Below are 144,179 nucleotides of genomic sequence, written 5' to 3'. Positions count from 1 at the left end.
GTAACAAAGAAATTGTGTTTCCTTTCTCTAAGCAACAAGACAGAAGCCTGGGGTGTGGTGTTCACCATGCCCATGGCCAAGCTACTTTGAACCTCAATTTCTTTACCTGTGAAGTAAAGGGAATATTTCCCCTGCCTTCCTTATGCCCCGCAAACTGTGCAGTTCGAGGAAAGCAAAAATATAAAAAAAGGATTGTGTGCATCGAAGGCACCATGAACACAAAGGCTTAGTGTTTCCATAACATCTCACCAATCCATCACTGGTTTTCTAAAATGGTCCTATTTCTGGGGTCAGACACTGGGAAGTGAAGTTCAAATTTGTGAGCGCTTTTTTTTCTCTGACTTCAAGTCCTTATCAGTAGGAATCAGAGGGACTATAAATATTGTTTCCTCAGCTTTAGATGGAGAGAAAAGATGTCCCTGTGTGGCCAGAACAGCCCTGGTTTGTATCTGTGGTCCTGGCCCAATGATGAATAAACTGCCCTCTCCCCTTCACTCTCTAAAGTGTTCCAGTTTGATTAATTTATGTTCACGCCCTGGCTGCTTTAGGTAAAGAGGATTAAGTAAAATACCTGTGCTGTAAAACAGGATGTCACATAATTACCAAGCCCATGGACACTAGTCTAAAGGAGCACACCCCTAACGGGAACAGAAAACACTCACCGAATGCTTGAAATCTGTCGCCATCTTGTGGTCAAAAGCCATTCCACCCACAAGATCTTTTGACCTTTTCAGAAGGGACTGTGGAGCAAACCCACACAGAATCCGGGAAAGAATTAGGGGCTTGCGAAATAAGCATCTCATTAACATACACTTTGGTGCTCTCCCTGAAAGAAAACAGTTACCAATTTCAGGAGATGTAGATAAGGCAGGAATTAGGCCTCTGATTTTAGACTCAGATTATAACTGAAAGATGGGATATGCAGCCTGTGGGTTAGAATGGTATTTTGATGGAGGTTCTGCCTTATATTGAAATACTGACTAATTCAACTCAGTGAGGATGATGCTGCTTACTCAAATCAATCCACCAGTGAATGTTTAATTCTCTGTGGGGCCACCGAAGGAGAGGAAGATTGTCTATGTATCAAATGACCTGCCTGGAAAGGGGAAGGGTGGTGTTCAGAGAAGCTTCCCTGTGAAAGTGACCAGTGAGCTGAAATCTGGTGAATGACCAGGGGACAAGGGGAAGTGAGGCAAGGGTTCAAGTCAAGGCAAAGAGCCCTGACAAGGGTCCAGTGATGGTGGGGGTGGAGGTGGGTATTTGTGCAACTGGGGGTTGGCCTACATTGCCACAGGAATAGAGAGTGAGGGGGCTGTGGTATGAGAAGAGGCTGGTAAATGAGATCTTGCAACATATCACTGGGAGTGTTAAGGATTCTTAACCCATTTTCTAGAAGGAGCCATGGGAAACCATTTACATGTTATAAGCAAGGAGACTGCAGAGTCATATTTGAGTTTCAGAAAGATCATTCTGGTGACAAGGGGGAAAGACTTGTGAAGAGTTATAATGGATTTAAGACAACCACTGTGCAGTGATCCATGTGACCATTACAAGGGTAGGAGACACGCAGTATACGCTGGGCACTTTTCTAAATGCTTTGTGTGGATTCACTCATTCCTATCAAAGACCCTATGAGATAGTTACTATTACTACACCCATTTTACAGATTAAAAAAAAAAGGGGCACAGAGAAGTCTAATTCCAGAAGCCATCCTGATGATCAATACACTATGATGCCTACAGATGGTAAAAAGAAAATGGAGAAAAACAGATGGTTTCAGGACTATTTCAGAAGTAAAACCAACAGGACATGATGTGCTACATAGGAGGCCGGAAGGGGAGCTCCAGCGTACCTAGGCTGTAGACTTGGGCAACTGTAGAGGGACACTGGAAAAACACAGGCTCGGAAGGGACTACAGATTTGACCTTGCAGGTGTTGAGTTTGACCAGTGTTTAAGACCATCAAGAGGAGATAATGAGAAGGCAGTTGGCTCAAGAGACAGGAATGTGGTCCCACTGGTGGAAGAGATAATAACTGAAGTGACAAGTAAAGAAATAGCACAGGTAAGGAAAGAGGGCTACAACCTAGCCCTGGGGAACTCGGACATTTAATTGCAGAATAACTGCAAACGAGGTAAAGGGGTGGGGGCAGACAGACAGTATTAAAACCTGTAAAGCCAGGAGAATTTAGTATCATGGAAGCCAGAAGAATGTTTCAAGGAAGCCACAACAAATGTTGCTGGGAGGTCAGGCAAAGTTGAGGATTGGAAAATGCCCTTCAGATTTTGTGTCAGGGGTCCTAGAGGTAACTGCCCAGAGAAGTCTGCTGCTGAGAGGGAAGGGTGGCTGGCAGCTGAGGGAAGAAAGAATAGGCTTTTTCTTCTCCCGAGACATAATATGCTTAATGAGTAAGTTTAAATGTTGAAGGGAACGATCCAGTTGACAAAGTGACTGAATATACAGAAGAAACAGTTTTCCCTTGAACAACATGAATTTGAACTACGTGGGTCAACTTACACATGGATTTTTTTTTTTAATTTATTTTTGACAGAGAGAGAGACAGACAGACAGAGCATGAGTGGGGGAGGGGCAGAGAGGGACAGAGACATAGAATCTGAAGCAGGCTCCAGGCTCTGAGCTGTCAGCACAGAACCTGATGCGGGGCTCGAACCCACGGCCTGCGAGATCATGACCTGAGCCGAAGTCGGGTGCTCAACCAACTGAGCCACCCAGGCGCCCCTACACATGGATTTTTTAATACATACAGTACCATACTGTAAATGTATTTCCTCTTCCTTATGATTTTAATTTTTTTAATGTTTTATTTTTTTGACAGAGAGAGTGCAAGTGGGGGAAGGGGAGGGAGGGAGAGGGGACAGAGGATCCTAAGTGGGCTCTGTCCTAACGGCAGAGAGCCCCATGTGGGGCTCAAACTCAGGAACCGTGAGATCATGGCCTGAGCTGAAGTCAGGTGCTTAAGAGACTGAGCCACCGAGGGTGGCCCTTCCTTATGATTTTAACAACCTTTTCTTTTCCTTAGCTTACTTTATCACAAGAATATGGCATACATATAACATATTAACAAAATATATGTTAATCAACTATTTCTGTTATTGGTAAGGCTCCCTGTCAACAGTTGGCTATTAAGTTTTGGGGGAGTCAAAAGTTATAAGCAGATTTCTGACTGCATGGTGGGGGGGGGGGATATTCCCACATTGCTCCAGAGTCAACTGTAATTTACAGTGTCAGTTTGCTGAAAAGGGGAGAATAGGATCCAAAGCACAGGAGGAGGGATTATTCCAGGTAGGTAGAGGGGTCTACCTGCTTATTTCAGTTGTCTCTGATATTGTAATTCTATAATTAAATGCTCCAACGAAGTAGAAGTGTAAAAGAAGGATTGCTATTTCTGTGTAAGCTTGGTTGAATGTTTTATGAAAATTTGATAAAGCCAAGATGCTAAAAATCCTGTCCATCTAGAACAAGAGAGGCAATTATAAAAGATGGGAAAATAAAGTAAAAATCTTTGTTCTGCAAGGTTCTGTTCTTGTTCCAATTTTAAGAGAACAAAACGAGAAATCATAGAATTATTAAGGCTAAGATTTTACAAAGAAAATGAGGTTGTGGGGCCTGGGTGGCACAGTCAGTTGAGCATCCCACTTCAGCTCAGGTTACGATCTCACAGTTCGTGGGTTCAAGCCCACATCGGGCTCTGTGCTGACAGCTCAGAGCCTGGAGCCTGCTTCAGATTCTTGTCTCCCTCTCTCTGCCCCTCCCTCACTTGTGCGCTCTCTCTCTCTCTCTCAAAAATAAACATTAAAAAAAGAAAGAAAATGAGATTGAAACTCTAATGGATCAATAATCACTAAAAAACAAAAACAAAAACAAAACAAAAAGCGCCTTAGTCTTACCCTATATACTGTAGGATGAATGTATATGTTTTCATGATTTCCCGTTTCAACTCACTTTTTCAATGGACTGACCAACTCTTAGACCAAGCTGACATTCAGAAGGTTTCTATGGTTACAAAATGAATAAGAAGGAAGAAGAGAGGGAGGTTAAGTTATGGGTTGCTTACTATACATTAACGAATATGCTTCGCTTGGATTTTTTATTTTTTTTTTTTAATTTTTTAGCATTTATTTATTTTTGAGAGACAGAGAAGAAGTGGGAGAGGGGCAGAGAGAGAGGGAGACACAGAATCCGAAGCAGGCTTCAGGCTCTGAGCTGTCAACACAGAGCCCGACGCGGGGCTAGAACCCACGAACCATGGGACCATGACCTGAGCTGAAGTCGGACACTTAACCGATGAACCACCCAGGTGCCCCAAATATTGTTTTTTTTTTTAAATGTTTATTTACTTTTGAGAGAGAGAGAGAGTCAGATTTTTTAAAAATGTACTCCTTACAATAATCCTAGATGTTATCATTCCTATTCAGCAGATCAGGAAATAGGTTAAATAAACTACCAACTATGAAGATAAAGCATTAAGGTAGAAAATCAGTTCTCTTGACTGTATCCTAAGTTCCAGATGGGCCATTTCCACTGGTCTTACATGTACCTGGACTCTTCCCCAAACGTGCCCCATCCACATCCCCCATCAGCCACCCACCACTGGCTCATCCTTATCCTTCACCTCCCGTATCTGCTCACATACCAACCCCAGGCAAATCAATTCCCATGGGTATTTGTTCAAGTTGTCTCCACTACCAGCAGCCTTGCACAGATTCACATCATCCTTTGCGTGGATTACTGCAAGTTTCCTGTTGCCACAATTTCTTAATAGGCAGATCTGAGCAATATCATTCTACATATATGTATCAGTTGAACGCTTGCACTGCTTTCCAGTTCTTTCTTTGGTTTGATTCCAGCACATTACTTTCCTCCAGCTAGCTTCCTGGTTTTCTCCCCAGTCCTTCTCAATGTCCTAATGGTCTCTTTTTCTTCTGCCAGACTCTTAAATATCGGTGCTCTTCAAGGGCCGCTTCTTTGTCTCTGCTTACGCTAGCCTCCTCCCCCAGTAGATACAATTTTTGCCTACAGCTTTCACTGCATTCACACTGATGATCACAGCCTATGTTTTCAACCCAGCCCCTCAGGCCATTTTTACAACTGCTCAGTATTGCTGTCCAGCTAATGGCCCATAAGCACATCAAACTCAAATGCGGACACCCAAAACAGGACTCTCGTCTTCAATCTCCCCGTGGCCGACCACAGACCTACTCCTTCCATGTGCATCCCTCAATGTCACCAGGCTCAAACTAACTCAAACGTTGAAACCATCCTTTACTTACCTTTCTTCTTCATCTGTCTTCACAGTCCAATCTCAAGGCCTGTTGACTCCCATGGTTGTCACTTCTTTCCACTAGCTTCCTATTTTCGTACTTGGACTACAGTAAGATATGCCGTTTCCACTGCGCCTCCAAAGTAGCCCTCCTTGACAGCTAGCATGAGCTTCCTGAGTCATCTGTACTTAGTCCAGGTGCCTGGAAAAATAGCCACTCAATGGCTAAAATGAACAAATCGGGAGACTATAGATGCTGGCGAGGATGTGGAGAAACGGGAACCCTCTTGCACTGTTAGTGGGAATGCAAACTGGTGCAGCCGCTCTGGAAAAGTGTGGAGGTTCCTCAAAAAATTACAAATAGACCTACCCTATGACCCAGCAATAGCACTGGTAGGAATTTACTCCAGGGATACAGGAGTACTGATGCATAGGGGCACTTGTACCCCAATGTTTATAGCAGCACTCTCAACAATAGCCAAATTATGGAAAGAGCCTAAATGTCCATCAACTGATGAATGGATAAAGAAATTGTGGTTTATATACACAATGGAGTACTACGTGGCAATGAGAAAGAATGAAATATGGCCTTTTGTAGCAACGTGGATGGAACAGGAGAGTGTTATGCTAAGTGAAATAAGTCATACAGAGAAAGACAGATACCCCATGTTTTCACTCTTATGTGGATCCTGAGAAACTTAACAGAAGACCATGGGGGAGGGGAAGGAAAAAAGAGAGAGAGAGGGAGGGAGCCAAACCATAAGAGACTTAAAAACTGAGAATAAACTGAGGGTTGATGGGGGGTGGGAGGGAGGGAGGGTGGGTGAGGGGTATGGAGGAGGGCATCTTTCAGGATGAGCACTGGGTGTTGTATGGAAACCAATTTGACAATAAATTTCATATTAAAAAAAAAAAAAAGCGGGGGCTCAGCCGGTTGAGCGTCCGACTTCATCCCAGGTCACGATCTTGTGGTTTGTGAGTTCGAGCCCCACATCAGGCTCTGTGCTTGGGAGCCTGCTTCTGATTCTGTGTCTCCCTGTCTCTCTGCTCCTCCCCTGTTCACACTCTGTCTCTCTCTCAAAAATAAACATTAAAAAAAATTTTTTTTAATTAAAAAAAAAGAATAGCCACTCAATACACGTTAAACAAGTGAATCAATGCTCTCGCTCAATTCCAAGTACTTCAATGTTGTCCATCACAAATGCATGCACTTCAAAGCCCCTGCCCTTGCATACAAGGTCCTTTGTGTCTTAGACCTTTCCACTTCTGTGGGAAAAACCACTGTGCCCTATTAACCACTCTCTACTCCAGGAATAACCAACCATCTCCAGTTCTCCAAACAAAGCAGCTTTCCCTAACTCTGACTTTGCACATGCTTTCTTCTGTCTAGAATTCCTTGTCTCCTCCTCTACCCAGAAAATTCCCACTCCTCCAAGATCTTTAGAGAAGCCTTTGCTGTCCTTTCCTCCATGCTCCTCCCCCCACCCTCTAACATTCTCCATAAACAGCATCATTTTTTATAACTGAAGTACTCACTTGAACTTGCAGGCAACAATCATATACTGGCCTGTGGAGCTGCCAGGGGGGCCAGAGTGAAGAGAAATCATTCTGAGAGCTCTCCAAAAACATTTTGAGAGCCATCTAACATCCTAGACCTTGAGATCAGTCCCCCAAGTCTCTGAACTAATCCCCAATTCATGGCCCTCTTCTCGATCCCAACTCCAGCCAGCACGTAACAGTGACCGTGGTGACAGTCCACAGAACCCCTAGAATGAGTCCCAGTTCTGATTCCCTTTCGATGGCTGTATTGACACTGCTCAGAACTGCTTCACCTCTAAAATTCTGATCTCCACCCCTAACTTCCTTCTATCCATTATACACAAATGTCACACTCATTTTATCTTCAATCTCTACCCCTTCCCATTCACCCAATTTATCAGTGTCTTACTGATCAGACTTCTCTTACAACCCAGCCCAAATCCACAGCCAATCTACAGTAATCTCTAATGGCCCTGCCCTTCGGACACTCCTACCTTATGAAGCCTGACCCTGGCAAAATCCACTTTTTCCCCACTCTACCTTCTTGGCAGCTAAGCATCACTGAGGAAAAATAAAAAAACCTGACTCCCAGCCTCTACAATTAATGATTTCCCATCTCAAACTGGTTTTCAAAGGCATTCCTCAATCTTTTTACTGGGCTTTGGTCCGTGTCCCCACTCAGTCCTCTGGGTGGTTAATATTAACAAAAATGTGAGACATGACCTACGGTAAACAGAATATCAAAACAATCTTGAGGGTGTTGGATAAAATATGAGAAGAGAGCCAAAGGCTATACATGGGCAAAGCAATTTAGCTCAAATCCCTATGTCCTTTGGGTTCTACGTCAATTACTTTCATGGCACTAGGACCGTGGTTACTTTAATTCTTACAGACTCTTAGAGTGTGAAAAATGTGGTGAAGCGTGGACCACTGGGAAAAATGACTGCTTTCAACTCCCTTCATGCCCCAGGTACCCTTCATACTTACTATACTTTATCAATGACACATACCAAACTTTTGTTTTCAGTTTAATTTATTCTTTGCAGTTTAAAGTGAAAGTTAAAACATCAAACAAACCACAGAAGCTTTAGGTATATAGTACTGACCAGTTTTGAAACAAAAACAGTGAATGATCATTTACATACATTCCTTAACTCTAATTTTACATCTCGTTATATAATGGTACTATTGATGCACACATTTCTAATTCCTTATACATAGACCTATTTGTCAAGCAGCAGGATGGCAATGCATCATAGCACAGCACACAATGTTTCCTTTAAGAAACCAGAGAAGCCATATTTCGTGGATGGTTATGCACAGAACTGACTTGGAAGGGTACTTACTGTTAAACACTGGTCATAAGGCAGGCAGCCCATGTACATTAAGAAATGGAAAATGGAAGTTTTAATAATATACGATAAAATGCTATTCTTTATGCTTTAAGTTAAAAGCTATAGGATACTTTAAAAGCAGACGATACTAGGTGCTCGAATTCTAGACTCCATTAGTTGCTCCAAAGTCTACAACCTTTGAGTACTGCTCATTAGCTTTTAAAAGTCAACTTCAAATATAAAAGCACCTGAAGTTTACCAGTCAAAAATCTAATGTTACATTGGTTACATGTTACACTAAAACACAACTTTTAAGAAAAACGGACTTTAAAAAATACTGCATTGTTGACTTAAAGTAATTTCAAACTACGTTGCTCCTAAAAATAAAAGAGCACTACTTTCAAATCTTTCAACACGTTTTGGTTTAAAGTAACATTTTGTGAAGCCATTAATATGGTTCACCCATCTTCCAGCAAAATATATTCCCACCTTTCAGCAAAATAACAGTTGAACTTGTTTTTAAGCCTAGCATCATCTAAAGAAATGGGTCAGCCCATAGGTGAATTAGCTATTCACCCAAAAACTAGGTATTTAATGTTTCCACCATGAAAACAATATACAAAATCCATTGGATGAATTCTATTTTTAGCTTGATGTAAATATTAAAAACCTCACTGAACAGTGCCACACAAATATCTAGTGTTTTTTGGCATTGGAATCAGAGCAATGCAAACCAGTACGCTTGATACAGGCAATTTTCACAGAAGTGTCAGAGGCAAAAGAGATGTGGGAATGGTTGATTGGAAAGGAAATGAAACAACCTATCAGAGTCCTCAATTTTAGAATTAATCCTCAAAAGATGGCATAGTTGGTCACCATCTCTGTGAGTATTCAGACCAGATGGATACTTGAATGCACTCTTGATGCTCGGAACCTTCTAAGCTTCAAAATTAACCACAGGCTAGTCAGTCTCCCACTGAGAAAATGAAAATGCACTTATGAAGTTATGGTTAAGCACAGCTACAAAAGCACTAACAGAGAAATGGGAACAGAAACATTATCCCACACAAATAATTGTGTGTTAACACTCCTCTCGCCTATCTTAGCGGCGGGCTTAGAAATACGTACTACGGTGAGTGTATCGAGGGCAAAAGGAATGCAAGAAAAGATAAAAGCTTTAAACAAAGGAATTCGTTTGCAAAACATTCATATTGGCATCAGTGATTTCTTTTTGCACTCCGAAGAGTTAAAAGGTGGTAGGGTGTAAGCTACTTAATATGCTTTTGGATGTATTTCCTAAGTAAGTTCAACAGACCGTTTCCCTAAATCCTACTAAAAAAGATATCCCTGAAGCATAAATGTAAATAATACCAACATGTACACCTTCACATGGATTCATTTGTAGTCACCTGTGGATGACCCCTGCAGATTTTATGAAGTTACACCAGCCATCGTTCTTTAATACTGAAACAGTACAGAAGCTCACTGGCTACTTAATGTTTGTCAGCAACTATGATTAGTATCTAAACCTAAGGTACACATCAGAAAGCAGAATCCACAGCTCAAAATACCTATTTAAAATATCCTCCCAGTAACCAAGAAGCTTTTAGGCATTAATTCTTTTCTAGCTGATGACCGTTTTAACGTGATAATGCAGCTAGAATGAAGCACAAAAATTAATGCTTGCAACTTGTGTCACGGTTCTGTTCATCGCCACAGTCACAAACAGAAAACTGCATCCGATAAGGAAATGACAGAAAGAGTATGTGCCTCTTCTCAGTTGCTGGGGATCTTCCCCTAGCAAATACTGAAAACTAAACTTATGGTCTGTAGATTCCCTTTCAGTTTATCCAAAGGGCTACAATGACGGCAGAGGCAAACCTCAGGAACACAAGCTGGGGCGCAGCAAGTGCGCCTGTTAACAAACCAACTATGGGCGTGAAAGACGAGGTATCAGACGTGGTTCCACACGGTTGTAAAACAGAGGGGAGCGTCTATGATGACTAGTTCTTGAGGAAAAAAAAGGGGAAAAACCTAACAGGAACTTGGATTAATACAAGACACCGGCTTTGCAGTTCATTCTTGTACAGAGCAGGTAACACTGAACGGGAAGGGTCTTTGAATTCCTAGCTCTCTTCCCTGGTGAACACCCAGTCCAAAGTCCAGTGAAGACAAACACGGGCACCCGGCAGATTATTTTCCAGTGAGGCGGGCATGGTCACCACTCTATTTTATCCTCGATACCCAGGACCTCTGAGGTCTTGTCACTGAATCGTTTGTGAAGAAGTACTTTCTCCACAACGCATGCCTTGAGCACGAAGTCCTCCCACACAAAAGGGAGAAACTAATCCTCTTCCTGAAGTAGAAGACAGTTCTTAGATGCCTAAATTACTACTCTAAAACCTTGAATAGGTTGCAAAAAAACACTGTATCTCCTAGAGGACCACTGTAACAGCCTAAGAGTCAGGACGAAGTTCCCCAATAAATAACCGCTATCCAACAAAGAAAAATAAATTTACAAACTATTTTTAACCTAAGATACCATCAACTGTAGGAGGCACCATGTGTACCACTAAGAAAAACCAGGCAATTAAACCGACACAATGCCTTCCTAGCACGTAGAATGTTGGTATTTAGTGAAACGTTGTTCTAGAGTTAAACGGGTTTTTATCACACCAATCTTGCACATACCTGAAGAAAGTGTATGGATTAACTGGTTAAGTTATAACTACAACTTCATATTCTGAGTCCAACTCTTCTGAATCACTTCTCCAACCACAGCCGCGGAGGTCTGCTCGCTTCCACAGAACAGCACCCTTGGTGTCACCCAGAGCACTGCGGAGGCAGCGTTTCTTGAAAGGGTGTTCCACCGCGGCCTTCTGTTTCACGTCAGCAGACAGCTTGGAGCAAAACGATGTTTGACGCCTTAAAGACAGTCCTGCTCGGCGCATGAATCGATCACACCAGCCTCTCGTTGCTTTGAATTTTGTTTCGTCTATTCCCAGGGTTTTGGCAATTTCTCCCGCCTTCGACCGCATTGCCTGGCGCGTGACAGGCAATCCTTTTGCACGCATCTCCCCAACAAAACATAGTACAGCTTCGTCCACTTGTGGGTATCTTCCTTTCTTAGGCCCCGTGAAGCATTTTGTTGTCGCTTTACAAGTAAATATGGAAGCACGGTCGTTCCTCCAGCGACGGATGTTGGCTTCGCTAATACCGAACGTGCGCCCGGCTGCCCTGTTTCCATGCTTTTCTGCGTACACGATAACTTTTCGTTTCAATGCTGAATCATAGTGCAATCTTTTTGAAGACATTTTTAAATGCCTCTTAAACCTGACGCGTTTGACACCAATAATACAGTGATGACGCTGTCTAGGACAAGCTATTAGTACGTGCACACATGCACGGGTTGGGTAACTCCATCATAACCATCTCCTGGCTGACGGTAATCATGAGCTGCATCCCAATTTCAGACAAGGTTAACATGTGGTAACAAAAACAAAAATACAACATACATTATAGAACTAATAAAATATGGTTTTTCAAGCCTGTAATGGTTACCAGATTCACACCAGTGCAAGAAAATAAGCCCAGGAGGCAAAGAGTAGTAAGTATGTAAGTGGAAAGCTAGTGAAGCAAAAGATTATTCTTTAAGATGGAATTTGCAATGGTCTGATTTGGTTTTAATTCCCTTTATTTTCATATGGCTTACATATAAATCTTTTTTTTTTTCCAACTGGACTTAAAATCCAAGTAAAAAAAAATGCAAAGCCAAGTCATTAAAGACAGAGGCTCCTCACTGCCTTTCATCATTCACTAGTACAAGACGAGGGCTGGGGGTCAGTGGCCTTCATCAGCAGGTGCCCTCCTTTGGCGAGCAGATCTGATCCTGTGTGAGGATGACGAAGTGTCTTCTTCTGTTTCAGAGCCTGATGGCTCATGATCTCCCTCCTGAGATCCTGTGTCTCCCACCAGTTCCCGCAGAAACTTGAATTTCGATAGAAAAAGATGCCATACAAAATACCAACCTAAAAAGAGACAGAAACATTAAGAAAAATTATTACAGGCAATTTTATCAATTGAGAACATTCTAGTTAATTGTATAGGCATGGGGGTATTTCACCAAACAGTATGTAAAATACCAATATATATGTGATTACAAATATATTTTTATATAACAAACATTTATTAAGCATTTACTATAGACAAGGAGTAAGAATAAACTCTTACATTATACAAGGGTGGTAAAAAGTTTCTGCCTTCGTGGAATTTAGAATCCAAGCTTGGTCCATCTACATTAAAATTATCATGAGATTATGATATCTACGTCCAAGTGTTTGTTTTATTAGAGTCAAATTTCTGAGAGCACTTTTCTGGGGAAAAAAGAATACACTCTGCGCTTCCTTGGACATTCACATCTCAGTGCTAATATTTACTAAAACCAAGTCTCCTTCAACTGCAAGGTGAAGGCCATGCCATGGCAGGGGCACCCGCACTTCAGTAGGAACTTTGGTCAGGGGTGCTGGGGGCTTCAGCAGTAGGTTAAGCGTCCGACTCTGGGTTCTGGCTCAGGTCACGATCTCACAGTTCATGAGTTCCAGCCCCGCATCGGGCTCTGCACAAACAGCGGGGAGTGTGCTTGGGATTCTCTCTCTCTGCCCCTCCCTGCTCATTCTCTTGCTCTCTCTCTCTCAAAATCAATAAATAAAACAAAAATGAACTTCCATCAGACTCAAGCTATTCATAAGTTTCTAGAAATAATAAACTTTCAAAGAAAATTAATACATTTTCTTTCATTACACGACAAAAGAATAAAGCCAGAGCACCACTATCGAGGCTCAAGGTTTTTAAAAACATGGCATTTTCATGTCAGAGTCATTAAAAAGTCTGAACAACTCTACTTACAAATAAAAAAAAAAAATCACTAACCAAGTTTTGTTTGTTTTACGAGAAGTTTGAAGTTCACTATGTTTTAGGTGCCCACGAATAAGGATCAATCAATAAATGAGTGCACAGGATAAAACCTGTGAACCCATGATAGTTGGTCTGAAATGTTAAGAGTATATGAAAACAAACAAAAGTAACCACTGTAACAAAGCTTTCCATGCGAGTGCCTTTCACTGTGCCTTCCACTTTATACACTCTAGCAGAAAAGCAATTGATCACAGCATATCCTGATGAGGAGCATTATATGAAAACAAAATCCAAGCACCTCTTCTACCCCCAGCCATTACACCAGACCAGGATGAATGGCCAGTGAAGGAAATTTCTAATTCTACTTGTTACTTTCTTGCAATCTCTGAAGGAAAAAAAGAAAGAAAGAAAGAAAGAAAGAAAGAGAGAGAGAGAGAGAGAGAGAGAGAGAGAAAGAAAGAAAGAAAGAAAGAAAGAAAGAAAGAAAGAAAGAAAGAAAGAAAGAAAGAAAGAAAGAAAAGATCAACCTAAGCTCCTTGGTATTAAAAGACTAATAACTTCAGGGATTTAACCCTATTTCCCAAGTATTTGCTTTCCTAAACTGCTGAATACTAACCAACCAAACCACACCACAAATATATTTTGGCCAACTGTGAGTTAAGCATTGAACTCTGTAAAACAGTATTTTAATAAAATTCCAAAGTAGCATGCTCTTGTCTTTACCTAAAATTCTTTGTAAACACAGGCACAGAGAATTAGCAGAAAAAACTCTGGAGTCAGGAGTCCCAGTTCTGACAGAAGACTCACAAAGCTGCTGTAAGAACTAAATGAGAAGGTACATACAGGGCTCAGGAGTCCAGCACTGAGTAAGCATTTTGTAAAATGCTTCGTGCACCTAAGCTGTGGTAGCACCTAAGTCCTGGGCAGTGGGATCTGAGGTGCCTTCTATTTTGTCAATTATCTTTTTTTTTTAATTGAGATATGTTTCACATAGCATAAAATTGCCTCTTCTAAAGTATACAATTCAGTGGTTTATAGTTTATTCACAAGGTTGTGCGACCATCACCGTGGCCAGTGTCCGCCCAGAACATTTTCGTCGACCCCAAAAGAAACCCCGTATCCACCAGCAGTCACTCCCCATGTCCTTCTCCCTCCAGCCCCTAGCAACCACTCGTCTCCTTTTTCCTGTCTCTACGGATTTGTCTATTCTGAACATTTCATATAAATGGAATCACAATATGTAGTCTTCTGTCTGGCTTCCTCCAGTCCGCGTATACTTTCAAGGTTCAACATCCACGTTGTTACAGGCATCATCATTCCATTCCTTTTTATTGTTGAATAGTATTCCAGTGCATGGACACATCACACTAGGTTTAACCATTCAACAGTGAACGGACATCTGGGTAGCTTCTACTTTGGGGCTGGTACAAAAAAGCGTTTCTGCTTTTGGGTGCAAGGACCATTTGTGTACAAGTTTTTGAAGAGACGTGTTTTCATTTTTCTTGGACACCCAACAGTCCTACTAGGAGTACAACTACTGGGTCATATGGTAACTTTGTGCTTAACCGTTTGTGAAATTGCTAAGCTGTCTTCCAAAAAGTGGCTGTGCCACCTTATATCCCCACCAGCAACGCATGAGGTGCCACTTTCTCTACATCCTCACCAAGACTTTTTATTGTCCACCTTTTCCATTACAGTCATCCTAGTGGGTGTAGCACTGTGGCTTTTACTTGCATTTCCCTCGTGACTAAGACGTTGAGCATCTTTTCGTGTTTACTGGCCATCTGCATATCTTCTTTGGAGAAATATCTACTCAATTCCTTTGCCTACTTTTTAAAACAGGTTGTTTGTCTTTTTAGCTTGTAAGAGTTCTTTATATATTCTTGATACTAGACCTTTATTAGATACGATTTCCAAACATTTCCTCCCACTCTGTGGGTTGTCTTTTCACTGTCTTGACAATGTCATTTGAAGTACAAATGTTTTCAATTATGATGAAGCCTAATTTATCATTTTTTTCTTTGATGAAATCCAACTTATTTATTTTTTCTTTGCTTGCTTCTATTTTTGGTGTCCTATCTAAGGAACCAATGGCTAACCCAAGGTCATAAAGATTTACACCTGTGTTCTTCTAAAAGTTTTAGTTTTAGGTCCGATCCATTTTATTAGTTAATTTTGGTATGGGAGATTCAAATTCATTCATTCTTCATATGGATACCAAGTTGTTCCAGAACCATTTGTTGAAAAGGCTGTTCTTTTCCCCATTAAATTGTTTGGCACCTTTGTTAAAAATCAAATGACCATAAGGAGGTGGGGTGGTAAAAAAAAAAAAGTCAAATGACCGCAGATTGACATACGATATCTTTATGCTATTACTACACCATCTTGATTACAGTAGCTTTGTATTAAGTTTTGAAATTGAGAGTGAAAGTCTACCATCTTTGTTCTTTTCAAGGTTGTTTCGGCTGTTCTGAGTTCTCTGCATTTCCATGTGAATTTAGAATTGCACTGTTGATTTCTGCAAAAAAGGCCGTGAGAATTTTAATAGGGGTTACAGTGAATCTGTAGACTGACATGGGGGCCCTACACAGTTTTTTAATACTTCCCTGTACTGAACGTAATTTTTCTACAACAGACACACGTGGGTTTTGATAAACAGGAAAATCAGGGGAAAAACAAGTCAGAAACTATAAGTAAATCATGAACACTCTATAGATGTGTAGGTTTAAACACGCCAATGCCATTAATTGGCCTAAATTATTAAAGCCAGTTGATTTCTTTTATTTTCAATATTTTTTAAACTGTTTTTTTAATTTAATTTATTGTCAAGTTGGCTAACATACAGTGTATACGGTGTTCTCTTGGTTTGGGGAGTAGACTGCCATGATTCATCGCTTACATACAACACCCAGTGCTCATCCCAACAAGTGCCCTCCTCAATGCCCATCACAGAGCCAGTTCATTTCAATAAATACTAAGGAAAACCCCTAACTCTTGGATTAGTTGTGACTATCAAAGATGACAGTCTTGACCTCATAAAACACAAAGATTCCAACAGTGGCTGCAAGGTGTAAAACGACCATAAAGAAACGTAAGGGAGGTTTAAGTTTTTTTATTAAAAAGAGACTACAGTGAAGGGCTGGCATGACTGGAGCTCCACCATGAAACACTACAGTGCCCTTGCGATGGTTAAGACAAAGCGAAGTCTCCTAGCACGGAAATCTACAAAATAAGGAATTGAAGACAGCCGTCACAGTCAGTTCGGGAAGCTACAAAAGCATTCAGCGAGATCACAAATTCAACTTTAAGAAAACAAAAAAATGTTTTCAATCTCTGCCAACAACCTATGTAAGGGATCCAATCTCGAGTCAAAATTCAGAATGTGGCTGCCAGCGAGACGCTTGAGTTCAGAGCATTAAGTTACGGCTCAGCACCCCCTCCTCACCTGCACCAGCTAAGCCATCCAACTTCACACCTCTGATGTTTATCCCCCAACCTGGAGAAAAGAAAACTCCCCACTCTGGTCTGGGTAGAAGATATGCAAGGGCTGGCAGTGGAGGGGGGAGCATGTGGGTAGTGACACTGCTTCCCACAAAAAATCGTGAGGTAGAGAATTCCAGATACGGAGTTCCTCTGCTGGCCGGCCACAAAGAACAAATACTCACCGTGCCTGTTTTCCAGGGGTACTATAATGACAGGGTAGGAATGCAAAGCTAAGAGAGAAATTGCAGTGTTGATAAGAACTGCAGTGGTATTCACTAAAGTGAGGGAAGTTCAACAAGCTGTCCTCCAAGTAAAATGAGTACGTTCTTACAGAGATAGAATTTGTTGAAGACAGATGTGGGGGAAGGGAGTTTCCATATCACAGTACTTACGAATAGTAACATCTCATGCTTCTACAAAGAGTATTAGTAGTCTGAACAAAGGATGACACCAAAAATTCCAGGCAATTTGATCAAAAACAAAAAAACAATCACACAGGCTGTAATTTGTTTTAGAAAAAGAACCATTATTAAAACCCCAGTGGGTATATACCAGGAAAAGCATGACTTAGCAAACAAAAAACTAAGAGAGGTACTATCACAGTGCCAGATAAAACTAATAAGATAGTCACTGACTGTGTTAATTAGACATGGAAATCATATTAGCTAACTTTTTTTTGTCCGACTTGGGGACAGGTACTATAAGGAAACGCTTTGCACATATTTAATGGCCAAACTGTCACTCAGTTTAACTAAACTGTTTCTTCACGTATTCCTGGTGGCTGATTAACGGGGCCCTGACCTATTCATCTATAGCACCTTACTTGTACTGATCTTACGACAAATACAAAGTAGAAAGGCATATACACATTCCTCTTTTCTTAGGTTAATAAAGCGGCTTTTCCTTCAAGTAACAGAAACCTTGGCTTATGTTAACCAAAAAGAGGGAATTTATTGTTAGCTTACAGGAGAGCCTCAGAATGCATGGGAAGAAGCACCCTTACTGGGGACAGAACAAGAAGACTCTTGTGAACTGAGGTAGTTCTCACAGCATTATCTGTTTCCCTCTATACACTTGCTTCACTTTCTTCTCGGCTTATCTTGCACATAGCTGCTTCTTCCCAGTTCTATGAAAGACTTCTCAGTTCATACACTCAAAAATAAATAAATAAATAAATAAGAAAATAAAACCCTGGAATCTCTATCCCAACTTGGGTCACATGTCAGCCCCAGGGCCAGTGTGCATTTCTTCTGTTGGGTATTGTGAATGTGGCTGTCGGGCCTACCACGTAGAATTTGTGTGATCTTAGCGACAGCAGGGGGGTGATGGGATAGCCTGGAGAAAGAAGCCAGTAAAGCTGTCTCTTCTACTTCCATTAGCAACAGAGTCCTGGAGGACAGTCTCCACTAATGAGTCACTCCAAAAGAAAACACCCCAGAGCTAGGCAGACAATTCTTCTGATGGATAAAGTCTAGCCAAAACCTTCAATAGTCTTGCCTTGATTCCTTCAAAACCTTCAATCTCCTCACCCTGATTCCTTCAAAACTGCAACACAGTGCAACCTTTAATGAACGTCCACACTGCAAGAAGTCCTCAACCTCTTGAAATGAGAAACTACTTACCTAAGGAGGGGTGAGTGAGATCAGAGAAGGCTGGGAGTCACATTCTCCCTTTTACAGAAAAGAACACATGTAAATGCAAGGCAAGTTCAAAAGCATTCATTATACAATGGAATGACCCTCGTTAACGATAGGTGACTACCACATTACAGCCATTCACAACAAAATCACTCAAACTGGCCACTCATCACACTCTGCTAGGAAGCTTTGAGAAATTACAGCTTCCCAAAGACTCATCCCAGATAAATCATACTCCAAGGACTGCGTTTACTCATTTTTTTTAAAGCTCCCTAAATGATTCTGATGCACATGCAGGTTTGGAAAAAAGAAATGAAGAAGACACACGAGTGCTGTTGCAGCTCAAATATGGAGATGAGCCAAGGAAAAGGAAAAAAAAGATGAGCAGTGGATCAGCAGTGGGGAGGAGGCAAGAAACCAGCTGACCAGGCCATCTAACAGAGAAGATCCCACTTGAGAAAAGGCCACAAGAGCCACATTAGCCATTAATAGGACAAAGTAAGTGTATGAGGGGGAGCTGGTAAGGGGGGCGATGCTGCAGAAGGATGATGGATGTGTAATGAAGGATGTAACAGATGGTCAGAAGTTGGACATAAAGAACAATCATACCTTTGCTCCAAGTAGAATTCGGTTACGACCCGGTTAACAGAATGACTTAATGAAACACTTACGAATCTGAAGTTCATTCTGTTGTATACTATGAACGTAAGAGAAAACAAATGGGAAGTTGCGTAACATAAAATGAAGCATCACACTCTATCTACGTGTTACTGACGTAAGACAGTATCGAATAGGAGAGGGGAGTGTGTGCCGGGAGGTGGAAAGGCATCACAGACACAAAGGACAGAATCAACAGTTCAGATTTATGACTGTGACTTTCCATATTAATAGACCAGCTCAATTTGGACTCTGGGCCCTAGTGACTAACTTCTACCAGATACGTGTATGTATCTTTGTGGAGGAGTGGGATAAAAGGAAGAATAATCACTACGAAGGCTATCTTTTACTGAAAAGGACTTACCCTTGTACCCTGCACACCTACAGCCGACAGGAACTCTCAGGAACTCTCCCGGGAGTACAGCTCATATAATCCCTCCCACTGAGACCTGATATGCAGGTACCACAAACTCCCTACCTAACCTTACTCTATGGGATGTGTGTCTTGTGCCTTGTCCTGGGATTTAGTAAGAGAGAAATGGGAAGGAGGAAGGGAGAAAAGAAGTGGCGGAGGAGAATTGTCCACAATTAGATGTGCACATGTTAAAACGAGTGGGGCAGTTTTTCACAGTTTCAAAGGCAAGTCTGCACCTCGCTGGTCTCACACTGGTAAGCACTGTATGTCAGAAACACTGGCTGGCAACACAGGGTGTATATTCTGGGACAAGCAAATGAGCACTCTCTTGCGTGTGCCAACAATTAAGCGTTATTAGCTCAAAGGATGAATTTCATGAAACACATCGTACGTTGTTTTCCTGTGCAAGATAAACGTGCTGGCAGCAGAAGGGTGGTGATAGCAGATGAACCTGAGTGATGAACCAACACCATCAACACACCACAAACCCAAGGGACGGTTGTAATTATAGAGTTCTCCCTTTACAAAGTGCTTTTCTATTCAACGTCTCCTCTAATCCTCCCAATGACACTCTGAATTAATGAGACTAGGAATCATTATCCCTATTATCTAGATAAGAAAATAAGAGAAAGTGACTCAACCACTGAAGAAAGCCAGCTAGGCAAAAGAGAGCAATGAATTTTAAAAGTGTATCAAATATCACAGATTTTTGTGGTGAAAGTATGGCTGAAGGACAGAATCACCAGTTCAGATTTAAACACAAAACCTCAATTAGAGAATGAGAATTTGATATCACCACCCAAGATCTTTTCAGGTCAAAAGCCCAGCTACAGTATAATCACAAATTCTTGTCTTGGTGGAATCAGTCCAATGGAGTTACATAATCTCACCTTCGTGATGGTATCGAAGTGGTTAACTCCCTGGCTCAATACCAGTCTCCATTTGTACAAAGCTTTTTTCCACTTTCAACCTTATGACTGATTTTTAGTTTAATCTGAAGGTAGCTAAGGCTCACTTCTAAGATAATATATTCAAGACCATGGACACAGGCTAAGTAAAAATAGAGCCATGCTCTTCCACCTCTTACCACAATACTCCCTCTACCGCCCGCCCCTTTGGTAATGACCCACTGGGCAACACTAAGTTACAAGCCCCTGTAATACCTGGGCTTGTATTTCCAGGAAATAGCCCCTGGAAATACCACTACTGAATCAACACAAGCTTGAACCACCAATACCTCCACATTCAAAACTCTTTTACTCAATAAACACAACATTTTTAAAGTTGCCTTTTAAAACCTCTCCTCTTTCCTATTTTCTTCGTTGGTGACCACAATATTCTCACAGATCCAAATATTACCTCTATTACAAATGATAACCAAATTTTCCCTCCATGCCTTCCACCTTTCTTGAACCCGAGGGAGGAATGGTTGGCTTGAACAACAGCTCCTTCTGATTTTCTTCTTTCCATAATGGGTATTATATCCTCTCCCCATCTCTCTGGTGAGCAGTAGTTCCTTTTCAGCACATTGTCCCTCCTCTACTTTACCTCAGTGCTATATAATATTCTACCTCAATAAACCCTCTTCCATCTGTTTCCTTCTCTACATTCCCAATGCCATTTTCTATCCCAGATCAAAACCTTATTATCTGCCAACTGGATTATCAGCATAATCTCCTATAGCTCATATGCATGTTGGAGCCGCACTGCTTGGCCATGAATCCTAACTCAACAACTTACTTGCAACTTGGGCCAGTTCACCTCTACGTGCCTCAGTTTCCTCTTCTGTGAAGTGGAGATAACAGTACCTACTCTCAGAGAGTGACACTGATAATAAAAAGAATATATATAATAGGCTAAAAAGATGCCTGGCACATAACAAACGTATATGAATTGTTACTACCATTGTTACTATTGCCTAGGCTCCAGTCTCTTCCTCCCTAGGGCAAACTCTATAGATGCAGGGCTATTATTAAGGGTTTTAAGCATCATTGATACATAACTTTTAAACCTTCCTACTGCACTGTCTCTTCAGTGTGGTGCTATCTTGGGTGATGGCTTTAACACTGGGTGCTCACTTCCGTCCTCATTGCATTAATAACTGACTGTCTCTCATTCCCCCCAAGACACAAGTTTCTTAAGACAAGGAAATGGTATGGTTTATCAGTGTCTTTCACTCTATTCCCTATGTCTTGAGCACGTCTGGCAAAGAGTAGATACACAAATCAAATCAACCAGCCTCCATCCTCTCAGCACCCAACACACAGACAAAACCACCCATGAGTTTAAGGGTTTAATGACTTTCACCAATTAACCCATTTCACGGCTCTGGAGATGCCTACTACATAATGTAGTCACAAGTGGACAGAACTGCTTGAAGATACTGACCAACCTTATCAAACAAGTTGACCTAACACGTACAGAACATTCTATTCCATAACTGTAGAATAATCATTCTTTTCAAGTGTATATAGAACATTCACCGAAATACACCATTAATCAGTCTCAATAAATTTAAGAGTAAACGCTCTTAAAAAAATTTTTGTGTAACATTTATTTATTTTTGAGAGACAGAGACAGACAGAGTGCAAGCAGGGAGTAGAGACAGAGGGAGATACAGAATCTGAAGCAGGCTCCAGGCTCTGAGCTGTCAGCACAGAGTCCGACGTGGGGCTTGAACCCACGAACCGCAAGACCATGACCTGAGCAGAAGTCAGACCCTGAACCGGCTGAGCCACCCAGGCACCCAAGAGGAAACTCTCTTAAATTTTATTATACAAAATGTATTTTCTGACCATAACAAAAATTAAAGTAGAAATGGATGACTAAATGATATATGGAAAAAAATCAAATATTCAAAATTTAAGCAACATACTCCTAAATATTATCCATTCAAACCAGAATTCACAGGCGAAACTAAAATTAGTTTGAACTGAATAATTTTTTTTAATCAAAAGCAATACCCAAAAAGAAATTTATTTCATGATTTAAAAAAAAAAAAAAAAAAGGAAGGCCTAAAATCAATCATCTAAGCTTCCACCATGAGAAACTAGGAAAAGGAGTACACATTAAACTCAAAGTAAGTAGAAGAGAGGCGCCTGGGTAGCTCAGTTTTGAGCACCCACCTCGATTTCAGCTCAGGTCAAGATCTCATTGTTTGTGGGATCAAGCCCCACGTAGAGCTCTGCACTGACAGAGCAGAGCCCGGTTGGGATTCTCTCTCTGCTCCTCCCCCACTCATGCCACACACACTCTCTCACTCTCTCTCAAAGTTAATATATAAAAAACTTTTTTAAGAAAGGCTGATTGACTTTTTAAAAAAGATAAGTAGAAGAAAATAAAGATATCGGCATAAAGCAATGAAATAGAATATGGACAACTAATAGCGGGGAGAAAAAATGAAACCAAAGTTGATTCACTGCAAAGATCAATAACATTTATAAACTTCTAGCCAAACTAATCATGTGAAAAAAGAGAGAAAGGACACAAATAACCAATATCAGGAATGAGAGAGAAGACATCATCACAGATGCTACAGATATTAAAAGAATGAGAGAATACTCATTCTATGAATGTCCACTTTGTGGACATAAAGGCTCACTTGAGAAGAAACAGACAATGAGAGTAGCCCAATGTCTATTTAAAAAATTGAATTTGTAGTTAAAACCTTCCCCAAAAGAAAAGTTCTGGCCCAGATTAATTCTACGGAACATTTAAGAAAGTATGAACTGTGGCAGACACAGCTTAGTAACCCTCAAAGAAGTCAAGCCACCATGTAACTCTTGTGTGACCTGTCCCCATGAGTGTGGCCACAATGTGTGTCCTACTTCCAATGGAATACAGCAAAGGTGAGGGATAGTTACTCCTTTTATGAGGTTTTAAGACACATGTAAAAGGATTCTGCAGGTACAATTAAGGTCCCCATCAACTGATTCTGAGTTACGGAAAAGGGAAATTATCTTAGGAGGACCCAACTGAATTAAGTGTTAAGTCTTTAAAAGAGACACTGAGCCTTTCCTTGGTATCAGAGAGATTCGCCCACTGGCTTAAAGAAGCAAGCCACCACAAGTCCTACAGTCACAAGGAACTGAACTCTGCCAACAGCCGTAAGAGGCAAGCTAACACCCTGACTGCATTTGTGAGATGGACAGAAGACCCAGCTAAGCCATCCCCACACTCCTGACCTGCAGACACTGTGAACAAATAATTATGTTTTTGTGAGCCGTTAAGTTTGTGGTAATGTGTTATGCAGCAAGAGAGAACTAATACCCTAATTCTAAGTAAATTCTTCCTTCCAAGAAATAAAAGAGAAACACTTCCCCACTCACTTTTGATGAGGTCTCCCAGGACCCTCAGGACAAAATCAGATAAAAGCATTTAAGAAAGCTACAAATATTCCTCATGAAACAAATTCTGCAATATACAAAAAAGATACACATGAAAAGGATAACCATCAACATATAAAAAGAGTCTATCTGAAGAACGTTGGGTTGCTTTAACATTCAAAACTCAGTGTAAGACACCATGTAAACACTTAAAGACTTAAACACTTAAAGACTTAAGACTTAAACACTTAAACACTAAAGAACGTGATCATCTCAACACAGAAAAAGCATCTGAAAAAAAAATCCACCATCCATTTCTGATTTCTAAAACATTTCATCAGGTTAGGAAAAGAAGGAAAGTTTTCTTCTTCGACCTGATAAAGAATATCTACAAACAGGGCGCCTGGGTGGCTCAGTTGGTTAAGTGGCTGACTTCATCTCAGGTCACGATCTCACGGTCTGGGAAGTTTGAGCCCCGTGTCAGGCTCCGTGCTGACAGCTCGGAGCCTGGCGCCTGCTTCGGATTCTGTGTCTCCCTCTCTCTGCCCCTTCCCCACTCACACCCTGTCTCTGTCTCTCAAAACTGAATAAATGTTAAAAAAAAATGTTAGGAATATCTACAAACAACCTACAGCTAACATTACACTGTACAGTGAAAGACGACATGTTTATCTCTGAAAGATTAGGGAGAAAGATCTGCTCTCAGCTCTTTCAATGCTATACTAGAGAGGTACGATGAAGCAAAAACTAAAAAAGACACAGATACTGGAAAAAATAGGTAAAATAATCTTCATGTGCACTTAATACGAATCTCTGGGTAGAAAATCCTATGGAATTTACAAAAACTAAATGAATTTAGCAGTATTGCAGAATACACTGTCAATAAATAAATGAAAATCATTTATATTTCTACATATCAGCAGCAAATATTAAATGAGTACCACACACAATAGTACCAAAAATATGAAACCTTCACAGTTAAATTTGACAAAAGTAATGCAAGAATTGTATTATATATTGAAATACGTAAAATGTTGCAAAGAGAAATTAAAGTCGAAGAAGGAGAAGGAGGAGGGGGGAGAAGGAGGAGGGGAGGGAGGAGGTGGAGGGGGGAGGAGGACGGGGGGAGGAGGGGGGAGGAGGAGGGAGAGATACAATATGGTCATGGATCTCAACCTTAAGATGTCAAATCTCTCTACCTTCACCTACAGATTCAATAGGTCTATTCTGGCAAGCTGATTCTGAAGCTTAAGGAAATGCAAAAGATCTAAAATAGCAAACATTTTGAAAAGAGTAACACTGCATAACCTACACAATTGGTATAAGGATACATATATGTCACTGAAACAGAATAGTCCAGAAATAAACTCATATATAGGGTCAACTGATTGTCAACAACTGCCTTTTCAATAAATGACGCTAAAACATCATTTTCAACAAATGATGCTAAAACACCCTTATGTAAAAAAGAGCTCTGATCCTTAACTCAAAAACCATACACAAAAAAATCACCCCAAAGATCACAGTCCTACAGGTAAAACCTAAACTATAAAACTCATAGGAAAAAGTATTTGTGACCCCGGGGTAAGCAATGACTTCTTAGGATTCAAAAAGCATGAAATATAAAAGAAACTGATCAATGGAACTTAAAATACAAAACATTTGCTCTTCTAATGATACTTAAAAATGAAAAGGCGGGGTGCCTGGGTGGCTAAGTCGGTTGAGCATCCCACTTCGGCTCAGGTCATGATCTCGCGCTCCGTGAGTTCGAGCCCCACGTCCGGCTCTGTGCTGACAGCTCAGAACCTGGAGCCTGCTTCAGATTCTGTGTCTCCCTCTCTCTCTGGCCCTCCCCCCGTTCATGCTCTGTCTCTCTCTGTCTCAAAAATAAATAAATGTTAAAAAAAAAAAATTAAAAGGCAAGACACATCAAAATATTTATAAAACATGTATCTGATAAAAGACTGTCCCCCCAAATTGTTACAACTTGATAATAAAAAGACAATGCAACTTCTTAAATGGGCATAAAATGTAAACAGACACTTGACAAGATAGCTGTTGGCAATGGAAAATGTTTGGCAGTTTCTCACAGAGAAATGAAAACATATACCCCACCAAAACTTGTAAATGAATGTTAATAATAATAGCAATACTTGTATCAACCAAAACTGGAAATCCTAACATCCATCAATCAGCAAAAGGATAAACAAATCGTGGTATACCCATACAATGGAATATTATCCACCAATTGAAAACCTGAATCACTGATATATACAAAACCACAGATGGATTCAAAAGCATTGTGCTAAGGGAAAAGAAGTCAAACACAAAAGACATGCTGTATGATTCCATTTACATTAAATTCTAGAAAAGGCAAAATTATGGTTATGGAAAGCAGTGCAAGTGTTCCCAGGGGCTTGAGGAACTGACTACAAAAGGACATGAGGGAACCTTCTGGAGTGATCAAAAAGTTCTGTATCTTGGTTGCGGTGGTGGTGACACTACTGTATACATGTTGTTGTTGTAAACTCAACAAATTTTGTCCTTCCTTTTCTGTGACCAACAGACATGTTTTACCTTATTCTCTCACTATCTTTGAAATGTGTATTATCATCCATCTCAATCTAAGGACAGTTTATGTGTCTAAGACCAGACTTAACCTTTGAAAATCTATTTTCCACACATCAGTTAATTCAAACTTCTTCACGAATACGATCCTCCGTATTCCCAGATTCTATTACTTGCACTCGGCTAAAAGTAGAGGTTGTGTGCACTGCTCAAGTCACAGCTAGTAAGTAAGTGGCAGTGTTGGTTGCCTTTAAAGCTGAATCAGCCAGAGTCCAACTCTGCTCACTAGCTCCCTGACGAGGGAGAACAGCACAGCAGGAACCCAGGACTGGGCACTAGACAGGCCTGCAGATTTGTCCGTCTGGGGTCTGCTGAGCCAGGTTCAACCACGAAGCACAAGGAAGCCAACCCCTAGGGAAGGGAGAATGTGCCCACGGAGACAGACAGCTGCTTCTCTCTGCTCCTGCAGGCCCCCACTGAGGCTCTCCTGTGACCTAACGGCTTCAAATCTCAAACGCTCTTCAGACACGGGCAGACAGAGCAGACGAAGTGGCATCACTGTTGTTAGGCCGTGCCACAGTCAGGCCACGACCACTCCCAGCCCCTACACCGTGGCCTCCTGATTTCAAACTCTCATCAACCCTAAATACTGACCTACCTGCTTTCCTTGCTTCTAGCCTCCCCGGTCCACACACTGTAGCTAGAACAGCCTATAAAATTCTGAGTTCCTGCTAAAAAACTCTCAGCTCCCCAGTGTCTATCAGAAAGCATAAATTCTGCAGGCGATGCATATAAAATGCCACAATCTGGGTGCTTCCTGCCTCCATCTACAACCTCATCTTAGCCAGTGCTTCAACTTCATTCGTTTACTCATTTATTCGAATATTCGTGAAACACCTGCCATGTTCCAAATACCATCTTTACTGAAACATATTGGCCCAATAAGGAAATCTAGGCAAAAATAAAGTATTGTGAGGGAAAGGGGCAGGTGTGTGAAAGGCGGGTATCTTACAGAGAGAGGTTAGGGAGGCCTCGCAGACAAACTAGAAGGACAGTGACAAAGTTGCCATTTACTGAGATGGAGAAGGCTCCCAGATCAAGAATGCGCTTTTAGATATGCTTGTTATACTCGTTGTTCGAGAGTTTTTATGACCCCATTTCCAGGCCCCCTCCCTCCTCGAGGTGGGGAGGTCAGGGGGTGGAGCTGAAACATGCCACCCTCTAATCCCATTTGTTCTTCTTAATGACCAGCCCCTCAAACCACCTAGAGGCCCCACCCCGAGCCACCTCCCTGCAATGGTCCAAAGATGCTATGAATAAGGAAAGATGCTCCTATCCCCCAAAAATTCTAAGGGTTTGGGGAACTTTTTGCCAGAGACCAAGGACAAAGACCAAATATATTATTATCCCACGGAGTTGAACTCCTTAGTTGATGACTACTCTTCAAGCCATAGGACAAAGAAAACATTTGTTTCTCTTTGAAAATCAGGTAACAACAGGGAATAAGTACACACACCCAACTTGATGAATTTCATGTAAAATACAGTGTGCCTACCTTAGACCTTTTCTTAGATTCTTACAAATTTGTCGCTGAAAGTAACAACTAATTTGTCGCTGAAAGTAACAACTAATTTGTCGCTGAAAGTAACAACTAATTTGTATCCTCTTCCAGAATTTGTGGTTTAGTGGTAGAACCAGGTTTTCGGTAGTTATCTTTGTATCTCAGAACCATGCTTATAAGAGAGGTTCAAATATCTGAGGGAAGAAAGGGCATATGACATCTGACCATAAATGGGAATAAATGAGAAAGGTAAAAACAATGCCTAACGTTTTGTGCATAAACTGAAAATAAGGAGTTGTTTTGGGTAAAGATTCTGGGCTCTATTAAATAACAAGAAAAAGGAGCAGAGTCATGTATGTGAACTTGGAGCTCAGAAGCCTAGATCTTACTCAAGTTACATTGCAGGATTTTTTTGTAACTTCAATACCTGGGATTCACTGTCTTGCCACTTTGAAGAATAAAGAGGTGGACACAAAATGAACAGCAGGGAAAAGTTTATTAGGGTGCAAGAAAGTAAGAATAGTATGAAAGCTCTCTAAGAGAAGGAGCATTTGAAAGTGAATGCCTGTGATGATAGCAGGGGACTTTGTTTTACAGGGTTTTGTTCAGGCCTCTCTACTTCCCCGAGTTTCTTCTCAGGTGCCACCTTTATTGCCTGGGTAACTCTAAAAGCCTACTCACTCCTTTTTGATTGGCTATTTTCTATTGTATGAGGGGCGGTCTGTGGCCATCCTGTTCCCTGTGGGTCATAAGGTTTTAAGGTCTACTACTTATTTTTAGTTAGGTCTTTTGTCAAATTCCTGGTAGGGGGAGTATGTGGTCTGTTACATTCTTCAGAGGAACCTTATGCCCGAAGGAGTTTGCTGTGGTCAGACCCTCCCATAACTGTTCCAAAATTTGTGTTTTTCCCCAGCCAGAGACCTCACGTCCTACCTGACCTTTCCCTCTCTGCCTATTTTATCCTATCTTTCCCTAATATGGTTACCTTCTTTGAGTGTCTTCCCCGTTGGGAGTAAAAGGCCCTCAAGAGCATGGATTATGCTTCATTAATTTGTGGATACCCATAAGCACTGCCACAGCACCTGAACATGAATGAGTTCCTTCAGTGCATCTTGAGCAATAGGAGGGCTGTCCATCTTGAGACCACCTTGGTTTGTACTACGCTGAAGACTTGTTGCTAACAGTTTTAATAATTTATACTGGGGAATCTTTCTTTGTTCTTTCTTCAAATATAGGAGGGTCTACTACAGGCCAAGCACTACTCTCAAATCCAAGGACAGAGCCGTGAACCAGCCAAACAAGGTCCCTGTCTTCATGGAGCTTACACCCTAACTGGGGAAAACAAACTCATAAAACAGCTCACCTCAGAAAGGGCTAAGAGCTCAGAAAACCAAGGATCACCGAGATAAAAAGTAACTGGGTGAGTTACCCTAAGCGGACGGGGCAGGTCTCTTCTGAGACAGCAGCGGATGTGAAACGTGGATGCAGAACCAGCCACATGAAGAGACAGAGGAAGATTGAGGGCAAAGGCCCTGGGGAGAGTACAAGGCTGGCCTGTTGGTGGAAAGGTGAGAGCGGCGGGGAGGAGAACAGAGGTGAGTGGAGAAGCAGGAGGGGCCACATCAGGCAGATCCTTGTAGCCACAGTAAGGGATCTGGATTGTATTCCAAGGGAAACGGGAAGCCACAGGAGGATAGGTTTTAAGCAAGGAGTGACATTTTCTAAAGGGTGGTAAAATGATCTGGCAGAGCAAAGGAAACAAAAGTCTGGACGGCTGGAAAGACGAATATCAAATGGAGCCAAAATTTACTCAAGAACTATGGAAAAGATCAGGACTTGGGATGGGAAGACGGGAGGGTTGAGGAGGAAAGAAAAAAGGACCGGCGGAAAGTCTATTTGCAAAGCTGACACGCAGGCAGCCAAGTGTAAAGCACCCAACAGAAAATGAGAGGATGCTCCTCGGAAAACACGAAATACCCATGGAGAAGAGACCTCCAGCCACCAACAATTGGGGACTCTCCTAGAGAAGAAGAACTTGCTGCCAGAACTGACACTAAGACTTGATTACCAACTTTTACTTCCTCACCCTTAAACATGAATACAGAACAGAGCAGTAGACATTTGTAAAAATCTCCAATCGCAGAAAGAATCCAAAGCAAACAAACCAAAAGAAAAGATATGGAAGAAACAAAGACAATGCAGGGAGAAGAAAAACACTTCATTAAAAACTACAGTTGACCCTTGAGCAATACAGGCTTGAGCTGTGCGGGTCCATTTACACACAGAATTTTTTCAATAAATACAGTACTATAAATGTATTTTCCTTATGATTTTCTTAATGACATTTTCTTTTCTGCTTTACTGAAAGAATACAGTTGTAATACATACCCAAAATATGTGTTAATTGACTCTTTATGTTCTCAATAAGGCTTCTGGTCGACAGGGAACTATTAGTTAAGTTTTTGAGGAGTCAAGAGTTACCTGTGGATTTTCAACTGTGTGGGGGTTCGTGTTCAAGAGTCAACTGTATTACTAACATGCTTATAAAGAGAAAATATAAAAGCATAAAGCAAAAAGAGGTTCTGGAGAAGCAATCAGAGAACAAGTTCAGAAATTAAAAACTGGGTAACTGAAATAAAAACATAAGAGATAGAAGATAAAACCCAAAACATATCCCAGAAGGGAAAGGAGAAATGATAAAAAATAGGATATAAACAGGTAACACTACAGAACCAGCCCATGAGGTCCAACATCCAACTAACAGAAGTGTTTTTAACTGAAAGGACCCAGAAAAATGGAAGGAAGAGAATATACCAAGGTATATAATTATGACATTTCAGAATAACAATGATAGAAAAAACTACCAGAAAGTATCTAGAGACAGAAACCAAGTTACTTATAAGGACAAAGACACAGAGGGCATCCGATTTCTTAAATCAGACCTAAGAAGCTAGAAATCAATAAAGTAATCATTTTTAAAATGTGGATGAAAATTATCTACCACCTGACAATTATTCAAATTATCAATCACGTATAAAGGTGGAAAGTTTTCCTAGACATTTTGACATCAATGAAAGACATTTTGACATCAATGAAAGATATGTTCAGGCAGGCATTATTAGCTCAAAAAGGTTATTTTCCATGCATTTTTTTTCTCAGAAAGCGACCAGAAAATGTGCTCCTGCAAAACAAGATTATAAATTGAGAATGATGATGACATGAGATCCAGAAAACAAAGGTGCCAGCAGAGAAAGTCAAGGGGAGGCGAGATGGAAGGAGAGCTCTGGGGTTGGATGGCAGAGAGAGACCAAGGGGCAAAAACAGTGTGCACCCAGGAAAAAAGTAAGACTAGGAGGTAAACTGAAAAGGCAACTGTTAACTTCAGGAAAAATGAAGAACCATACAAGAAAGGAAGTGAAGTCATATTACATCATTTGACCAGCAGGGACTATTTACACAGTTAAAATATAAATCTTGACTCTCAAATGAGCCAAAGGCTGTCGTTACCAATGGCATGCAAGGAAAGAAGTGGGGACTCTACCATGGTTAATAAATAATGCCTACGTTGCAAAATCAAGAACTAGCTATGAATAAATTATTTACGAATATGAAAGTAAATAAGCAAAACAGTGAAACAGAGGACTGAAGGGAACTACTTTATGCCTTTAGTGCTATTTTTGAAACTGCTTCTTTTGTTAAAAACACTTGAGAAGGGGTGCCTGGGTGGCTCAATCAGTTAAGCAGCTGACTCTCGATTTCGGCTCAGGTCATGATCTCATGGTTTGTGGATTCCAGCCCCACATCAGGCTCTGTGCTGACAGCGCAGAGCCTGCTTTGGATCCTTTCTCCTTCTCTCCCTGGCATGCTCTTCCTCCCTCTCTCTCAAAAGTAAACTTAAAAAAAAGGGGGGGGATTCTGTTTTAGATGTATTAAGTTTGAGATTCTTTTTAGACATCCAAGTGTGCTATTAAGAAAAGACATTTGGGCGGGGGGAGGACGCCTGGGTGGCTCAGTTGGTTACACGTAGTCTGACTTGGGCTCAGGTCATGACTGACTTTGGATCCTGTCTCCCTCTCTCTCTCTCTCTCTGCCCCTACCCAGCTCACGCTTGTTCTCTCTCTTTCAAAAATAAAAAGAAAGAAAGAAAGAAAGAAAGAAAGAAAGAAAGAAAGAAAGAAAGAAAGAAAGAAAGGAGAGAGAAAAGAAAAAGAAAAAGAAAAGAAAAAATACTTGAGGTGCCTGAGTGGCTCTGTTGGTTGAGCATCTGATTCTTGATTTCATCTCAGGTCATGACGGGTCATGGGATGGGGCCCCGCATCAGGCTCAGCGCTAAGCATAGAGCCTGCTTGCGATTCTCAGTCTCTCTCTCTCTTTCCTTTTCCCCAGCTCACTCTCTCTCTCTCTAAAATTAAAAAAAAAAAAATTTTTTTAAGAAAAACTATTTGATGCATGAGCCTTGGGTGCAGGAAAAAAAGTGAGAGCTGGAGATAATCAATTTTCGTCATTAGCTACAGTTAATATTTAAATCTCCAGGACTAGATAAGGTTATCATAGGAAAGACCAGAAGGAAAAAGGAATAGAAATACATACTTGTATTATAATACAGAAATATAATAGAAAATAGCATGCATTATTTCACAGAGTAAGGGCAAATACTAGTCCATAAAATTTTTATTTCAGAGACAAAGATTATAGTGAGATAGATAAATGTACATAAACAGATTGGTATATGTAATTTGTATACTTATAAATGTACTGGGAATAATGTAAAATGTATTTCCTATCAGAGACTGTGATCCAAAATATTTAAGAAATTCTAGGGGATGAGAAGCCAGGAAAAAGGTAAACAATTAGGCGCTGTGGTCGGAAGAATACTATGAAAGTATAGTGCACAAAAGCCAAGAGAAATACTTCGTAGAAGAAATGCTCACCTATATGGAATGAGTATGAGAGGTTAAATACAATTAAGACTAAGTGACCAGTGACCATGGGCTTGGTAATATGGAGACCATTTGTTGCTGACCTTGACAAGGGCCACTTCAGTGAACAGTGGTAGTGGAAAACACTTTAGCGTGGATGAGAGGCAAAAAAGTACATACAACCAATACAGACAAGAGAAAGAAAACCTCCCCAGGAACCTGGAATTTGAACATCAGAATTCACTATGTGAAAGAGCCAGTCAGAGTTTTAAAATAAAGTAGGCTACCAGTTTCTTGGGACAGTCACAGGTTTCTAATCTCCAATGTTGACTGTATTTGGAGATGGGGCCTCTAGAGACTTAATTAAGGTTAAAAGAATTCATAAGGGTGAGGCCCTAATCCAATACGACTGGCTTTCTTACTAGAAAAGATTAGGGCACAGACACACACAGAGAAAAGACCACGCGAGAACACAGGGAAAAGACAGCCGTCTACAAGCCAAGGACAGAGGCCTCAGAAGAAATCAACCCTGCTGACACCTTGATCTCAGACTTCTAGCCTCTAGAACTGTAAGAACATAAATTTCTGTTGTTTAGTGTATGTGGTATTTTGCTACGGCATCCCTGCAAACTAATACAAGGCCTGAGATTCCCGAGCCTCAAGTCTGGTCAGATCCTTCCCCCCAACCTCTCATCCCTCCCCAAGCCCCCCAGGTCCATCCTAGTCAAACCATGAAGCTAGAGCATCATTAGCTCTCTCAACAACAACAACAAAAAAGTGCTTGAATTACTTCTTCATAAAGCTATTACTAGTTCTGGACCATTCCAATCAAAATAAGATGTTCTTTTTTACTTACCACACCTCACCTCTCATTCCACAATATTTTCTGAAACCAAAGGCAAGATATTTTCAGACAAATGAGTAAAATCAAAGTTAAATAGCTCTCCGGAGCTGAGAGAGCAAGTATGATGTAGTAACAATTGGGAATTTTGATGCCCCCAGTTGGGCAAACATTCTACCCAAGGTTTTGTACAGTCTATGGGTCACATCCCCACTTCCAGGCAGCTCACATCTTCAGATTGGAAAAGAAAGCATATGCTTACATGCTTTCCTCCTTCCCCACATGCAAACAAACCACACAGATCTGCTTTTCTTTACTTCCAGAATCTCACATATCTACAATTAGCCCCAAATCCTGACGTCGCAAGCAGGAAACCGAGAAAGGCTTTTCAATTGTTTTATCATCAGAAAAGAAAGGCTGTTAACTCCGGTTCCTTCCTAAAGCAAGAAAATTAAAAATATACACACACATATATAAAAACAAATACGTATATAGGCATTTGCATAAGTGCACACATATCTTCTCTGAACACAGTTGATACTGAGCATTTAGTACATCATGTAATGAATGTATTTATTTTTATTTCTGCTTAGTTATTGCATCAACCTGAACCCATTCTTCAATATATTGGAATTATGAAAAATTAAGCTCACTGACATCTGGTTCTCAATTCCCAAATTTTCACAACTGCTCAGCCACTTTGCTCAGAGACCTGTGGTTATCAGTTACTGTACATACAGAAGTCAAGAAGATCTAAAATGACGCTAATATTACCCTGAGAAGAAAGTTTTATGTCGTCTCAACCCAAGAAAGTCAAAAAATCACAGCAAACAAAACAGCACCATTATTACAAAACTGAGAGTTAGGTTACCTGACCCTGGAAGTTTAATATAGCCGGGTTTTTTTTAAGTTCTGCCTAGCCTAGACATTTCTGTCGGGAATCTAGTTTGAGCCTGAACTCGAAGTAAACAATTTCACGGAGGGTTTCATACCCAACTCTGTCCCCACCCCCTGATTCAATGAAGGAACGGAAAGTTCTCATTATCATCAGGGCCCGAACCTCTAAAAAAAAAGGACAAGGAATAACCAATCACTTCACCTTCGAATGCAGGCCAAGGTTAAAATCTGGGCAGACAGTGGTAAGAACGGCAATCAGGAGCAGACGCTGCCCTCTGAGAAGCAAGCAGTATCTGGTTTAACCCCGAGTCAGGATGCCCAGCCCTGGAACCTGTTCTTTCCCTCTCCAGGATGCCAGAGGGCCTGTCCTGGGTCAGGGGCGCATCTCCCCCGAGCGACGTGGGCAGCGGATGATTTTAAGACACTTGTCCATCCACGACATTTAAAGCCAAAAAAAGAGAGACAGAGACAGGGACAGAGAAAACAAGCGAGCACCCCGAGTCGCGCAGGCGTGTGTACCGCCATGTGGAACTGCCCCGCGGCGGATGCCCCACTCACCGCACACCATCAGCAGCAGGACGATCAGCAGCGTGACCACGAACACCAGCAGGGTCAGCCCGACGTTGTGCCACATCTTGGGGAGGAGGGCGGTCGGAGGCTGGCTGCGGGGCGGCGGGCGCGGGCGGGCCGGCGGCGCGTGCTGGGCTTCAGCGGCGGGCGCCGGGGGCGACGGAGCGCCGGGGCGGCATGGGCGGCGGACGCCCCTCGGCAGCGCCCCCAGGGGGCGGGGCGGGGCGGCGCGGGGGCGGGCACAGCGGCCGGCCCGCCCGGCGGACCCTCCTTCGCTCCCCGGCCCGCGGAGCGCGCGGAGAGGCGCCTCTAGCCTCTCATCGCTCGGGGGAGCCGAGGACGCGGCGCCCGGAGACTCCGGCGACCGCCGGATGTGCTTCCATGGCGGACGCCGCGCGCCCAGGGACAGGAGAGAGGGTGAGCACGGAGACGCGCGGCGGACACACGACCCTCGTCGTCACCCGCCCGGGGAGTGGTACGAGAGGAGTGGGGGGAGGGGGGTCCCTCAGCCGGCGCGGACGGCGGCTAACGTCTCCCGAAGGCGGCCGCTGCAGCCTCTCGACCCCAGTCCCCTCCCCCAGCAGCAGCCCAGCAGCGAGCACGCCCACCGTTCGTCTCCTCCGCGGCGCGGGGCCGGCTGGGAGATGGAGTGCAGAGCCCGGTGGAGGCTAAAGGAGGCCGCCCCGCGGACACTACAACTCCCAGAATGCACCGCCCGTTTGGCAGCTTTGCTTCACCCTCCCTGCCGCCCCCTCTGCCTTCGGTTTTTCTCGAGCCGCCGCCTCCGTCCACCGACTGCGGGTTGGTGTTCTCGGAATGCGAGTGGTTGGCTGCCTCTCCTGCGCAGCGCCACGGTGATCGCAACCATTACTCCACACGTGAAATCGTTTTTCCTTAAAGCCATGATCGACGAAGCACGAAGAAGGGAAGAAAGCGGTGGCAGCTGCCTGGAAAACTGGTTGCAGGTGGACCTAGCCCTAGTGCTGGGAGGAAACGTTGGATACTTGGGCTTTTGAGGAAATACCCGCGTCAGTGCCAGACAGGCGAGCCAGAGAACGGAATCTCCCTTTTCCTCCTGTAACAGATGTTGGTCTATGTTTTCATGAGTAATGTATTCAAAAATGGTCCGCGAGGGACTTCAGTACATCTGCTTAGCCCTTAATTCATCTGAGTTGTAAATTTAATTCAGGGGCTTCCTTGAAACCAAGCGACGTAGGACCCAGAGCTGAAGATTTTGCCGCAATGGCTTGAACAAATCACTGGGAAACAAGACAGTTTTTAATCATCTCAAGTACTCTGTCTCTACCTGCAATCAAAACTCCTCAATTCCGCCCCATTATATTCACTCGTTAAAGAGGTGCCCCCCGAAGAGGAGAGGATAAATACGTAGCCCACTTTTAGAGGGTACCGTAAATAGCCTTCCCCTTTTCCTGCCACTCTTGCTTCCTGCAGTACCTTTCCATTCCACGAATTCCTTTCCTGTTGTTCTCTGTCTCCAAAGACAAGCCGACAAAATCTGAGCAGAAATCTGGCCAAAAAAATAAAATATATATATATCCTGGCCATAACCTAGCTGTCTCACTCTGTAAACTATGCCCTAAGCAGCAGTATTATGAACAAATACTGCATATGAAAATACATTATGGGATAATGACTTTGCGGAAGATTTAATACAAGGTTCCTATGAAGAAAATGAATCCAGTGCAATTATGATGCATTTGCCAAAAAAAAAAAAAAATCATGCTTTTTTTTTTAAATGGTCTAATTCTATTGCATAAATAAAACATTTTATGTGTTAAAATCCAATTAAATAGTTGAAATAACACAAGAACTGGAAGAATTTAAAGCTTTTTATTTTCCATTCCCGTGTATTGAATATGTATGTAATAGATGCCAGACACTCTTGTAAATGCTGGCAACATAGCAGTGAACGAGACAAGGTGTTTATACTCAAGATGCTTATATTGGAAGGTACAGACAATAAGCATAAATAGGGAAATCTCAAACCGCTAATTCTTATAATGAAAACAAGCAGGACAGTGGGGTAAAGATAAGGGTGTTATTTTAGATTGGGGGGCATCAGAGAAGCCCTATCTGAGTAAGTGACATTTAATCTGAGACCTGAATGACAAGAAAGATCCAGCTATGGAAATACGTAGAGTGTACTAGGTAACAGGAGCAACTAGTACAGAAACCACAAGGAGCAAACAAACAGCCATTCCTCTAGACCTTGGTAGTATTTCTCAACCCCAGGTGCACATTCTGAATGACCTAGGGAGATTTAAAATTTACAAATGGCCAGACCAAATGACTCAGAATCTCTAGAGGTCAGTGCCAAGCATAGTACTTTCTAAAAGCTCCCCAGTGACTCTAATGTGCACCATGGTTAACCATTGCTCTAAAGCTCTCAAAGAATGAGAGCGGCATTAGCATCACCTGGGAACTTGTTGGAAATCCAAGTTCTCAGGACCTACTTCAGCCAGACCTATTAACCCAAAACTCTGGGGTAATCCCAGGAAAAAAAAAAAAAAAAAAAATATATATATATATATATATATATGACTCCATTGATTATGACCCTAATCATATATATATACATATGTATATATATATGATTAGGGTCATAATCATATACATATATCATATATATATACGTATATATATATATATGATTAGGGTCATAATCAATGGAGTCAGTGAAAAGTGGAAAGATTTAGGATATGTTTTAGAAGGAGAACCGCATCGGGATTGGCTGATACATTAATTAGATGTGAAAACAGGTGAGGAAAAGAAATCAAACATGATTTCTGGGTTTGTAGCCTGGGCTTCTAGGTGAATGTCTGTGCCCTTTCTTGAAAGGTCAGATGATGCAGCCATCTCCCCAGAATGCTTTACGGACTCTTGTCTTTACAAAAATCCTTAACTGCCTGGGCAAAGACTGTAGTTGGTGACTGGGTAAAATCACACAACCAAGAACCAGTCTCTTAACTCTCAAAAGTCCAAGGGCTTTTCCACTAAATCATGCTGCCATGGGTCCCTCATTTGCTATATTAGCATTGATTCGTATTTTCAAGGATTAATTTTGTAAGGATTTTCAGGTATAGGGTCTTGAGGTTACTCTTGAGCCACAGTCATTTCTGGAGCCCTCCTACTTCCTGTTCTCATCCCTGTATAAAATGCTCCGCCCCTTCCTTTCTGACCTATTTATCCTTAGATGTCGGTCCAATTTCCTCCTCAGTAAGAGGAGGTCTATGCAGTAAGACCTCCTGGTTTCCTATTCCAGTCACTTGTCCGTCTAGCTCCTCTAAGCCAATGGTTCTCAGCCTTACTTACATGTTGGAGTTATCCAGGAAGTTTTAAGAACAGATTCTCTGGTTTCACGTCAGGCATATGAAAGGTGGGGAGGGAGATACAGAGGGTCTGTAACTGTGTAACATCCTCTACGTTTTGATGCACAGTCAGCATTGAGAAACACTGGCATAAACTATATTCAGAAATAAATTACTTACCTTATGATATTCCTTGGATTGTTTATATTATTATATATTTAGCATTTAAAGTATACATATATAGTATATGATATTTCACATATGCATATATACATTCTGATGCTTAGAAAAGAACACTTGCTCCTCCCCTGCCATTTCCTTCCATACGGGAGGAAGCTCAATCGGTAATAATAGGTCCAGTCTCTCTGTGCTCTTTTATTCCCTGTGTCCCGGGTCCAGGGAGAAGTGACTTATCTAATTGGTACATTTAGGAGACATAAAGTGCGTTTGCTGAGCTTGGCTCCTCCCACATTCCTCTAGGGTGTGAGCCGCCTTAAGCCTCATAACTGTGTAGGTTTTCAGCATAGGGAGGGCCACACTAGTTCAGCACTGGCTCAACTTAGGGTTTAATTAGCAGGCCTGACCGGCTCTCACATTATTATGTGTTCTCTGATTTAGTCTTTATTATTAGTAAAGGTGACGTTTGGCCTCCACATGTCTTACTGTTGTTGTTTTTTTTTCTAATTTCTCAGTTGAACCACATTGTTCATTGTTCCGTTTCAGCAATCCCATGCTGTTTTTAAGATAACTAAGAAAAGGAGTCATGAATTCAGCATGTATGTATTACCACTTAGTAGGTCCTTGTCAGATATTGATTGGTCCAAATTTTTTATCTCTAAAGCATGGCAGTAAGCCTGAATTTTAGTCATTTGATTTCTAAGTATTGTGGAAAGGATTATGCTAAATGTGCAATGGATACAAACTAAGATTCCTGCCCTCAAGGAAAACCTAGTTCTAAATTCAGTGTTTACCAAAGACTTCCTTGTGCCAGGTACTGTGCTTGCCAGTAGCCGTACAAAAATAGAATGTGTGGGGCACCTGGGTGGCTCAGTTGGTTAAGCTTCTAACTCTTGATTTCATCTCAGGTCACGGTCTAACGGTTCGTAAGATTGAGCCCAACATCAGCCTATGTGCTGACAGTGTGGAGCCTGCTTGGGATTCCCTCTCCCCCCCCCCCCCACCCCTGCTCCTCCCCTGCTCCTTTTCTCTCTCTCTCAAAATAAATAAACTTTAAAAAATAGATAAAATATGCTCCCTTACATAAAAGAACTCAAATTGGCTCAGCCTTTTTCAACACTGACCCTTCCGTGCGTCATGAAATCAGTTTAATGAATCATGATAGGTTCCTTAAAAAATAGAATAAAACCAGAAGATACCACTGGGTATCACAAGTACTAAGGGCAAGCACTACTCATGAAACTTGTTTTAGTTAACTATGTATGTGGGTGTGTGTGTGTATGTGTGTGTGAACTGAATTACAATGCAAAATACATTCTTACTGTGGGTTATAGTTTTTAAAAAGTTGAAGACCTACAGTCTAGCAGAGGAAGCCAGACATATGTATTTGTGACTGTATGAAATATTATTGTATCTGTAACAGGAATTTTACAGATCAGATCAAGGCTCGGGGAATCCAAAAATGTAGGAGTAGGTAAATGGTAGAGCCGACATCCAAACTCAGGTCGGTCTGATTTAAAAGATAATTTTGTTTCCATTGGACCACAAGACTGAGATGACATCAGGCAGGTTCTCAGGAAAAGGGGAAGATGGAAAAGACATGAGCAAAGTCTTGAAGTCACTCAAATGCCTTTTGTGAGTATATACAGGGGAGGGTCAGGGTCCTTAAGATTCCACGGAAAATATACATTTCCTTTCAGTTCTAATGACCTGGGAGTAGAGGTATAATATGGTGGCTGAGAACTCCTGTTCTGTAATTAGACTCTGGGTATGAAATCTGACTTGGTTGGATTAGTTCATCTCTCTAAAAGCTTAAACCACTTCCACGTTGGTAAACATTGTAATATTTGTGAACATTTGTAAAATAGGCATATAAACAGTGCCTTCTTCATAGGGTTGTTTTGAGAATTGAATGTGTTGCTACAAAGAGCTTACTTAGCATAGTGCCCTACACTTAGGAGGTTTTCAGTCAATGTTAGCTATTAATTTTAATGAATAACCTAACGTATTCTTATATAATAGAAGGAACAGAGCAGCCCAATTGGTTTCATCCAATTCATTTTTACTTAATTTGGAAGAGGGTTTGATCAGAGAAGCAGAACCACCATGTGTGGCGATATGGAATAAGGCAACTGCTATAAGAATTAAAGGCAGTTGTATGAGTGGTAGACCGTCTATGCAGGCAGTTGCCTCCATGTCCAGTGTTGATCCTACAGTTGCTAGCCCAGCAGTTGAGAAGGCAAATTGGATGTGAATGAGGGCAAGGGCAAACTGGGACCGACATCTATTACCCAGAAGGACTAACGAGAACCCACATCCTCAGTGCACCCATGATGGTAAGAGAAGCCATCTAGGGGTTGGACGAGGCATTCTTCCCTAGGTGTCTGTCTCTCTGGGTCTTCAGGTGGCTTTCTTAAAAGACACTAGTCATCAGATTTAGGGCCTGATCTGGAAGGGCCTCATCTTGGTATAAATGATGATATTTGCAAGGACCCTCTTTCCCAATAAGGTCACATTCTGAGATTCCAGGTGGACATGAATTTGGGGAGAGGAGAGGGGACAACACCACTAAACTGTGCAAGTGGAGGAACTGCAGCTGGTTGTTTCCCCATGACAATAGGTGGGTTAGCTGCAGGTCAGAGACAGTGTGCCTGGCACCTACCACTAGCCATCAGAGCATTAAAAAAATAATGTGGCAGCTGCTTCATTTCTTCTTCCCAAACAGCATTCAAAATGTCTCTGTTGAGAAAAGGAAACAAACCATAAGAGACTCTTTTTTTTTTTTTAATGTCTATTTTTGAGAGCGACAGAGACAGAATGCGAGTGGGTCAGGGGCAGAGATAGAGGGAGACCCAGAATCCGAAGCAGGCTCCAGGCTCCAAGCTGTCAGCACAGAGCCCGACATGGGGCTCGAACCCATGAGCTGTGAGATCATGACCTGAGCTAAAGTCGGTCGCTCAACCAACTGAGCCACCCAGGCACCCCAAACCATAAGAGACTCTTAAAGATAGAGAACAAACTAAGGGTTGATGGAGGGATGTGGGTGGGGGATGGGCTAGATGGGTGATGGGCATTAAGGGGGGTACTGTGGTGATGAGCACTGGGTGTTGTATGTAAGTGATGAATCACTGAATTCTACTCTAGAAACCAATACTGCACTGTATGCTAAATGACTAGAACTTAAATACAATTTGACAAGAGGACAAAAAAATGTCTCTGTTGGCCAAGACTGATCCAGAACCGTACAGGAAAGGGAATTCTAGGAAATTCCAGCTTAGCTAAACCACAGTACAGTGAGTCATTGAGGATTTTTTTTTTCTCAAACAGGGAAATAACCTGATGGAAATGTCTTAAAAACTTTGATCTGGCAGCCGAGTGGAGGAGAGATTGGGGGTGAAGGGGATTGAAGATGTTAAGAGATCATGGGCATAGTCTAGGAGAGCGGTCTCTAAACTCTTTTTGATTGTCCTTTTGGTAATGGTAGACAGTATGTTACGGAACCAGGCTGGAACACTGGTGGAAAAACCAAGGGGCACTCAGAGATCTTGGTGGATCGGAGATTTATTTAACACTGGCGGGCTCATAGGAGACCATTTCTCCTAAGATCTGAGCACTGAATGCAAGTGGGGAGGGTAATTTATAGTTGTTAGCTTCCATATCTGTGGGGGTTTTCAGGTGCACAGCAAACAAAGGAAGAACTGGAGGAAGGGTGTCTAAGCTAGAGACCAGAGTTTGTTTTAGTCCCATCGGCCATCTTTGGTGCAGTATTTTATTCATTTCTCCAACAAGATCAATAGGGCCGACCGTCTGGCAGAACGCAACTTAAAAATCTGAACTGAGAGAAACTCTCAATGTCAATAACATAATGAAGAATAACCAGTCCAAGATCAGAGAGGAGATAGAAATGGAAATCCAGAACCAAGAGCTGGCGTTTAAGGGCTCTTCTACCCAGAGATGCAACGGGGAGGTCCTGAAGAGAATGCTGATCAGTTCTTCCCAGAGCTCTGGGGACAAGAGCAAAGCTGGAGTCCCGGGCTCAGGATGCTGGAAGACTACCAGGCCCGTGGGGCTGAGAAATCAGAAAGCCACACCACAGGAGTGAGAGGGAACCAAAAATAAACGGGCAGCCTGGGTCAGCTTTGCCTGATCTGGCTGACCCAGAAAAGTTCAAATCCTGAAATTGGATTAAGGAAATCCTGGATTACTACAGCCCCAAGGCCTGGCAGAAACAAATTAAGAAACTCACCATTCTCGGACTCAAGTTATTTTTACAAATAAATTTTCAAACACAATTCCCAGCACATACTCAAGCTTTTTTTTTAATTGTTGTTTGCCATTCTTAATTTAAAAAAAAAAAATCAGCACACCTTTAATACATATCTATTTGCTTACAATATGATGGAGACCAAAAAGATATTAAAAATTTCAAACTGTTATGCCTAATGGTAAGAAAACATTTTAACACCACTGTTTAGTAACCAAGTACCGTAACCAAGTACCACAAACTGGGTAGCTTAAAATGACAGAAATATATTCTCTCACAGTTCTGGAAGCTAGAAGTGCCCAATCAGGGAGTTGGTTGGGCCATGCCCCTTCAGACGCCTTTAGAGGAGAATCCTTCCATGTCTCTTGCAGCCCCAGGCATGCATTGGTTTAAGGCAGCGTAAACCTAATCTCTGCCTCCTCTTTACAAGGCTGTTTTCCCTCTGTGCTTCTGTCTTCTCTTGTAAGGATCCAGCCATTAATTTAACTGAAGTTTATCTTCAACAACCCAATTTCCAAATAAAATCATTTTGAGATACGGGGGGTGAGGATTTCAACTCATCTCTCTGTGGGCCACAATTCAACCCGTTAACAATCACCAGTCCTCATTACAACAAAGAAGATCTTTTGAGGGTTAATGTTTTAGATTCAGCAGCTCAATGATCTAAGTTCAGTTCACCTTATAGTTCATTCTAATGTTTTGTCATAATTGTAAAAGATGGCCTCAGAAAGATCAAGAGATCCAAATGAAAGCAGAGCATCTCTGACTGACTTTCTGAATGGGGATACACATTCGTCAACCCCATCCATTTATTATACAAAGAGTTCCATAAATATTCAGTTAGTAAATTTCCATCCTTCCCGTGTTAGTTGTTCTTGAGCACTCATTGGGAGATGGTGCATTTTTATTATTTTTATAAATAACTTAACAATCCATGAGGACTCTTTGGAAAATTGGCGACAAGTGAAAAAAGTTCTGGTTTCAAGTTTGTGAGTGATGCAACTGTGTAGTTTTTGACAAGTAAGTCATAGAACAGTGGATGTGTTTTCAAAATATTCTGTCCATCATGTGCACTTCTTTTCAAAGTAACTACTTTCTTCTTTATTAAGACATCCTCTTTATCTTGAGGAAACAGATGAGATGTGGCTGTTTTTCCAAACCGTCAGCTACCTACTATACTATAGACAGCCACTCTATCATTTTGTTGCAGAAAAGACCAGCAAACTTTGTATTGTTGGCTTCTGGGATGACACCGACCTGCCACCCGTGTGTACCCCCTTCGCGGTGCCACACTGTAGCTCCAGCTGTAAGGAGCACTTCAGGGGTTGGCTTGCCCACCCCCTCCTAGGCTGTCCACAACCAGCGACTGATCCACACACGAATACAAACATCTGGCCATCTGAGCACAACTCAAGACAACTTGAAAGAGCCGTTCTAGCTCCAGAGCTCCTGTGGGGTCAGCCCCAAGAGTCATTGGCCTGCGGTGCAACTTGACTTCTCCTTCTGATCAGTCCTGCTTCCTTCTTATTCTGCCTTCTACTCATGTTGCAAACCAAGGGCATGCCCTTCATTACCATCTTGAGGGCTGTGTCTCAGAATGTCCTTCATAGGAACCCAACCTAGACGCCAACATCTAAGAGAAAATAATGCATAATTCTTTGCTAAGAGAAAATCAGAAAACTCCTGTGTGGTACAAAATATTTGCCGGCCATTCTGATGAGGACATATTCTTTTTAATTCTTGTTTTTATGTAAAATGAAGCCCATCAGAAACAACTCGTAGCAAAGAAACCGTAGCACACAGTGATCGCCAAAAGTGGAGCCCCTACTATGCCCTCAGGTTACTGCCTGTTTGTCTAGTTGACATGTGATCATATAGCATAAGGACAAGTGAGGGCCTCAGCGTCCTTATAGTAGTAAATATTAGGAAAGGTTACTCTCTTTTTCAAATAAAAATATTTACTTTCTTATATTTTCCTTTTATGTTCTCAATGTATTATATTTCACATTCCACTCCTCTGGGCAAAAAGCCACAAGAACTGAACAGAGGATATAGCAAAGGAAGGGCAGAAGGGCCCAACACTATGGAGACAGGACCCATGAGTTGTCTGTGCTGCTCAGGGCACACAAAGAGCTGATGATAACTTCCAGATTGTGACCCCAAGTGACTTAATGAAAGTCAGCACCTTGAACAGAAATCTTTGACTTGGGGAACAAGGTGACATTTGCCATGCTGGATTTGGATCATGATGGCAGGATGTCTAGATAAAGACATTCAGAGGAGGAGCTCCAGGGCGGGCTGGGGGGGCGGGGGGCGGCGTGTGGAGTTTGCTCATGAAAGCAGTCAGGCCACTTTGGGAATGTGAAAGCGAAGGAAGGGATGAAAGTATAAGAAAAGAAGGTGACAGGATCAAAGTAGTGTTTTTAAGATTACACCTAGAGGGGCACCTAGGTGGCTTAGTTGGTTAAGCCTCTGCCTTCGGCTCAGGTCATGATCTCACTGTTTGTGAGTTTGAGTCCTGTGTTGGGCTCTGTGCTGACAGCTCAGAGCCTGAAGCCTGCTTCAGATTCTGGGTCTCCCTCTCTCTCTGTCTGCCCCTCCCCCACTTGCACTCTGTCTCTCTCAAAAATAAATAAACATTTTTAAAACAATAAAAGATTATACCTAGAAATCTTGGGGGGGGGGGAAGATTAGGCCCAGCAGGCCCACTTTGGCATATTAATATATATTTTTTTAATGTTTATTTATTTATTTTGAGAAGGAGAGAGTGTGAGCAGAGAAGGGGCAGAGAGAGAGGGAGAGAGGAAGAGAACTCTAAGCAGGCTCCGTGCTGTCAGCACCCAGCCTCATGCAAGGCTTGATTCCATGAACTGTGAGATCCTGACCTGAGCCGAAATCAAGAGTCCAACACTTAACTGAGCCACCCAGGCGCCCCAGCATATCGTATTGGTATTTTGAATTAAAGGTGCAGGAGAGACAGCATATACAGGAAAGACACACTGATCTTCCTTTTCTTCATGAAAGCAGAAGATAAAATTCCCATGGGAAAGATGCCCTCCCTGCACCAGGAGGAAGGAAGGCATTCTTACCACCAGAGCGGAGAGTTGAGGTCAAGAGAGATCTGTATAAACAAACCTGGTTAAACTAACCCTTATCTTCCTGGCCACTTCTCCACCATCAACTTCCCTGGACCAGCGCCTTTGTCTTGTCCCGTTTTCACAATTGACTGCCCTTTGTCCAAACTAGAAGCATGGACCCTGACTGCTTCTTGAGATCCTCATTTTTCTTGCGAAGGCTCCCATGTACATGTAAAATCTCTAAATACAACTTGTATGCTTTTCTCCTGTTAATCTGCCTCCTGTCAGCTTAATTCTTAGGCCGATCTGGAGACCCTAAGAGAGTGGAGGAGGAATCTTACCTCACCTGCAAGCCTCAAGGTGACATCAAGGAGGCCAAAGAGGTGCAGCTTTGGGTTAATGAAGTCCAAAGCGAGGGCATGGGGAGGAGGCAGGGAGGGAACGGAGAGGATGGGATCAAGAGCTATCACTAAGAAGGGCAAGCTCTGTGAATGTGGGGAACCAGGGAGAGGTAAGAGTTCAAATTTTCCCTGTAGACCTTCCTTGGAAAAATATCTTCATTTCGAATACACTGTCTCCTCCTCTCATTCTGACCTCATGGAAATCCACATAAGCATGCTTCCATTTTTAGAAGTGGTTTAAGTTATAGTTAGGCATGGAACACACACCAGCTTCTCTATGGCAACTTAGCTAACTATAGTAATAGATTTTTATCTATACAGATTGTAGCAGCTGGTCACTAGCAAGAGGGTACGTGTGGCTGATCCTTGCTTTCTTGGTCTCCTCATTCCCACGACAAATAGAATATTCAGTTGTACAGATGAAAAGATGATATTGTAGCTGTTTAGGTCAATTTGTTAGGTTTTCTTAAGGATAGGCTAAACAATTTAGAACTTTAAAAGATAGAGAGGGGGGCGTCTGAGTGGCTCAGTCAGTTGAGCGTCTGACTTCGGCTCAGGTCACGATGTCAGGGTTGGTGAGTTCCAGCCCCGCGGTGGGCTCAGTGCTGACAGCTCAGAACCCGGAACCTGCTTTGGAGTCTCTGTCTCCCTCTCTCTCTGCCCCTCCCTTACCTGCTCTCTGTCTCTCTCTCAAAAATAAATAAACGTTAAAAAAAATTTAAAGATAGATACTCTTACTTTCACAAGGTAATAGATTGAACATTTGTAATGGATACTGTCAATCTGTTTGGGCTGCCGTAACAAAAATACCACAGACCGGCTGGCTTAATTAACAGACATCTATTTCTCACGGTTCTGGAGGCTGGGAAGTCCAAGATCAAGGGATCAGGACATTTAGTGTCTGGTGAGGGACCACTTTCTGGTTTATAGAAGACTGTCTTTTCACTGTGTCCTCATATGGCCAAAAAAGAGAGAGAGAGATCTCTGGGGTCCCTTGCACAAGGGCACTAATATATATATATATATATATATATATATATATATATATATATATATACACACATAATCACCTTCAAAAAGCCCCAACTCCTAATACCATCATTGGGGGGGGGGGGTAGGATTTTTTTTAAGTTTATTTATTTATTTTGAGAGAGAGGGAGAGAGGGAGAAAGAGAGGGAGAGAGCAAGCAGGGAAGGCGCAGAGAGAGAGGAAGAGAGAGAGAATCCCAAGCAGGCTCCACACTGTCAGTGCAGAACCCAACACGGGGCTGGAACTCATGAACCGTGAGATCATGACCTGAGCTGAAGTCAAGAGTCAGATGCCCGACGACTGAGCTACCTGGGTGCCCTGGGGGCAGGATTGTAAGGTATGAATTTTGGGAGGACATAAGCATTCAGTTCATAACATATCACGCTTCTTTCCTGTAACAGCTCAGCCTATCTTATTTATAAATACCTCAGCTATTTCTGCCTATCAGAAAAATGGGCAACAACAGAGAGAGGCACTAATACAAAAGAAATGAATTCTAAATCACATGCTGTTTTCCTTGGTGATACACAGAATGGAGTTTGCATCCTTCAATTTGAACAATAAAGTCCCAACACTTGCATTGCCAGAGAAATGTGGCATTTTACTGGATCTCTCTTTTCTAGTACAAAAATTTTCATTTCTAGTAGAATATTTTTTCCCCAGGATAGTTTGTCAATCAGTTGGTGAAGTTTTTGAAGGTCCATTTGAATCAAGACTGGGGTGATGACTGAAGACACTTTTATTGGACTTGTTATAGCTCACGTCACAGTTTTCAAGCCATTGTTCAAAAAGCACTTGTCAGTACAGTACTTTTTTACCCTATCATGAAAATGTAAAATTAGGCTCAAACTCTTTACACTGTAACTTAATTGAAGTCTAACAGTAGCTGATAACATTCCTATTGTACTTGTTTACGATGTTTAAGATTTAATCTTCACCTCTATTCTGCTAGGCAAAAACTATTATGATTCCCATTTTATAGATGAGGAAGCTGAGGCAGGGAAGGTTAAATGTCTAGCTAGACCAGAGTTGCATAGCCAATAAATGGGAGAGCCAAGGTGCAGGCCAGACAGTGAGCTCCAAGTCCGAGCTCTTAACCACTCTACTACCCTGCCTGTGTAAGGGAGGGGTGTCTGGTTCTGGGCGGAAAGAACACTCCAGCTTGCCTCCGTAAAATTCCAAGAATCAGACATGTAGTCATGTTGTAGATGGGGAAGAAAATCAAACTGGGACCTATCATATAAAATTGCTCCTGAAAGACGGGGCAGGTCCTGTCTGCCATTCAGGCTATGCTGCGGCTCCACCTTGCAACTTTCCATCTCACACAATGAGAAAGAAAAAAAAAAAAGTACACGTGTTAGGAATCTAAAGGCAATACAGTCTTCTGACATTTTGTTGGTGAATAGTAATCAAAACCAAAAAGACAGAAAGCTGAAAGTGTCCTCCAGTTCAAACTTTCAGGTCACCAGTCATTCACAAGTTGGGAGAAGCATTTTTTTTTAATGGATTGCAATAGAATAACAATGTCCGAGTATGTTTCATAGAGTAAAGGTATCATTTTACTTATGAAACTTATTTTTGTACAGAATCACAGCCTAAATAGATATCTCTTACTGTGGGTTGCAAACAAAAAAACTTTGATATCTGCTGATCCAGTAGTCGATATATTCCCTTTCCCAAGAGACTAGAAGCAAATCTTCACTCAGCAGCGGCTGTCCATCTGAACTGAAGCACACGCTTAAAAATTCAGGCCTAGCACTTACCACTTACTTGGGCAGTTTTTATTGCCTTCAGAATAACTCTAGATTTACAAGCACCTAGGTGGCTTAATCGGTTAAGTGTCCGACTCTTGATTTCCGCTCAGGTCATGATCTCAGGGTTCATGCTGTGCTGACAGCATGGAACTTGCTTGGGATTCTCCGTCTGTCCCTCTCTCTCTCTCTGCCCACCCACTCCCCGCTTGTGTTCTCTCTCTCAAATAAATAAACTTAAAAAAAAAAGAATAACTCTATATTTATATTTAAGACTGTTGTTTAACCTTTGAATCTTGCAATTGAACCTTGCAATGTTCTATTTTGTTTTTACCTAAAACTGTATAGATTAAGCTAGAAGAGATTTATAGGTAAATGCCTCCAAAAAGTGGAGTTTTTCCAACAAAATAATTGCCCAAGAACTTCCAGTTCTTTGCTATTCAAAGCGTGGTCCATAGACCCCTGGAACTAGCATCACCTGAAGAAGAATCTCACGCCCAACCTCAGGCCTCCTCAGTCAGAAGCTGGAAGACCCCCAGCTGATGGGTATGCACTAATCTCATCCTTTGCCTCTCTATAAATCGGGACTTTTAGATACTAGCAGGGAGAATGTTCATCGATTTAGATCTAATAGAGCTTTTCCCAAAATTAGAAAACAGCAAGAGAGAATAGTAGGCACAAGTTATATCTTGCCTCTCGCCACATATTTATAATTTTATAAGTTACATCTTGCCATAAATACACACACACATACACACACACACACACACGTATATATATATAGCTTTACAGATAGGCATGGTTATTTATGTCCTCATTCATTCTCTGGTCACCTCACTTACTACTCACCATCTCCTCTGCTTGCCCACCTGCTCTAACTCACCTCCCTATTCGTTCCCACCTCCTCTCCTTTTCTCTAGCTACTTTCTACTATGTTCTCTCTCAACCCAAGCACAACACTAACGTTTTGTCCACTTTGCTCTTAGGATTGCACATCTAAATGTTTTTATGTACGTAGGTATAGCCTTATTAGTTTATATCTATGGTAGGTTTAATAAAATTTCTTAGGGGGTCTAATGAAATGCATAAAGAAATTTCAGTTTTAAATTGCTTTTACTGAGTTCATGACCTAGGAAATATGGGGAAGAGGTACAAAGATGAAGGGGATTTTGTTCCTATCATATTTTTTACAATCTTGTAGAGAGAGAAGTGTGAAATGTGTTGTATATAAATGCAGATCCTATGTTATGGAAGCAGAAGCAGAATTCATTTTGAGACACTCAGAGAAACATTCCCCAAGAGGTAGTTTTGCATTGGCCTTTTTCCTCCTTCCTTCCTTCCTTCCTTCCTCCCTCCCTCCCTCCCTCCCTCCCTCCCTTCCTTCCTTCCTTCCTTCCTTGTAAGCTTCACACGCAGCACAGAACCCAACACAAGGCTTGAACTCATGACCCTGAGATCAAGACCTGAGCTGAGATCAAGAGTCAGAGGCTTAACCAATTGAGCCGCCCAGGGGCCCTTGCATTGGTCTTTTAAGAGTGATTGACAGGGGCGCCTGGGTGGCGCAGTCGGTTAAGCCTCTGACTTCAGCCAGGTCACGATCTTGCGGTCCGTGAGTTCGAGCCCCGTGTCAGGCTCTGGGCTGATGGCGCAGAGCCTGGACCCTGTTTCCGATTCTGTGTCTCCCTCTCTCTCTGCCTCTCCCCCGTTCATGCTCTGTCTCTCTCTGTCCCAAAAATAAATAAAATAAACGTTGAAAAAAAAATTAAAAAAAAAAAAAAGAGTGATTGACATTTCAGGGCTCCTAGCTGGCTCAGTCAGCAGAGCATGTGGCTCTTGATCTTGGGGTCATAAGTTTGAGTCCAGTGTCAGGAGTAGAGATTACTTAAATAAAGTTGAAAAAAAAATAGAATGATTGGCATTTTTATAAGTGGAGAAGAACGAGCATGTCAAATGAGCATGGTGGGTGTTCTCAGGGAACGATAAGCAACCATAGCACCTACGAATGGGTGGGACTGGAAAAATAGACAGTGCCTAGTCATGGAGAACTCTAATGTCATGCTCAGGCACTAGGTTCAATTCTAGAGTCTAAGGGAAAACACTCTTGTTACATCAAATGTTATTCTTTCTACAAAACCCAACAGGAGTAATTTTGTTTTCAGACACAGAGCTGATGGTGCCCTGTCTGTAGCATCTACTCTAACCCCCACCCCTTTCACCAGCTCCCAGCATTCTTGAGTCCAAGAGCAAATCTCCCACCCATGACCCACAGGCCCTTAATCTGACCCTGCCTCCCCTCCCTCCCCTCCCTCCCCTCTCCCCCTTGATCTCTTTACAGGAACCTTGTTTGCCTTTCGCTTCTGCAATCATCCAGGCTCCAGAGTGCCACACCGTTACTTTCTGTGCCTGGAATGCTCTTCCTCCTCCTGCCCACCCTGGTCTTTAGCTGGTCGGCACCTGTCCATCGACTTCCGTTCATCTCAACTCAATCACTGCTTTCTGACTAGTGGACGTAAGTTAGGTCTCCCTGCTACATATTCACAGAGTTGTATCCTTTCAAATCACATGTTACAGTTCATAATTAAACACTTGCTGATCTCCTCATTTGGCGAAAGCACCACAATAAGATTGTCAACTCCCAGAGGACAGATTTCACATCTGTTGAGCTCAACGTGAAATTCCTGCCCTCAGCACTATGCCTATCACATAGTCTGTTGAATGAGTAGTTGCTAATATCATAATTTGTACTGGGTTTTGGCAAAAAAACTCAGAAGACAATAAGGAGAGTTTGGAGGCTCGAGAGCCCTATGTGAGCATGGGAGGCAAGGGTGTTGCTAGAGAGAGATGTATAGTATCACAAATGTCTAATTTTCACCAGGTATATATTTGCATTGTAAATGTGTAAATTATAAACACTTTAATGACATATGCATCCATATTTCTTTTTTCTACAGCATCTATAGAAGACACATACCATTGGTCGATGAATAGGTTATCAGAAGGTATTTGTTTAAAGGAGAAACTTCTTTTAGTATGGAGTATAAATATATGCTCCAGGGCCTATATTTGAAAAGCACAAGTCAAAAATCTCACACAGGCAGGAATCACCTATATTTATCAAGAGGGCCACATAATTTCTTCAGCAGAGGGTGCTAAAATGTAACTTTGGCACAGTGAAGCTTGCTTAACATAAGTTTGTTTAGTTGCATAATAGATTTGCCTATTCCATTCTAATGGTCAGATACAGCAAATATATCTAAAAAGGACTAGTCTAGTAGAATATGGGTATAAGAGCTCATAAAAGTTTTATAAGGTTTTTTTCAATATTGAATGAAATACAAAGGTAATTTCCTCTGTGCTATCTTGTCACTTTGTAAAATACTTAACGTTCAAGGGGGTAAAACTTGTTGTAGGGTGCCATACAAATACTACAATACATATTATATGTATAGTATACCTCAGGTAAGTTACCAGAAGATTGGAAGATGAGCCTCTTTGGAAAGGTTGGCAAAATTATCATCAGTCCCTCAACTTTGTAGAGGGCGTGTTATCACACTCATCAATCCAAAAGCTTTGCGGAGGTTATCTTCAAGGTTATCTGGAGGCCTATTTGTTTACTCCTCAGAAGCTTTTTAAGAAACCCTAGAATCAGTCAAGCAAGACTGGGTAACGCTGCCATAACAATCTCAGTTTCAGTGATTTCAACAACAAAGATTTCTTTCTAGCTCATGCTTCGTGTCCATCACGTCGTTTTCCAGGGGCAATGCCCAGTGTTGTCCTTACAAGGGGACTCAGGTTGACGGAGTAGCCCCCATCTTGAAAGTCGCCAGTCACCATGGCAGAGGGAAAGAACAGCACGGGCAACTAGGCATTGGCTCTCAAGGCTTGTCCGGAGGTGGCATCCGTTATCTTTGCTCACACTTTCTTCACTAAAGCAAATCACGTGGCTGTGTCACCTAACACGTAGAGTTTAGGAAATACAACACATGCATATGGGAAGAAAGCCAGAAATATCTGGCTGATAGCCTTTCTCACTACCACATGCTACAAATGCGATAATAATTAAAAGTCATCAGAAATAATACAGCAACATTGACTTTGAAGTTATTTTATCTTCCAAGTAAGGGATTGTAGGCTGTATCGCTAACTTTCTTCCTTAACGATAGGAACTGTTAGCACGGATAATTAAGCTGTTCTCCTTTTGGCTTTTAAATTCATTGCCACGTATGATTTGGAGGGGAGGGGTGGAGTGTAGATTTACTTCTTTACTTATGATTTGCTTTGATTAATGTTAAAACTTGTCTTTTCTGAGCACACAATAGCTGCTGTGGGTGTGAGAGGATGGAAGAGATACAACCAGGATGGGGAGAAAGGGTCAAGCAGCTGGAAGCTAACCTTTTGCTGCTGATGGGTGACAAAATAGAAACGAAAATTTGCTAACCGGCATTCCCTTTTCTCTTAACCTCATGAAGTCAGAGAAACAGGTTTCTTTAATAAAGATGTAAAATGGAGGTGCCTGGGTGGCTCAGTCTTTAAGCATCTGACTTTGGCTCAGGGCATAATCTCACAGTTCGTGAGTTCGAGTCCTACATCGGGTGAGCTCAAGCGCCGCATCAAGTGAGCACAAGCCCTGCTTCAGGAAAAACACCTACCCCAGATGAGCCCCACTTCCCTCTCTGTCTCTCTCTGCCCCTCACTCACTTGCACCCTCTCTCTCAAAAAAAAGAAAAAAAGTTGTAAAATGAAGTAGTCCTTCCAAGTACTGAAAAGAGGAGTTTTCATTTCCTTTTATTTATTTTTTTTAAGTTTTTACTCATTTATTTTTGAGAGAGAGAGAGAGAGCACATGTGGAGTCTGGGGATGGTGCAGAGAGAGGGGGAGAGAGACAGAATCCCAAGCAGGCTCTGAGCTGACAGCAGAGAACCCGCCGCAGGGCTCAAACCCACGAACCATGTGATCATGACCTAAGCCCAAATCAAGAGCTAGGCACTTAACCGACTGAGCCACCCAGGTGCCGCAAGTTTCATTGCTTAATGTAATAAACCTAAAGGAATCTCAGGTGGCTGTGCCAGTAAGCAGGGAGTTTGACCGCCTTCTGCAGTGACAGCTGTCACTGCTCACCAGGAACAAGCCAGGGTTGTAATCAGGTTGTAATCAGAGAGGCACAAAACTTGTTATCTGGGGAACAAGGCTCTCCCGCCAAGATGGAGCTGGCAAGTTGCCTGACCTCAACAAAGTGGAAGGAAGTTTTAGGTCAGAAGCAGGCCCCAAGGACCACGGCCACTGGCAATCCAAACACGATCCTTGGCTTTTTTAAAGGGACCAGCAAAGAGACGATTAGCAGTGGATATGGATGATCAATATGCCCTTACTCTCCCCACCCTGACCTAGATCCTGCCTGGAAAGGGGGTGGAGGCAGGTGAGGAGTTAGCTCCCACCTACCTAAGGTGCAAGTTGCTGAGTTGTGGGGAAAGCTGCAAGGAATGCTTTGTGCATTTCTGCAAAATCAACAGTGGGGGACAGACATCCCAAGTAAACTTCGCAAGAATGCAGTATTATATTTCAATATTCATCTTCTTCACTCTCCAGTCACCTGAACTTTGCTGATGTCCTACTCATCATTCAGGGGCCCTGAAGCTCCCAGGTTCTCCAAAAGCTTTTTCTAATCCCCCAAAGCAGAATTCTTTCTCTCTCTCTGTTCTGTATCACTTTTCACCCGTAGCTCTGTGATACCATGCACCACAGTCCCCTTGTCATTGCACCTGCTTGTGTCTGTCGCCTTCTACCCCAGCTTCTGGATTGTGAGCATTTGGAAGACAGTGATCAAACATCATGCCTGGGTGGCTCAGTCAGTTAAGCATCCAACTCCTGGTTTTGGCTCAGGTCATGATCTCATGGTTCATGAGTTCAAATCCCGCATCTGGCTCTGCACCCCGGAGCCTGCTTGGGATTCTCTCCCTCTCTCTCTCTGCCCCTCCCCTGCTCATGCTGTCTCTGTCTCTCTCAAAATAAATAAACTTTAAAAAAAAGTATATTGTTTATAAACTGATAAGAATCGTTACATTGCACACCTAAAACTAATAGAACAGTGTATGTTATCTACACTGGAATTAAATTTTTTAAAAAACTAAAAACAAAAAAATTTTTTTCAACCCATCAGTAGTAAATAAATAAATAAATAAATACATAATAAAAACTGATAAGAGGGAAAAAGAGAACCTATAGACCAAAGGAGAATTAAAAGATATATCAATCAGGTATAATGTAGGGGGTCTATTCTATAGATCCTAACTGAATCTGACTGAACACTGACTTCATTGGTATTAAGGAATTATTGTTAATTTTTTACGATGTGACAATGGTATCGTACTTATGATCTTTAAAAAGAAGAATCCTTACCCTTTAGAGACCTAGCGTGATACATTTACAGGTTAAAATTTACAGTATTTGGGATCTGCTTCACAAATAGCTAGGGTGGGATTAAGGGAACCAAGTAAAGGCTCAGATGGATTAAATTGGCTGTTGGTTGATACTTGTTGAAGCTGGGTGATGGTTACATGCAGTCCACTCATTGGAAATTTTGAAGTTTTCCACAAATACTCAGCTACTTGAATATATTTGTCACGGGTTGGGTTTCCCCTGGGAAGCAGTCTCAGAGACGGAGAAAATTCTCTGGGGAATGCGCTTGGGATCAGCATCTGTGAGGGAGTGAAGGCAGGAAGCCCAGGCAGTGGAAGGAGGATTCACTTGATCCTATGGGTGCTCAGGCCGGGATGGCACATCATTGGAACTAGCCCTTATATTCTCACGTGACCGGTCCCTTAGATGTATCCATGACCTGGGCAAAAGAGAGGCTACAACTTTGAGCCAAGCAGCAAGGTTCTCTGGCCTAGACTAAGTCCAGAAACACGCTCGACTATCTGAAGCCAACACTCACAGCAACCGGGAGAGTAAGCGAACGTGGACAAGGATAAATATTGGTCAGTAGCGACAAACCAACCAACCGACCCCTTTTTATTCCATTTCAAGTACATTATCTCCATCTTTCGTATCCTCAACAAAGACTGCCTCAAAGCAGGCGTTTTATTTCTGTATATATTTCAGGAAGTCATTTTTCTCTTCATCGCTGTCTACCAGTTATAGCTCGAGGAAGACCTGTTCTTCCACAGAAGAGATACTTACACACTTCTTCCCGGCTGATGAGTAGCTTCCTCCAGACACCTTCGAGAGGCAGCTAGAGAAGGTAAATAAAAATACAGAAAACTCCTAGAGAGCCACATTCGTTAACACGTTATTGCAGCCAGTTTTGTGTTCCACAAAGGCTGCGTGGCAGATGTCTGGTTTATCTCACTAGGGACTCTTCTCTCACTGAAGCCCGGGCAAGTGTGTGCGTAACCAGCCCTTCTGTGTGCATAACCAGCTAAAACTTGCAGCCAGAGAGCAGTGATTCAGTTTCAATGAAGGATAAAGCAATCCTTCCTCTCTTCTGCTGCAATATTTTTTAAAAATTTTTTAAATGTTTATTTTCTGGGGGGGAGACAGAGAGACAGAGTGCAAGCAGGGGAGGGGCAGAGGGAGAGAAGGAGACGCAGAATCTGAAGCAGGCTCCAGGCTCTGACCTATCAGCACAGAGCCCCATGTGGGGCTTGAACCCACGAATCGTGAGATCATGATCTGAGCTGAAGCCGGGCTCTCAACTGACTGAGCCACCCAGGCGCTCCTAGGTATTTCACTCTTATTCAATGGTCTGTCAGTGGAATGGGAGAGCAGTTCTATCCGGGTGCAAGCCACAAGGGGGTGTATAGTCTGACAAGAATGTAATAACATGTTTTAAACGAACTAAAACATCTGTCTGACTTTTATCATCACTATGTGAAGGGGTTGAGAGCCGGGCAGGGATAAGATGGGTGGCTCTCTGGCTGTGTGTAGAATCAGCTGAAGTCACTTTCTCAGCTCAATTTAGCAGGTAGCTGGGCTGGGATGGAAGGTCCAAGATGGTTTCAGTTCCACGTCTGGTGCCTGGTGTTCCTCCATGTGACTTTTTTCTCTTTACTTGGTGTCCCATAATACAGTGTGTGCTTGGGCTTCTTTGCATCTGGGTGGCTGGATTCCTCAAGAAATACAGAAGTTGCCAATCCTTTTATAGGCAAGGCTCAGAGCTGGCACACGATTACTTCTGCTGTATTCATTGGTCACCGTAAGTCACAAGATCAGCCCAGGTTCAAGGGGACAGAAACTAGATTTTTACCTCTTGCTGTGCTGACAGGAGAAAAAACAAGGGATTGATGGCATTCATCTTCAGGAAAAATATTTTTAAATGTCACATAAATATGGGACAAATGAAAAGAGAGAAGTAACTACCAGAAGACCTTCCCCAAAAGGAAAGGTCAAGGAAATTCCACAGGCAAAGGAACAGAAAGTTGGATCTATGAAAAGAAATGAAAATCTCCAGAAGTGATTAAACTGAAAGTAAAATATAAAAGACATTTTGTTTTGGGGCACCTGGGTGGCTCAGTTGGATGAGCGTCCAACTCTTGATCTCATAGGCGTGAGTTTAAGCCCCATGTTGGCTCTGCACTGGATGCCAAGGTCACTGAAAAAAAAAGACATTTTGGGTTGTTTTTTTTTTTGTTATTTATTCATTCATTTCTTTTAATTTTTTTATTTTATTTAAATTCAAGTTAGTTGACATACAGTGTAGTCTTGGCTTCAGGAGTAGAACCCGGTGATTCATCTCGTACATATGACACCCAGTGCTCAGCCCAAAAAGTGCCCTCTTAACACCCATCACCCATTTAACCCATCCTCCCACCCACCTCCCCACCAGCAACCCTCAATTTGTTCTCTGTACCTAAGAGTCTCTTATGGCTTGCCTCCCTCTCTGTTTTTCTCTTATTTTTCCTTCCCTTCCCCTATGTTTATCTGTTGTGTTTCTCCAACTCCATATATGAGTACAGTCATATGATGCCTGTCTTTCTCTGACTGACTTATTTCACTTAGCATAATACTCCCTAGTTCCATCCATGTTGTTGCAAATGGCAAGATTTCATTCTTTTTCATTGCTGAGTAATATTCCATTGTAGATATATACTACATCTTCTTTATCCACTCATCAGTTGATAGACATTTGGGCTCTTTCCATAACTTGGCTATTGTTGAGAACACTGCTATGAACATTGGGGGGCATGTGCCCCTTCAAATCAGCATTTTTGTATCCTTTGGGTAAATACCGAGTAGTGCAATTACTAGGTTGTAGGGTAATTCTATTTTTAATTATTTGAGAAACATCCATACTCTTTTCTGGAATGGCTACACCAGTTTGCATTCCCACCAACAGTGTGAAAGGGTTCCGCTTTCTCTACATCCTCACCAACATCTGCTGTTTCCTGAGTTGTTAATGTTTGCCATTCTGACAGGTGTGAGGTGGTATCTCATTGTGGTTTTGATTTCTATTTCCCTGATGTTGAGTGATGTTGAACATCTTTTCACGTGTCTGTTAGCCAACTGGATGTCTTCTTTGGAAAAGCGTCTATTAATGTCTCCTGCCCATTTCTTCACTGGATTATTTGTTTTTTGGGTGTTGAGTTTGGTCAATTCTTTATAGATTTTGGATACTAACTCTTATCCAATATGTCATTTGCAAATATCTTCTCCCATTCACTTGGTTGCCTTAGTTTTGTTGATTGCTTCCTTTGCAGTGCAGAAGCTTTTTATCTTGACGAGGTCCCAATAGTTCATCTTTGCTTTTATTTCCCTTGCCTTTAGAGATGTATCAAATAAGGAGTTGCTGTGGCCAAGGTCAAAGAGGTTACTTCCTGTTTTCTCCTGTAGGATTTTGATGGTTTCCTGTCTCACATCCATTTTGAACTTATTTTTACACATGGAATAAGAAAGTGGGCCATTTTCATTCTTCTGCATGTTGCTGTCCAGTTTCCCCAGCACCATTTGCTGAAGAGGCTGTCTTTTTCCCATTGGATACTCTTTCCTGCTTTGTCAAAGGTTAGTTGGCCATATATTTGTGGGGTCCATTTCTGGGTTCTCTATTCTAACCCATTGATCTATGTGTCTGTTTTTGTGCCAATACCATACTATCTTGATGACTACAGCTTTGCAATACAGCTTGAAGTCCAGAATTGTGATGCCTCCAGGTTTGGTTTTCTTTTTCAACATTACTTTGGCTATTCAGGGTCTTTTCTGGTTCCATACAAATTTTAGGATTCCTTGTTCTAGCTCTGTGAAGAATGGTGGTGTTATCTTGATAGGGATGGCATTGAATATGTAGATTGCTTTGGGCAGTATCAACATTTTTAAAAATTTTTTACTGTTTATTATTTGAGAGAGAGAGAGAGAGAGAGAGCACAAGCAGGGAAGGTGCAGACAGGGAGACACAGAATCCGAAGTAGTCTCCAGGCTCCAGCTGTGAGCACAGAGCCCAACACGGGGCTTGAACCCACAAACTGTGAGATCATGACCCAAGCCAAAGTCTGTCACTTAACCGACTGAGCCACCCATGTGCCCCAGGTAATATCAACATTTAACAACGTATGTTCTTCCAATCCATGAACATGGAATGTTTTTCCATTTCTTTGTGTCTTCTTCTATTTCTTTCATAAGCTTTCTATAGTTTTCAGCATACAGATCTTTTACCTCTTTGGTTAGGTTTATTCCTAGGTATCTTATGGTTTTTGCTGCAATTGTAAATGGGATTGAATCCTTGATTTCTCTTTATGCTGCCTCATTACTGGTGTCTAGAAGTACAATATATTTCTGTATGTTGATTTTATATCCTGTGACTTTGCTGAATTCAGGTATCAGCTGTAGCAATTTCTTGGTGGAATCTTTTGGGTTGTCCATGTGCAGTATCATGTCATCTGCAAAGAGTGAAAGTTTGACTTCTTCCTTGCTGGTTTGGATGCCTTTTATTTATTTTTGTTGTCTGATTTCTGAGGCTAGGACTCCTAGTACTATTTGGGCAACAGTGGTGAGAGTGGACATTCCTGTCGTATTCCCTTAGGTGGAAAGCTCTGTTTTTCCCCATTAAGGATGATATTAGCAGTGGGCCTTTCATATATGGCCTTTATCATGTTATGTTCCTTCTATCCCCACTTTCTTGAGGGTTTTTACCAAGAAAGGATACCATGTTTTGTTTGTATCTCTTGAAAGGATCATATGGTTCTTATCCTTCCTCTTATTAACGTGGCGTATCACGTTGATGGATTTGCAAATATCGAACCAGACTTAAAACCCAGGAATAAGTCCCAATTGATTATGGTGAATAATTCTTTCAATGTGCTGTTGAATTAAATTTGCTAGAATCTTGTTGAGAATTTTTGCATCCAGTTTCTTCAGGGATATTGGCCTGTAATTGTCCTTTTTAGTGGGAGAATTTGGAATCAAGGTAATTCTGGGTTCACAGAATGAGTTTGGAAGTCTTCCTTCCATTTCTACCTTTTGGAACACTTTGAGGAGAATAGGTATTAACTCTTCGTTAAATGTTTGGTAGAATTTCCCTGGGAAGCTCTCTGACCCAGGACTCTTATTTGTTGGGAGAATTGTGATAACTTATTTAATTTTTTTGCTGGTTATGAGCCTGTTCAAATACTCTGTTTCTTCCTATTTGAGTTTTGGTAGTGTGTGAGTGTCTAGGAATTTGTCCATTTCTTCCAGATTGTCTAGTTTGTTGGCATGTAATTTTCCATAGTGTTCTATAATAATTATTTGTATTTCTGTGGTGTTGATTACGATCTGTCCTCTTTCATTTGTGATTTTATCTATTTGGGTCCTCTTTTCTTGTTGAGAAGTCTGGCAAGAGGGTTGTCAATTTTGTTTATTCTTTCAAAAAAACAGTTCTTAGTTTCGTTGATCTATTTTTTTTTTTTTTGGATTCTATATCATTTATTTCTGCTCTAATCTTTATTATTTCCCTTCTTTTGCTGGCTTTGGGCTTTCTTAGCTGCTGCCTTTCTAGCTCCTTTAGGTGTAGGGTTTGGGTTAGGTTGCTTCTTGAGCTGGCCTGAATCGTAATGTATTTTCCTCTTAGGACTGCCTTTGCTGCCTCCCAAAGGGTTTGGACTGTCGTGTTTTCATTTTCATTTGCTTCCATGTATTTTTTTAATTTCTTCTTTAGTTTTCTGGTTAACCCATTCATTCTTGGTAGGATGTTCTTTGACCTCCATGTATTTGGGAGCTTTCCAATTTTTTTTCTTGTGGTTGATTTCAAGTTTCGTAGTGTTGTGGTCTGAAAATATTCATGGTATGATTTCAATCTTTTTGTAGATGTTGAGGGCTAATTCGTGACCCAGTATGTGATCTATTCTAGAGAATGTCCCATGTGCACGTGAGAAGAATGTATATTCTTCTGCTTTAGGATGAAATGTCCTGAATACATGTGTTAAGTCCATCCGGTCCAGTGTGTCATTCAAAGCCATTGTTTCCTTGTTTATTTTCTGTTTAGATGATCTGTCCATTGTTGTAAGTGGAGTGTTAAAGTCTCCTACGAGAATGCTATTATTATCAATGAGCTTGCTTGTGTCTGTGATTAATTGATTTATATATTTGGGGTTATCAAGTTGAGGGCATAAATATTTACAAGTGTTAGCTCTTCTTGATGGATAGACCCCTTAATTATGACACAATTCCCTTCTTCATCTCTTGTTACAGTCTTTGAAATCTAATTTGTCTGATGTAAGTATGGCTACTCCAGCTTTCTTTTGACCTCCATTAGCTTGAGAGATGGTTCTCCATCCCCTCACTTTCAATCTGAAGGTGTCCTCAAGTCTAAAATGAGTCTCTTATAGGCAGCATATAGATGGATCTTGTTATTGTTATCCATTCTGATATGCTATATCTTTTGATTGGGGCATTTAGTCCATTTACATTCAGAGTGATTATTGAAAGCTATGAATTTAGGGCCATTGTGTTATCTGTAGATTTCATGTTTGTGGTGATATTCTCTGGTCCTTTGTAGTCTTTGCTGCTTTCTACTCACAGAGTCTTCCTTAGAATCTCTTGTAGGGTTGGTTTAGTGGTCATGAACTCCTCTAGTTTTTCTTTGTCTGGGAAGGTCTTTATCTCTCCTATTCTGAATGACAGCCTTGATGGATAAAGGATGCTTGGCTGCACATTTTTCCTATTAAGCACATTGAATATTTCCTGCCACCTCCCTTCTGGCCTGCCAAGTTCCAGTGGACAGGTCTCCTACTAACCTTATGTGTCTAACCTTGTAGGTTAAGAACCTTTTGTCCCTAGCTGCTTTCAGAATTTTCTCTTTATCTTTGTGTTTTTCCAGTTTCACTATGATATGTCATGGTGTTGACCTGTTTTTGTTGATTTTGAAGGGAGTTCTCTGTGCCTCTAGGACATGGATGCCTGTTTCCTTCCTCAGATTAGGGAAGTTCTCAGCTATATGTTCGAATAAAACTTCTGCTCCTTTTTCTCGCTCTTCTTCTGTAACTCCTATGGTATGGATATTGTTTTGTTTCATGGAATCACTTAGTTCTCTAATTCTCTCCTCATGACCTAGTAATCTCCTTTCCCTATTTTTTTCAGCTTCATCATTTTCCATAATTTTATCTTCTATTTCACCTGTTCTCTCATCTGCTTCTTCCATCCTTGCTCTCACTGTACTAGTTTATTTTGCATCTCAGCTCTGGCATTTCTGACTTCATCCTGACTAGTCCTTAGGTCTTTGATCTCTGCAGCAAGGGTTTCTCAGGTGTCTTCCATGCTTTATTCAAGCACAGCTACTAGTCTTATGACTTTTGTTCTAAATTCTTGTTCAGATATACTGTTTATATCTGTTTTGAGCAAGTCTCTGCCTGTGATTTCTTCTTGACCTTTCTTTTGGGGAGAATTCCTCTGTCTGATCATTTTGGCTAGGTTTCTGTCTTTTGCACGTTTTGTAAGTGTGTTATGTGTCCCGCACCTGACAGTACTACCATATTAAAAAGGGGTCATACACTGTCAAGGGCCTGGCACCTCACGAAGTGTTTCTAGTTTACGTGGTATACACTCTGCTTTTGTGTTTTGGCTGCTCTATCCCACTGGTCAGTCCTCTGCCAGGCTCCTCCTTGCTTGTAGTGGTTGAGTGTTTGGATCTTTAACTAGGTGTTTTTTTATTTGTTTGTTGAAGTAACCTTGGGGGGGGGGGAAGAAAGAGGGCTAGCCCCTAAAAAGAGAAAATGGAAAGGGGAGAAAAAAACAAACAAACAGAATATCAAAAAACTATAAGGCTGACTCCAAGGAAGGAGAAAGGAAAAGAAAGAAAGAGAAAAGAATAGAAGCAAAGAGAAAAGAAGAAGAAGAATAGAATAAAAAAAGTCTGATCAAAAAGTTAAAACTATACAATAAGAAATGACAAAAAAAAGTCATAAACCATGAGCATGATTCCAAAAGAAAAAAAAGAAGAGGGAGGAGAAAAAGAAAAATAAAGAGTTGTCTATTGGTTTCTGGGGTGGTGGCTGTGCTGACCTGGAAGAGATGCTGGGTGTGTTGGGACAGTTAGTCTTGCTCCAGTAGATAAGCAGTTGCCGGGCACGTGGGGTTGGGGTTTGGTATAAGTGTGTCCCTCCTCCACCAGGGGCCACTTTGCTGCTCTCTGAAGTCCAATCACATTGGTGTTGAGGGAAAAATGGCGCCCCCCCCATCTCTCCTCCCCGGACTGAGGATCTCAACTCTTTCTATTCAGGCAGCCCTCACAGAATAGCAAGGGCAATCAGCTTGCCCTGCACCACAATTCCCTGCACCTTCCCTTTGGTGATTGGCTGGGATTCAAAACCTGAAGTCTTAAAGGACCTGGAAAGATGCAGATCCACTCCTCTCCTCTGGAGTAGACCCCCTCCACCCTGCTGATGAAAGGCCTTTGGCAACTTCAGGGAGTTTTGCCTTGGGGAGGTAATAAACCCTCTCCCAGAGTACTCTAGGAAGAGGACTGTTCTCTTTCACCGTACCCTGGAGATTGCTACACCATGCTATGCACTCAGGATAGCTTCTTCCTCCCCAGGAGTGTGCACCGCAGCTCCGCTTGGAAGAAAATAGTGTTTCCAAAACCTCAGCGTTTCAGCTTCAAAGGCTATTTGCAGAAAAGAATATATACACTCAGAACTTCTCCCTCTCTATTCCATGGTCCAGAGAGATTTCCTCTTGTGCTGATGCCACACTTTCACAACTCTCTCTCTTTCTCTCCCTGTTGTCTTTCCACAGAAAGGGTTCCCTTTCTTCCTTAGCCCCACTGTTTTATCTCCCCCAGCTCACATACATGCACCTCCATTCTGCCAAGCTTTCTCCCTCCAACTGTGGAGATCCTTCTGCTTCTCTGAAGATCTATTTCCTGGGTGTTCCAAGTGATCTGACCTTAGTACAGCTGTGTTTGAAGGATGAGGAAAATGTAGATCCCCTACTTCTCCACCACTTTAACTCTCTTCTTGACATTTTGTTTTTAATTGTGCTGAAAGATAATTGATTACTTAAAGAAAAATAATATCAGTGGACTGTAGAATTGTGGCATATAAAAGAAAAATACATGCCAATCACAGCAATGGGGAGTTGGAAGCATATAGTCATAACATTCTTATACTATGTGAGAAGCAGTAGAGTATTATTTGAAGGTAGCCTGTGATAAATAAAAGATTAGGGCAACCTAATTATATAGAATACATAATACTGTGAACCAGTTTGCTTACCTGACATTGGGTAAAGCCAATATTCCACCCAAAATGACAGAATGCACATTGTTTTCAAGTACATGTGGAACATTTTCACCAAGATAGGCCAGATGCCAGGCTAACTGAATAGATTCATATTCTGAAATGTTTCCACAAATTTAAAAGAATTAAAAAACCATATGTAGTATGTTTTCTAGCCATAGCAGAATTAAACTACAATCCATAACAAAGAAAAATCTGGAAAACCTCCAAATCTTTGGAAATGGAATATTACTAAACAATATATGGGTGAAAGAGGAAATCACAGGGAAAGTAGAAAATATTTTGAATCAAATAAAAATGAAAAAACAACATATCAAAATGTATGGGGTATAGCTAAAGCAATGCTTAGAGGAAAAACTATACCATATATACTGATATCAGAAAAGAAGAAAACTTAAGTCAATAATCTAAGTTTCTACCGTAAGGAATTGGGAAAGAAAAGTAAATTAACTCAAAACAAGAGAAGGAGGGAAATAATGAAAGAAGAGCTGAAATCAGTGAAATTGAAAACAGAAAAAACAGCAGTGAAAATAGTGAAACCAAAAGCTGATTCTTTGAAAAATTCAATAAAACTGATAAATTTCTAGCCAAACTAATCATGGATATAGGAGAGGACTCAGATTACCAATATTAGGAATGAATGAAAGAACATCACTACAGATCCTACAAACATTTAAGGAACAATAAGGAAATATGATCATGTATAAAATTATGCCCACAGACTTGACAATTTAGATAAAATGGACAAATGTTTTGAATGACACAAATTATCAAAGCTCACTCAAATAAAAATAAATGATCTGAATGGTCCTAGGTCTTAAAGAAATTGAATTCACATTGGAAATTTTTCTAAGAAGGAAAACTTTGGGCTCAGATGAGTTCAATGTTATATACTACAAAACATCTTAAAGAACAATAGTATCAGTTCTAAAATCACAAATTTCTCCAGAAAATAGAAAAGATGGGAGGGGGTGCCTGGGTGGCTCAGTTGGTTGAGCGTCCGACTTCATCTCAGGTCACGATCTTGCAGTTGGTGAGTTCAAGCCCTGCATTGGGCTCTGTGCTGACATCTCAGAGCCTGGAGCCTGTTTCAGATTCTCTCTCTCTCTCTCTCTCTCTCTCTCTCTCTCTTTCTGCCCCTCCTCCACTCATGCTCCGACTCTCTCTCCTTTGGAAATAAATAAATATTTTTAAAAAATTTAAAGAAAAGAAGGGAGGACATCCCAACTTATTTATTGAGCCAACTTGATTCTGATATCAAAACCAGACTAAGACATTAGAAGAAAACAATAGAATAATAACTCTCAAGAACAGAGATATAAAAAAAAAATCCTCAACAAAATATTAGCAATATAAGACCGAACAAACTTTATCCAGGAAATTGAAGTTAATTCAACATTCAAAAATTAATCAATAAAATGTACCATATCAACAGATTTAAAGAAGGAAAAATTATGTTATTATGTCAATAAACATGCCAAAACTATCAAATTTGACATCCACTTATAATAATAATAGAAAACAATTCTCAGCAAACTAAGAAAAGAGAGAATTTTCTCAGCTTAATAGGGAACATCTACAAAAACCCCAACAACCATCATTATACTTAGTAGCAAAAGACTGAAAGCTTTACCCCTGATATCAGGAACAAGGAATGGACTTCCGCTGTCATACTCCTATTCAACATTATATTGGAGGTCCTAGTCAGTATAATAAATCAAGAAAAGGAAATAAAAGGAATATGGATAAAAAGGAAGAAATATAGCTGCCTCTATTCACAGGTGACATGATCATATATGTAGAAAATCTCAAGGAATCTACAAAAAAAGCTTCTAGAACTAATAAGTTTAGTAAGGTTACAAGAGACAATGTCAATGCACAAAAATCAATGGTAATTCTATATACTAGCAACAAACAACCATAAATTGAAATTTTATTTTTTATTTTTTTTATTTAAAAATAATTTTTTAATGTTTATTCATTTTTGGGGGACAGAAAGAGACAGAGCATGAGCTGGGAAGGGGCAGAGAGAGAGGGAGACCCAGGATCTGAAGCAGGCTCCAGGCTCTGAGCTGTCAGCACAGAGCCCGACGCGGGGCTCGAACTCACAAACCGTGAGATCATGACCTGAGCCGAAGTCGGACGCTCAACCGACTGAGCCACCCAGGCATCCCCATAAATTGAAATTTTAAAAAATCATTTATGATAGAACAAAAAAAACATTAAATACTTAGTTATAAATCTAATGAAATGCATGCAAGATATGCTTGAAACTACAAAGCATTGATGAATAAAGTCAAAGAAGATATAAATAAATGAAACGAAATACTACTTCATGATAGAAAAACTTAATATTATTAAGGTGTGAATTCTCCCCAAACTGATCTACAAATTCAACAGAGTCCCAGTCAAACATTCTGCCAGAATTTTGGTGTAACATTAATAAGCTTATTCTAAAAATTTATATGGGAAAGAAAAGGAGCTGAAATAGCCGAAACAATTTTGAGAAAGAGAGTGGAAAACTTTCAAAACTTGATTTCAAAACTTACTCTAAAGATATGGTAATCAATACAGTCTGGTATTGGTGAAAAGGTAAACACATAATCAACAGAACAGAAGGGAAAGTCCAGATGTTTACCCACACATATATGGTCAATTGATTTTTGACACAGGAGCAAGGGCAACTCAAAAGAAAAAAAAGGATGATCTTTTCAACAAATGGTGCTGGAACTATTAGACATCCACATACCAAAAAAAAAAAAAGGCGGGGGGGAAGAAAAGAAGAAAGAACTTTGACTTATCTCTTGCACCAAATATAAAAACTTACTAAAAATGAACCACATCAACCTAAATGTAAACTGTAACACTATATAACACTACAAAATTCCCAGAAGAAAATAAAGGGGAAAATCTCTGTGACTCTGGGAAGGCAAATATTTCTTTTTTTTTTTTTTAATTTTGTTTTTCAACGTTTATTTTTGGGACAGAGAGAGACAGAGCATGAACGGGGGAGGGGCAGAGAGAGAGGGAGACACAGAATCGGAAACAGGCTCCAGGCTCTGAGCCATCAGCCCAGAGCCCGACGCGGGGCTCGAACTCACAGACTGCGAGATCGTGACCTGGCTGAAGTCGGACGCTTAACCGACTGCGCCACCCAGGCGCCCCAATATTTCTTATATACAATACCGAAAGCACAGTTCATAAAAGAATAACTTGGACTTCATCAAAACTGAGATTTCTTCTCTTTGAAAAGCATTGTTGAAAACAGAAAAAAGAAGCCATAGGATAGATAGAATAAAATATTGAACTGTACATATATGATAAAGGATTTATATCCAGAATATATGGAAAACTGTCAAAACTCATCAACAACAAAACAAACAATGCAGTAAAAAATGGGCAAAAGATTTGAAGAGATTCTTTACTAAAGAAGGCATGAATGTGGCAAATACACCATGAAATGGCTCAGGAAACGCGTTGAATGGATGGATGAAGGAATGAATGAGTGAATGAATGAATGAGGTTTGGCTTTCCTGAATGCATTTGCTGATTAACTCCTTAAAATTCATGTTGATGATTATTATGGTAACTAGATTAAGTGAAGATTATTCTAGTACCAACATATACACTAAAGCCAGAGAAAAGTATGTTGTAAGTATCTTTATCTCTGCACCCTTCTAGCAGAAAAAATAGTTTTTTAAAAGTCAATTACTTTGGGGGGCTCCTGGGTGACTCAGTCAGGTAAGCCTCAGACTCTTGGTTTTGGCTCAGGTCGTAATCTCACAGTTCATTAGTTCAAACTCTGCGTCAGGCTCTGTGCTGACAGTACGGAGCCTGCCTGCAATTCTCTCTCCCCCGTCCCTCTGTCCCTCCCCAACTCACTCTCTCTGTCTCTATCTCTCAAAATAAATAAACTTGAAAAGTTAGCTACTTTGGGGTGCCTGGGTAGCTCAGTCGGTTGAGTATCCGACTCTTGATTTCAGCTCAGTTCATAATCCCAAGGTCACAGGATCAAGCCCTGGGTCAGGCTCCACACTCAGGGTGGAGCCTGCTAGCAATTATCCCTCTCTCTGTCCCTCTGTCCCTCTCCCTTGCTCACAATCAATCCCCTGCTCTAAATCAATCAATCAATCAATCAATCAAAAAAAGTCAGCTACTTTAAGATAAACACAACAAAGTATTTCATAGGGCTGTTTCCTGTGGCATTTCTTGATACAAAATGATGCTATCATACCAACTTCATTTGAGTCAAACAGTTTAGCGGGGCCAATTTGATTTGGTCCCTGTCTTCAGCTTTCTAAAGATCTGGCTTAATACAGGAATGGATAGAGACTATTTGAATAAGACTACAAAAATGATGAATTTCCATTAAAAAATCTCTCAATTAGGCTTTTGATTGGTATCAGTGGGTCAAGATAATGCTACTAGACAGAATGTAGATGGACGTCCATTAATGACCCTTACAACGTGTCCCAGAAGACACATAGTAAGCATTTCTGTCTTCTTTCAAAGCTAACAGTTTATTTCCTCGGCTCTCCTCATTTAAGCTAAGAATTAAAAGTTGCTATTACCTTCTTTTCATGAAGACTTTCTTAGATGTCCTTTAGAGGTCTCTGAGACTATGTACGTCTCCCTTGGTCTCTACTATTTCATATTTTAAATATTGATTTGCAACCTATGTTCTGGCAGAATCAAGGATCTTGAGCCATCTCATTAAAACGTGTTTTTTTTTTTCTACTTGTTTTTTTCTTTTTCCTGAAGTAAAGGCTATTGACCTGTTAACTCAGCCTGTTCCAAAGGATATCAGTTTGTTTGAAACTATTTGTTTAAGGAATTCAAAAGGTGGTCAGGCCTTTGTGTTTATTCTTATGCTCTGAGTAGTCTTATGAAAGGGCATGCTTCTGTTCTGGGAGGTAGTCTGGTTACTGAATACAGCTTAGTCTGGATGATGAAATTATGTATAGTCGTTGGCAGAAGTTCATTTTACAAGTTCAGTACCTGCTAGATAGTTTGGAGGTGAGAGTGAGGGTTGGTGGGGAGCAGAATGAGTCCTCCATATGGTAAAAGAGGCCATCCTCCACATATAGGGTCCTTAATGACTACTATGTATCAAAGTTAAGAATGTAGTGACTTTGGCTTATTAGAAATGATATAAATCGATGCACCAGGAATTTTAGCTATTGGTGTATTGCCTTTTAAAGCTGTAGACCTTCACATAAAAAGCAGGTGAGCACAAGTTCTATTGGACACATAGCCATGCTTCATTCAGTTGCACTATGGGAAGGACGATCAGCACAGGTACACATGAATTGAAGTATGTGTATTTTTAAGAACAAAAAATAGAAATGCAAAAGAGCTAAATTTTATCTACTTCATTGGTAAAATTTCTGGGCCACACACTTGCTGGCTAGACTTATCTCATGCTGTCACATATGTAAGTTTTCCTAGTTCAGTGAATTGCAGCTAATGTTAGAACTCAACAGATCCCATGGGCACTGGCTCAGGCAGGGTTTCTTGCTGCTAGTACAATGTTAAGGTCCTCCATCGGAAATGGGGAGATAATGCTAGAACGCACAAAACCCTGACTCCTAACGCAGCCATCATGCTTAACATAGGATAGCTAGAAATATGTCTTCCATTGTTTTGGTAAACACTTCAGCGCTGGCCTGGTGCAGGCCTCAACAAAGTAATGTCACATTTTTTCATGATATTGCTTATATAAATGATATTGTATGCTCAGAAACTGCATTTCTATTAGCCAATAATAAAACTATATTTTTCAAAGGCCTTTGAATCTAATGAGATTCTTATTAGGATGTCACAGAAACCCTAGGCAGCATATAGTCATGAAAAAAGGGGGGAAGGGAAGTGTATATTAAATATTAATTGAATGTTTGCTATGTGACAGAAGCTAAAAAGACCATTGAAATTAGCATTTTAAGGCAAATTCTGATATAAGCTGAAGTATTTGTAGAACAAAAGTAATTGCTAATTATCTTTAACAGAACTAGTTAGAGTGGGGACCAATTAGAATCAAGATTATTGCCTTATATACTTTTCTATCCAACTAATTTAATGGTAGAACCAAATACTATTTTAAAAATTCTCCCGTGACTCATTCTCTTGCATTCTGACCTCTTCCCTTGGAAAGGATCAATCCCGTTAAAGTCTCCTGTTAATTTTTTTCCTTTTCAGAGCTTATATAAATAAAGAAATCCTTGAAAGTCACTCTAGTTAAGATAGAACATGGTATATATTTAAAAAAGCAAGTTGGGCAACAATAGTTAAGGTGGCCTTGTTGACACTGGCTAACATGAGTATTTCCAAATGCTATGCATTCTTAACTTATCTCCATGTCTAAATTTTGAACTCTCTCTGAATTTTTACATTGCTAGGGAACCAGCTCTTCACTGTAAAATTTTATTTTTTAAATTTTTTTATTTTTTGACTTTTCCTTACTTTATTATTTTATTTTATATTAAATATAATTTATTGTCAAATTGGTTTCCATACAGCACCCAGTGCTCATGCCAACAGGTGCCCTCCTCAATGCCCATCACCCATATTTCCCTCTTCCCCACCACCCCCCATCAACCCTCAGTTTGTTCTCAGTATTTAAGAGTCTCTTATAGTTTGCCTCCCTACCTCTCTGTAACTTTCTTTTTCTCCCTTCCCCTCCCCCAGTCTTCTGTTAAGTTTCTCAGGATCCACATATGAGTGAAAACATATGGTATCTATCTTTCTCTGCCTGACTTATTTCACTTAGCATAATACCCTCCAGTTCCATCGACATTGCTACAAATGGCCAGATTTCACTCTTTCTCATTGCCAAGTAGTATTCCATTGTGTACATAAACCACATCTTCTTTAGTCATTTGTCAGTTGATGGGCATTTAGGTGCTTTCCATAATTTGGCTATGGCTGAAAGTGCTGCTAGAAACATTGGGGTTTATTTCGTCTTTCCCATGCAAATGCAACCATAGGTAATCAAAGAGCATATATGGGCAAACTTCTGGAAGTATCCTAGCTAATAAACGAAGAAGGAATGACAGAACTAGATTATCACAATTTCGCAAACCCTAATGAATGACTGGATGTAAACACTTGGCATCAACCACGGGTGCCAAAGCATCACAAAAGGAGCCACGATTGGATATCATACGCCTCCTGATGGAAACACACGCTATTATCTCTGAAGCAGTCTTGCCAAAAATTTCTAACTTGAGTCTGAATAAGCCTCCAGAGCTAGCTACGGTTATCATTTTACAAAAACACAGAGGTCAGAAGCACATGCTAAACTGTACCCTGGGGATGCTGTCAAAAAAAAAAAAATCCACACTGTGGGAAATTCTACTGTACAAACAAATTGCCAGAAAATGAAAAGAGATGGGGAGAGCGGAGATTAAAGAGACTTAAAGATACATCAACCAATTGCAATGTGAAGACAAATTTGGGAAATTTGCACATTCAGTGTCTGTAATTAATGCTACTAAGAAATTATGGTTAATGTTTAACATATCATAATGGGTTTGTGATTGTGCGTGGTTTTTAAAAGATTTCTTGTCTCCAGTGATACATACTGAAATATTTACAGACAGGGGCACCTGGGGGTCCCAGTCGGTCAAGCGTCCAACTCTTGGTTTCCTCTCAGGTCTTGATTTCATGGTTTGTGAGATTCCGTCCCTGGTCAGGCTTTGCACTGCACTGCTCCAGCATGGAGCCTGCATGGGATTTTCTCTCTCTCTCTTTCTGCCCCTCCCCCCTTCTCTCTCAAAAATAAATAAACTTAAAAAAAAAGCAATATTTACAGACAAATGATTATATCTGGGATTTGCTTGAAAATAATAGAAAAAAAAACCCCAAAATTATAGAACGGAGAGAAATAGGTAGGGGCATAGATGAAATGAGACTGGCCATGCATAAATAATTTTTAAAGATGAGTGAGGGATGCATCGACATTCATTATTATTCTGTCTCCTTTTGTAGATGCTCGAAATTTTTCATAATGAAAAAAAATCAAATCGCCATAAAGTTTACACTTCATCTCCTCTTCTGAACCATAGAAAGTGAGTTTCTCTGCCAAATTTATCAGGATTCTCAAAGATAGGGTTATTCAACACAGCATGGTGTCAGAGAAAGAATCCAACAGGCTTCAGACTGCATCCTGGCTTCCCCACTTCCCGACTGCCTATGTGACCCCGGTACACTAATTCCGTTCTTTAGACCCCAGTTTCCTCATCTACTGTTGTCAGTCATTTGGCATGGTTTATATTAGATACCCGATAGTTACCTGCAAATACCACACTTGAGCTAAAAGAATGATGAGGTCATAAGCTGAGGCTGCCTGCAATAGCTTCCGGATGAATCTTAGGATCCCTTTGGTCTGTTTCCCAGATGTTGAAGAAGTTGCTTGGGTTGTAGTAATGCATGTGGTTGACATCTGGGTCAGGTAAAAGGCTCTTCAAGCATCTGCACCTCATTTAGATTCTTCATTTCTATCCTGTCTAGAAGACCCATTCACCAATACACTGGTCAAATAAAATGTTCACTATTTGGGGATTACTATCCTGTATCCTCACTGAATACCAACTAGAACAGATATAACAACGCGCTAGCTAATTTCTAATAAAACTCTACTCCTCCAGCTATTTTTTATTCCCCTGTCATCTCAAACCATTCAACTTCTGCTTTCATTTAGGTGGAATCAATATTTTTGGGTAGAGTTTTTTGTTGGCGTATATGGTTTTAGTATTGAAAATCTTTTTTTTCAGGAAGAGAAGAGAAAGAATGTGCAGGGCAAATCAGTCTAAGATAAAGCATAGTCAGGGGAGGAGTCTAACGCATTTTATCTGTTCGTGCAAATTTTACCATTATGACATTTACATTGTTAACATCTCAATCATTTACAATAATGTAAAAATGATTTCTTATAGATCAGCTATCTTTTAAGCTTATTTATTTATTTTTAGAGAGAGAGCGAGCACAAAAACAGGGGAGAGAGGCAGAGAGAGAAAGAGAGGGAATCTCAAGCAAGTTCCACACTCAGCACAGAGCCAACTTGGGGCCTGATGCCATAGTTGTAGGACCATGAGCCAAAATCAAGAGTTGGACACTCAACCGACTGAGCCACCCAGGTTGAGCCCCTGAATGGTTGGGTTTTAATCAGCAATTTCTCTCTTTCCTCAATTGATTTCTAGGCTTCATGTTAAGTATGGGGTAGGTTTGCAACAAAAAGAGGCTGGGGGACTACTGTCTGGGGTTAATCATGGAAGGTACACCTGAGGTAGAAACAGCCACTCTATGATGTGTGTTGGAAAGGCTATTGCCTTGGGACAACTCCCCTTCCTTGTGAAATAGGCACTCTCACCTTATGCCTGTGCTACTTGACATTCATAAAAGAGCTTTTTAAAAGAATATTCAAAGGAAATAAATGCAATTTAACAGAACCAGCATATTTTAAAGACAATGGTAAAGACAAAATGTGAATGAATGCCTCAAGTAAATAAGATCAATTAAAGGAGCATAACAAAAAGACAAAAGATAAAAGGTAAGTGGCTGTACGAGTACAAAGTAATGGCTCCACTATGGTTTCCTGAACTGGGATGTCTGCAGCTGACCAGAAGACATCATCTGAGAATGTCCTTCCAGGACCAGGTTCCCTAGGGCTGAGATCCTCAACGGTAGGGCCGCAGGGCAGAGGTTAATGGCCATGGTGTCAACAAATATATGGATCTCCACCTACAAGAGTGGGTGAAGGTGATGATGGGCTTGCATCCAACTCTAACACCTGAGTCACACTTCTGGACATTCTGGCCACCTTCCTGTTCCTCAGACAAGCCCAGTTTTTCTCTCAGGGTATTTTCATTTGCTGGTTTCTCCACCTAGAGGGACTTCCTCCAGATTTACTTGTGGCTCCATAGCTGGCTTGTTCTGCCATTGAGATACTATCTGCTTAGAGAGGACTTTCCTAGCCATCTTATCTCAAGCATCCCTCCCACCAAGTCAACTCTCTACCATAGTATCATTTCTTTATGACATTTTTCTCTCTAAAATTATTTTGTTTATTGTCTTCTTCCTATAAAATACAGGCTTCATAAGAGAAAATGATCTACCTATATTGTTCAAGGTCTTATTTATTGTATCTTGCTCCTACAGGGATCGCCACATGTTTTTGTAAAGAGCCAAGTAAATATGTGAGGATTTGCAGCTTTCAGGGTCGCCTGGGTGTCTCAGCTGGGTTTGAGCATCTGTCACTGGCTCAGGTCATGATCTCACCATTTGTGAGTTTGAGCCCACATCGGGCTCTGTGCTGACAGCTCAGAGCCTGGAGCCTGCTTTGGATTCTGTGTCTCCTTCGCTCTCTGCCCCTCCCCCGCTCGTATTCTGTCTCTCTCTGTCTCAAAAATAAACATTAAAAAAACAAAAACAAAAACACCCTTCCCAACTTCCTCCTTCTTCTCCATAAAAGTAATATTCCTCTCCTGTGATGGACTTACCTGTGGTTTGGCTGTAGCTTGCGTGTCTGAAATTGCAATTCTCTGCTCTTCCCGAATAAATCCTTTTTTTTGCTGGTAAAATAACTGTTTTGTTTTTAAGGTTAACACAGGCCATGCAGTTTCTGTCACGATCACTCAACTCTGCCATTTTAGTGCAAAAGTCACCATAGACAATATGTAAATGTATGGGGAAGGCTGTGTTCTAATAAAACTTTATTTACAAACAGAGGCAGTTGGTCAAATTTGGCCCGTGGCTATAGTGTGCCGATCCCCGCTCTAGAACATTGTACTGAAGCATGGTACTCAGTCAACATGTCTAACTAAATCAACATAAAACGCTTCTTACCAGGATTGATCCGACGTAACAAATACAAAAACCCTGGAGAAAGGCGTTATATTAAGTTAAAGGCACATTATAAGTGAGTATTTTTCTTAGGATAAAATACAGTGGTGCTAAGTGTCAAAGGAGGAATGCTTCAGATGAAACCACACAAAAATATTAGACTCATGGAAAACAAAGTTTTTCCCACTTCATAATTTTGATGAGAACTAGAAGGCTAGAGCTGGAGAGGCAGTAGTTACAATGAGGACATTGAACCAGGGGGCAGATCAGGCTTTGGGACTATGACCTATTACTTGTTGGTCTTCTCTAATTTCTCTGAGATAGACTTTCTTCACCTAGCAAAATACATGTATATATATAAACACATATACATATATGTATGTATACACACATACATATATATACGCATATATATGTATATATGTATACATACACACACACACACATATATATGTGGAGTCTGATCTCTATTCCTAGGTTTAAGATTCTTAGATTATGCTAATGATCATTTCCTATAGCACTGTGTTCATGTCAGTGCCTAACGCATAATTAGGTTCCAATTCTGTTATTGCTGTGCCTTAGCTGATGCACACGCTCCATGTAGGCATGCCCTACAGCTAAAGAAACATAAGTATATTCCAGTTTTTGTGTAATCTATATAAGAGAGCAAAAATAAAAGGAAGAAAATCCTATAAAAGAATGTTGATGGCATATTAAAATATTTTTATTGATAGATAAATGAGAGGACTCTCGTGTTTCCTCTGATTAGAATATTAAGGTACCCTCCCAGTTTTGTGTTTATAGAGGTAGAACCACTTCCTTTTCTATTTAATGAGATATGGGTGGGAAAAAAAATACCCTCTTGCATATGATGATGTCTCCTTTGTTTTAGTGACAAGGAAAGCCATAAAATAGTATTTTAAGAAATAGATACGATATAGGGAACTTTTAAAAAATGTTTATTTATTTATTTAGAGCGTGAGTAGGGGAGGGGCAGGGAGAGAGTGACAGAGAATCCCAAGCAGGCTCCCTGCTCAGTGCAAAACCTGTCGCAGGGCTCAAACCCATGAATGGTGAGATCATGACCTGAGCCAAAATCAAGAGTTGGATGCTTAACCAACTGAGCGACCCAGGTGCCCCAGACATAGGTAACTTTTTAGATCTCCTTCTGGTTCTAGCTACGTTTTTAGACAACAAATGTAAAATAACAGTTATCTGGCTAAATGGTAATGGGAAGCAGCAGATAAAGTGTTAGAGTTCCTTCTGTGTTAACCTGGCGTACTTTGCAAGGTATAGACGACATCCATGGCACAATTCCTGCCAGCAAATAGCAGAGCTTAGACACTGGCTATCACACGTCTTTTTCCCTTAAAGCTGTTAGAAAAACAGACTAAAGCTTTCCCGGAGCACCTGATGGACTTGTGTTCTCAAAATGTGGTCCATGGGTCACCTGCCTGCATCAGTATCATTTGTGATGCTTTTTAAAATTTGTATTCCTGGTCTTCACCGGAGACCCGCATGGGTCCCAGGTCTCTGAAATTGATTAAAGCCTCAGGTACAATTTACACACAATAATGTCTGAGAATCACTAGGTTAAGAATTCCCATTCCAGACACCTGGGTGGCTCAGATGATTAAGTGTCTGACTCTTGATTTCAGCTCAGGTCACGATCTCACAGTTTGGGAGATCGAGCCCCACATCAGGGTCTGCACTGTCGGCGAAGAGCCTGCTTAGGATTCTCTCTTTCCCTCTCTCTCTCTCTCTGCTTCTCTCTTTCAAAAATAAATAAATAAGCTTAAAAAAAAGAATTCCCATTCTACCACATCAGATTCATGATACAGTGAAATACAGATCTGGCATTTTTACAGTTCAATACCCAAAGAATGTAGAAGCTATTTTTATGGCTTTAAAAATATAAAATAATACACGTAAAAAAAAAAGCCTGAGAAATAAAAAATACCAAAAACACTATCCCATACTACTGTTATCGGGGGCGGGAGGGAACTCTGAGTATTTGGTGAATATTTCAGTGAATTTCCTTCTAGTCCCTGGATATCATAATATGGATCATCACAAGATTCTGAAAACTAATGTTGGGGCTGTGTTTGTTTGTTCATTATTGTATCCCCAGTTCATACCACAAAGCCTGGCATAAAAGGTACTCAAATATTTATTGAATGGGCTTATTTCTGGGCTTCCTATTTTGTTCCACTGATATATGTGTCTATTTTCTTTAAGTTATTTTCTTTTGAGAGAGAGAGAGAGGGAGAGAGAGAGAGAATCCCAAGCAGGCTTTGTACTATCAGTGCAAAGCCTCATGCAGGGACTTGATGCAGGGCTCGATCTCACCAGCTGAAAGATCATGACCTGAGCCTAAATCAAGAGTTGGACACTTAACCGAGTCACCCAGGGGCCCTTGTGTTCATTTTTGTGCAAGTACCATACCGTTTTGGTTACTACACCTCTGTTGTATGTCTTGGAATTTGGGATTGTAATACCTCACGCTTCGTTCTTCTTTAAGATTGCTTTGGCTATTTGGGGGCTTTTGTGGTTCCACACAAATTTTAGCATTGTTTGTTTTAGTTCTGTGAAAAATGCTCTTGATAGCTTGGTGAGGATTGCATTCAATCTGTAGATTGCTTTGGATAATACAGACATTTTCACAATATTAATTCTTCCAATCCAGGAGCACGGATATCTTTCCATTGGCTTCTGTTGTTTTCAATTTCTTTCATCAGTTTTGTAGTTTTCAGGGTACAAGTCTTTTACCTTTCCAGGGTACAATATTCCTAAGCATTTTATTCTTTTTGGTGCAATTGTAAATGCAATTGTGTTGAATGAATTAAGAGAATGAATGAATCGAACCGGCATCAAATTGTATATTTGGGTTCAGCCCTACAGGCATTTTTTTATAAAAACATTCCAGCATTAAAAGGAATATCACTTTCTGATTTTCACAGGTGTCAGATCAATAACAAAATCAATAATTAATACTTTTGCACCAGGCATTTTTCCCGTGCCTTTTCATATTAATTCAATCCCAACAACAATATATAATGTGCCATTTTTATCCTCCATTTTATAGATCAAGAAACTGAAGCACAGAGATGTTAGGCAACTAAACCAGTATCACTCAGTATGAGGCAGGGCTGACTCCTGAGCCCACCAATGGTGAGATTTTAGAAGCCTTGGTTAATAAATACCTATCTGTTCATGGTCTAAAGTTACCCACCTCTTATAAGCACATCTGTACCTGATGTTTAACACTCCAACTACAGGAAACTCTAAATACTAGGTGATTATACGACAAGAGTTAGCTCTGACATCTTTGGTTATTCACTTTGCTGCTTTACCAAATTGCAAATACATCTGCAACACTTCAGGTATGGATGCTAGGAGTATTTGCAGGTACCTCTGTGCACATGCAGATACGGTGTTCCTGACTGTCAACAAACACATTCACCTTTGCTTGCATTTCAGTTTACAGCATCGGCCACATAAAAAAAAGCAAGCACACATTCTTAACGCTAATCACAAGTCTACCTTTCTCAGCATCGTTCACTCGGGCAACAAAAACTTTAAAAAATTAGAAGCCCAGGATCTAAGATTCCATACTTTCTATTCACAATTAAGGGTTAAACTAACCATCGGTGGCATTAGCTAAGAAGACCTTGGAATAAGACCCTCTGGAGACAGCATCGTGGGGGACAAGGAGGCTCCGGCTCAGACTGATCCACTCCAGACCTCATGCCAAACAGAACCCGACCGATAGACCTGGATCCAAAACACCCACATCCCGCAAACCTGCATGGGCTCGGGCCCTTCTCCTTTAACGCGTGCCTGAAACCGCGGAGTCCAACTAAGAGGACCAGCAGCGCCCTGGCCCTCTACAGCCCCCCTGGTCCCCGCAGCCGCCGCAGCCGCCGGGGGGCGGGGCGGGGGGTGGGCAGCGGCCAGAGGCAGGCTGCGGGTCAGCGCCAAGTCTCTGCGAACGTTGGGCCATCCCACGAGGCGGGCGCCGGCTGGGCCTGCAAATCGCCGCCCGCCCGGCAGGGGGCGCCGCGGCGGCGAGGGCGGCGCCGGGCGCCCGGGAGGGGGCGCGCGAGGCCGCCCGGGTCTCCGTCTCGCTTGCCCCCGCCCCGCTCCCGCCGCCCTCCTCGCGCCTCGGCGCGCGAGGCCCCGGCGAGGGGAGGGGCGGGGAGCGGCGGGCGCCCGAAACGGCCCTGGGGCTCGGAGCGCCGCGCGGGAGCAGCGCGAGCCCGAGGGGGCGGGGAGGCGGGCGGGCGTGCGCGCGCCGGGCGTGGGTGTGGGCGTGGGTAAGTAGAGCGGGCGCGGCGGCAGCGCGGGGCAGAGGGACGCCGGCTACCCTGGACAGCGCGTCGCCGCCCGCCGGGGTCGCCGCGCCGCAGCCGCCGCGGATCATGGTGAGTGGGCGCCGCGCGCCGCCGGAGCCCTTCCCCTTTCTCTCCTCGACCAACGCACTGGGCGGGAAGGGGCCGGGCGGGCGGCGGCGCGGGAGCTGCGGGTTCGACCGCTGGAACCCGTCGCGCCCGGCGGGCCTGGGGAGGGGGCGGTGAACGTTTGGGTTGGGGGCGCGCGGGCCGGGTCGAGGCCGCGGTCTCGGGATCTTTGTCCGGGGCCGCGGTCCCGCCCCGGCACCTCGAGGCGCCCGCTCGCGTCCAGCCCCCTGTTGCAAGCACGCGGCCGGCCGGGCGCCGGGGATGCCCGACGAAACCGCCCCCCGCTCCCGCGGCGGCCATTCCCGCTCGTCCCCCGGACCCTGCTTTCCCCCGGCCTTCGACCCCTGGAGTGGGGGACGGCCTTTCCCTCGCGCGGTGCCGACCCTGCCTCGGGAAATTCTGGGGTTTTGTCTCTAACGGTTGAATCCGTGCCTCCTCTCCTCCCTGCACCGTGCCTGCAATCCCGGGGGTGTGTCTGCGTGCTTGCCCCGGCCTCCCTGGGGTTGCATCGCGGAGTCGGGGAGGTTTCCTTTTGTAAACGGGGATGGGGGGGGGTGGTGGGGTGGCGGGGTGGCGGGGGGTCCTGGTGTGTCCTTTCCGACAACTACTCTCGTTCCCGGTTTCCCAGGCCAGTACTTGACTCTGAATTCTTAACGCTTTCTGCTGGCCATTAAGCTCTGTTCCTGGACAGAGAGGGGTGCGTGTGACCGTGTGTGTCCCCGTGCCTCCGTATCCCGTGAACTGCCTGAGAGTTTTGGCAGAAGAACCTGTTTCTGGGACTACAAAAAGAGAAAGTGATGTGGTTTCCATATGGTTTCTTCTCCACTACCGGGCATGTTAAAATATGCTAATCTCCTTTCTTTTCCCCACTTCAGCTGACACTGATCAGTCCTAGATTTTTCTCTCTCTATCCTCTCAGGCGCATACCATCTACTATTTATTATACGTGAAGCCTTCTCTGGCCACCCTGTCTAAAATTTCGGTCTTTCCTACCCCAGCCATCACAGTTCATATTACCCTTTTAGCTTCATTTTTTTTTCTTTTCGTCATGTATTATTTAACACACTCTTTTGTTTACCTTGTTTACTGAACGTGTTCCCCACTAGAATGTGTCAGCGCAGAGATTTTTGTCCTTTTGTTCACTGCTGTATTTCTAGTACCTAAACGGTGCCTGGCCCATAGTGTGTGATCGGTACATGGAAGAGGAAATTAACCCAATAAAACAGTATGCTAATGATGATGTACAAAAGGGAAGCGGCAAGGCAGTTATAAGGATTATCCAGTTGACGCTTGTAATGATGAGAATCTCAAGGGAAGTTTGAGAGGAGGGATACTCTTGGAAAGGAGGGACTCAGCGTGGTGACCCTCAATGATGAAAATATAGCTGGCCTTCTCAATACCTGGGTCTATCACTTCATGCTCTTAACACCTTTGCACGGGGAAGGACAAAGAATTTTTAGTGCTAGCAGGCTCTCTCCTTGGGGGCCTGAGCCTTTGTTACAAATTATTATGAATTGTAATGAGTAAGGACACAAGTCCAAGGATATCGCCTTAATTGGATGGAAGAGTCATGGGAATTAATCTAAAAGAACCGAAATAAAGGGCTATCTGTTACAAACACTACCCTATACTACTGTGATACTACCTTTATAGGAAAGTGTTTTTCAGAAACTTTGGGTTTTCAGAGGAGATCTTTTTATATATGTGTCCACGTACAAGTCCTCACACTTCAAAAAAAAAATGATGCTGTGAGTGGGAAGGTTTCGGGGGGGGGGGTTAAATTCAAAAATAAACTAGTAGGTCCCTTCAGAAGGATACTGTTTTGGATCTAAGTCCAACATGAACAGCCTATCACGAGGTCTGCTAATTAATCTTATTCCAAAGCAAATATTTTTCCTTCAAATTCCTTTTGTTTTCCCATTTCTATAATGTAAATGGATAGCAATCCTTTGTTTTAAGCCTGGATACATGTGTTTTTATAATCTGAGCCAAACTGCGTAGTAAAATTTACATGGGCAAGTTCCTGAAAATGATGTGATTCTTATAGCCATCACTGTTCAAGTTTAGCGGTTCTATAATTGCTGTCTTGGCCAGATAGGTAGTAAAAAGTAAAGATGTAAAGGAAGGAATAAGTTTGTCTTTGAAATTAAATCCAACCACCAAACATACATGAAAGACCCCTCATTCTTTTGATCCCAATTTATATTTCTAGGAGATTTTATGCAATGATTCCAGTCAAAAAATCAAGCCATTTTTTTTTCTTTCTATTCCTCAAAGGATGGCATTTTCAAGGCGTAGAAATTATCCTGTTGGGTAAGCTAAATTTTTGTTCCTTCAACAAACGGTTGAAATTTAATCCAGCTCCCTTAAAAAAACATTTTTTTTTAAATTGTATAACTCATCCCTTCAAAACATTGTAATCACCGTTGGGGAGGGTCAGATACTCCACAGGGTGTTTAAAATATAAGTGGCTCCATATCCTGTATTTAGTTATATTCAGAAAACAGGGCCCTTCTGTTGAGGGTCGTGCCCAGTATCATCTCCCTTGGACAATGTACTATCTAACTTGACAGTTTTGGATTTTTAGGAGTAGATGTTGATAAGAGGCAAGAGTTACTTGCAGCTAATCTCTTACTGCAGCTAAACGGTGAAAATATGCCAACATGAGTAGCTCGGCAAAATTCTGAAGTTAAAAATTTTTACACATTTGTATTTTTCCTTTATCGAATTGGGACATCACTGGTATGTTGCTGACTCCTGACAATGGACCATTCTAATAAATTGTTAGTTTCAACATGACCATTTAAAATCTAACAATTTAAGAGTTGCAAAGTATAAATTGTTCTGGAATTCGTGTGGCAATTTAGACCTTGAGATCTGGGGTCAGCCAAGGATTTGAACTCCCAACACCAAGATTTCACTGTGTGACCTTAGGCAGATTCGCTTCTTTAGAACTTAGTGTTTTTTCTTTTGTTTTGTTTTTGTTTTTTTGTAAAAAAAAAAAAAAAAAGAATGATATCATTTCATAAGGTTGTTGGGAGGAACAAATGAGATAACACATTAAATGTGGCTAGTGTAGTTCTTCGAGTGTTCAGAAAATATTATCTTTTATAATGACATGCGTTCTTTCTCCCCTATCTGACTGTTTCTGGTTGAAAGACCTCAGAATAATGTCTGTGATTCACCTCAGGGTTCTTGTCCCTGTACGTGATTCTGAAACGTATCTAGTATTGCTCTATATCAGCACTGTCCAGGAGAAATATGCAAGCTGCATATGCAATTTTAAATTTTCTCGTAGTCACACTAAAAAGTAAAACTGTGAAATTAATTTTAGTAATATATTTTATTTATGGGGTGCCTGGATGTCTCAGTTGGTTAAGCGTCTTACTTCAGCTCAAGTCATAATTTCACGGTTCATGAGTTTGAGCCCTGCATCAGAGACTCTGCTGTCAGCACAGAGCCTGCTTTGGACCCTCTGTCTCTCTCTCTCTCTCTCTCTCTCTCTGCCCCTTCCCCACTGGTTCTCTCTCTCTCAGAATAAATGAGTGAACTTAAAAAATATATATTTTGTTAACCTAATTCATGCAAATATTATTTCAACATGTAATCATGTAAAAAAAATTGGATACTTTACATTCTTTTTTTTTTTTTTTCCCCACATGGAATCTTCAAAATCTAGTTGTGTGTTTTATGCCGACAGCACGTTCAGTTCAGGTTAGCCACAATTTCAAGTGCTGGTTTGCTGCATGTGGTTAGAAGCTACTGTGCAGACAAAACAGCCCCAAATGATACTCATCTTCCAAATTTCCCTCTTAACCTGCCGGACCCTCCCCGCTCCTGAGAATCGCACTGCCACCTTAAACCTCGTGTAGCTAAAAGTCAGCTACTCGCCTTTCACCCTGTCCTCTCTGTTCCCTTCGGCTGTTAGTAATTCCACCAGCTCTCAAGTCTACTGTGTCTGAAATCTGATTCTCACTCTCCTTCTTCTATTGTTTCGTGTAGAATCTCACATTTTTACTTGAAAATGTCTTTATGTCTCCTCTCTTCTCCAACCCCCTATCCACTAGTCTTGCCTTTTTTTTTTTTTTTTTTAACAGGCTTCCTCCTTTATGGTCCCTTAGTTTTTAACCTTTTTCCTTGAGGTCCATTATTTCAAGGCCAGAGGCCTCATTTTCAGTTAGTAGCTTAAAGGTAGGGGGGGCTCTAGGGACTCCCGGGTGGCTCAGTCGGTTAAGCGTCCGACTTTGGCTCAGGTCATGATCTCGCGGTCCGTGGGTTCGAGCCCTGTGTCGGGCTCTGTGCTGACAGCTCGGAGCCTGCTTCAGATTCTATGTCTCCGTCTCTCTCTGCCCCTCCCCCACTTATGCTCTGTCTCTCCCCATCTCTCAAACATGAATAAACATTAAAATAAAATAAAAGGTGGGGGGCTCTAGCCCTAATATATTTCCAAGGCTTCCCTCTTGCCTTCCTGTGCTGTGCTCCCATTCCTTGTGCCTCCTTCCTGCCTCTGGAGAGAGGTAAGTTCTCTACTGCCCAGGACCGCCCAGGCGCTGGGCTTCACATTCTTCCATTCTCTCATGGGCTGTTCTGTGCGTTAAGTTACACTTTCTATTTTATACCTTATTCCTGGGTTTTGCACCATTATCAAATATCCAAAGATGCATAATTCCTTTACCTGAAAATCTGTTATTGAAATGACCCACCTACAGAAAGATGCACAGATAAAGGAAGGAGAAAAATCAACCATGGGAAGGGACAGTGAAATTATTCTTTGAGCTTTAGCTACCTTTCAAGAAATATCAGTGGACCCGATGAATGATAATAATAGCAACAACAACCACAGCAGTGGTGACACCTTACATTTATTCGGGGCTTTGCAGGAAACAACACTTTCTTCGAGCCTGGTGAACAAAGGCACAAGACAGAAGAAGGGCACTGGACCGAGAGTCAAGAAACCTGGTTTCTTTCTAGTCCTGGCTTTGTTATTGACTAGCTCTGTTCCCTTAATCGCACCACTCTGAGACATTGTTCACTCACCTGCAAAATGGGGTATTCTTTTTTCCACGAGATCGTTTTGGCAGAATCAGTGGAGCCTCTACACTGGCTCTTCCCGCTGGCTGGCTGGCTGGATCTTTGTGCCAGAGAGCTGTGTGGCTGTCTTCTGAATACTTTCTTCTTCTTTTTTTTTTAATATAATTTTTTTTTCCTTAACTGTTGAGAGAAAACAGGTCTTAGGATCAAAATAGTCTTCGGAAACAGTAGAGAAGTTTTCTCTCTCTCTCTCGCTCTTTTTTTTTTTTTTTTTTTTTTTGAAGTATAGCTGAGACACAAGGCTATATTAATTTCAGGTGTACGATGTGGTGATTCAACAAACCTGTACGTTATGCTGTGCTCACCATAAGCATAGCTACCATCTGTCATCATGCAACAGTAGCACACTCTCATTGACCATATATATTCAGCATGCTGTACCTTTCATCCCTGTGGCTTATTTATTCCATAATTGGAGGCCTGTGTCTCCCACTCACTTTTACCCATTTTGCCCATCCCCTATGCCCCATCCCTCTGGCTATCGCCAGTTGTCTGTATTTATGGGTCAGTTTCTGCTTTTCTTTGTTCATTTGCTTTGTGGTTTTTTTTTTTTATTCCACATACACATGAAATCATGTGGTATTTGTATTTCTCTGTCACACTTATTTCACTTAGCATAACATTCTAGGTCCTACAGTGTTGTCACAAATGACAAAATCTCATTGGTTTTTTTTTTTATGACTGAGTAATATTCTGTTGTGTATTTATACACATTATCTTCTTTATCTGCATATCTACTGCTGGACACTTGAGTTGCTCCCATATTTTGACTATTATAAATAACGTAGTTAAAAAAAAAAAAGGCGCATATATCTTTTCGAATTAGTGTTTTCGTTTCCTTTGGATATGTACCCAGTAGTGAAGTTAGTGGATCATATGGTAGTTCTATTTTTTATTGTTTGAGGAACCTCCATACTGTTTTCCACAATGGCTACACCAGCTTGCATTCCCAACAGCAGTGCGAGAGGGTTCCTCTTCCTCCACTTGCTTTCCAACACTTGTTATTTCTTGTCTCTTTGATCCTAGCCATTCTGGCAGTCGTAAGATGATAGCTCATTGTGGTCTCGATTTGATTAGTGATGTTGAGCATATTTTCATGTGTCCTGGCCAGCTGTCTGTCTTCTTTGGAAAAATTTCTTTTCAGGTAGGTCCTCTGCCCATTTTCTAATTGGATTCTTTGGGGGGGGGGGGTTGGTTCTTGGTGTTGAATTTTATGTTATTTATGTATCATTTGCAAATATCTTCTATTCAGCAGGTTGCCTTTTTGTTGTGTTGATAGTTTCCTTCACTGTGCCAGAAGCTTTTTATTTATGTAGTGTTTTTTTGCCTTTGTTTCCCTTGCCTGAGGAGACAGATCTAGAAGAATATTGCTAAGGCCGATGTCAAAGAAATTACTGCCTATATTTTCTTTTAGGAATTTGATGGTTTGGGGTCTCCCATTCAGGTCTCTAATCCATTTTGAGTTTCTTTTTGTGTATGGTGTGAGAAAGTGGTCCGGCCTCATTCTTTTGCATGTAGCTGTTCAGTTTTCCTAGCACCATTAATTGAAAAGATGGTCTTTCCCCACTGTATATTCTTGCCTCTTTTGTCATAGGCTCATTAACCAACATAAGCATGAGTTCATTTCTGGGGTTTCTGTTCTGTTCCATTGGTCTGTGTCTATTTTTGTGCCAGTACCATACTCTTTTGATTCCTGTAGCTTTCTAGTATATTTTGAAATTGGATTGTGATACCTCCAGCTTTGTTCTTTCTCGAGATTGCTTTGGCTGTTGAAGGTCTTCTGTGGTTCCATAGCAACTTTAGGATTATTTGTTCTGAGATGTGTGAAAATGCTGTTGTATTTCATTTTCAAGGTTGGTTGCATTGAATCTGTAGATTACTTTGGGTAGTATGGACATTTTCACAATATTATTCCTCCAGTCCATGAGAATGGTATATCTTTTCATTTGTTTGTGGTGTCTTCAATTTCTTTTATCAGTGTTTTATACTTTACAGAGCATAGGTCTTTCACTTCCTTGGTAAAGTTTATTCCTAAGTATTCTTTTTGGTGCAGTTACAAATGGAATTGTTTTCACAGTTTCTCTTTCTGCTTTGTTATTAGGATATAGAAATGCAACAGATTTCTGCATGTTAATTTTATGTCTTGCAATCTTACAGAATTCACTTATTCTAATTGTGTTGTGGTGAAGTATTCAGGGTTATCTATAGATAGTATCCTGTCATCTACAACTGGTTTTCCTTCTTCCTTACCAATTTGGATACCATTTATTTTGGTTCGTTTTGTGGTTGCTGTGGCTGTGACTTCCAGTATTATGTTGAAGAAAAGTGGTGAGAGTGGACATTCTTGTCTTAATCCTGATCTTAGAGGAAAAGCTTTCTGTTTTTCCACCAATGAGTATGATATTAGCTCTGGTTTGTCATATATGGCCTTTATGATGTTAAGGTATATTCCCTCTAAGCACACTTTGTCGAACATTTTTATCACAACTGGATGTTAAATTTTGTCAGATGCTATTTTGCATCTATCGACATGATCATATGATTATTATCCTTAGTTTTGTTAATGTGGTATATCCTGTTGACTGATTTGCAGATGTTGACCATCCTTGCTCCCTGTAATAAATCCCACTTGATCATGGTGATCCTTTTAACGTGATGTTGGAATTGGTTTGCTAATATTTTATTGGGGATTTTTGCATCTATGTTCATTAGGTATATTGGCCTATAGTTTTCTTTCTTTCTTTTTTTCTTTTTTCTTTTTCTTTTTTTTTTTTTTTTTTGGTAGTGTGTGGTTTTGGTATCACAGTAATGCTGACCTCATAGAACGTATTTGGAAGCTTCCTTCCTCTTCTGTTTTTGGAATAGTTTGAGAACTGATGATACCTCTTCTTTAAATGTATGGTAGAATTCACTTGTGAATCCCTCTGGTCCTAGACTTTTGTTTACTGGAAGTTTTTTGATTACTGATTGAATTTTGTTACTAGTAATTGGTCTGTTCAGATTTTCCATTTCTCCCTGACTCACTTTTGGAAGACTGTACATTTCTAAGAATTTACCCATTTCTTCTAGGTTGTCCAGTTTGTTGGCGTGTAATTTTTCATAGTAATCTTTCATAATCTTCTGCATTTCTGTGGTGCTGGCTGTTACATCTCTTTCATTTCTGATGTTATTTATTTGGGTCCTCCCTTTGTTTCTTGATGAGTTTGGCTAAAGGATTATCAATTTTGTTTATCTTTTTAAAGACCCAATTTTTGGTTTCATTGATCCTTTCTTTCCCCCTCTTCTGCCACCCCTCTTGTTATATTGATCCCTTTATCATTATATAATGCCAGTCTTTGTTAACATCTCTGTTTTAAAGTCTGTTTTGTCTGATATACATATTGCTAGTTTGGCTTTTTTTTTCCTTCCTTTGCATGAAATATCTTTTCCTATCCCTTCACTTTCAATCTGTATGTGTCTTTAGATCTGAAGTGGGCAGCATATATGAATCATTTTTTTTTTCAATCATCCCACATCTTTTTTTTTTTTAATGTTTATTTTTGCTAGAGAGAGAGAGAGAGAGAGCAAGTGAGTGGGGAGAGGCAGAGAGAGAGGGAGACACAGAATCCAAAGGAGGTTCCAGACTCTGAGCTGTCAGCACAGAGCCTGATGCAGGGCTCGAACTCATGGACTGTGAGATCATGACCTGAGCCAAAATAGGACACATAACTGACTGAGCCACCCAGCCCCCCCCCCCCCCACCATCCTACATCTTTTGATTAGAGCATTTAGACCATTTACATTTAAAATAATTATTGATAGGGGCGCTTGGGTGGCTCAGTCGGTGAAGGGTCCGACTTCAGCTCAGGTCATGACCTCGAGGTCTGGGGGTTTGAGCGCTGCATTGGGCTCTGTGCTGACGGCTCAGAGCCTAGAGCCTGCTTCAGATTCTGTCTCCCTCTCTCTGCTCCTCTCCTGCTCGCACTCTGTCTCTCTCACTCTCTCTCAAAAATAAGTAAACATTAAAAAAAAATAAAAATAAAGTAATTATTGATAGATATATACTTCCTCCCATTTGTTAATTGTTATCTGGGATTTTTTTTCTTTTATAGTTCTCTGTTCTTTTCTTTCTTTTCTTTTTTTTTTTTCCTGTCTCTTTCCTTGTGCTTGAGGACTTGTGTTAGTGTTATGTTTGGCTCTTTCTCTCTTTTTTTAAACGTTTTTATTATAGGTTTTTGGTTTGTGCTTTTCATGAGGTTCATAATAACATTTTAAATATATGGCAGTCTATATTAAGTTGATGGTCACTTAAATTCACACACATTATGAGGAAACTATTTTTACTCCTGCATCACGTTTTACGTATGTGTTGTCATATTTTACATCTTTCTATTTTATGAGTTCCTTTAACTAATTTTTAATATATAATTGACTTTGCTGCTTTTGTTCTGTTATATGCATAGTAGCTCTATAAGTGATTGTTTATTTTCTTTACTGTGTGTTTGCCTTTCCTCATGAAATTTTGTCTTTTCATAATTTTCTAATTTTGAAAAGTTCCTAATTTTCTTAATTATGACTGTTTCTTCTTCACTTAATGAAGTCCCTGTAACATTTCCTGTAAGGCCAGTTTAGCGGTGATGACTCCTTTAACTTTTGTTTGTTTGGGAAACTGTCTGTCGTTCCTTCTATTCTGGATGATAATCTTGATGCCGGGTAGAGCATCAAGCATTTTCCTTTTAAGCACCTTAAATATATCATTCCACTCCCTTCTGGCCTGCAAAGCTTCTGCTGAAAAATCAGCTGACAGCCTCCTGAGATTTACCATGAACATATGTAATTAGTTTCTCCTTTCTTGCTGCTTTCAAAATTCTCTCTTTGTAATCTTTAACATTTTAGTTATTATGTACCATGGCGTGGGCCTCCTTTGTTCATCTTCTTTGAAACTTTTTGTGCTTCTTGAACCTAGAAGTCTGTTTCTTTCACTAGGTTAGTGAAGTGTTCAGCTATTACTGCTTTAAATATGATTTCTTCCACTTTCTCTCTTTTCCTTCTGGGACACATATAATGAAAATGTTCCTTTCCTTGGTGTTGTCCAAGAAATCCTTTAACCTATCCTCCTTTTATTATTCTTTTTGATTTTTGCTGTTCAGCTTGGGTGCTTTCTTTCCGTTACCCTGTCTTCCAGATTGCTGATCTGTTCTTCTGCATCCTCTAATCTATTGTTGATTCCCTTTAGTGTATTTTTCATTTCAGTTATTGCTTAATAACCTTCTTAATTAGACCTACCCTAACCACTCTATTTAAAACTAAAACCTGCCCTGCCATATTCACACCTGCCTGATCCCCTTACGCTGCTGTATTTTTTCATAGTACTTACAATCTAATGACTACTCATTTATATAGCACTTTGTACATCTTACTAGTTTACTTATGATGTGAGATGATTTTTGTCCCTTCATGTCCCCCTTTGTTTACAAGCTTCATGAAGGCAGATTTTTGTTTGCCTTGCTCAGTAAAGCATCTCAAGCATCTAGGCTAATGCCTGACCTATAGTAAATGCTAAACAGTTGTTTGCTGATAAAGTGAAGGCCGGTTGTGCTGGTTCCCAGTGCAGTGCTCTTTTCTCATCAGTCTGCTTTGCAAACATACCCACAGTACAGTTCTTTTAAAGACTAGTATCTCTTAATGCATTCACAATTTTTTATCACATTTTAGCTTAGGCATGTTTCAGTAATGTAGCTGTTTTATCCATGCACATATGTTTGTGTAACCTTTCAGTGAATAAGGCATCTGTATTCCTACAACTATATTTATACTTCACAATCATTGTATTTGTGGAAGGGGTCAGGTTATGTCCTTTTTAAGTAATGAAATGTATAATTTTATTATAAATACTTATTGAAATTAAAATGTGTATCCATTTCTATAGTTACATTTGCTTGTTATAATTTGTCGATGAGGCTAGATTATGTTGTTATCTTTACATAATGAAATCTAGAACAGTGTTAAATTCTTACCGAAATTTTAAAAAAATGAATATCCTAATAGTAGTATAAACAAACCTATGATTTGTGAATTTACTGAGTAATTATTTACATATATGTTGTCTTTTCTGGCTTTAGTCGCTTAAATACACTATAAGCATGGTAATATTATTTTATATTTATTAATCAGTTAATGTGTGTATAATTGCATTAAAAAACATTTATCTTTTTTGAAGTCTTATAAACAACTTTTGAGAGAGGCAAGTCCTGTATCAGTATACCTACTTTATAGGTGAGGAAATTGAGTTTCAAAAAAAGATAAGTGATTTATTCAAAGTCACATACTAGAGGTAGCAAAACCATGTATAAACCTTCTGATTCCAAAAGTATAACCTATTGTATTCCATATAGATTTATCCATGAGCCAGTGTAAATGTACTTTTCTCATATAAATCTGATGAAAGCAATAGTACTTTTTACCATTATCATAGGTGACAATAGGAAAATCAGAATGACTTCCCTATGTAGTTTCTTCCCCATTAATTATAAGAATAGATGGATGGATAGATAGATAGGTAAATATATGTTTGTATTTATGTACATAATATTTGTATTTACATATTACATATGTGTGTACTTACATATATACACACATATATACACAAATATGTAAAACCTAAAGATCCATTTCAAATATGTGGAAAGCGGAGCCAGCAAGGGAAAGTGTTTTTGTAAATGGAAGTGATTATGGACAACGTATGTACATATACATACTCTACAAGTGTAATCTTTTAGTATAATAAATAGGACACTCATATAGTAGACAATTAAGTAATAAATATTCAACTAAATAAAGTGGTTGCTGTTTTTAAATAGAATGACTTCAGTCTTAAGACATTGATCAGAGAGACGAGTGGTAGCTTTGCACATAAGTTTTGTTTCATAATGACAGTTTATCATTTGAGTTGACTTGCAATACTTAAAGACTTAAGTTACTGATTTTTCCATATTGCTGAGCAGAATTTGGTTAATAGAATCTTTGAGTTTAACAGCTTTTAAGGCCACTTGGGGACCCTGAGTCTTTTAGTAGGGTCCAAGGTTTATTGACTGTTAAGTTACACTGAAGTTAGATAGAGTTAGTTAGAGTCAGATTAAAAATTAACTCAACCCTTTAAAGAAGAAAACGGAAGTTGTCCATAATGCGAAAATAAAATTAGGTCATTTTCATTTTTCCGGAAAAAGTTCTGATCAGCTTATTTTCTTTGCCTATGAGAGGTCTGTGCAGTATTCCCCAAGACATGGCAGGACAAAGAAGGAGCCTATACTTTGACCTTTTCTGCTCTCATTCCAGGGGCTTTCCTTAAATTTTTACAGGGAAGATTCATTCTCTTGGAGTCAGCAGCTTCCTTGATTTGGGGAATTGCATATTTTGTGACTGTTTTAATGTCAGCGGTGCAGTTATGCTTAAGGAGGGTGCGCTGGGCTGTCAGAAAATACTCGGTTCCACTTCTAGGACATCCCAGTCAAGATTGTCCTTAGAGGCCAATTCACATCCCTTTCTCCATGGGCTAGGGAATTGTTACCTCTTTGAATGTTTCAGGGTAAGCATTCTCCCCTTCCCCTTGGTCTTTTCTGTACTCAGACTCCTAAAAAGAATGGCATGAGCTGCAACTTTTTTTGAGATTTAACTGCCTGAAGTCTGTTTCAAGCTCACCAGTGCAAAGCAGCCATACTAGTTAAAAAAGAATAAAAATAGTCTCAGCCTACATCAGGGCTAGCTTCTTTATTGAGCCAAGAATGTGATCAGGACCAGGAGGTGGTTGGTAATTGAGGACCAAAATCATCGGGATTGATAAGGCTGAAGCCAAGGTTTTGTCTGTGACACCAGAGAACTCAGATGAGTCAATTCAGTGAGAGGAGAAAAAATTAAACCAGTTGTCTGGGAAGTGACATGGGTAGATGGGGGCCAGAACTTGGGAATTTAGACAGGTGTTTAAATGCACATTCCCATACTGGATGAAGCCATACCCACTGAATCAGAATCTCTGAGCGAGGGGCTTTGGAATCTGCATTCCAGGAATCAAGTCCACGTAAATCTGGAATCTGGTATTCTAGGGGATCAGAGGAATGAACTAACAAACATATTTAGCATATGTTTCATGAAGGGATTGGGATCGACACTGGATCTTGACTAGGTTAGATTTTGATATATAAGAAAAAGGGTGAATGTAGAATCAAGCGGAACATTCCATTTAGGGGAGATGACTGGGTAAGGATCCACAGAGCAATAACAGATATATTTGAGAAATGCTCTACTGTGAGCAATTTACAGACAGGGCCTTATATCCTCGCAGAGCCTAGCTTACATTAGATGCTCAATAAATGTCTTGAATCGTGAAGGCTGTGGACCAACAGGATTATGAGATGGGTCAAGTCAGATTTTTGAGGAGTCTTGAATCTAAGAAGGTCCTTCTAGATTTTGTAAATGAAGTGTTTGGAGTGGAGAGTCAAATGATGAAAGCGTCATTTAGGAAGATTAACCTGATTTCCATAATACCTGGGCTGGGAGAGCCTGGATAAGGAGGTCATAAAGGGGTCGAACTAATATGTCAGTATTCCCTTGTTTTCACGTTGTCAGCATTTGAAAAACTTCTTTCTTGAACCATACACTCGTGGGTTCAATTCTCTACTCCAATTACCTCATCTATAAAATGTGTATAATGACACATGGTGGAGATTGGGTCACATGAGATAACCTACATACAAAGTTCCTCATAATATGCAAGCTAAGCTAGCTGATAGTGAATGCTCAAAACTGGGGCTGTTACCCACAGAAACTTAACCAGATTCATCTTTACAATCCTAACTTTTTTTTTCTCTGCGCCTGGAATAGAGATTTTGTTGTTGTTATTGTTAAACTAGATTACATTTACGTACATTTTTAAAATCTTCATATTCCTGTGGCAGTGGATTTTAGTTTAACGTTCAGGACTTTTTCTGGAGAGAATGAAAGAGTAATAAAAATTTCATTCTCTGATATTTAGTTCCTTTTCTCTTCCGGCTGCATGGGGCCTGTTAATTAGCGAAAAATGAAAAACCAAGCTCCTTGCTAGTTTCAAAACCGTTTTTCCTGCTGAATAGTTCTTACCTATAGGTGCACTCATGTTATGGAACGGAATGTAGTTTGAAAATTGTTGCATGGATTTGAATCATAACTTGAGAAAATCCTGGGAGCTGCACATAATCAGATTAAACTTTAGCTGTTTGCCCAGCTGCCTACATCAAATTGCCTATGTCTTGAGCTTCTTAATGGTGCTTAATCTAATGCCTTCATCCTTAAAAATTTACCCTATAAGAAAACATATCTTCCGCTCTCTGCCTTTCCCACTGGATTGTCATTATTTCAGTTACTAAAACCTTATGTAGAGTGGATAATAATCTAAATCCATACAAATTGGATTTGTAGACCGTATTGGAAATAATGAGGAAAGAGAATGCATGTTTGTTTCCCTACTTTTTTCTTCCCACCTTTCCCCTGTCAGTTTAGAAGTAGTGAAAATTGATTATAAACTTAAGTGTATGGGTAAAAACGAAATAAGTGGACAATATAGGACTTTCTGCCCGATCTAGGAGGAGACAGTGTTAGAAGAGACTAAGATGAGGTGGGTGGGAAGAGCCATCAGACATGCTGAGGGCCGCGAATAGGCCAGCCTGGCTGGTGTGAAGTTGTTGCATCGAGGACTGGTCCCAGCAAGGCTGGAGGACTGCTTTGGACCAAACAGAATGAAGTCTCTGGGTTTCTGGTCAAAGTCCCTGATGCCCTCCAACATAAAATTCTTTCCTATCTGGGAGACTTCTAGTGTCTTGCATGGCTTGACTCCCTATCAGTTCATTTTCAAATAAAATTGAATGATTACACTTTCAATTTTTGAGCACCTTCAGAGGAACTTCTGGCAGCATCCCAGATGGTGATCATCATAATAGCACATGCTTGGAGAGCACTTTTTCAAGGTACAGAACTCTTTCACTGTTGAGACAGGCACGAATTAAAGAAGGGATATTTCATGTGTGTGTGTGTGTGTGTGTGTGTGTGTGTGTGTGTGTGTGGTCACTCCCTTTAGGTTATCCAAGTATGATGGCAGTGGGAGATAATAAGGTATGCCCCTGAATTGGGATTTGAAAACGCAGGACACTGAATGAATGATTGTCTATTTAGCTTCTTCTTTTTTTATTTTTTTTTAACATTTATTTATTTTTGAGACAGAGGGAAACAGAGCATGAATGGGGGAGGGTCAGAGAGAGAGGGAGACACAGAATCTGAAACAGGCTCCAGGCTCTGAGCTGTCAGCAGAGCCCGACGCGGGGCTTGAACTCACAGACCGTGAGATCATGACCTGAGCCGAAGTCGGTCGCCCAACCGACTGAGCCACCCAGGCGCCCCTATTTAGCTTCTTCTTAGTGTCCAGCCTATCATAGATGTCTTTGCAATCCTCTGAAACTAGGGTTACTCTTCTCATTTTATAGAGAGCAAAGATACTGCTTGGAGACAGTGCCACTGAGTGTCAGAATCAAGACTAGAACCCTTGTGAACTCTCATTCTTTGCAACGGACCACACTGGGTGCCAGGCTACCTCTTCGAACCATAGCTTTAAGTGACACCCGCCCCCCCACCAGCCCCAGACACCCGTGTGAGTGAGTGGCAGGAAGGCAGAGCATTCCTGTAAACAGTGGTGGATCATGATTTACTACCTCTCTGAAGTTAGGCACCTTGCTTTACCTCTTTAAACCCCACTTTACTCATCTGTCAAGGGAGATAAAATGCCTATCTTGCAGAGTAGTTGAGAGAATTAAGTGAGATAGTAGGATGTAATATTAATATGCCCAGTAAATACAACAGTTGGTACCCACTAAGCACTTTCTAACAATTTTCATTTATTATTGTCACCAGTAGTTTCTGTAATGAAGAAATCAATCAGCCTGTAATGAAGAAATTGCAGGCTGTTTCTGAAATTAGGAACTCCTAGATGTATTGTTTTAAGAAAAAAATACCCTAAAAAAGCAAGCTTCATAGCAACTGTAGATAACTCATGAGGGAGAATTTAATCCTTTTTTTCATAAACCAATGAATAAGAAAAGAAAGGAAGAGAAAAAGCCTATGACCATTATTATAACTTGGAGGCAGTTTAGTCTTCTGAGGGAGATACTTTGGACTGAAGTCCTCTGACAGTCAGCCCATTTGTCTATACCTGCTTCTCACTGACGATAAAATCTCTTTACAAAAAGTGGCCAGACAAAGCATAAGAGACTCTTAAAAACTGAGAACAAACTGAGGGTGGATGGGGGGTGGGAGGGAGGGGAGGGTGGGTGATGGGTATTGAGAAGGGCACCTGTTGGGATGAGCGCTGGGTGTTGTATGGAAACCAGTTTGACAATAAATTTCATGTTAAAAAACAAAAACAAAAAAAACGAAAAACAGAAAGTGGCCAGACTGAGGAGTCAGTAAATAGTTCAGTCAAGTAGTAGCTTATCAGGGCAGCCACGACACGGACCTGTTTTAATCTATCATGGAGTTAAAATACTACATCCAAATCTAAAGCAAAACCAAATCCTCAAAGCAACCAAAGCAATTTATACATTGCTATAAAGAAACTCACAGCCCTCATTTGGTGGATGGAAGAGAAGAGAAATCCAAGTGTCTGTAGATTCTCCCCACCCCTCAAAAAAAGTCCAAATTAGGTCCATTTGGAGGAATGGTATCAGAGGGGAAGTTTTTATCTAGTTACAAGCAAAAGGAAATGGTTATTTCCATAGAAATATGGCTTTCAGAGTAAGAGGTAATAGTTCTGTCACATTCTGGAAATGTTCACTTCTGAGGGCTCACTTTTTTAAGACGTTGACCAACTAGAATAAATCCAGAAAGGAATGCCGAAGAGTGTAAGGGTCTAGAGCTCTTGTGCTATATATGGACATATGTCTACTACCTAACGCATTCAACTGATGCTTGTGGCTGGAAGGAGGAAGGGAAGGTCAGAGGACACAGTAGGGAGGAGGGAGGGGAGGGAGGGAGGGTGGGAGCAGGTGGGTTTACAGAGGCTGGTTAGCCGGGAAAGCTGAAGCATGGTGTGAAATGCCTGTCGTCAATGTCTGAAGGGCTCTCAGGTGAAAAAGAATACTAGCTGTGTGTGATGTCAGAGGAAAGAAGCAGGATTGATGGGTAACACTTGAATACAGAAAGATTTTTTAGCTCAAAATAAGAGTTTCCCCAAAACAAAAAACATTTTAAAAACTGAATGTGCTACCTTGCAAAGTAGTGAGAAGTCTTTCTCTGGAGTTTTTCCAGTACGATGGGTGAATTTCTATTGGAATTATTGTAGAAAGCAGTTATTTCCAGCTTTGGGTGGAAAGTTGAGTTAGGGGTCTGTGATTCTCTGATATTATGAGAGCCAGTACGCTGCCCCTTGATTCATCTGAGGTTTAAAACATCAATCTGTGTTTCTCCTTTCTATGTGGCTATTCATAACAAAAATTCTGGACTATGCAGGGCTAATTTTTATGACTTTGTAGTGCTTTGTGATGGGAAAGGAACCTCAATATGTTAATTTTTACTCTAATATTTTAAAAGTTATTTTTCACAAAACACAGAAATGTTAAGTTTGCGAAATGGAGATGTAATCGCATGAAAAATTCCAAATATTTTTGAATGTTGTTCTACCTAAAGATATTACATCTCCATGTAAGGAAAGACAGTTCCTCTTTAGAGGGATAGTTACTCTGTTAGATATAGTATTAATACTCCATATAGCTTTGTTAAAATTCATATGAAGAAACCAGGCTACAGTTTATAAACTGGCAGTAAATTTTGATATGTTGTCCAAAGCTAGAGGCGATTTTGTATGAGTTAGGAGTGTGGCTAAAGATAAAAATTTCATATCATTAATCCACTGATCATGTTAGAATTACACATGGATAAAGGTGTACTTATTTTACTGATTCTAAAGTACAGTAGGACATCTTAAGGCATATCAGTGTTTCACGAACACTTGTCATAAGATCTTTGTTTCTAAGCAAATGGCACTTAACAGCAGCTAATTCAGTCATCTTAAGAAGGGAGGGTGTTTTTTTCCCCTGTATTATGTAAATGAGGTTCAAGATGACAGAACTTGTTGGTGCCAGAGTTAAGACAAGAACCTGGGTTTCTTAATTCACATTCTTAATTCACATTCTGCTTCATTATGACAGTTACTGACATTATAATGAAGCAATTATGTTTTCTAAGTGGCTGAATGTATGGGCATTCTCTTTAAGAGATCCCATGGAATTGGGAAAGCTCATTTTTGATAAATAGGGTTTTTAATTAACGTATGTATATATATACATACATATACATTTGTACATATACATACATATATATATACGTGTGTATATATATATATGTATATATACACACATAACATTGAGTTTATCCTCCATTCTGACATCCTGCTAAGTGCATGCAAGCTTGTCCTTACAGGTTTGACACGAATGTGTTTTATTCTCAAAGACGCAAGCCAAAGTGACCATTGTTGTCATGGAGTTAAATAGCCCTCTTTGTGAATACATTCAAGGGACTCCTATTCAGGTGACTCCTATGTTAGAGAATTCTAGACACTGAAGGAGTAATAAGCTAGAATGAACAGTTAGGTGAAAATCCAACAACTCACTCCAGTCCTTCAGAGGAAGAGCTAGAAAAAGTGGCAAATCAGTATTATAAGGTTTTCCTTGCAGTTGTAAGGAAGCACTGTAAGGTTTTTTCCTTCTGATTGTCACCAGCTGCTACCTTCTAAGTCTCTTGGACTTAAGAGTCCTATATTAATGAGACAATGGGCATGAAGAAACTACTAATAAACAGCTCCCATTTTCCCACAATTCCTAGTTTGCCTAGTGAAACAAAGGAGGCTGTCTACTTAAGAATCAGGTTCCTGGTGGCTGTCCCAGAGATCTGCAATATAACGCTTCGTCCCTGAGTCTGGGATTCATGTGGGAGTTGGCCTGTTCCTCCTGTGACAGCCAAGGAGAATCACAAAGCGTTTCCTGCCACATGCTGCCCGGCCCTCTGTGTAGCCCAGCGCAGCATTCTCTGACCTTCAAGCCTATGTGGGAGTCACTTCCATTTTCAGTCCTAGGGCTGTTTTAAAGCTATGTAGATGAGTTGGCCAGACTTCTCTCCTTTAAAAAACAAAAACCTCGTAGCCTGACATCTTCTTTAACTTTCCTAATATGTTCAAATGCAACACACATTTATTTTCATGCAGTAAGACTAGGAAACTTTCCTTAAGTCTTTACTTCTCCAGAGGCTAATTTGGGCTACTATTTGAGACACAGGTAGAAGCATTTGTCAGGTGGCAGAAATGGAAGCCAGGCTCTTGTAACTGTTGCAGTTGCTGCTTCCGCCGTATCTTCCCAAAAACGAGTCTGCATCCAGAATCTTCTTGAAGAAAACCCAGGAATGTTTCTCCTCCACTGCTTCCTTTGCCCAGAATCATTGTTTCTTAATGTTACTGGCTTTATCCTTGCCTTTTAGAGGTTGGGAGGGAAAACACTATAGCAGTTAACATTTCTAGAATGATACAGCTCTAAAAAGCTATATTTAAAAAGAAAAATTGGGGATGCTTGAGTGGCTCAGTTGGTTAAGTGTCTGACTCTTGATTTCGGCTCAGGTCATGATCTCGCCGTTGATGAGATCTAGTCCCTCATTGGGCTCTACACTGACAGCACGGAGCATGCCTCGGATTCTGTCTCTCCTTTGTCTGCTCCTCCCCCTGCTTGCTCTCTGTCTCTGTCTCAAAATAAATTAAAAAAATAAACTTTAAAAAATAAAAATAAAATATTGTATTTTCTCTATTATAATTTTTATTATATAATCTTATTATAATAGAGACAATATTTATTTGTTTTTTTTGAGAGAGAGAGAAAGAGCATGTGTGAGTGGGGGAGAGGGGCAGAGAGAGAGAATCCCAAGCAGGCTCCATGCTCAACACAGAGCCCTATGCGGGGCTTGAACTCATGACCAAGAGACCATGACCTGAGCCAAAATCAATATATTATAGAAATATATTATAGAAAATATATAGGGAGAAAATAGAGCATACAGATATAGGTAGGTATGATTATTGCTTAAACAATTAGAAATAAAATCTGGCTCATTTTTTTCCAAGAAATCATTAAAAGCTTTCCTCTGTTCTCACATTCAAAAGGATACCACTTACACATGCAGAATAACCAACCTGCTTCCCCTCTGGTCCGTACTTGATAACCAGGGCACATACCAACAGAATCTCCTTTCATTGCTGTTGTTAATTGTGAAAGAGCTTTATTCTTCCCCATGTCCCCAAATTCAGAAACTGGTCCAGTTCCAGGGTGTCCTGGATACAACTGTCTGGCTTTGGATTAAATCTCCAAGGAGTTTTATATTCACTCACTACTTCCTGTGGAAGTAGAAGTTGTAATAATCATTACAAGTATCTTGAATCGCAACCTTAATGGCATTGTTACTGGCCTTTTCTGTTCCTTACATATTCAGTATCGAATCACTGGAAGACTCTATTTTCTAATTATGAAATTGACACTCTTTGTTTTCTTGTGCAGATTTCATTTAGTCACTCAAAACTGGCAAGTTATTCAGTGTCTTTTAATGAGCCCAGAATGTTATGAAAGCAATGGGTTTTTGGATTTTATTTCCACGCTCTTGGAGAGAAGGCCATAATTTGCAAAGTAACTGGAAATAAACTAATATTACTATATTCACCATTACGAATACATGTTTGTTGAGTAAAATGTCAGTTTCCTTAAACTTCGCGAATATCTATGGGACCAGTGAATTAATTCACAAATCATTTTTAAGGTGTTTCAAATCTATTTTTGAGACTTACCAATTTGGATATACTTGCCTCCTATCTTTGTTAACCAGGGACCATTCTGTGCTCCAGAGATCCACACGTGAACCCTCGCTCGCGGTACTTTGTACTAGTTTTCACGTCTTGCCAGTTCCTTCCCCAGCTCCTCACACATTCCCTGCGGTATCGTCTACCTTTGACATACAGCCATACCTGGGCAGTTCTTTCAAGAGTTCCAGTAGTTCACGTTCAAGGATAATTCTGGCCAGTTGTTTCAGGACGTCTGGGGGGATACTCCTCTCGAGCAGATCCCCCTTTGTTGGGGAGGGCCGGTGCCACCACAGCTACCAGACATCCGCCGCTACATCTGCAGGGTGCTGATGGCCAGCGTCACTGCTTGCCAGAGATGGCTGGTGCTTACGTCAGGTTTCCAGACTCCGCTGGGCCCCACTGCCGGTGCAGAGGAGCCTCGCAGGGCCCAGATTCCACACAGCAGTCTGTGGAAAAGTTGAGAAGGCCTGTCTGTTGCTTTCTGCTCTGTGTTGGGGAGGTTGCAGAGCACTCCTCTCCTACAACCCCGATGTCTTAGGTAGATTTAAGCACATCCTATTTTTTCATGAGTACATTCTTTCTCCCTGGGACCCACAGGGGACTGAACCATGAAGAGTCCCAAGTGACAACCCTTAACATTACCCCTCTTGTGTGCAAAGCTTCGTTACCAAGACAGCCTTGTCAGTATCTGACCAGTGACCCTCCGTAGGATGCGTTTCCTCCCAAGATGGTGCTCAGGCTCTTGTGCCAAGTGGACTGCCCCAGCAGTTTGCAGAGGATTCTGAAGCCAGGAGGTGAGCCGGAAGCACCACCCACAGTGGATAGACATAGCAGGTGACTGCATACATATTCCCCTGAAAGCATTCTGGAAAACCATTAAAATACATCATTGAAATTTGTAACTTTTAAACACTGATCTCCATTGCTTAAAAATCTAGATCAGGGATACCTGGGTTGCTCAGTCGGTTGAGCATCCGACCCTTGGTTTCTGCTCAGGTCATGATCTCACAGTGTGAGTTCGAGCCCCATGTTGGACTCTGCACTGACAGTGTGGAGCCTGCTTGCGATTCATATTCATTCATTCATTCATTCATTCTCTCTCTCTCTCTCTCTCTCTGCCCCTCCCCTGCTTGTGATCTCTCTCTCTCTCTCTCTCTCAAAATAAATTTTAAAAATCTGGAACAAAAATACTTTATTTTAGAGTCTAGCTAGCTGATTTCCGCTGGATCCTGGTTCTCTTTACAATTCTGGAATTATTTCTGCCTGAATATCCCTCTGCTCGATAATACAGTGATACTTTATCAGATCTTTCAGTGTTTCCATTCTCTCTTCCTACTCCCCAACACTCTTTCCTCGCCATTGTATATTCATATATTCATAATTCTGAGAACTCTCTAAACTTGTCAAAGAAGAGTGTTGTGAAAGAAAGAAGAGGTCAAAAGTAGACCCCTGATGTCTGCTAACCCTGTTCCTGGTATGATTTTGACAAACTCATTCATTTCTTACTACGTGCATTCCACAGACGCTTATTGAGCGCCTCGTGTGTGCCGGGCACAGAGGATCTCGACCAGTTTGGGAGGAGAGTGGTCAGGGAAAACCAAAAAACTATCAGGAGTCATCCAGGCAGAAGGCGGAACACCTTCAATGGCACAGATCGAGAATGGGGCATTGGGGGAACTTCAGGTACTTGGATGTGCCTAGAGCAAAGGGGACACCTGCACATAGACATCTGGAAGGAGAGGAGGCTTTAGCGAAGTGGGTGGAGGTGATTGGACTGTGGCCCAGTCAGCCAAAGAATTTAATAACAATTATTTTGATTTTTTGAAATTCTTCAGATTTTATACCAAACAAGTTGTAAATCCTTCGGCAACATTCAGGTCGATGCCAAGGATCAAGGTCAAAATGCATAGTACGTGCGTCTCGACTCCCTTCGTGCAGTCCTCTGATATAATGGACTTGCCTTCCTCTGAGCTCTCTATTTGCACTGTATTGAAATGTTGGTAATAACAGTAACAACACTTACAACGATGAAAATAATGAGGCTGTCACTAGATTTGCTTTGGGGCTTTGACTTGTATAATTGTATAATTACAATCTCCTGGAAGAAAAAGAGTCCTATTTTTACTGTTAACTAAATTGTAATCCGACGCAGTACTCTGAGGACAGACTGCTGCAAACCTTCAGTGAGGGACGTCCTATTGGTTTTCTTTGCTCCGATGGAAGGAAAGTCCTTCTACTGTGGGAGTAGGTCATTCTTCAGCGAGACGTCTTTTCCTGTGGTGTGTGTTAGTGGACAAGGCAGAGTAGACTGACTAAAGATTTCAAAGGCCCTCTTGTACCCTTCTTCTCCAGACATTTCTGAAAAACCTGTAGAGAAATGTTAGAGTAGACAGCTGCGGGTGTTACTGATCTTTTGAAGATAGCTGAATTCTGGTAGCTTAGTGTATTTAATAGAAGCTGAATAATATTCCATTGAATATATATAGCCGTGTCATCGGTATCCACTCATCTGTTGCCAGGACACTTAGATTGTTTCCATATGTTGGTTCTTGTGAATAATGCTGCAGTGAGCATGAAGGCAGAGAGATCTCTGTGGATACCTACCCAGAACTGAGACTGCGGGCTCATGTGGTAGTTCTATTTGTAATTTTTTGAGGGATCTCTGTACTGCTTTCTGTAGTGGCTGTGTCAGTTTACATTCCCACCAACAGCTCATGAGGGTTTCCTTTCTCCGTGTCCTCGCTAACACTTGTTAACTCTTTTTGAGGAGAGCGGCTCTAACAGGGGTACAGTGATACCTCATTATGGTTTTGCGTTTCTCTGATGATTAGTGGTGTTTTGGGGTGCATTTTGGCCATGTTTGTGTCTCTGAAAAAAATGTCCAGTTCCTCTCCCCATTTTTTAATCGGGTGTTTTGTTGTTGTTGATGATGGTGATGTTTTTCTGAGTTGTGCGAGTTCTCGATGTATTTTTGGCTCTTAACCCTTTACCAGATCCATGATTTGCAAATATTTTCTCCCTTTCTGTAGGTTCCCTTTTCGTTTTGTTATTATTTCTTTTGTTTTGCAGAAGCTTTGTAGTTTGATGTGGTCCCACTTACTTATTTTTGCTTTTGTTGCTTGTGCTTTTGGTGTCATCCAAAAAAATGTTGCCAAGGCCAAGGAGCTTTTCTGCGTGTGTTTTCTTTTAGGAGTTTTATGGCCATTTTGTTTTAGCCATAAAACATAAAACTTAAGTTTTTAGCCCATTTTGAGTTAATTTTTGTGAGTGTAAGAGAGAGGTCCCATTTCATTCTTCTGCATGTAGTTATCCAGTTTTTACAACACCATTTATTGAAGAGACTGTCCTTTCTCTATTGAGTATTCTTGGCTCCCCTGTCAAATGTTGGTTGACTGTATATGTGAGGGTTTATTTTTAGGCTTTTGATTCTGTTTCATTTGGCTGTGCGTCTGTTTTTATGCTTCTATCATACTGTTTCCGTTACTATGGCCTTGTAGTATAGCTTGTAGTATATAGTTCAAGATGTCTGATGCCTGCAGCTTTGGTGTTCTTTCTCAGGATTAATTTGGCTAATTGGGATCTTTGTGGTTCCATACAAATTTTAAGATTTTTTTTTTCCTATTTCTGTGAAAAATGCCATAGAAATTTTGACAGAGATTGCATTGAATCTATAGATGAATTCGGAGAGTATTGACATTTTAATGGTATTAATTCTTCTTCTTTTTTTTTTTTAACATTTATTTATTTTTGAGAGAACATGAGCAGGTGAGGAGCAGAAAGAGAGGGAGACATAGAATCTGATGCAGGCTCTAGGCTCTAGGCTGTCAGCACAGAGCCTGACGTGGGGCTCGAACTCATGAGCCATGAGATCGGGACCTGAGCTGAAGTCGGATGCTTAACCTACTGAGCCACCCAGGCGCCCCGGTATTAATTCCTCTGATCCATGAACTTGGAGTGTCTATTCGCCACTTCTTCAGTTCATCAAAATCTCATAGATTTCAGTGTACAGATATTTATTGGTTAAATTTATTCCTAAGTATTTTATTATAATTGATGCTATTGGGAATGGGATTATTTTCTTTTTCAGTTGTTTTGTTGTCAGTGTGTAGAAATGCAACTGTCTGTTGATTTTATATCCTGCAACTTTACTAAACTTGTTGATTAGCCTTAGCAGTTTTTTGGTGGGGTCTTTAGGATTTTCTGCATATCAAATCACATCATCTGTAGGCAAAGACCTCTTCCTTTCCAATTTGGATGCCTTTTATTTATTTTCCTTGCCTGATTGCTTTGGCTAGGATCTAGTAGTATATACAATAAGAGTGGTGAGAGTAGATGCCCTTGTCTTGCTCCTGATTTTAGAGGAAAAGCTTTCAACCTTTCACCATTGAGTTTAATGTTGGCTGTGGACTTGTCATAAATGGCCTTTATTGTGGTGAGATGTGCTTCTTCTATATCCAATACCGTGAGCATTTTTATCATAAAAGGACGTTGTATTTTGTCAGAGGCTTTCTCTGTACCTGTTGAGATACGATTTTTGTGTTAACTTCTGTCAATGTTGTGTGTCACATTTATCGATTTGTGTGTATTGAACCATCCTTGCAACCTGGAGATAAATCCCACTTGATCATGTATGATTCTTTTCCTGTGCTGTGGAATTCAGTTTGCTAATATTTTGTTTTGAGAATTTCACATCGATATTCTACAGGGATGTTGGTCTATAATCTTCTTTTGTAATTTCTTTTTTTAAAATATTTTTTTTTAATTTTTTTTCAACGTTTATTTATTTTTGGGACAGAGAGAGACAGAGCATGAACGGGGGAGGGGCAGAGAGAGAGGGAGACACAGAATCGGAAACAGGCTCCAGGCTCTGAGCCATCAGCCCAGAGCCTGACACGGGGCTCGAACTCCCGGACCGCGAGATCGTGACCTGGCTGAAGTCGGACGCTTAACCGACTTCGCCACCCAGGCGCCCCTTAAAATATTTTTAATGTTTGTTTATTTTTGAGAGACAGAGACAGAGCCTGAGTGGGGAGGGGAGAGAGAGAGAGAGACAGACAGACAGAATCCGAAGCAGGTTCCAGGCTCTGAGCTGTCAGCACAGAGCCCGACGCGAGGCTCGAACTCACAAACCATGAGATTACCTGAGCCGAAGTTGGATGCTTAACCGACTGAGCCACCCAGGCACCCCTTCTTTTGTAGTTTCTTTATCTGGCTTTGGTATCAGGATAATACTGGCCTTGTAAAAATGAGTTTGTGAGTGCCCTGTTGTCATTTTTTGGAAAATTTTGAGAGGGCTTGGCATTCATTTTTCTTTAAATGCTTGGTAGAATTTATCGGTGATACCATCTGGTCCTAGACTTTTCTGTGATGGAGGGGTTTTGATTACTGATTCAGTCTGCTTACTCATGTTAGTTTGTTAAGCTATCCATTTCTGCGTGTCTTAGTCTTGGTAGGTTGTATTTCTAGGAATGCATCCATTTCTTCTAGGTTATCCAGTTTGTTAGTGTATAATTGTTCAGAGTAGTCTCTCATGATCCTTGTATTTCTGTGGTAGGAGTTGTGATGTCTCCTCTTTCACTTATGATTTGATTTTGAGTTCTCTTTTTTTTTTTTCTGAGTCTAGCTAAAGTTTTGTTAATTTTGTTTACCTTTTGAAAACATAGGTTTGGGCTGATTACTGTAATCACTAATCTTTTTGTATCACTACAAAATATCAAAATATATATTTGATGAAAACTTAGACCTGTCATATACTTAGTCAAGAATTTCACATAAGGTTATATTTTTTAATCATTTTATAACTTTCTTGATGGCCGTTTCATTAACAGTATTTCCCTTATAGTTGTAATATTTTAATTACATAATTAATATATTGTTAGTGATTTCTAAGACATTAGCCGGATCCAGAATTAATCTCTCTCTTTCCAATCTCCCTGCCCCTGTCATTCTCCTTTCCCCCTCAGAGATAATTGCGGTTAACAATTTGATGTGTCCCTTTCCAAAATTTTTCCTATGCATATATATACTTGATCATATACCTGCATAGACCGATAGACTGACATTTGTTAAACTGTTTATTTAAATGAAACCTGATCATGTGAAGCTTCTATTGTACTTTACGTTAGATGAGTTCAAGCCATGATTTCTTACACAAAGTCATTCTGTAAGGCTTATAGAAGGACATTCTTTGGGTGCCTGGGTGGCTCAGTTGGTTAAGTGTCCAACTTCAGCTCAGGTCATGATCTCACCGCTCGTGGGTTCAAGCCCCATGTCGAGCTCTGTGCTGACAGCTCAGAGCCTGGAGCCTGCTTCAGATTCTGTGTCTCCCTCTCTCTCTGCCCCTTCCCTGCTCACTCGCTCTCTCTCTCTTTCTCTTTCAAAAATAAATAAATATGAAAACAATTTAAAAAAAAAGAAGGGCATCTCTGAGGCTATTTCTTTTTCCTTTACTCAGTGTCTTAGCCAACTCAAGCAGTCATAACAAAATAGCATAGACTGGGTGGCTAAACTATAGAAATTTATTTTCTCACAGTTCCAGAGCCTAAAGTCAGAGATCTGGTGCTAGCATGGTCGAGTTCTGGCAAAGGTGCTCTTCCTGGCTTGGAGACAGCAGCCTTCTTGCTGTGCCCTCACATGGCTGGGGGAGAGAGCAAATAAGAGCAAACTGTCCTCAATTCCCATCACCTATTCCACCCATATTTCTACCCACCTGCCATCTGGTAACCAGCAAGGTGTTAGTTAACACCTGTTGGTTAAACAGAGCTTGTTTTTTGGTTTATCTCTGTTTTTTCTTTGATTGTTTTTCTTCCTTAAACTCCACATGTGAGTGAAATATGGTGTTTATCTTTCCCTGACCACCTTACTTAGCATCACACCCTCTAGATCCATCCATGTTGTTGCAAATAGCAAGATTTCATTCTTTTTTATGGCTGAGTAATATTCCATTGTATGTATGTACCACATCTTCTTTATCCATTCATTTGTTCATGGACACTTGGGTTGCTTCCATAATTTGGCTGTTATCAATAATGCTGCAATAAACATAGGGGTGCATATATCTTTCTGAGTTAGTGCCTTTGTATTCTTTGGGTAAATACCCAGTAGCAGAATTACTGGATCTTACGATAATTCCATATTTTTTTTAATTTACATCCAAACGATAATTCCATTTTTACTTTCTTCGAGGAACCTCCATACTGTTCACAGTGACTGCACCAGTCTGTATTATCACCAACGGTGCACATGGGTTCCTTTTTCTGCGCATCCTCACCAACACATGTTGTTTCTTGTGCTTTTGATTTTAGCCATTCTGATGGGTGTGAGGTGATATCTCATCGTGGTTTTGATTTGCATTTTCCTAATGATGACTGATGTTGAGCATCTTTTTATGTGTCTGTTGGTAATCTGTATGTTGTCTTTGTAAAATGTCTGTGCATGTCTTCCACCCATTTTTCAGCTGGATTCTTTCTTTCTTTCTTTTCTTTGGCGTGGAGTTGTAGAAGTTTCTTGTATATTTTGGATACTAACCCCTTATCAAAGATATCATTTGCAAATATCTTCTCCCATTCAGTAGGCTGTCTTTTTGTTTTGTTTATTGTTTTCTTTGCAGTGCAGAAGCTTTTTATTTTGGTGTATTCCAGTAGTTTATTTTTGCCTTTGTTTTGCTTGCTTTAGAAGACATATTTAGAAAAATATTGCTGTGGCTGATGTCAGAGAAATTACTGCCTGTGCTCTCTTCTATGATTTCTATGGTTTCAGGTCTCCCGTTAGGTCTTTAATCCATTTTGAGTTTATTTTTCCTTATGGCGTAAGAAAGTGGTCTACTTTTCATTTTTTTGCATGGACCTATTCTGTTTTCCCAGCACAATTTATTAAGGAGACTGTCTTTTTCCTATTGCATATTTTTTCTTCGTCAAGATTAACTGACCATATAAGTTTATTTCTGGACTCTCTGTTCTGTTTCATTGATCTAAATTATATGTCTGTTTCCGTTCCAGGACCATATTTTTTTGATTACTGTAGCTTTGTAGTATATCTAGAAATCTGGGATTGTGATACCTCCAGCCTTGTTCTTCTTTTTTCAGGATTGCTTTGACTCTTTGGGGTCTTCCTCTGGTTCTATACTTCCTATACGAAGTTTAGAATTATTTGTTCTAGTTCTGTGAAAAATACTATTGGTATTTTGATAGAAATTCCATTAAGTCTGTAGATTACTCTGGGTAGTGTGGACATCTTAACAGTATTTGTTCTTATAATCTATGAGTGTGGGATGGTTTTCCATTTGTTGTGTCATCGTCATTTTCTTCAGTCAGTGTTCTATGGATTTCAGAGTACAGGTCCTTCATCTCCTTAGTTAAGTTTATCCCAAGGTATTTTATTATTTTTAGTGCAATTGTAAGTGAGATTGTTTTCTTTTTTTTTTTTAATTTTTTTTTTAATTTTTCTAATGTTTATTTATTCTTGAGACAGAGACAGAGCGCGAACAGGGGAAGGGCAGAGAGAAAGGGAGACACAGAATCTGAAACAGGCTCTGGCCTCTGAGCTGTCAGCACAGAGCCCAATGCGGGACTCGAACCCACGAACTGTGAGATCATGACCTGAGCCGAAGTCGGACACTCAACCGACTGAGCCACCCAGGTGCCCCGAGATTGTTTTCTTAATTTATCTCTCTGCTCATTTCGTTATCAGTGTATAGAAATGCAACAGGTTTCTGTATATTGATTTTTGTATCCCGTAACTTTATTGAATTCATTTATCGGTTCTAATAGTTTGGTGGAGTCTTTAGGGTTTTCTATCTATAGTATGGTGACATCTGCAAACAGTGAAAGTTTTACTTCTGCCTTACCAGTTTGGATGCCTTTTATTTCTTCTCCGATTGCTGTGGGTAGGGCTTCCAGTCTATGTTGAATGAAAATGGTGAGAATAGACATCTGGTCTTGCTCTTGATCTTAGGAGAAGAGCTCTCAGTTTTTCACCATTGAGTATGGTGTTAGTTGTGGGTTTGTCATATATGGCCTTTATTATGTTGAGGTATGTTCCCTTTAAACCTATTTTGTTAAAGGTTTCATCATGAATGGGTATTGTACTTTGTCAACTGCTTATTCCACATCTATTAAAATGATCAAATGGTTTTATCCTTTCTCTTGTGGATGTGATGTGTCAGATTGATTGATTTGTGAACGTTGAACCACCGTTGCAACACAAGAATAAATCCCACTTGACTGTGGTGAATTATTTTTTTAATGCATGGTTGGAATTGATTTGCTAGTATTTTGTTGAGGATTTTTGCATCCATGTTCACGAGGGATATTGGCTAGTTCTCTCTTTTTGTGGTGTCTTTATCTGGTTTGGGTACCAGGGTAATGCTTGCCTTATAGATTGAATTTGGAGGTCTTCATTTCTCTTCTATTTTGGAACAGTTTGAGAAGAATAGGTATTAACTCTTCTTTAAATGTCTGGTAGAATTCCCCTGGGAAGCCTTTTGGTCCTGGACTTTTGTTTGTTGGGAGCTTTTGGATTACTACTTAATTTTTTTTTATAACATTTATTCATTTCTGAGAGAGAGATAGAGTGTGAGTGGGAGAGGGGCAGAGAGAGAGGGAGACACAGAATCTGAAGTAGGCTCCAGGCTCTGAGCTGTCAGCACAGAGCCTGATGCGGGGCTCGAACTCATGAACTACAAGATCATGCCCTGAACTGACGTTGGACACTCAACCGACTGAGCCACCCAGGCACCCCTGGATTACTCCTTAAGTTTTATTGCTGGTAATCAGTCTGTTCAAATTTTCTGTTTCTTCCTGCTTCACTTGTGGGAGGTAATATGTTTCTAAGAATTTTTCCATTTCTTCTAGATCATCCAATTTGTTGCCATATAATTTTTCATAGTATTCTGTAATAATCTTTGTATTTCTGTGGTGTCACTTGTTATTTCTCCTATTCATTTCTGATTTTATTTGAGCATTCCACCCTCCTCCCCCTTTATTTTTTTTATTGAGTCTGGCTAAAGGTTTATCACTTTCATTGATCTCTTCAAGGAACCAACTTCTGGTTTCATTGTTCTATTGCTTTCAGTTTCATTTTATTTCTGCTCTAATCTTTATTATTGCCTTCCTTCTACTGGCTTGGGGTTTTTGCTGTTGTTGCTCTCCTTCTTTTTATAGCTTTTTTTGGTGTCAAGTTATGTTGCTTATTTAAGACTTTTCTTGCTTCTTGAGGTAGACCTGTATTGTTATAAACTTGCCTCTAAATAAGAGCTTTTGCTCTTCTCAAAGGTTTTGGAAACTTGTGGTTTCCCTTGTGTGTGACTCTGTTCTCTTGCTGCATTTAAAATTCTCTCTTTATCACACTCTTGCATTGTTGGTGGGAATGCAAACTGGTGCAGCCATGGTGGAAAACAGTACAGAGTTTCCTCAGAAAGTTCAAATAGAACTACCCTAAGATCCCACAATTGCACTACTGAGTATTTACCCAAAGGGTACAAAAATACTGATTCAAAGGGATGCATGCACCCCTATATGTATAGCAGTGTTATTTATAGCCCTGATATGGAAGTAGCCCAAGTGTCTATTGATAAATCAATGAATAAAGAACATGTGTATATGTATGTGTGTGTGTGTCTATATATATATACATATATATGTGTGTGTATATATACACATGTTCTTTATCCATTGATTTATTGATAGATCAATACGTACACACACACATACATATAATTCAACCATAAAAAGAATGAAATTTTTCCATTTGCAACAACATGGATAGAGCTAGAGGGTACAGTGCTAAATGAAATAAGTCAGAGAGAAAGACAAATACCATATGATTTCACTCATATGTGGAATTGAAAAAAACAAAACAAGCAAAAGGAAAAAAAAAGAGAAATAAGAAACAGACTCTTAACTATAGAGAACAAACTGATGGTTGCCAAAAGGGAGGTAGGCAGGTGGATGGGGTGAAATATATAGATCTTTTACAATGTTCTTTGGCCCCAAATATAAAGCTATATCATTTTACTCTTGCAGAAAATTTAACTTCCTGTTAAATAGATAATATAAATAAAATTATCTCTTGATCACTGCTTTTTGCCATTTTAATTACTAATATGTCTTGGTGTGGACCTCCTTGGATTGATTTGGCGGGGGGCGGGGGGGGGGGGTGCTCTCTCTGTCTCCTGGATCTGGATGTTTGTTTCCTTCCCCAGATTCAGGCAGTTTTCAGCTATTATTTCTTCCAGTGCATTTGCTTCCAATGCATGTCCCCTTTTCCCTCTCTTCTCCTTCTGGGATCCTCGTAATGGGAATGTTATTATGCTTGATGGTGTCGCTAAGTTCCCTTCATCTATTCTCATTCGTTATTCTTTTTTTATCTCTTGTTCGGCTTGATTGCTTTCCATTACTCTGTCCTTCTGGCCACTGATCCTCCCGCTTCCTCTAGTCTACTATTTCTTCCATCTAGTCTATTTTTAATTTAAGTTATTGAGTTCTTCATCTCTGATTGGTTCTTTTTCGTGTTTTCTATCTCTTTGTTGAGGGTCTCGCTGAGTTCCTCCACTCTTTTCTCAAGCCCAGCGAGTATCTTTATAATCATTATTTTATAATTTTTTCTTGTTTATTTATTTATTTTGAGAGAGAATGAGTGGGGGAAGGACAGAGAGAGATAGAGGGAGAGAAAGAATCTCAAGCAGGCTCCACCCTGCTAGCACAGAGCCTGATGTGGGGCTCGAACTCACAAACTGCAAGATCATGACCTGAGCCAAAATCGAGAGGCAAACGCTTAACCGACTGAGCCACCTAAGTGCCCCTTTATGATCATTACCTTAAATGTTCTCTCAGGCATACTACTGACCTCCATTTTGTTTAGCTCTTTTGCTGTGATTTTGTCCTGCTTTTACATTTGGAGCATAGTCCTCTATCTCCTCATTTTGTCTAATTCCCTGTGTCTGTTTCTATGTTAGAAAAGTCAGCTATGTCTCCTGCTCTTGAAAGTAGTGGTCTCATGAAGAAGTCCTGTAGTGCCCTGCAGTGCAGTGTCCCCTGTTCATCAGAGCCTGGAACTTCAGGGGTGTCCCCTCTGTGTGTTGCATGCCTTCTGCTCTTGTGGCTGAGCCGCATTTGCCTTCAGCTGTCGTCAGTGACTCTCCTTGCCTGCCATAGGCAGGATTTGGTCCCTGTGTTGTTAGTGGGCCAGTCTGCGACCACACTGGGCTTGAGTTGAGTCAGACCAGGCATATGTCTAGGATTCACTAGCACCAAATTGCAGGTGCTCTCCCTGTGTTGTCCCCTGAAAAGCTTTTGTATGTGTACAGGATCTGCAGTCAAACCAGATGTCTGCCCCCAGCCCATGGCTGGGGCTGAAGTAGGGCTGGTGTGTGTGGTTATCTTCCCCCCAATCCCAGTGCAGGAGTCACTCTGGAGTGCTACTGGCCCCTGTTGAGGCTGTTTGCACACTGCCAAGCTTGTGGTACCACTTTGGATGCGTTCTGACCCAGGACATATTGGAGGGGTCAAGTCCACAGGAGAATGAGGGGGTGGGGGGAGGGAATGGCATCTGCCAACTCTTTTGTTCTTGGAGAAGTCTCCCAAAGATCCCTGCCCCACCAGCACATGCTCTGAGATTAGTGCAAAGTTTCCCCCCAGGGGCGCCTGGGTGGCTCAGTCAGTTAAGCATCCGACTTCAGCTCAGGTCATGATCTCATGGTCTGTGAGTTCAAGCCCCATGTTGGGCTCTGCGCTGACAGCTCAGAGCCTGGAACCTGCTTCCGATTCTGTGTCTCCCTCTCTCTCTCTGCACCCCTTCCCCTCCCTCCTGCTGGCATTCTATCTCTCTTTCTCTTAAAAAATAAGTGAACATTAAAAAAAGTTTCCCCCCAGTATGTCCCAGGGGTTTTTTCAAACTGCTGCTTCTATACTATATCTCTGCGGGCTATTGGTTGTGCTTTTTAAGGATGCAAACTCCATTTCCTCTCACCCCCTGGCTCTCCCAGAGCCAGGCTGCTGACTTTTAAAGTTTCAGGTGTTAAGCCCCGCTGACTGTAAGAACTCATGAAGTTAAGTCCCTCTGGTTTTCAGAGCCAAATGTTTTGAGGATTTGTCTTCCCAGTGTGGGTCCCCTGTGCCTGGGGTGCCTGATGTGGGTTCTGCTCCTTTCCCTTCTCTATACCTGTGGTGTCCCTTCCTTCCAAGGACAGTCTTGTGAGTCAGTTTTGCTCCTGACTGCGTTTCTGCCCTTCCTACCCTTTTTGATGTGGCCTCTTCTGTCTGTGAAGAGTCAGTTCTGCCAGTCTTTGGGTCATTTTCCAGTTTGTTACACTGATGCGGGTGTTAGCTAGTTGTATCCCTGGGACTAGGTGGGTTTTGGGTCCTTGTGCTCCACCATTTTCCCTGGAAGTCCAGAATTTGCATAATCTTATCAGAGCGCAAAGGAAGAGCTGAAACAAAGAAGATAAAATCAAAAAGAACCACAGTTTAAAATCCCACTTAAGTAAACAACAACAACAACAAAATGAGTTGTATAAGTATAGGATGTATAAGGACAGCAGTTAACATCTAAAGCTCCTGGTGATGCTTGTTGACAAGTACTGACTGATGCACTGTGTGTGAATGCAATCTCCTGATGCCTCAGTAGAAACAGCCTCAGAAGAGGCCATGATCTGTCTACACTCTTCCTGAGTAGGCCGCTTTCAGAATACCGTATGCAGGTACAGCAAGCATAAGGAGAATACAACTGAACCAGTGGTTTTATTTCTGTTTGGAATAACGTGGATACTGTCTGAGTTTGTAGAGTTACTAAAATGCCTGTGAAGTGAATGTTGGTATAATAATACATAGCAAGTGTAAATTTCATCGAGCAGAATATGTAATAAAATACTCAGTGGGTGTGTAGCAAGTAAGCAAGAACTTGGTATTTTTATAACAAAAGCATATAAATCATTAATACCTTGATTATACTCCAAACACATTTCAAGAGACCCTAGTCTGAATCCTTGCTACTCAAAGTGTGGTCTGTAGACCACTAGCATTGACATCACCTGGGAGTTTGGTAGAAATGCAGGCCCCCTCCCTGCTCTTAATTAAAGTTTAAGAGCAGGAAAAATTGTGAACTTTCAGGTGTGTTCACTGAAATCTTTAAAAAGCTATGAAGATGTCTCTAAGTGTCTCTTAAAGAGTGGTGCCATTTCTTGAGTAGAGAACAAGGAAAATGCAGAACAGTGCAGTAGTGACGGCTTATGTGATTATTTCATTGTCCTTCTAGGCATTTCTGTCATTCTTACATTTTCATCGTTTTTTGGGTTTTTTTTGGCACAAAGTTAGATGATTGATTAATGAGCTAATTTCTGGGATGATTAAATAGCAAAATGTTTTGAAAATATAGAAAGTATAAGATTACTAAGATCCCACAAGATATTCAGGTTTATAATAGGGTCCATTGGACTCCTGTTAATTGCAAAATAGAGTAAGTTTCATTCTATTTTAAAAATATACACATTTTTTTTCCGTTGTTTTTTGGAAGAAAGAAAGAATCTTCTGAAAAACTCAAAAAATAAAATTGAGTCCAGTATACCCCGATGATACAGCAGGTGTTAAAAGAGCGTTGGGGATCTTTCCCAATGTACTGGAAACGAGATTGCACATAGGAAAATATAGGTAGGAATGCAAAGTAATATGAATGTAAGTATCAAATGAATACCGTAAAGGTTTAGAACAATGAGAGTTGCGTTCATTCACTCACTACGTATTCAGTGCTCATTATGTGCCAGGCATTGTTCTTAGAATTGGGGATAAAGCGGCCTGTTGGAGGCCCATTGGAGGACCCAGACAATAAACAAACTCGCCAGTGAAAGTTTGTAGAGGTGCTGTCAAGAAAAAAATAGAGGAAAGAGATGGAGACTGGCTCTGCATCACAGACCAGGACACCACAAGGCAGACGCTTTCCTCCTTCCGTTGCAATTAGGCCCGAGAGAGATGGCTGTGGGAAGCGCCTCAGGAGTTGCCATTTGACCAGACACTGAACGAAATGAGACAAAGAGCCGCGTGGGGGAAATGGAACGCAGCAAACAAAACTGCACTCACACATCTTGCTCTAAATAGACCTTTCATCTCCTTAATTGAGAGAAACTGTTGTGAGGCCTCAGGGGTCCCCAGGATGCAGATAAAATCGACCTTTTTTTTTTTTTTTTTTTTGGTCAGCTTATTGTCCTGGGATGTAGGGCAGCGCAGGAAACGTAAGCAGGAGCTCCACAAAGAGTCCTTCCTCTGCCACCCCAGCTCTGAAACCTCCCACTCCGAAGGGATCAAACTGCCGATTGTTACTGCACTTTGTTCACATTTCACACAACAGTGCGAGTCTTGAGCTCATGGTGTCCATTTCCACATCTGTAAACTGGGAAGACTACGCACCTTGTATGGCTACCGGGAAAGTCCTAGATAATATATATCCAGTGCCAGCGCATGAGTGTTTGATTGGCAGGTGCTACTGCTATTCTTCACCATTATGGTCAGTTCATTTATATTCCAGCCGTGGTAACCAAATATGTTCCCCCAGATGCCTCAATACCTGGCTTAGATGGTTTCAGCCTCACGAAGATTACTTCGTAAGACAAATAATAACAATTCAGAGTTCCTACCAATGAGTAAGAGTTCCCTACCTAGTTCATACCCTCAGTCTCACTTAGTTGCTTCCTCCAGAGCACGGTGCTGGGAGGTAGGTGCTGAGCCGGCAGGTGTTTCAGCATAAAATACACGTAAATCTACATGATGTGACGTCAGCTGCATGGAAGCCAAAGAATTCCATGTGTTCGCTTCTAGCCATTCTCTAAACCTTCTGGTTTTATTCACAAATGTAAACACATTCTGATTCTTCAAACACATGAGAGACTGGCTGGCAACCATCCCTCAGGGTCCGTCAAAAGAACAGGCAACATTAGACAGCCATCCTGAGCCCTGGGAACAACACAGAGACCTCGTTGCGTGACAGTAATCCGGTTTGTGCCCCTTGTCTGTGGAAGGAGATGCCAGCTCCCTGTCTCTCAGTTCTGTACAACTCAGCCTTGACCTTGAGGGTCCCAGGAATGTTTCAGATTGTGTCTGGTTAGTGTGAGAATGACACATTCCTGAGCTGGTTGGATCCCATGTCCTAGCCTGCCGTCATCAAATGCTTCCGAGTTCATCTTCTCTGAAACTTTTTTTTTTTTTTAAAGGTAAGGATTTGGGGACTGTGTCTTCTTACAAACTTAATAGTCTGTCTCATGACTTTAATGACTTTTGCTCATTTTAAAAAGAAATGAGGAAGGAGTTGGTGGTGGGAAATGACTATTCTGATCGAATTAAGGGTCTTTAAAGGTTCCATGAAGCCGTATCGACAAAACTGTATCAACACCAAGATCTTGAGTCATTGCGTTATACGATATAATACCCATGATAGATAATGCTAAAACCCACAAAATGCCGAAAACACAAATAAAGGAAGGAACACGGAGAAGGAATGAGGGAAGGGGGGGAAGGAAGACAGGAAGAGGAAGGAGAGGGAGGGAGGAGTGGAGTTCCACGGACACAGGACTGGGTGGGAGTCCCAATCAGCATTGTGGTGGCAAAAAAGTAGGTGTGCTCTTCATGGCTCTCCTGCTGCCAGGTTCTCTCAGAAAATGGCAGCCGAGGCAGGAGCGCATGGTGAGCGTGTCCACCGGCACTGGGAGTTGCACGGCACATAGCTAGGAAGACCACCTCAGCTTCGCGTAAGGAGTCAGTCCAGTGGGTCTGCCTTAGGTGGGTCGCCGCTACCTCCAAGTGCTGGTCTTCCTGCTGGGAGAAGAGCAAGGAGCAGGTGCAGGACATCACGTGGGTGTTCTGCAGCGCTGCTCCCGCTGGCAGGGATGAGCATGGTGTGAGGGGCGGTGATGGCGGGTACGGTGCTGGGAATGAGGTGGTGGAGGCTGGCTTGCTCTGAGTTCTGGCTCTTCCATGAGATAACTCCATTTCTGGTGTTCTTGATCCTCTTCTGTAAATCCTTCCCATATGGAATTCTCTCCCTTTGGCACGAGGCGCATCGCCAGCACACGTTGCAGTGCGGTTCTGCCGGCTACAGAGCCTCTCACTTACGCGTGATAGGAAAACGTCCTCATTTCACTTTCATTTTTGGAGGATATTCTGTCCTCCTAGCCTGTGGTCCCCGAGGAACCACTGATTTGCTTTCTGTCACATATGTAAGTTCATATTTCCTCACGTTTTGTGTAAATGGAAACACACGGTATGTTCTCTTTCTCTCTCTCGGTCTAGCTTTCATGCAGCATCATACTTTTGAGATCTGTCCGTGTTGTCTGTGCATCGATAGTTCTTTATTTTTGCCCAGTTATATTTCGTTGTATGGATACCCCAGAGCTTACCCGTTCACCTGTTGATGGACATTTGGGTGGTTTCCATTTTTAGCTATTAAAAATAAAGCTGCCATAAATATTTGTGTACGGGTCTTTGCAAGGATATATGCTTTAGTTTTCCTTGAGTAAATATACCTAGAAGTAGCATGCCAGATCATGTGTTTTTACCAAACTGCTAAATTTTCAATGTGATTGCACCATTTTACATTCTCAGCAGCTGTGGTAAGCACGCAGGAATACACAATTAAAGAAGGCTGTACTTCCAATCTTTCCATCCTCCAGATATTGTTATACACAGCCATAAGTTAAATTGAAAGTCATGGAACATCCCACTGGGTATTTACCCAAAGAAAACAAAAACACTAATTCGAAGAAATATATGCACCCCTATGTTTAGCACACCACTGTTAACAATGGCCAAGCTATGGAAACAACACAAGCGTCCATCAGTATAAGAATGGATAAAGAGGATGTGATCTATATCAACAGTGCAATACTAGTCATCCTTAAAAAACAAGATGTTGCCATTTGTGACAACATGGATGGACCTAGAGTGAAAGTGGAAGGAGTCCGAGAGAGAGAGACAAATACCATATAATTTCACTTATGTGTGGAATCTGAAAAACCAACCAGACAAAAGCAGAAACAGACCCACAAATACAGAGAACAAGCTGATGGTTGCCAGAGGGAGGGTGGGTGAGGGGATGCACAAAATGCTTCAAGAGGAGTGGGAGAGACAGGCTTCCAGTCGTGGAATGGGTAAGTCACGGGGATGAAAAATGCCACTTAGGGAATGCAGTCAGTGGTGGTGTAATAGCGTTGGATGGTGATGTGGGAGCTGCTTGTGGTGAGCACAACGTAGCCTATGGAGTTGTCTTGTCATATCACTGCGTTGTTCACCTGTAACTGAGGTAACAAGTGTACTTCAATAAAATAAAGTCATGGAATGTGGACTTTATTACTGTGTGGGCAAGGGGAAATCCCTGAGGTTGTTCTAGAAGTGGGATTGGAGAATGTTTGGCGGGGAATTCTGTGGCCTGGGGGACTTGGAACATAGCCTGAAGGGGAAGCTGTGACCAGGGGTGGGCATCTCCCTTGGCTCATAGGATTTCCTGTGTCGAGGGGCATGGCCTTGGGACGGCCAGCATGGGGCCCTCTGCAGTGTGAGTTCAGGACAGCATGCCCCTTGCATGGGTCTAATGACAGTGCTGTTCCCTTCTCTTCCAGTCTGTCCAAACTCTAACCACCTTAAGTCCTCACTCCTGCAGTGTCTTCCATCAGTGTGGCAGTTCTGTGTACCTTCTTCTCTGTTTGCTGTTTGCCTTTCTCTGTAGGTCTCACTTTCCCAGTTTGCCTGTAGGCTTTTGAGTTGACCACTATGCCTTTTTTGTCCTCATCTGTCTGACAAAGTGTTAGTACATAATGGCCGTTCAAAATGTTGGCTGAATGACTGACGTGCTGCATGTACTGTAGTTTGCTGATTTGTCTTAGCTCCTAGGTTATTGTGTTAGTGTTGGGACATCAGCCAGCATGCTTTTACGTTTACAGTAAAACGTGCTTTGACGTTTACAGCAGCTATTAACGCATCACCCAAGCGGTGCTCTACCCTGCTGTGCTAAGCCTTCATCCTTAGTTGACTAATGCTACCCCGACTCTGTACTTACTACACTTAGGTTTACTGATCTAGGGTAAATTTTCATTTGTTCTTATCTCCTCATTGTCTCTTAACATTGTATCCTTGCTAACTGTATTAAATAGTCCAGAAATAAAGAGGTCATTTTTATTCCAGTTTCTGATTTTCTCAGTATTGACTTTATTTCCACCTATCATGTGAGTCGGTAGAGACCCTGGCTATAAACATTTCCTGAGTGAATCCCATCTCAGTCTATTTGTATATGATGATTCTTCTTCCTGAAATGCTCTTTCTTCCCCTTCTCCATCTAGACGATGTCCTAAGAGTCTTTCAGAACTCAACAGCAGTAGCATCTCCTTCTGGAAGGCTTCTGTTTTTAAGAGACCTATATTAAATTTCCTACCTCTATGTTCTTTTGTTTGTTTCGGGAGTACAACATAATAATTCAGTATTTGTATATATTGCAAAATGATTGTCACACTAAGTCTGATTCACATACACAGTTCAAATTTTTTGTGTGTGATGAGAACTTTGAAGATCTATTTACTGCCTTAGCAATTTTCAAATATACAGTACAGTGTTAATTATAGTCATCATGCTATAGATTATGTCCCCATGATCTGTTCATTTTACACAGAAGTGTGTACCCATTTTGCCCACCCTCCCCACGCCACTGCCTCTGGCAACCACCAATCTGTTCTTTGTATCTGTGAGTTTGGGATTTTTGTTTTTGTTTTTTTTTTTTAGATTCCACAAAAACTGACCTATTTATTTTTATTTACTGAAGCATAATTTAGATACCGTGTTCTATTAGTTTCAGGTACACAACATATTGCTTCAGTTCTATACATTACTCAGTGCTCACCATGATAAATAGTCACCGTGTGTCACCAGACAATGTTATTACAGTATTATTGACTGTATTTTTCATCTCCATGACTTATCTGTTTTATAACTGGAAGTTTGTACCTCTTAATCCCATGTATTTTGCCTGTCCCCTCACCCACCTCCCCTCTGGCAACCACCAGTTTGTTCTCGGTATTTAAGTATATTTTTTTCTTTGGTTTTTTAGATTCCACATATAAGTGAAATCATGTGGTATTTGTCTTTCTTTGTCAGACTTCTTTCACTTAGCCTAATACCCTCTAGGTCCACCCATGTTGTCACAGATGACAAGATCTCACTTTTTTTTATGGCTGGCTAATATTCCAGTGTGTGTATACATCACATCTTCTTGATCCACTCATCTGTTGATGAACACTTGGGCTGCTTCCATGTCTTGGCCGTTGTAAATAGTGGTACGATAGACATAGGGGTGCATATGTCTTTTCAAATTAGTGTTTTTATTTCCTTTGGGTAAGTGCCCAATAGTGGTATTACTGGATTATATGATTGTTCAGTTTTAATCTTTTGAGGAACCTCCATGCTGTTTTTCACAGTGGTTGCACCAATATGTTTTTCCACCAACAGTGCATGAGGGATCCCTTTTCTCCACATCCTACCAACAACACTTTTTATTTCTTGTCTTTTTGATACTAGCCATTCTGACAGGTGCGAGGTGGTATCTCATTGCATTTTTCAGTTGCATTTCCCTGACAATGAGTGACATTGAGCATCTTTTCACGTGTCTTTTGGCCATCTGTGTGTCTTGTTTGGAATAATGTCTGTTCATGTCCTCTGCCCATTTTTTAATTGGAATATTTGTTTCTTGGTGTGGAGTTGTCCATGTTCTTTATCTATTTTGGATATTAATCCCTTATTAGATATATCTTTTGAAAATATCTTCTCCCATTCAGTAGGTTGTCTTTTCGTTTTGTTGATGGTTTCTTTTGCTGTACGAAAGCTTTTTATTTTGGTGCAGTCCTAGTAGTTTACTTTCACTTTGGTTTCCCTTGCCTGAGGAGACATCCATGAATATATTGCTAACGGCAGTGTCCAGGAAATTACCTCCTATGTTTTCTTTTAGAAGTTTTATGGCTTCAGGTCTCACATTTAGGTCTTTAATCCATTTTAATTTTGAGTATGGTGGTAAGAATGTGGTTCACTTTTACTCCCTTGCCTGTAGCTCTCCATTTTTCCCAGCAGCATTTATTGAAAAGACTGTCTTCCTGTTGTGTGTATTCTTGCTTTCATTGTCATAGATTAATTGACCATATAGGTTTGGGTCTATTTCTGGGTTCTTTTCTTTTCCATTGATCTGTGTGTCTGTTTTCATGCCAGTACCATACTGTTTTGATTACTACAGCTTCGTGGTGTATCTTGAAATTTGGACCTGTGATACCTCTAGCTTTGTTCGTTCTCAGGATTGCTTTGGCCATTTGAGGTCTTCTGTGGTTCCATTCAAATTTCAATACTTAATTATTCTATTTCCATGAAAAACACTATTGGTATTTTGATAATGACTGCATTGAATCTGTAGATTGTTCTGGTAGTATGGACGTTTTAACAATATTAATTCCTAATCCATGAGCATGGTATATCTTTAGATTTGTTTCTGTTACCTTTAGTTTTTTTCATCAGTGTCTTCTAGTTTTCAGAGTACAGATCTTTAACATCCTTGGTTAAATTTATTTCTAGATATTTTATTCTTTTTGATGCAGTTGTAAATGGGATTGTTTAAATTTATTCTTTTACTTCATTATTAGTGTATAGAAATGCAACAGATTCCTGTACATTAATTTGTATCTTACAAATTTATTGGATTTATTTATTTGTTTTAATGATTTTTGATGGGAGTCTTTTAGGGTTTTCTATTTCAGTTATCTGCAAATAGTGACACTTTTCCTTCTTCCTTACCAACTTGGATTCCTTTTACTTCCTTTTCTTGTCTTATTCCTGCACCTATGACCTCCCAATACCATGTTGAATAAACGTAAGAGTGCACATCCTTGTCTCGTTCCTGATCTTGGAGCAAAAACTTTCGGTTTTTCACTGTCAAGTATGATGTTAGCTCCTGGTGGGTTTTTCAAATATGGCCCTTATTATGTTGAGGTATGGGCCCTCTAAACCCATGTTGTTGAGAGTTTTTTTCATCATGAATGTATGTTGTATTTTGTCAAATGCTTTTTTGGCATCTATTGAGATGATCATATGGTTTTTACTTTTGTACTTACTAATGTGATATATCAATTGCTTTGCAAATATTGAACCACCTTTGCATCTCTGGGATAAACCCCACACGATTGTAGTGAATAATCCTTTTAATGTATTGTTGAATCTAGTTTGCTAATATTTGGTTGGATTTTTGCATCTATGTTCATCAGAGCTATTGGCCTGTAGTTTTTGTTTGTTTTGTCATGTTTTTGTAGTGCCTTTGTCTGGTTTTATTATCAGGGTATTGGTGTAAAATGCCCTTTCTTATTCATTTTTTGACTCTCTGCTCTCTCTTCATTATCTTCCCCTCTGCTTTCTTTTATTTCTGGTCTTCTACTGTGACTTAGTTTCTGCAACATTGTAGAACGAATACAAGCTTTGTGACCTTTAGAGTTTTCTTAGACCTCCAGATGTTGGAAAATGGAGTTTGGACTGTAGCAAACAGACCGAAAACTTTTAAACGTGTGTGGGTGGATGTGGCAATGAGAGGAAGATTTCACTGGTATTTGTTATGAAGGTGGATATATCAGTGAGATTAACATTCTTTGCTCAAGAATGAGAGGCCTCAGGACAGATCTTCTCTGTTCTAATGGCAACACAAATCTTAACTCTGTCACACTGAAATGTGAGGTTAGCGACCTTTTCAAGACTAGAGGTCTCCTGAGATATCCTTCATGGAAACCAAAACACTCTAAAAATTTCCAATCTTGGTTTAGCCCAGATACCTTTTATAGAGATACTATGATATAATAAAGGTCCTAATACATGACCAGCAGGTGTAGGTGCTAACAGATGTCGTCATTAAATCTTCTTCCACTCTCTCGAGCTTCCTAAAGTCTGCAAATACCTAAGTTTCCTTGAAATTTTCTCAGGATCAAAGTGACAAGTAAGAAATAGGTCTAAATGGTAGAGGCTGATCACCAAACCTGCAGATCTTCTTTTCAAATGCCAGCAAGTTAATTCTCTTCTTTAGCACTTACGCTTTCTTTGCAAATGAGATGCTTTGACTGTACTCCGGTGGCTGATTATAGAGAATGTTCTAGATGAACATCCTGAGAGATGACGCTCACCTCACCAATCCACCAGCCCCAAATCATCATCAAAGATCCCTTTCCCACGAACACTGGGCAAATTTGTCTTTTCTTCCCTTTGCTTGAGGAGGTGCACTAGACCATTGTAGGCAAGGTTAGGGAACACCGTCACAGGTATTTTGAGCAACGTAATAGCACACCAGAATGACCAGGAGCTAAATCCAGAGCCTGTAGCCAGTTTAGCAACCATAAGGTTCTTAGCAGAAATTCTCCTATCCTGAATCCAGTTAAAGTGGCAGTAATCACCTGATGTACCCTAGAGATGCTGTTTATTGTAATATTAAATATATATTCATGTATAAGAAAGGTTTTGAAAACAAACAAAATATAAAGGTTTTTAAGATTATGGAAAAAATAGCTATAGTGCTTCATTGCCTTATTTGAAAAATAAGTCCCCTTTAAAGCTTTAGATTGAACTTTGTGAAATACAGTTCAGCTGAATTTTTATTTAACAATTACATTATATCCTGCAGGTGTAGACCCTCCCTGTTGCTTGCACGTGACTCCTGTTAATTGCAACAATAGAAGTTGCTTATGGAAAAGCTTCTGCCTCTAAGCATTTTAGAGGGAAATGGAATTAAGGTCAATAATCCTTCAGTGTTTAAAAATGTACCAAGCCTGTTTTTCAGGACTGCCTCTTTCCTTTCCTTAGGCAACAGAATTTTTTCCTTCTAAATCCACACAAGCTTGTGAAGGATGGGACTGCGTTTAACTGGTCCCCTTCCCGTAAGTGTTTGCAGCCGAAAGTCCTTGAAGCTAGGACTTGGAGATTCTGGCAACTACATGTCTGTTTTGAATTTCCCAAAAAACCGAATTAAATAATGTTTTCTTTTATCTTTTCAGGAGCATCTAAAGGCTTTTGATGATGAAATCAATGCTTTTTTGGACAATATGTTTGGACCTCGAGGTGAGTAAGCTACTTGAGAATTTCATGTGGAAGGAAACTATTTAGTTGCAGAAGAGGGTTTTGTCATTTCTGGTGTTTTTTCTTTTTCTTTTTTAATGTTTATTTATTTTTGAGAGATAGACATACACACAGAATCCAAAGCGGGCTCCAGGCTCTGAGCTGTCAGCAAAAAGCCTGATGCGGGGCTCGAACTCACAGACTGGGAGATCATGACCTGAACCAAAGTCGGACACTTAACCGACTAAGCCACCCAGGCACCCCTCTGGTACCTTGAGGACAGTATGGTACTTAACATTTAGAGATCTAACTTCCCTCCCCTTTGCTATCCTTCTCCAGAACATCTAGAAAGCCTCAGTGCACCCGCTCAACCTTCCTGGGATTAAAGTTCCAGGAGCCACAAGCAGGGACAGAATGCAGCGAAGCCCTTCCCGTCGGTGTCTCTCGGGCCACCAGAGCAGGCCGGAGCCACCTGCTAACCGGGACTACTTTCTCTCCTGGCGCCACCGCCCACACACCTTCCACCTTCTTCACCCGCGCAGTCACTTCCCCTCTTTCCGCCCTCGTGTGTCTGGGGGCGTGAGCTCCCTCCGCCCGTGCTGTGGGCTGGAGCCCCTGAGCGCCCCCTTTTGTGTGTCACCCGTCACTTAGACTCACTGCAGCGTGCCGTCCCCCTGCAGCGCTTCTTACGCTTCCCTGGGCATCTTAGTCACCCTGTATAGCTCGCAAACAAGTGGATGTTTTCCAAACAACGTGTTTCGTTTCACTTAGGCCTCGCTGGTTCACAAACCGTGGCGAATCTGTGCCTCTCTCCGGGTTCTTTCCTCAGCACTGTTGGGTTAGGGAAATGGAGGGAAATGAGGTTTTCCTGTCTCTCAAAAACCTCCAAACAGCATCGTTTAGAGACTACTAAGACCACTCCAGTCTCTGCCTAGGCTTTATAAACGTCTGATGAGCGACTGTTTGCATGATTTTAATATAATGGTGCTGTGTGATTATTAGAGCTTTAAAAATATTTTCAGTCGCCTCCCCCCCGGCCCCCCCCCACCACCATTTGTCCTCGTGGTGACCCCGTGGGGTAGGCAAGGCAGGATCTGTGTATCGCATAAGCTCCCTTATTGAATATGTTCTCTGCCTCACAGTTCTTGTGGGTGCAGAGGAGGACGGTTCACGTAGAGGGCACACAGGGTTTCTTGGCAACTGTGGCTTCTATTGGACACTTGCACCAGAGCGTGGAACAACAGTGTCTCTGTTCACACCGAGCTGTGCCTTTGCTAAGATTGCTGTGATCTGGAACTATGTGGCTAGGGGTCCACGTACGGAGAGGATTGCAGTTTGTTTACTCAGCTCTGGTCATGTTTATGGAAGGTTCTTTGTGGCGAGGAGATGGGAAGATTGACAGTTGACAACCGGGTCGGGTGACCTCCACGGTGACAGGGAATCTAGCATCTGGGCCATCCAGCATCCCTTTCCCTTTCCCAAAAGTGGCACAAGCTTAAGTTGACTGGCAGGCCACCTAGCAGACTTCCCGGGTGTCCCCAAGTCTCTTCTGTAGTCACCTTTTCCACGTTGGCATCAGGGGATCTTGTCCTGGGCAGATACCCGACGCAGATGCAGTTAACCATTAACGTCCCAAAGGTAGGATAAATCTTACTACAAGTATTTGTTCCTCTCTCTGGGCTGGGACAGTTAACTCTCCTCCTTGACAAAAGCGGCAAGCATTTACAGGACCATGACAAAAGAAAACGAACCACTGGAGGTGCTGTATTTTGTACTGGGCTCATCCTGCCGGTTGGCCTAGATTGCATGACTCAGAACTCAGTGGAGGTATGGGTGAGACACGGTGGGAGCGTAAGACCTGGGGTCTGTCTCTAGGCGGGAGGTCAGACTGCCACCTCGGCGGTAGTTGCAAAGCAGTGAAGCAGACCACGTGTGTTGGTTTCCCGGGGCTGTAGTAACCACATGCCACAAACCACGTGGCTTAAAGCAACAGTGGTTGATTCTCTCACGGTCCGGAGGCTACAGGTCTGACATCAAGGAGCTGGCAGGGCAGTGCTCCCTCTGAGTTTCTAGGGAAGAGTGCTCCCTGCCTTTCTCCCAGCTTCTGGCGTTGCCGGCAATCTCTGGCATTGCTTGGCTCGGAGATGTATCTCCCTGTTCTCTGCCTCCATTTGCACGTGGCTTCTCCTCTTCGCGTCCCTGTGTCCACATCTCCGCTTGTAATATAGGACACCGGTCACAGCGAGGGCCCACCTAGTCCAGTATGACATCTTCTTAACTGGGTCAGACCTGTGAAGACCTCATGTCCAAGTAAGGTCACAGTCACGCGGGTATCAGGAGTTCGGACTTAACCATATCTTTTGGGGGACACCGTTCAATCCATAACACCGTAACAGGAGGTGGGGTAGCAGTGTAGTGCAAATATTTAACTGTTTCACTCTCTGTGGGTCAATTGTTCTCAAACATAAACTGGCAATAATTACATCACCTATATGGTGGATGCATCTGTGACCTGCACTGTGGTGATGGCATCGTGGGAGTTTGCATAAGTCCAAACCCATCAAATTATGCACATTAAGTATGTACAGGTTTATCAGTTATACCTCAAAACTATTTGAGATACCAACTATATAATTAGATTACTTTGGGAATTAAGTTAATACATGTAAAAAGCGTTATTAGGACAGTGCCTGGCACAGAATAAGTGTTCAGTAAATATAAATTGTGATAACAGTGTTCCAGCCATAATAACACATTAATTATAAAATTATAATTACATTGTTACGCAGGTGGAGAGCTGTAGTAGGAAAGGGTAAGAAGAAGCAGCTCCCTTCCGACGGCAGGACACTTATCTGGTTTTTAGAGGATGCGTAGGATGTATTTTATTTTATTATTATCTTTTTTTTTTAATTTTAGAGAGAGTACGAGTGGGGGAGAGGGGCAGAGGGGGAGAGAGAGAATCTTCAGCAGGCTCAGCACTGAGCCCAACACGGGGCTCGATCCCACAACCCTGGGATCATGACCTGAACCAAAATCAAGAGTCAACTTACTCTTGAATCAAGGTTCAACTTACTGAGCCACCCAGGCGCCCCATGGGTGCATAGGATTTGGATTCAGAGGTGAACATTAGGAAGTGGCACCTGGGACAGACTTTTCCGACCAGTGATTTCCTGCAGGTTGTGTGAAGGTAGGTCTCTGCTAGTCACACGAATGCTGAGGTGGGCCCCTCGCCTGCCGTGTTCTCTCCATCACAACTGGAGGAGTTTACAACAGAACAGGTGATGGGACAGAGCCTGAGAAGGCACTTTCCTCTGTGCTGTCCGTCAGGTGGGGTGGAGTAAGGGGGGCTGGCGTGTGAGGGGTAGAGTAGAGCAGAAAGAGGGGCGGAGGCCTGGGGAGAGCAGAGAGAGGGAGGAAAGGGCATGATCGGCTGGAGAAACCAGCTCCTTCCAACCGCATTTACAGAGATTAAAAACAACGTGCCAGTTTTTATCATTGTGGGCCAAATTATTTGCTTTATTGAAACAACAAAAAAGAGCAGAACAGAGAACTAAAATTACTTTGTGCCTACCGTTCTATTCAGATGTTAACTAATTATCTTACAGATCTATTATGTGTGTTTTATGTAGATTTTTACGTTTTCACCCTCCAGAGCAAGGAACACTTGCTGTATCTTGGTTCTTGCCTCCTAGCTATTGATACTTCTAGTCCATGGTCAGGTTTCAGTCCTCAGTTATATTTTCTGCCCTCACCTCTGAATCATCAGCCCCCAAGGCTTCGCCTTCTTCAGCTTCCCGTGGTTGTTGGGTTCAGTCCCACGGCTCTGGCTCAGCTGAGCTCTAAACTCTGCCTGGTTTACCGCACGGTGGTCCTCACCGAGCTGCAGGGTGTGGGGTGTGTGAACCAGTATACGCTGTCGATACCCCTTCTCTCCTGCCTACTCCAGACTCCACCGAGGAAGGCAGCACCGGGTGGAACGTGCTGGGCAGCAGAGGTGAATTCAGATCCTGACGCTGCTGTCCCCTGCTCTGTGGCCTCGGCAGGTTACTGTAGCTTTCTGAGCTGTTTTTCATCCACAGAATGGCATGATGGCACGTCCTGTTTACAGAGTTAGAATAAATAAACATAGTAACCGTTCCGGAGAAGACGCTAGAACTCTTACCGCCCGCCTTGATCACCTGTCCCCATCGCTCAGGGTTCAGCCTAAGCCCTGTTTGCTCCATGAGATCTTCCTTAACTCCTCCCACCCCAGGGGTTTCTTCTTCAGAACTGTAACTCCAGTCCTGCTTATCGCGGCTTATTACTCGGGTTCTTGTGGGTTCTTGTCGTATTGTTATTTGTTGTATCCAGTGTGGAACATACAATATATGTGACAGGAGGTCTTAAAAGTTCTCATGACAAGAAAAATTTTTGTAACTATGTAAGGTGATGGATATTAAGTACACTTATTGCGGTGATGATCTTGTAGGGTGTGCAAATATTGAATCATGTTGTGCTCCTGAAACTCATGTTCTACCTCAGTAAAAAACAAAAGGCCAAACAAAAAAAAAAACCCAAAACTTTTTAAATACATGTGATAATATTTTAAAACTAAACAGAAGCACCCCCCTTTAGGATTCTCACTGTATTTGTTTCCTTTCAGATTCTCGAGTCAGAGGATGGTTCATGTTGGACTCTTACCTTCCTACCTTTTTTCTTACTGTCCTGTATCTGCTTTCAATATGGCTGGGTAACAAATACATGAAGAACAGACATGCTCTCTCCCTCAGGGGTATCCTCACCTTGTATAATCTCGGAATCACACTTCTCTCCGTATATATGCTGGCAGAGGTAAGTGTCTATGTAGGAACGCTGGAGTCTGGTAAGTGAGCGTCTCTGAGAAGTAAATCTGGCCTTCCAGAACTATCCAGTGCTGCTCTCAGTACTGTTCCTCAAGATCTCAGGAGCTGTTCCAGCGTCTGATACTGTTTCGTCAGAAAATCTTGGGGAAATCTTTGTTTCTGAGAATTTTTCTCATCCCAATTTAGGCCTGTTTCTTTCTTTAAAAAAAAATTTTTTTTAATGTTTATTTATTTTTAAGAGAGAGAGAGAGCGTAAGCAGGGGGGAGGCATAGAGAGAGGGAGACACAGAATCTGAAGCAGGCTCCAGGATCCTAGCTGTCAGCACAGAGCCCATCGTGGGGCTCAAACCCACATACCGTGAGATGGTGACCTGAGCCAAAGTCACTTAACCAACTGAGCCACCGAGGCGCCCCTAGGCCTATTTCTTGAATCCTTAGTCTTTCACTATAATTCAAAGTCACAATTTAGATCTGAATGGGCCTTTAAAGCTCATATGTGCTAGTTTTCTCCTTTTACAGATGATGATACTGAGGCTTGGAAAAGTTACATGACTTGCCTGAGAATAGACAGCTCTTGAGGACAGAGCAGTTTTTAAGTTAAAAATCAAATGCAGTTAGTTGGAAATACAGATACACAGTCCCTTAAAGACTACTCCCTCCATCTTTGGTCCCCCGTGACGGGGGCATCGCGGTTTCTGAGGACTGACTTCGGAGTCCCAGGCTGAGATTCCAGCCCCACTCCTGCTGCCCTCATTACATCATGCATCGCCCGTTCCTTTGTAACATGCCAAACCCAAGTCATTTCACAAGAAAGGGAACAAGTAACAATTGCACTTTCTGTACAACCCAAAGCCTGCTTCACTCTGCCTGCCACAAAGGAAAATCAACAAGTGCCAAATAAACCTGCTCCAGCAAGCAGAGGGAAAACAAAAACAAGACAAAACCTTTCTTAGGGAACAGGATAAAATCATTCATGTCAGTTACAAATGGCTGACAATGGCACAAGTATAGTTGCCTTCCTGGTCCTTGAATTCTAAAAGAAGATAAATCCTCACGTAAAATATAGATCCTCTCGTCCACAGAGTTCAATCTGTGCATTCCTCTGCTGTGCACCATTCTGAAGATGCTTAATAACCATTACTTAACATGACTTACAACACCGATGCCCACAGTTCCGTGATCCGAGTGCAGATGGAATTCAGGGTCTAGAAAGCCCCCCCCCCCCATAGTCCTGTCACATCAGTGATCCTAATTTACCTGACTCTGGAAGGGGAATTTTTATGTAGGTTTTCAACGAGGTAAATCTTAGTTCACTAGAGGAGCTTGCGAGACAGTGATTGACAGGGTTAGTTTCTTGGGGAAGAAACAAAGGGAAAGATATTCTTCCTTAGATTGTTTTCAGAAGCAGCACCTGTGTCAGAAGGGCAGCCGAATGTCTGACCACACCGGAAGCCCGAATACCAGCTGGAGACTTAGGAGTAGTGGAGTCAGCAGATGCGAATGCAGGTGTCACTGTCTGTAATTCTGGGGCAGTTAATTAGGCTCTCTGACCCTTACATGACTTGTCTTTAAAATGGAAATATGGGGGGCGCCTCAGTGGCTCAGTCAGTTAAGTGTCCAGTCATGATCTCGCAGTTCGTGAGTTCAAGCTCCGCATCAGGTTCTGTGCTGACAGCTCAGAGCCTGGAGCCTGCTTTGGATTCTGTGTCTCCCTCTCTCTGCTCCTACCGCACTTGCACTCATGTTCTCTGTCTCAAAAATAAATAAACATTAAAAAAATAGAAGTCAAATGGAGATTTGGTCCTCGTTCTACTTAACTCATGAGTCTGCTAGAAGGATTAGTCAGTTCTGTTCAGTCAACATTCTGTGAGCATCCACTAGGTGCTGTGAATTGTATACTCAGCCAAGGAGATATTAAGATGGGTAACATGTGATTTTTGTACTTGAAAAGCTCATAGACCAGTATACAGCAGGAGTTCATGAATATGAAAAACTGTGTAAATATTAAGGTGAATATTATTCACCATTAACAGGAATAAGAACAGTAGTGTTTGGACAAGTAAATGGCTTCGACCCGTTTTTAGGGAGAACGTCGGTACTTAGTCCCTTCCCTACAAGAATGTTATCCATTGCTTGTCCACTGTGCTCTTCTCACACTCCTATAGCTCTTGGTTCAAAGTTACCACTGTTGACTGCCTCCTGCTGTCCTCTGATTGTAGCCTCTTCCAGGGCAGGCATACGGTCTTAGACACTTTTGGGGTATGTGTAACAGCCACTAGTTAATGGGTTGATTGAACCTTGCTAACTTGTTAAGCCCAGTTCAGATGTTTGCTTGGGCCAGGAAGGTACTGCTAAAATTACTTAGAGTCTTTCAGCAAATACGTATGGAGTTTCTATAGTGTGTCAGATTCTATTCTAGGCTCTACAACCCCGCCTTTCCCCTTGCAACGCTGACCAGTGGTGGGCTGGTGGGGGGGCAGGAAGACCTCTGATATTTGAGCAGAAATCAAGCATATGAAGATCTGAAGGAACTGTGTTCGTGCAGAACAAGCAGCAAACGTAAAGGCCTTGGGGCAGGAACAAGCTTGGGATGTTCAAAGACCACAAAAAAGAAACAGTGCAGCTAGACCTCCGTGGTCAGAGGAGGGGATGGTTTATGACGAGGCAGAGTGGTGGCAGAACATAGAGGGCCTTGTAAAGAGTTTGGCTTCTATTCTGAGTATCGTGGCAGGCCACTGGGGGATTTTAACGAGGGGAGTGATCAATCTTCCATCTCGGATACATGGTTGCGTCCGCTACATGGAAAATGAACTGGGACAGTGAGCTGGGGGCAAGAGCGGAAGCAGAGTCCAGGAGACGGTTGGAGCGCTCTTGTCACAGATGCCGGTGGCCTGGACTGAGGAGTTGGAAATGGGGAGAAGCAGAGGGATCCTAGACCTCTTTTGGAGCAAGCTAGGCTCCACCTCCTAAGGCTAACCCTGTCCAACAGCCTGGTTTCCTTTCCTTCAACACCCAGGATGGATGGCTCCCGTCTGCCAAGCCCCCCAGGGGATAAGCAATGGACCTGTGCAAGGCACATAGAGTCTTTCATAGAGCGGCTGCTTAATGCTATTTAGGTTTTAAATTGCCAGACAGTTTTAAACAATCTGAATGGGTTTTTTTAGTAGTTTGACGGCTTTCAGTGTTCGATTTTAACATCCTATCACTCCCCCTGTGTATTTCTCTGCAGGGTGTATCTTTACACATCTCTGATGAGCAGCCACAAATAGTAGGCCTTTGCATACCTTATGTAACACGTTAACTAGACTCCCCTCATGGTGATCATTTAACAATATACACAAATATCAAATATGCAGAAGTCCTTGGCAAACTTGTCAGGAACATAGGTTTCTTTTTATATCTAGAGATAGTTTTCATTCAGCAATTGTAAACGACTGCCTACTATTCCTGAAGTTGGAAAGGTTAAACATTGTCCTATAAATAAAATTTGATGAAGGGGAAAAATACCGTCTGTACCTGCTTTGTATTCTAGAATCTTAAGTTTTTACAGTAATAGCCAGAAAGAAGGGAGAGAGAACTTCTTTGGCAGAATTTTCCACAAAGTATAAAAAGCTTATTTTCTCATAATTTATTGGGTGTTTTCTATGTGCTGGGCATTGGGCAAGGAATGGTGAATTCAAAGATGAGCAAAAAACACACAGATCTTTATGGAGACTTTTGGTTTTTGAACATAATGAGGGATATAAATATTAATCAGTTATAATCACACACATGATTGAGTACCAAGTAGCATAAATACAGTGAAGAAAATGATTTAAGAACCTTTGAGCCCTGTTTTCCCATCTGTAAAATGGTAATAAATATGTACATAATAAAATTATGGAGATGATCAGCTAAGGTAAATATAAACCAATATAAAGTATTATTAAAATTTTAGTGTAGTTTTTGCATTTGTTTATATTTAATTCTGTGTTTTACCTGTGGAAACATACGACTAGATGATTCCTTACATAAAATATTTTGTTACTCAAATAGCTAAACTCTGTTACTTTGGGCCAATGTAAAGTTCAGAAGTAAATTGTACCCATTAAAGCATACCAACTATTGGTATCTATTCAACAGCAAGAATTAATTCCTTTGATAACATGTTTGGGGACAGGATTGAGAAAGTCAGATGCTGGGAAGTTTCTACTCAGACCTTGAACAGACAGACGCCAGTCAGGAACATGAATGGGAAATCTAGTCCTCTTTCAAATGTTCGTGTTAATTTTTCCCCCTCTGTTTCTTTGGCAGCTTATTCTTTCCAGTTGGGAAGGAGGCTACAATTTACAGTGTCAAGATCTCACCAGTGCAGGGGAAGCTGATGTCCGGGTAAGTCTTGAGAAACTAATAGACCACCTGTAACCGTTTCTCCTAGAAAAGGAGAGGAGGCTTTATCCTTCCAGATATGAGGATGGGGCTGGGATTACATAAGAAAGGGAATCATGTTCTGATAGAAATACTTGGTAACAAAAATGTTTTTCAAATGTCCAACCATGGGGGAGCTGATTGAATAAACCATGGCTTGTCCAGGAATGGTTCCTTTTGCAAAACGGAATGACGAAGATCTCTATACTGTTACAGAGTAATCTCTGGGACGTGATCTCAGTTAAAAAACAAAACAAAACAACTTGCAGACTGTGCTTATAATATAGTACCTTCTGTGTAAGAAGTGATATGAATATATGTGTGTGTGTGTTTGCTTTTAAAATAAACCAAACCCCAACAAAGTGTTTCCTTTTGGGTGAAGGAACTGGGCAGAGGTGGTAGGGATGGGATACTTGATTTTGGAACCATTAAGTGTTTTATATTATTTGAAACAAAATTAATTTTAAAAAGAAAGCAAGGCAGCCTTCCTCCCAAAACTTGGAAACTCAAAGAAATGGATATACCCGTGTATTAAGTGACTTTAAAACATGGTATTTTGACTGACCATCCCTCGGGGATGTATCTTAACAGTATTCAGTAATTTTTTTGATTGCTATTCATGAAAATACTGGTGTTGCTTCTCTGAGACTGTTAAAGGTACACTGTAGGATGAAGTTAAGTATTTAATAATCTTAATATCATTACAACTAGTATTTGAGACCTAGAAAAGAGATACCAATTAAAAAGTCAAGCGAACACTGATCATAGATTCAAATTGGAAATATCAGAATTAGCTTTATTCTTTCTAAAAACAAATGTGTTATTTAGCTCTATCTACAGAAAAGGCCTAGTTAGTCTCTGACAGCCCAGTGCAGTGAGGAGTGAATACCCAGATTGTGCTTTCTAAATATAATTTTCCACCAGAAGGGATTAGGATTCTTAGAGAATTGGCCAATTCCTGGGTTGGGGTGGGAAATGTGTATAAGCAAAATCGAGGACATCTGGTGACAGAAAGCACGTAAGCCGTCCAGACTACCCAGGTCATGACAAAAAGACCGAGGAGCCATCTTGAAGGGACTCCCAGCGTGCAAGATGGGACAATTCAAAAAGAATACTGACTGGAATGGGTTGAAGCATACCAAGTTTAGTAAAAACCCATGAGTTTAAAATGATACTAAAAAACACATTGTTGCCTTCTGAAGGTTGCTAGAACACCAGCTCTTTCTAGGGGAAAAATGTTAAAGGGAAAGAATCAAACATTGATCTTTGCTTTTCACGTGTGAATTTCCAAATAGAGGAAGAGAGAGAGCTCTTCTCTATAGAAAAGTGCATAAGTAACGAGAGAACTAGAAAATCACCCTTTTGCAACTCCTAGTGAAATCATGGATCTGTTCGGCCGTCATCCATAAGGGATAAAACTGTCGGGTGAACGCTGAACGGAACTTCATAATAATTGGATTGGCTGTTAACACCTGAACTCTATCACGAACGCCAGCGGGACGACCAGAAATGATGTGCCCTCCCAGCGTGATGTGCCAGGAAGTACACAGAACCATGGACTCAGAGTTCCTGCCAAATTCCCTAAGTCTCAGTCCATCAAGCCTCTAAATCTCATTGCTTTGCTTCAGAAAATGTGGGTGATAGAGAAGTTAAATAACATTAGGAATTCACAATATTAGAAATTCCATGCAATAACTGATCTAGTTTTTGTGAAGAAAAGACAGGAAGAGGGGAAGCAAGGAAAGGGGACTGTTACTGATTAGAAAAGACTAACAAACTTTATCAAATCGGTGCAAGCTGGACCTTGGTTGCATCCAGATTTAAATCAGTTCTAAAAGGCCATTTTTAAGACACTTTGACCATGGATGAGGCTATTGGCAGATATTAAGGAGTCCCTGATTTTATTAGCTAATGACATCGTGGTTATGGTGAAGTAAAAGTTTCCTTCCTCTCTGTTGGTAGTTTTTATAGATGAAATGATACCTTGCCTTTGCTTAGAATATGCTGTACAGCCCCTAAAAATGTTGAGAAATAGAATTGATCCAACAAATTGGAACCATATTGAAAGTTTTGAAGTTTAGTGATAGGTAACACAGGTTCCTTATACTTCCTCTCCTTGATTGAAATTTTCTATAATGAAAAACATGCTTATTAGCAGAAACCTTTTAATGAAAATCTTTCATAGTAAGATGTACATTTCAGAATGCATTTTAAAAAACATCTTCAAAGCCGTAGTATGAAAAAAGTATATATAGAGGTTTCTCTGCACCCATTTTATTTCTAACGCATTATCACAGAGCAGCGCACTTTGGGCTACCATACAATTTTCTAAAGGTCATTGTCGTTTTACATTTGTATTTGACTTAATATCTGTGAAGTTGAATCACACTCTCAAACATTAAGATGGAAACCAGCACACCTCCTTGTCTTCTTGGCAGGCAGACAATAGAGCATGATATTCTGACTTCAGAGTTCCTTTTACACACACTCTCCTCATACGTTTAAATGTTAGTGCTAAAAACACTGCCGTTAAAGTATTTCCCTGTGGCTGAGACTTGGAAGGGGCTCAGGAGGGAAAGTAGGAATCCCGACCCACCAACCATGTCAGTGAGGAGGGGGGAGCATCGTGATTTTTTTTTTTTTTTAAGCTTTTGCTTAAGTTCCAGTTGGCCAACATACAGTGTAATACTAGTTTCAGGTGTACAAGGTAGTGATTCAACACTCCATATGACACCTGGAAGCACCTGGATTTTAAATCTTCCGAGGAGGAGGAGACACGAAAGCAGTAGTCGTCCACTTACAGACGGCTCCTGGGCTCCAGCACAGCTAAGAGACCAAACACGCGCACAGTAGGGAACTAGAGAAAAAATTAAGACCTAGTGTAACGAGCAGTAGCGATCTGTTGAGTGCTGAGCCCTGAGCAGAGATGAGACAGCCCCTGCCTTGTGTGATTTGCCCTCGGTGGCATTAACCCTCACTACACAGCCATGGTTACTGAAAACAGAGGCATAAAGCAGTTTTCAAATGCAAAGGAAGATGTGACTGATGAGGCCTGAGAAAAGGCGAGGAGAGGGTTAGGAGGAGGCATTTAAGGGTGTTCCTCAAGGATGCCAGGCGTGCGGTAGGAAAGGAGGGTGGACGCGGGGAGAAGGGTGCCAGGAGGCCCAGGAGCCCCGTTGGCAGCGAGTGCCGGAAGAGGGAGCAGACGGCCTTGATGGCGCCCGGTGCTGTGCTCAGAGAGGGTGCTGGAAATCCCTGCCGGCACAGGCTGGAGAACGAGCCCGTGTTCGGCGGGTGCAGGGGAGTCACCTGATCAGATCACGCGTGTCAGAGGGGCAACTCCTTTTCACCAAAGTGGGGTGGATTGCTGGGAATGAGGAGAAGCTGGGGGCAGAGATGCCACGAAGGTGCTTTGGTGATGGCCTGAGACAGAAACGCCCACTGGTGGAGTGCGGCATCATGCAGGTTGCTGGGGGGGGGGGGGGGGGGGGCAGCCAGGGGAGCGTTTTCATTCGCTCACCTTTTCTTTTTCCTGTTTTAACATCCTTACAGGTAGCCAAGGTGTTGTGGTGGTACTACTTCTCCAAGTCCATAGAGTTCCTGGACACAATTTTCTTTGTTTTGCGGAAAAAAACCAGTCAGATTACTTTTCTTCACGTATACCATCATGCCTCCATGTTTAACATCTGGTGGTGTGTTTTGAACTGGATACCTTGCGGGCAAAGTAAGTTCTGTTGTTGCTTTTTCAGTTCCGTGTCCTGGGTCTCGCGAGGCCTCTAGTGGGTGCCTGGGGTTGAATATTGTTGTACTGATGTGGCTCTGGAGACGGAAGAGGGAGGCACACGGCGCAGCACGCGGCTGCCCGTGTGGCCAGTTTCGCGTCTTTCGTTCCTGCAGAATGGGAGCGTTACCTTAATTTGTGAAAATACATTTCATTTTCCCTCTGCGCCAAATGTCCGCGGGCCAGAAGCACGCACCCCAGCTGGAGTAATTTTACTCCAGCACCAGGGGCTGAAGGACTCCTGTCGAAACAAATCCAGCACCTTCCACTTGGTGGAGGTCATCACTCGGCTGTCCTATAGATTGGACTTTTTTTTCCATTCTGAAAAGTTAAAGGCACATCTCTGTGTGGCTTCCAACGTTTGTTTTAACTGAGAGCTACAATGCGCCTTATATCACAGCCTCTTTACGTGTATGCACTTTGTGTGGAACAGAAATTTCAGGAGATATTTACCCTAGCTCTGTGATGCACTTTGGGTTTTTGTTGTTGTCATTTCATTAATTCTGTTGCACTTTTTCAAAAAGCTGATGACCGCTCTCACTGCATTGATTTCATAGGCATTAATGGGTCCCTTCTGACCTGCAGTGCAGACAGTGGTACTTTCTATGTGATTGTCTTATATCCCCAGCTTTAAAAATCTTCTGTGAAAACTCAGAACAGGTAAAACTTAAGTCAAAATGATTTGGGGATCTTAGAGATATTTTTTAAATGTCAAGGAGAGGGGCATCTGCGTGGCTCAGTCGGTTCAGCGTCTGATCACAGTCTCACGGTTCGTGGAATCAAGCCCCACGTCGGGCTCTGTGCTGACAGTGTGGAGCCTGCTTGGGATTCTCTCTCCCTCCCTCTCAAAATAAACTTAAAAAAATAAACAAAATGTCAAGGATATTTGGAATATATCTGTGACTATGAAGATGCAAATTAAAACCAGAGTGTGAAGCAGGAAAGTGCTGGAGATGAAGTGGTCAGAAAGATGTTTTTATTTTAACTCTCTCCTGGACCAAATCTGGCTTCTTGAGTTTAGTGATTAAAACTATGATAGACTTAATGCTGTCATCAATATACAGACCGTAATCAATATCAAGCAATTATCAAGGTTAAGTATTTTTTGTGATTGTCAACAATTTCATTACAAATCACTCAACATCTAAACCTCCTTCTCACGTAATCCCCGTGTAAAGACCTGGGATTCTTGTAGATGAAATGCTGTGTGTGTGACAATTCACAGTCAACCTAAAATATTATAAAAATCATGTCCCAGGGGCTCCTGGGTGGCTCAGTCAGCTGAGCATCCGACTTCAGCTCAGGTCATGATCTCACGGTCCGTGAGTTCGAGCCCCGCGTCGGGCTCTGTGCTGACAGCTCGGAGCCTGGAGCCTGCTTGGTATTCTGTGTCTCTCTCTCTCTCTCTGCCCCTCCCTACTCATGCTCTCTCTCTCTCAAAAATAAATAAACATTAAAAAAAATTTTTTTTAATCATACCCCATTAATTCACGGTAATGAAAGCTTACGCGGTAAAGAAATACTGCTGTAACCGGTTATTCCAGCCAGTGTTTGCTGAGTACTTACTAGATTCTGGCGGTGGTGTCTGAGCCACCCAGACACCCCTGTTTCTCATTCATTGATTTGCATGGATCTAACCAGACCTTGATTTAGACTGGGAAAACCAGGCTACAGAGTTTAAATTCATTAGCCAGCGTAGGTACTGCACTTTTCAGTTTCCATAGCATTATGCACTCAATCCCAGCACCGCCCAGAGAGCCAGTTACTGTCCTGCCCATTTCCCAGGTGACAGAATCAAAATTTACAAAGTAAAACTAATGTATGTAAGGGGACATAGCTGATAGGGGTCCTCTAGCCCCACAGCCCCTTCCACTGCAGGACTGAGAGCTCACAGCCCAGCCATCTGGATCCCAAAGTAACAGAGGTAGTGTTTGCTTTGCCGGGCACTGTCGTGAGCACTTTGTGTGTATCGATTGGTCTAATCCTCACGACAGTGGGTTCCTGGTTTCCAACAAATAGACCCGTCTCTGACATCTCACCCCTTCAAACTAAATCCTTTTGCTTCTTAGCTGAGCAACATAGAACTTCTCTCTTTTTCCTTTGGTTTCCTGAAACACCATTTGCCCACGTTGACAGAAGCTACAGGGACTTCACAAAGGTGGCGGCAGGGGCAGAGGAGTGATAACGGCACAAGTTAGAACAGAAATGTCCTGCAATTGGATTTTAGATATTCCTTGTCCTAGAAGTCCATGAGATGGTCCAGCCACTGGGAAGCCTCACTGGCCAGTCCGTTCCCCACCCCGCCCCATCCCGTCCCAGCCTTCTCTCCTGCTGCACCTTCTCTCACCTTGCTCTAGCTCTCCTGGTTCTAGGTCCCTTTCAGGTAGAATTTATTAAATGTAAAGAGCAGCCTGATCTCCTGGACTCTTTAGCACCTTGTTAAGCCCTATACCGAAGGCCCTCTTTTCACAGTTGGAATGGCTCATCAGAGGCGTAGTGGAAGCAGAGACATTTCTCTTTCAAAGGAATTCTGCCACCGGTTTGAAGCTAACATTTCATTTTCTCCCTGATCACTCGATAGTAACAACAGCTTAAGGGACAGTAAAGCCTTTGCAAATCAGGAATTACCTGTTTGGTTGGCACTCTGACTGAAAAACCATCCAGTTTTGTCCTATCTCGGTGACTTTTGTGGAATCCTGGAGCAAGAGGGCAGAAACGAGGGTGAATTCACCGTGTGGATTGTGGCAGATGATAGTGCCACAGGTGTGACTCATCTTCAGCCGTGCTGCACAGGAAGAATCCGTCTCATTTGATGAAGAATGAGCAGTAATTTTTATCCCATACTTTTACAGGTTTCTTTGGACCCACACTGAACAGTTTTATCCACATTCTCATGTATTCCTACTATGGCCTTTCTGTATTTCCATCTATGCACAAGTATCTCTGGTGGAAGAAATACCTCACGCAGGCTCAGCTGGTATGTTATCCCTTCGTTCAGCTCCTCTCCCTGTGAAGCATCGAATATCCTCATGGAGGAAAGAAATCTGTCCCCATATGCAGAGGCTTTGCTATGTGTGAGGAGGCTGCCTGTTTTCCTCTAAAAAGAACCTTTTAAGGATTAAAATCTAGTGTGTCGAAATAAGCTACCTTATTCCTTGCTTCGAAGTGACAGTGATTTAACACAGACATTAATTTTAAGATTCATTTTTATCTAAATAAGTGCAACTGCTACTCTTCCATGAGAAAACGAGCAGGCAATTAAATATACTGACTAGCATCGTTTCAAGCGAAATTTCTGGGTAGGATAGTGTGCTGCTTCCGCAGTTTTGCTTTCTTCCTGCAAAACCTAGGGAGTAACAGGAGTCGACTTCTAAATGTTTTGTATTTCCAAATGGTGTGTTGCGTGGCTCGGCCTGGCCGCCCCCCAGTGACGCCCCCCACCCCCCCGCAGGTGCAGTTCGTGCTGACCATCACACACACGCTGAGCGCGGTGGTGAAACCCTGCGGCTTCCCCTTCGGCTGTCTCATCTTCCAGTCGTCCTACATGCTCACCTTAGTCATCCTGTTCTTAAATTTTTACGTTCAGGTAAGTGAAATGTACATCTCCGGTGGCGGAACATAGCAGACTGCGCTCTCGCCTTACGTTGGTGTTTAATTTGCCCGAGGAAATCCACTAGCACGTGCTGGTCGGTGATGGAGGCTCGCAAAGTAGAGAGTGAAAACTAACTCTCCCCCCGCCCCCAAGCCCTCCCCTTGAAGGAAAACCACCATGAATAGCCTTAGTGGGCATTTTATTAAACATTTTTCAGTGCATGCATAAAAAGTTGAATGAAGTCACACATTGGTAACATGGGACAAAAACATGAAACAGGGTCTTGTATCTGAATCCAGGGCCTCTATACAAATGGAGAAGAACTTAGGCTGAATGAATTGAATATTAAAAAATCATTTCTATATCAGCACGGTGATGTTGTAACCTCACTATCTGGAAAAAATTCTTTTAAGGCAAGCCACCATGGAAAGGTCACATTGGCTTTTTCTTTACTAAATGTCATTTTCTTTTTAATCAACAATTTAAATGAAACAGGGCTCCAAAACACGACATCAAAGCAACTCCATTAATACAAAAACTGATGAAGGGGGAGCAGAGTGCAGGCCTCAGGTGGTGGTAGAGTTTAAATTGCTCTCCTTTGTGGGCTGGGGAAATAGAAAGTAAGCTTCATGAAAAAAAGATGAGAACATACATTTCTATTCCAAACAGTACTTTCCAAATTGAAATCAACTGTATTTCTTTCTTTAGACAATAAATGCTTCGTTTTTTTTTTAGTTGGCATTTGCTAAAGGTTAACCTGTGGTGGCTTCTCACAAAGTACAACTGTGGGAAAGTGAACTGCTGACAGTCTTTTCAGCGCCATTGGACTGGCTAGGCTTTGTCTTTTATAACAGATAGAAGTTTCCTTTGAGAATTTCTGAAGAAATAACCATTGATGGAACCAAACAAAGCCACCCAAAAAAAAAAAAAAAAACCCCAAAAAACAAAAACAACTCACACAGCAAAACTGACTGTTAACAGGAAAGCTAAGTGAGTCAACGTGGCACTTGGTGTTGAACCTTGAGGATGAGCAGGTAGCCGGCAGGGTGGGCAGTGGGCGTTCAAAACGTTGACCCTACTTTTTGGTTCACACAGAGTCTTACTCCTTTAGACTTGAGTATATAATTTCAGGCTTGACCCTTGTTAATATAGGTGCTTTAAAAAAAAAAAAAAAAGTAAAAATGAGACAAAATCAGGTATTTGGGCAGAATAAGAAGGATATGCCAAAAACCAAATCAAGCCAGAATCCTGGATACTGGTACTTTTAAGATAACAGCATTTTTTCCAACTTGAATTGGAAAGGATCTAATTTTTAGGAAATGCAAGTAAGCAACTAATGCAGAATAATTTGAATGCCAGTCCTGTAATACATAAATCCTAGCCAGTGTAGAGAAGGTGACAGAAACAACCTTTCATTGGAATTCATTCACATTTGTCTCGGTTTTTACCCTATTTTTAGTTTTAACCATTAGCTTAAAAATTGTCAGACAAAAATTCTTCTTTGGTGGGGGGCCTGGGTGGCTCAGCCGGTTAAGCATCCGACTCTTGATTTCGGCTCAGGTCACAGGTCGTGAGTTCAAGCCCTGGGATTCTCTCTCTTTCCCTCCCTCTCTGCCCACCCCCCCCCCCCACTTGTGCTCCCTCTCTCAAAATAGATAAACTAAAACAAATTCTTACCTGTCCAATACCCAATAAAATCATGAACTGTTTTAGATTATATGCCATGTCGAAGTCTTATTCAAGAATCCTTTTTTCCCTCTCTTCAAAATATATGCATCCAACAGACGTACCGAAAAAAGCCAATGAAGAAAAATACGCAAGAGCCACCTGCAGGGAAAGAAGTTAAGAACGGTTTCTCCAAAGCCTGCTTCACTGCAACTAATGGGGTAATAAACAAGAAAGCACAGTAAATGCCCAGTAACAGACAAAGCATATATAATAGCCTCACAGATTCGCTTGTTTTAAAGCAAAGACTGAATTGAAAGTTATATATGTTTTAGCATAAACTAATTTCTTTTGAGTTTATAAATCATTTGTACCCGGAATGTATTAATATATTGCTATTAGGTTAATCTGTTAACTGAATGCTTCCGTCAACATACGTGTCACCTCAGACACCGAACTCTGTAGACCTCAGAACTGGTGCGGCTCTGTCTCCTCCCCACAGACTGACCCCCTCACCAGAACCGTCGGTATAACGCCTTATACACGTACAAAGCCAGGAAACACGGAGCCTTGTTTTCCGAAGCCAGTCTTCAAATAAAAAGTTTTATTCAGATTGAAGTGTTTAAAACAAAATGTTAATTACCTTTCTAACTACAGGGTGTCTTAATCTATATTAAGCACTGCTCGCCAGTGTGTAATCAGTCCATTTGTTCCATTAGGACCTGACCCCAGAAAATATGAAAATGGATTTTAAACGGAAGACAGGAGAATCTAGCACAACTTTTCTCTCTTAAGGTAGAGTCTGTCAAATTCCTACACTAAGTCTCAACTTAGTGATATGGTAACGAAATTTGTATT

General features: G+C 41.4%; 2 protein-coding genes across 3 annotated transcripts; one reads left to right on the top strand and one right to left on the bottom strand.

Moving 5' to 3' along the window:
• Window positions 1-11,829: 11,829 nt before the first annotated feature.
• On the bottom strand, window positions 11,830-35,186 carry SMIM13 (small integral membrane protein 13). The gene is made up of 2 exons (XM_015068935.3): window positions 34,929-35,186; window positions 11,830-12,181 (listed from the first exon to the last, which is right to left on the bottom strand). Exons 1-2 carry the CDS (start codon window positions 35,002-35,004, stop codon window positions 11,994-11,996), a joined length of 264 nt encoding a protein of 87 aa, XP_014924421.1. The 5' UTR covers window positions 35,005-35,186; the 3' UTR covers window positions 11,830-11,993.
• A 44,528-nt stretch (window positions 35,187-79,714) lies between these two features.
• ELOVL2 (ELOVL fatty acid elongase 2) lies at window positions 79,715-143,934 on the top strand. Of its 2 annotated transcripts, none has more exons than XM_027040289.2 (8): window positions 79,715-79,933; window positions 124,975-125,038; window positions 129,678-129,865; window positions 134,170-134,247; window positions 137,836-138,007; window positions 140,917-141,041; window positions 141,516-141,650; window positions 143,441-143,934. In XM_027040289.2, exons 1-8 carry the CDS (start codon window positions 79,931-79,933, stop codon window positions 143,564-143,566), a joined length of 891 nt encoding a protein of 296 aa, XP_026896090.1. In that variant the 5' UTR covers window positions 79,715-79,930; the 3' UTR covers window positions 143,567-143,934. The 2 variants fall into 2 exon arrangements, with proteins under 2 accessions (XP_026896090.1, XP_026896089.1); XM_027040288.2 differs by lacking the exon at window positions 79,715-79,933 and adding an exon at window positions 124,813-124,857.
• Window positions 143,935-144,179: the final 245 nt, after the last annotated feature.

Source organism: Acinonyx jubatus, chromosome B2 (genome assembly GCF_027475565.1).
Source record: "Acinonyx jubatus isolate Ajub_Pintada_27869175 chromosome B2, VMU_Ajub_asm_v1.0, whole genome shotgun sequence".
Classification (NCBI taxonomy): Eukaryota; Metazoa; Chordata; class Mammalia; order Carnivora; family Felidae; genus Acinonyx; species Acinonyx jubatus.
The sequence above is the reverse complement of the archived record's forward strand: the minus strand, read 5'-3'. Positions and strand labels throughout refer to the sequence as shown.

Coding starts and splice junctions, on each gene's coding strand:
- SMIM13 (XM_015068935.3), bottom strand. CDS start 35,004: ATGTGGCACAACGTCGGGCTGACCCTGCTGGTGTTCGTGGTCACGCTG. Junction 12,182..34,928: donor CCTGCTGCTGATGGTGTGCG/GTGAGTGGGGCA, acceptor GTCTCTTTTTAG/GTTGGTATTTTGTATGGCAT.
- ELOVL2 (XM_027040288.2), top strand. CDS start 124,828: ATGGGACTGCGTTTAACTGGTCCCCTTCCC. Junction 129,866..134,169: donor CCGTATATATGCTGGCAGAG/GTAAGTGTCTAT, acceptor TTTCTTTGGCAG/CTTATTCTTTCCAGTTGGGA. Junction 134,248..137,835: donor CAGGGGAAGCTGATGTCCGG/GTAAGTCTTGAG, acceptor ACATCCTTACAG/GTAGCCAAGGTGTTGTGGTG.